General features: G+C 34.5%; 1 long non-coding RNA gene and 2 pseudogenes across 1 annotated transcript; all 3 read left to right on the forward strand.

Moving 5' to 3' along the window:
* Positions 1–11,879: 11,879 nt before the first annotated feature.
* LOC143647686 (signal recognition particle receptor subunit beta pseudogene) lies at positions 11,880–13,685 on the forward strand (annotated as a pseudogene).
* A 12,329-nt stretch (positions 13,686–26,014) lies between these two features.
* On the forward strand, positions 26,015–72,848 carry LOC143647963 (uncharacterized). The gene is made up of 6 exons (XR_013158282.1): positions 26,015–26,174; positions 60,188–60,239; positions 65,871–65,895; positions 68,069–68,103; positions 69,497–69,585; positions 72,747–72,848. It is a non-coding gene; the product is annotated as an uncharacterized LOC143647963 (long non-coding RNA).
* A 21,959-nt stretch (positions 72,849–94,807) lies between these two features.
* Positions 94,808–97,264, forward strand: LOC143647687 (prolyl-tRNA synthetase associated domain-containing protein 1 pseudogene; annotated as a pseudogene).
* Positions 97,265–144,179: the final 46,915 nt, after the last annotated feature.

Below are 144,179 nucleotides of genomic sequence, written 5' to 3' on the forward strand. Positions count from 1 at the left end.
CGAGAAGGTCAGTGACGTTCAGGGTTTCTCGGTCACCTGGAAAGGCACAGGGCGAGCCTGGCGGCCTCTGCTAGCTTTCTCTCCCAGCTTCTTCCTTGATGAAAGTCCCCAGGGGCATTTTCCTTCTTCATTTCCAAAGGTCTCTGGCTGAACAGGCTCTGTCATGGTGCTAAAAAGGGACTTTTTCCAAAATGTTTCCTCTTTTAAAGGATTCCAGTCAAGGCCTACCTGGAAAGGGTGGTGTCACATCTCTCTCTACTCAAAAGTTAACACTCACAATCGGGTGAGTCACACCTCCATGGGAACAATTAAAAAACTCCCACCCAGCAATACTGAATGAGGATTAAAGGACATGGTTTTCTGGGGTCCACAAATTCAAATCAGCACAATATGCTTTTAGTTATGCATTATATATGGTATGTATTCATATTAGTGAATTTCAGAAATGTACAGAAATAAATATTGTTTATTAATAGTAATTCAGAATTGAATCTAAACTCTTTATTATCTTTAATTCTTACAAAATTTCTGAAATTTAAGCATTATAATCACCATTATAATGGCTAACTAAAATCTGGAGAGATTATTCTAGCATGCGAAGTTAATAACTTGTTAAGAACTTTATGCTGTAAGATACAGATAAATGAATAAGTATAATTGACCTCTGCAATGAGGAAAAATTGGAGATGCTACCATTATTAGTAGTAGTAGTAGGAGGAGGAGGAAGAGTAGCAGTATATTTCAATGTGTGAGTGGCAATGACTCTATCTGTTAAACAAAAATTCCAAAATCAAAGTGGCTTTATGAAAGACAAAGTCATTTCCTACTCAATTAAAATCCACCTAAAGTTTCTTCTATTCCCTTGTTGACACACAAAGAACAAGGAATTGAATGGTAGAATTTATCGGCCATGAGTGGGCATTGGATATTTCACTTCTTCCAATATTACATCCACTAGAATGCATTATATGACCACACTCAAGTGCAAGGGGCATTGGAAAGAGTGTTGCTAGGGAAATAAAAACATACATGAAGTTGTGGAATTAATATTGTTGAATGAAAATCAGGTTACAATACAGTTATATATTCAGCTATATGGACACATCAAATTTTAAATGTATTTAAATGTGTGTGATGTAAGGAGTAAACTCTCCATATTTTTACTAATGCTAAGTTTTAGTTCTTAACTGAATTTACCAATATTTACTGAGAAAGCGAAATAGAAATGCAAAACTATGGAAAGAGACCATCGCATTTAATATACCTTTAACTATTAACTATTATGCTAACTATTAGCATAAATATTTAAACAAACAAATCCCTTAATATTCATTTGGGCTCTAATGGTAATTTCTAACCCATTCTCACTAAAATCTTCCTTAAACTTTAAGGTATATATTAAAAAGAAAAAAACTTAGAAGCATATACTGACATTATTACTGAAATCCCCTATACTGAGATTCATTTTTATTTCAAAATATTGATGAAAAATATAAAAAACTGGAATCCTGTTCAAATCACTTCTGAGGGATAATTGGCTCATCAGGATGATATAAAGGAGGATGGACTATTTTAAGACCTTCTGTATTACTTGGGACAACTAGCCTTATACATTAAGTCATTTGTTTGTTTTTCTCACTAAAACTAGTCCCGAGAGGGTATTATATTCAGACCTTTAATGACTTCTCACTTCTTTATCTCTTACACCAGGACCAGAAACAGTTGACACTGTAGCTCTGAGCTGTCTTTTTCTGGAAATACTTGCTTCTCTCAACTTCTCTGGTCTCTGAATATCATTCAGCATTGTTAACCACAAAGGGGACATAAGGATCTCGATACATAGATGGTTTTCAGCTGGATTGTAAGAGTTCCCTATGGTAACAGTTAGTAAAATTCTTCCCTAGATTACTTCAACCACAGCAGAATTTGAGGGATCACTAGACTTTTTGGTGATTTTATTTTGTTATTCTCTCACCCAAATCAAAGAGGGTCCAGTACCACAGTAGATGTATTTTCATAGATATTCACTTTTACTATTCCTGAAGCAAGTAATTTTTCACTTTGCCAAAGATAAGTACTCTCGTTTTTTAAAATACAAATTTGGTTCCTTAATTCTGAGTAAGTAACTCTATCACTCTTTATAAAACTAATATTCTTAGCTATTAGAGAATGTGAAAAATATAAAATTAAATATGTTGAACTATTACACATATTTGCATACCAAGGGAGGCCATCTGTTGTTCTACTTCATGCATTTTGCTTTAGTTCACATTTCTTTTTTTCATAATTTTCACATTTCATAGAGTCAATTTTAATACAAATCTGGCTGTTACAATTAAGAAAAATTAAATAAAGAATATAAATTGTATATATGAATAGCATTGTTGAGATACGTCACACCACAAATTCACCCATTTAAAGCGTACAAGGCATTAGCTCTTAGCACATTCAAAATGTTGCTTTTGTTCTACTTGAAGTTGTTGAGTTCCTTACATGTAGGTTAAAACTTTTCATCAAATATGGAAGTTTTCAGCTATTATTAATTTAAATATTTTCCTACTCCTTTCTATCTCTCCTCTGATATTTCCATTTTTCTTATGCTCATGTGCTTAACGTTAATTCACATTCCCTGAGGCTGTATTATTTTTTTTTCTTTCTGTTTTTCTTGCTATTCCTCATGTTCTATAATCTAAATCAATATGCATTCAAGTTTGATGACTTTTTTTCCTACAACTCAGAAACACTGTGGACTGCTGCAGTGAATTTCTCAAGTAGTGCACTTTTAACTATAAAATTTCCATTTGCTTCTGTTATAACTTTAATCTATTTATACTATTGATTTCATGAAATATTGTTATTATACTTCTACTACTTCTTTAGTCATGAATTTCTTTAGTTCTTTGAACATTTTTATAATAGCGGTTTGAAGTCTTTGTGTACAAGATCTAATATCCAGGTTCTTACAAATTAACTTTCTTTTATCTTCTATTTCCCTGTGTATGTGTAATATTTTCCTGTTTCTTTGCATGTCTCATAATATCAAAACTGGACATTTTGGATAATATATTATGGCAAATATGGATACTGAGGTCCCTTCCAGGGTTTGTTGTTGTCATTTTCTTGGCTTAAGAAAAATTTGTTTCAGAAAAAACAATTTTCCCCCAGTTTGTAACTTCTGGTAACACTACTCAGACAGCAGGCATACAGTCACCCCAGGATGACAGTGGTTTTATAAGCTTTCTTTGGCTTCCTCTTTCCCTAATTTCTCATCTAAGACCCAGATACTTTATCAATATTAGTATCCTATCCAGTGTTTAGCTTCCACTGTTGCCTACTGAATACACTATTGTTTTTGGCAATGCTTTGGGCATACATTTATCGACCATCTGAGTCAATTAAATCTAGTCCCTTTACAGGGGGATTCTTTGAGTCCAATCTGTGAGGCTTTTTATGTCCCTGGGAGTACTCTTCCTAGCTGTTTTTACCTTGGTTGTCCTTGCTAACATCTAGTCAATTGTTTAGCCTGCTGCTGTCATTGAGCTACCAGTTTCCTCATAATCGCTTACCACAAAATCACCATTGTTTTTTTACTGCACCCTTAGACTTGACTTCCCCATAAATAATGTCTATAATTGAGAACAATGAGCTGTATTCTTTTACAACCTCCCTTTCCACCTGAGAAAAACTTCCACACCACTGTACTGGAACTGCTGATAGGAACACTGACCCATTTCTCTCAGAATGGCCTTTCTTTTCACATGGGTTGTGTTTTAGTTTGTAAGCTGCCAGAATGCAATATACCAAAACTGTAATGACTTCTATAAAGGGAATGTAATAAGTTAAAAGTTTGTAGTTATAAACCTATAAAAATGTCCAAACTAATGCATCCAGAGAATGATACCTTAATTCAAGGAAGGCTGATGGGTCTTTCAGCTGGGTAGTCATGTGGCTGACATCTGCTGGTCTCTTGCTTCTGGACTCCATTGCTTTCAGCCTCTGTTCTTACGTAGGTTCCTTACTTTACCTCTCCAGAGCTAGCTTTCATTTCTTGGCTTCCCTTGGCTGTCTCCAGGTTCTGGCTTCTTGGTATCTACTGGGCTCCAAGCATCTCAAAATACCCGTGTCTTTGTTCTTCAAGTGTCAGTAGTCAGTATCTGTGTTAGTTCTACTGTCACAGGAGCTCTGTCAGTGCTCTTCTCCAAAATGTTTCCTCTTTTAAGGGACTCCAGTAAACTAACCAAGACCCACATGGAATCTCCATCTAATCAAAGGATTACACCCACATTTGGGCATGCTACATCTCTGTGGATTTAAGCTAACCAAAAGTTTCTGCCCTATAGTATTGAAATAGGATTAAAAGAAACAGCTACCTTCACAAGACTGAATCGGGATTAAAACATGGTTCTTCCGGGTACATAATACTTTCAAACAGGCAAAGGTTGTCACTGGGGAGGGGCAGTATTCCATGACCTTTCAATTTGCCTCTCCCAGTGTGGAGCCTCTTCCATATTAATGAACTATAGTGGGGATGATTGAGTTTAAGGGTTCTAACTTCTCATGCCTGGGGTAGACTTCCCACACTATGATGATGGGGTCCCAAATCTCTCAGCTGCACTTACTGGATAGAGCTTCTCTAATACGGATCCTGGGAGGGTAGAGGTGGGATTATTAAAGCTGGTTTTATGACAGTGTTATCATATAGTCATGCATTCATTATCACAATCAATTTTTGACATTTTCAATACTCAAAATCTAAAAATAAAAAGAATACCCTAAACATCTCATGGCCCATATCCCCCTTTATCATTTGTTTATTTTTGTCTATATTTTCTTACTCATCTGTCCATAAAATGGACAAAAGGATGCCCGTCACAAGGTTTCCACAGTCATGAGGTCACACTGTAAAATCTATCTAGTTATACAATTATCTTCAAAAATCGAGGCTACTGGATTACAGTTTAACAGTTTCAAGTATTTCCTCCTAACTTTTATAATACACTAAAACCTAAAAAAGGATATCTATATAATGCATATAATGCATAACCTCCAGAATGAACTCTCAGCTACATTTGAATCTCTCAGCTACTGAAACTTTATTTTGGTTCCTTTCTCTTCCCTCTTTTGGTCCAGAAGGCTTTCTCAGTCCCATGATTCCAGGGCCTAGACTTATCTTTGGGAGTTATCATTGCCAGGGAGATTTATACCTTTGGGATCATGTGCCACGTAGGGAGGAGGGCAGTGTGTTTACTACAGAGTTGGCTTTGAGAAAGAAGCCCCACTAGAGGTTCTCTATGGGTGATTTTTAGGCATAATTATAAGTAGGCTTGCCCTTTCCTTTGTAGGAATAAGTTCCATAAGAGAAAGCCCCCAGATAGGATTTCGCCTATTCAATTGGTAGTCCTTAATGCTTGCAAGAATATCAGGCATTCCCTACAGGGGGAAGTTTAATATTTCCACTTTTTCTCAGCCTCTCAATGGGACTTTGTAGTTCTTCTTTTTATTTTCTTCTCAGATATTTCTGGGATATACTGCAGCATCACACTAAACTTTACAAACCAACAAGATTTCACTCCCTATTCAAGGTTACATTTAATTATGGTCTTTGAAAAAACTGACAACCATGCAAGTTAAATTAGATAGTGTGATACAGAAAATATAAAGTTTGCACCAAATGAGCATCCATTCCTTTGGTCTCACAAAGAAGTTGAAGTTTTAAAACACAGTCAATATTATCCTCTTTCCGGTATTCTGAATTACCTTAGTTGTAATTAGATCATATGGCTAATTAAAGTCTGACATCTTTTTCAGTTTTTTTTTAACAGTTGCTGTGTGGAGTAGTGCTGACTTTAATAGCTGTAGAACCCTAGCTCTGAGTCTCATACAGATGTGTCCAAAAATCCAGAGGACAACAAAGTTATATAAGCAAAGAGCTCAGCATCTCAGAATTTAGAAACAATCACTACAACTCAGGAATAGACATGACAGCTATAAGATCTTGAATCTTTACACTAAGTATTCCCCTGATAACTATGCTTTTGAATACATTCCCAGAGTTTTCACATTATATTTAGCCCATATTAGTGAACATTATAATATTTGTCTTTTCATTTCTGGCTTATTTCTGTCAACATACTGCCCTGTATGTTCATTTACCCAGTTGCATGCTCACGATTTCATTTCTTCTTGCATCTGCTCAATATTCCATTGTATGTATACACCATTTTTCCCTTCTGTTCATCAGTCAAGGTATACTTATTCCACCTCCATCTATAGCACATTGTAAATACTACCATCATAAACACCAGTGTACAAATGTTCATTCATGTCCCTGCTGTCAGTTCTTTGAAGTATATACCTAACACCAGAGTTGTAGAATCATATGGCAACCTATGCTTAGCCTTCTGTGAAACTACTACACTGTTCTCTAGAGGGGCTGCACCACTCTACTTTCCTACCAACAGTGAATAGGCATATCTCTCTTTCTCTTTCTCCACATATTCTCCATCACTTGTTTTTTTCATTTTATTTTTGAACAGTTTAATTCACACACCATACCATCCATTCTAAATAAACAATCAATAGTTCCCAGTATAGTCACATAATTATTCATTCACTACCAAAATCTATATGAGGATATTTCATTTCTTCCAAAAAGAAAGAAGAATAGGAAAACAAATGATGAATAAAAATAAAATAAAAAAGGAGAAACAATAACAGCACAAAGAATCCCATAACCCTTCTTTATAACCCCCTCTTCTTGACATTTAGCTTTGTTATATGGTCTTTGTTACATATAATGGAAGCATATTACAATGTTACTGTTAACTATAGATCCTAGTTTGCATAGTTTGTAATTTTTCATATACCATCCTATTTTCAGCACTTTGTAATGTTGACATTCATTTACTTTCCCACATGTAAAAACATTCTTGTATTTGTACTTTTAATCATCAGCATTTACCACTCCAGGATTTGCTAGCAACCTATTGTCTGTATCATCTATCTTTCCTTCTGGTGTCATAAATGTCTGTAATTTTCCTCTTTCAACCATATTCACACTCAGCTTTGCTAAGTGTATTACAATAGTGTGCTACCATCAGATAGTATTGTATTATCTATCTCTGGAGCTTCACTATCAATCCTGTTGAATATTCTGAATTCCTTCAGTATCAAATACCCAATATCTACCCTTTTTCTATATCCTGATAACCTGTGTTCTGAAATTTAAGTCTCAAATTTTGTACATTAATGTTAGCTCATATTAGTGTGACCATACATATTTCTCCTTTTGTTTCTCCCTAATTTCACTCAACATAATGTCCTCAAGTTTCATCCATGTTGTTCATATGTCACAATTTTCTTCTGTACCCTTATTGATAGTCTTCATTTCTACATTCTTCCCCAACTTTTTGCTCCTGTCTTTTCCTCATTTTCCTGCAATGTTTTTTCCCTATAGTGTTTCTTATACAGTAGGTCTTTTGCTCATAAAATCAGAGCGTTTGTTGTCTGAAAATATTTTAAACTCCCCATCATTTTTGAAGGACAGTGTTCTAGTTTGCTAGCTGCCAGAATGCAATATACCAAAAATGGAATGGCTTTTTGAAAGAGGAATTTAATAAGTTGCTAGTTTACAATTCTAAGGCCGAGAAAATGTCCCAGTTAAAATAAATCCATAGAAATGTCCAATCAAAGGCATCCAGGGAAAGATACCTTGGTTCAAGAAGACCAATGAAGTTCAGAGTCTCTCTCTCAAGTGAAAAGGCACATGGCAAACACAGTCAAGGCTTCTCTCTCAGTTGGAAGGGCACATGGCAAACACGGTGTCATCTACTAGCATCTTCTCCTGGCTTCCTGTTTCATGAAGCTCCCCAGGAGGCGTTTTCCTTCTTCATCTCCAAAGGTCGCTGGCTGGTGGACTCTCTGCTTCGTGGTGCTGCAGCATTCTCTGCTCTCTCTGAATCTCTCATTCTCCAAAATGTTTCCTCTTTTATAGGACTTCAGAAACTAATCAAGACCCTCTCAAATGGGTGGAGACATGTCATCCCCTAATCCAGTTTAGCAACCATTCTTAACTAAATCACATCACCCAGGGAGATGATCTCATTACAGTTTCAAACATACAGTATTGAAGAGAGATTATTCTACCTTTATGAAATGGAATTTATATTCAAACATGGCTTTTCTTAGGGGACATCCTTCCTTTCAAACCAGCACAGACAGTTTTGCCAGATACAGAATTCTTAGTTGGCAGTTTTTCTTGTTCATATCTTAAACATATTATACCACTGCCTTCTTGCCTCCATGGTTTCTGCTGAGAAATCCACAAATACTCTTATCAAACTTCCTTTTTACATGATGGATTGCTATTCTCTTGTGATCCATCTTGAATGCTTTCAGAATTCTTTCTTTGTCTTTGACATTTGACAATCTGATTAGTAAGTGTCTTGGCATAGCTCTATTCAGATCTATTTTGTTTGTTTGTGGAGCGCTGTGTTTCTTAGGTCTGCAACTTTATATCTTTAGTAATAGTGAACCAGAGGACAGGAATCTGAAATCTTATACACAAAAGAACAGAAAGGTAAAAGAATGGAAAAATATGAGCACAGTCTCAGGGAAATGAATGACAACATATAACATGTAAATATATATGTTCTGGGGGCCCCAGAGGGGAAAGAGAAGAGAAAAGTGGCAAACGGAATAGTAGAGGAAATGAACAATGAACATTTCCCATTTCTTATTAAAGGTATAAAGTTGCATATTATTCTGTTTGCCACTTTTCCCTTCTCTTTCCCCTCTGGGACCCCCAGAACATGTATATTTATATGTTACATGTTGCCATTCATTTCCCTGAGACTGTGTTCATATTTTTCCATTCTTTTACCTATCTGTTCTTTTGTGTGTAAGATTTCAGATGTCCTATCCTCCTGTTCACTAATCCTTTTTATCGCCTCTTCAAATCTGCTGCTGTAAATCTCCATTGTGTTTTTCATCTCTCCTATTGTGCTTTTCATTCCAATAAATTTTGCCATTTGTTTTTTCAAGTTTTTGAATTCTTCTTTATGATTGCCCAATATCTTCTTTATGTGCTTCATCTCTTTGACATATCTTCCCTCAGCTCATACATTTGAATTTTGATTTTTTTTCTGGCGTGTTTGTTTGAACATCTTTAATTAGTTTTAACTCCTGTGTCTCATTCAAAGTATTATTTTGTTCCTCTGACTGGACCATATTTTCATTTTTCCTGCTATGACATAATTTTTTTGCTGATGTCAAGGCATCTGATTTCCTTGGTTAGTTTATTCTGGAGGTCTTTATCACTTTTTTACTTTTTTGACTCTTTGGTATCTATCTCTGTGTATCCTTTTCTTGGAAACAGCCCTTTTCCAGATTTCTCAGCTGACCCGACTCCAAAGGTCTCTTTTTTTCCTTCTTTTTTCCATCACCCATTTCCTCCTCTCTGCTCTAAGAAACTTTAGGGTTCCTTTTCTGTTTAATCTGTGCTCAGGCTTATAGTCATCAGTCAAAATTTGTTAATTAAAACCACAATTGGAGCTTGGTTGAGCTACCTTCCCTTGTTCCTAGTAGAGAATGCTTCTTTTTCCCATGGAGAATTGTCTCCAACAGAGTCTGTTGTTTCAGTGGAGCAGGAGTACCAGCTTCTGCAGTTTGTGGGCTTTGTTTGGAGTTCTACATCGTGATCTCATCTTTTCCCACCCATTCCAGGTGTATGTGTGGTACAGTCACAGATTTCCCTTAAGCAGTTGTTCCAGACAGTTCTGACTATTTACTTGACACTATAGAGGGTTAACTAAATTCTGCTTCTTCTTACACCACCAACCTGCCCCACCTTCTCTCTGAGTTAAGAATTATTTTTATTATATGATATGAAGTAGAATCCAAATCATTATTCTTTGTCATATGGATATCCGACTGTGTTGGTATGATTTATATAATTTTCTCGCAATTGAATTGTCTTTGTACTCTTCTAGAAAACCAGTTCACCATGAATGTACAGTCTTATTTTTGGATTTTCAACTATATTATGTTAATCTTTATGTCTAAGTTCATGCCAGTAGCATATTTTATTAATAAGTGCAGCACTTATTAGGTTTTCAAATTAAAAAGTCTGAGTCCTCCAACTTTGTTTTTGCACATCCTCTGACTTTCCATATGAATTTTAGGAACAGATTGGCATGTTCTTCAAAGAAACCAGTTGACATTTTGATAGAGGTTGTTTGCATCTGTAGATCAGTTTAGGGGGTATTCATATCTTAATAATATTAAATCTTCCAGTCTATGAACACTGGACATCTTTTCACTTATGGAGGTGTCTTTACTTTCTTTCAATATTGATTTATAGATTTTCCTATTTTAAATTTTAAATAAATTCTATTTATTAATATTTTATTATTTTGATATCATTGTAAATGGAATTGTTTCTTAATTTTGGTTTAGATTTTTCATTATTAGCATGCAGAAATGCAATTGCTTTTACTGTATGATATTGTAATCTACAACATTGCTGATCTCTTTTTAAGTTCTATTATTTTTAAATAAATTTTTTAGTAGTTGCATATGCAAGATCGTCCTCTGAAAACAGAGATAGTTATACTTCTTTTACAATCTGGATCCTTTAATTTCTTGTTCTTCCCTTATTTTCCTGACTGTGACTGCTAATACAAGGTTGACTAGAAGTAGCAACACATTTCATATATTGTTTGATTCACATTTCTAGTATTTACCAAGGACTTTTGTTTCTAAATTCATGAGGAATATTAGCCTGTAATTTTATTTTCTTTTGATGTCTTGGTCTGGTTTTTGGTTTCAGGGTAATACCGGCACTATAGGATAAGTTGAGATGTGTTCTATTCTCCTTAATTATTTAGAAAAGTATCTGAAGGATTGGTGCTAATTATTTTCAAATATTTGATAGAATGCACCAATGAAGTCATGCCTTCCTGCACTTTTCTCTGGAAGGTTTTCATTATTAATTCAATATTTTCCTTGCTATTGTTGTTTCCTGAAATTTTATTTCTTTTCAATTCATTTTCAGTATTTTCTTTTTCTCAAAGAATCTATCCATTCCATTTAGGTTACCTAATTTTTTGATATTGAGTTGTTTATAATATTCCCTTATGACAACTTTTACTTCCATAAGCTCAATAATAATGTCCCCACTTTTATTTCTGATTTTAGTGATTTGAGTGTTTTTTTTTTTTGGTCATTCTAGCAACAGATTGCCAATTTTATTAATCCTTTCAAATAACCCATTTTTTTTTCTCTTGCATGGGCAGGGACCGGGAAATGAACCCAGGTCTCTGGCATGACAGGCAAGAACTCTGCCTGCTGAGCCACATGGCCCGCCCTCAAATAATCTACTTTTGCTTGTATATTTTACTATTGTTTTACCATGTGCTATTCCATTGATTTTTCTAAAATCCTTGTTAATTACTTCCTTTCACCTATTTTGGGTTTCATTAGAGTTTTCTTCATATTGAAATATAGGATATTAATTTGATGTCTTTCTTTTTTTAATATATGAATTTAAGATATAAATTTTCATCTTTCATACTGCAGTAGCTGCATCTCATAAGTTCTGGTCTGTCAGTAATTTCATCCTGTTTCATCTTAAATTATGTTTAAATTTCCAAAATGACTACCTAGGAGTGTGTGATTTAATTTCCACATATTTGTAAATCTCTCTCTCTTACTGATTTTTAATTTCATTCCATGTAATCTGAGAACATACTTTGAATGATTTCAATCTTTTTGTAGTTATTGATATACATTGTCTATCTTGAAGAAGGTTCCATGTGAACCTGACAGGAATATGCATCCTCTTATTGTTAGGTAGAATGTTCTATAGATGTCTGGTCTAGATGGTTTATACTGTTTTCAAATCTTCTATTTCCTTGTAAGTCTTCTCTTTAGTTCCATCAATTGTCAGAAATGGGGAAGACTTGAAATCTATAGCTCTGATTGTTAAATTATCTATGTATCTCTTAATGCTGACAGTTTGGGACTGCAGGTGTATCCATGATATATTATTTTATCTTCTTGCTGGACTGATTTTTTTTTTGACATGGGCAGGCTCCAGGAATTGAATCCAGGTCTCTGGCATGGCAGGCAAGAATTCTGCCACTGAGTCACATTTGCACTGTCTTGGACTGATCATTTTATCATTGCACACCATGTCCTACTTTGTCTCCAGTAACAACTTTTGTCTTAAAGCCTATTTTATATAACAATAATGTAGCCAGTTCAATGCTTTTTTGGGTTGCTGTTCTCATACTTTATGCATTCTTTTGCTTTCAACCTATTTGTGGTAATTGATTCTAAAGTGTATCTCTTGAGACAGTATGTAATTGAAACCTGTTTTTTTTTCTTTTTCCTTTATTTTTCCAAACTTCATATTTTAATTGGAGTACTTAATCCATTTATATTTCATGTAATTACTGCTTTATGCAGTTGTATTTCAATCACATAGTTTAAAAAGTTTCCAAGCAAAAATACATCTACTCTAAATTATGTATTTATTGTACTATTTATTGTTTCTTCATGTGGATATAAACTGATTTCTAGTTTTCTTTTATTTTATTTCAAAAGAGTCCTATTAGAATTTTTTGTGGGGAAGCACTGCTAGCAAAAAATTTCTCTTAATTTTTATTTATCTTGAGATCTTGATTTGTTTTTGAAGGCTAATTTTGATAGGTATCACACTATTGGTTGACCATTCTTTTTATTTAGTTTTTTACACATGCAATTCACCGCCATAAGGCCTCCATGGTTCTCATGCTAAAATTACTGTTAATCTAACTGAGGATTTCTTGATCAAGATGAAAAATAGCTTCTCTTTTTGCTTTAAAAATTAACATATGAGGCTTTTCTGCTGCACTCCTGCAGGAAGCACACATGAGATCGGGGCATATTGAGGATATCTAAAGAGAGGAACTAGCCCCTTCCACCACTCTCCATCCACACCTGAAGCAACAGGAGCCATACTGCATTGAAGGCTGATTCCCAGAAACTTCTGGAGAGATGTTTTGCCCTGTTCTGAAAGTTCATCCGGAACAGAAGGAGGAGTTTGAGAGTGGTCCTTTTTGTTGGTCTTGGTGACTCAGGGTTAAAGATGCTTTTTGTTCAGTTGTTATTAGGTCTTTACAGAGACACTCAGAGTTCCATGGCTGAATGCTCTGCTATATACAGAGTCAACAATAACAGAGCTAATAACCTGAACTTGATTTACCTTCCTGGCCATGAGAGTTTGAGACTTCAGTTCTTAGAGCAATTTAAGGCTTCATCCAGGGCTATTGTATTTGCTGTGGATGGTGTAGCATTCCAGCAAGAAGTGAAAGATGTGGGCGAGTTTCTGTATCCAATTCTTACTAACAATATGAATCTGAAGAATGCACCATCTTTGTTAATAGTCTGCAATAAGCAAGATATTGCAATGGCAAAATCAGTAAAGTAAATTCAGCAGCAGCTTGGAAAAAAATCAATACCATATGAGTCACCCATTCTGCTGCTCCCAGAACACTGGGTCCCAGAATAAAGGCGAACAATTTGAATTCTCACAGTTGCCCCTCAAAGGGGAGTTCCTGGAAGGTAGTGCCAAGTTTGGAAGAGGAGACAGAGGCCTTGCTGACATCTAGGACCTAGAGAAATGACTGGCTGAAATTACCTAAGAGATTTATCTAAAGCAAAAGTCATGAATGTGTGTGTGACAGGCAGCTTTGGAAAAGGGGGTATGGTAGCTTGTTGTAGATAAAGAAGGGGTACACATTGTGATTAGATACATTTCCTTGCTCTGGAAACAAATTACTGTTGAAACTAGCTGGGTTTATTTTTTTCTTTCTTTTTTTTTTTATTAGTTCAGTTGTCTCTTTTTGCTCCCTTTCACAGTATAGTCATTTTTTAAATTGCCATTTTAAAACATCCTTATTTAGATATAATTCACATATCATTAAATTCACCCTTTTAAAGTGTATTACTCTGATTTTTTTAGTATGTTCTAGAATTGTGCAACCATACCATAAGCTGATTTTAGAACATTCTCATTCCCCCAAAAGTAGCCCCATACCCCTTAGTAGTCACTTCCCATTTCCCCTCACCCTCAGCTGTCTATGTCTATTTTCTGTCTCTATGGATTTGCTTATTCTAGAGATCTCATAAAAATGAAGTCATGCCATATGTGGTCTTTTGTGACTGGCTTCTTTTACTTTAGACAATGACTTCAAATTTCATCTGTGTTGTTTCATACATCAGTACTTCATGTATTCTTATTGCTGATTAGTATTTCCATTATATGGATGAACCACACTTTGCTTATCCATTCATCAGTTGATAGGCATCTAGATTGTTTCCAGTTTTTGCTTGTCATGAATAATACTGCTGTGAACATTGTTGTACAAGTTTTAGTGTGTTAGGTGTAGAGATAGTAGGAGTGGGCTACTGGGTCACGTGGTAACTCTGTTTAACACTTTGTGGAACTCCCAAACTGTTTCCACAGTGGTTGCACATTTTGCATTCCTACCAAAACTGTGCAAGTGTTCTAATTTCTCGCCAACACTTGTTAAGCCATCTTTCTGATTCTAGCCATCCTACTAAGTTTCCCTATTATTTTAACTTAAGAAAACAAACAAAACACTTAAAAAACATCAAAAATGGATATCTTAGCTTATCCATAGCCATATTTAAATAAAATATCTAAATAATCATTGTAAAGCCTTTTTTTGGTTTTATAAACTGATTTAAAATTAAAGCAAGGAAGGAAAAAAATCTACAGATATAGATATCAGAGTTTCTTAAATTCTAAATATTATACACTATCTTAAATATAATTTGATAAACTATCAAAACTGTGTACATTCTTAAAATATCAAGTAGAAAGTTATTACAAATATCAACTTTGCTATAGTAGTGATCTATGTTACTAAACATTTTCAAATTTTTGATTTCAAGAATTTATTCTATCTAATTGTACTATAGCTGCTTATAGTTTCTTTTGTTTATTTTTTTCCTTTTTACTATAAAATATAGCAAATACATACAAAGCCAAAAGAGAAAAAAACAATATTTTTCAATGCACACTTCAATAAGCACCTACAGAACAGGTCCCAGAGTTTGTCATGGGCTACCATTCCCTCATCTCAGATTTTTCCTCCTAGCTGCTCCAAAACACTGGAGGCTGTACCAGAGTCATAATAACAAAATCATACAGTATTTTTTTGTGTCTAAATTATTTCACTCAACATTATGCCCTCAAGGTTCATCCATGTCATCATATGTTTTGGAATATCATTTCTTCTAACTGTGGCATAATATTTCATTATATTATAAGGCACAGTTTGTTTATCCAATCATCTGTTGATGGGCACCTGGATTGTTTCCATCTCTTGGCAATTGCTAATAGTGCTGCTATGAATATTGGTGTGCAAATGTCTCTTCATGTTACTGCCCTCAACTCTTTTGGGTATATACTGAGTATTGGTATTTCCAGGTCATAGGGAAACTCAATATTTAGTTTTCTGAGAAATTTCTAAACTGACTTCCACAGTGGCTGAACCATTATATGCTCCCACCAGCAATGAATAAGTATTCCAGTTTCTCCAAATCCTCTCCAACATTTATAGTTTTTTGCTTGCTTAATAGCAGCCATTCTAATAAGATGAAGTGATATCACATTGTCATATCAAACAATACCATAAAATGATACTGACATTTATGACTGCTCAAATAATTTATTTTACCAGCTTTTTTTTCTTTATGCAACTTTGAACCAATGACTAGTGTCTTATCCTTTCAGTAGGGGTATTCGCTTTAAAATTGCTTGTATGGCAGGTCTAGTGATGTTGAACTCCCTCAGATTTTGTTTATATGAGAATGTGTCATTCTCTCCCAATTATTGACAGAAAGTCTCACCAGATATAAAATTATTTTAGTACAAGAAGTATTTCAACCCACTGCTTCTTTCCTCCATGGTTTCTGAAGAGAAATCAGGACCCAATCCCATTGGGACTCCTTGTATGTAACAGATTGCTTTTCTCTTGCAGCTTTCAGAACTTCCTCCCTGACCATGGAACTTGATATTGTAATCAATATATGATGGGGTATCTTTCCTTCATGTTTATCCTGTTTGCTATTCTCTGGCCTTGCTGGATGTGCCTATTCACATATTTTGCAGTTTGGGAAATTCTATGTCATTCTTTCTTCTGCCCTTTCTCTCTTTTGTCTCCCTCTTGGACACTCAAATCGTATATATTGACGCACTTGATGGTGTACCATACCTGTCTTAGATTCGCTTTGTATTCAGTATTCCTTTTCTCTTTCTGATCCTCACCTTGACTAGTTTTCAAGTAGACTAATTCTTCATCCTGCCAGCTTTAATCTCCTCTTGGAACCTCCTGGGCTTCTTCCATTTCATGTATTATGACCTTCAACTCCAGTAGTTCTGTTTGGTTCTTTTAAAAAAAAAGTCTATCACTTTATTAAAATTCTCATATTGCTAATTGTTAAGCTATTTTCTTATTCTTCTTCATCTGCTTGTGAATTGTTAAGATTACTCTTTAAAGGCTTTGTTTGGTGTGCCGACATTCTAGGCTTCTTCATTGGTATTTCCTGGATTTTCATCATTTTCTTTTGGATGGGCCATTATTTCCTGCTTCTTTGTTTGTCTTGTACTCTTTTGTTGCATAAAGATGACTCTGGGATATATTCTCTCAGATGCCTGTTTCTGGATTTTAAACCAGCCGGTGATAAGTCAAAGACTTTTTTGAGCTTCTGCCCAAGATCAAGAAGGTCTGATCAGGAAGGTCTGCCCAAGATAAACAGTGTGTGGAGATTTCCTTGCATTTCTGAGCCTGTGTCTAATCCTGTGTTTTTGTTTGGAACATTGTTTATAGGAATTTGGGTGTCCTCTCTCTCTCCCAAGAAACAGAACCCCATCTTTTCACCCTGGTGTTTGAAGCCAGGAAGACATTGCCCTAGATTGTCTCCATCTATAGATTCTTACACTCCTTTTGTTTTATCAAGTTGTTTTTACCTGGAGTGCAAATTCTAGGAGAAGGGGTATACTATAGAGGAATTTCCCATGTCAGTCTCTCCCCAGCTGTGAAAGGGTCATAGACCCATGAAATGGTTGCAGACTTGTGACCAAGAAATTGGGATTTATGGGATGATTTTGATTTCTGAATCATTATATAGATGTTCCTTTTTGTTTTCTGGTATATTGGAGTACACAAAGGGAAATGCCTGAAATCTCTGATTATAATCCAGATCTGTTATTGATTGTATAGCCTTTATCTCCTGTCCTTGTGATTGTAAAAAGATTGTGACCAACCTTCATTTGTATGCAGTTACTGAGTTTTCCAACTTTAGAGTCTTGTCATCACTAAAGACAGCCCCTAATGTTTACTAATTAAGGGTCTTGGGTCAATGCAGAGCTAACCCACCCCAAGTTCAAAGTTATTTTGATAACTGAGACTGGATCTAACCAAAATGGGTCCACCTGACATGCACAATAGCTTAGATTTTAACCTACAAGTTACCCATATTCCATTATAATACTAAAAATCACATCCATTATCATATTAAGGCTGCCATTTTCTTACATACATTCTGTGACTAAACATGCAACCAATCAGTGAATGTTCAATAATTAGATCACCTCTAATCACATCATCTGAAGCTACTGTGCTCAAAATCTGAAACTCGGCCCATCTTTTAATTCTATAAAACTATCAGAATTACTACAGTTGTGGGAGACAGATTTTTGGCGAACAGGCCATCTGCTCTCCAGCTATACAACTAGTAATGATTTCTTTTTTCTTTCTTTGAAACCCCACTGTCTCATGAATGCTTCATTTGAGCACATGGGGCTAAAGAATCTACTACCCTTGTCTTGTAACAAATTGACTCCAAAGTGCCTTGGAGAAAGGATGAAGCAGGGTGTACTACTTCCCAAAGTCAAACTCACACTGACATCCCAGAAAATGCAGCCCCTCAACCAGCTGTTCTCCTTTGTAAACACTACATCCCCAATTCTCCTCTGCTGCAGCCCCTCTCCTGGGTAGGCTGGAATAGTCACTACTCTCAGAGTTGGGCCCTCAGTGATCCAAAGTTGCTGATCAAAATCAATGATCTGTGATCACTGTGATCATCTGTGCTCACCCATGGTCTTAGGGAAGATTTGTATGCCTCTTTCTGGCATTAGTGACCTAGCCAGGGACAGGTCCCCAAGGTGGCTTGCCACCAGAGTGGGGAACGAATGCCAGTAGCTTTGCTAGGAGAGAGCAATCTATTTTTCTTAACCATAATTTATCAGTCCTTTCTTCCCACTCTTATCTGAATGCTGTACAGTGTTCTTCTAGAATGTGAAGTTCCAAAATAGTTGTTCAGAGGGTTCCTGCTTGTTTAATACTTGTTTGGTGGAAGGGCTTGGTCCCTGCACTCCCTAGTCTGTCATCTTCACACAATACCGCTTGTAATTTAAGCTAATTCTTATATTCACTCTCTATATTTCCTACGATCATACAATTTTGATATTGGATATTTTCTAAAACTTAATTTAAACTCAAGAAAAGAATTTGGTATCTATAAATGGTGGTGATAATTAAGGATTAGTTTATGCTGATTAATAGAATATACAAAATCATCCCATCAGGATGGATATTTATGCTAAAAGCAGTAAAAAATGTCATTGCTTACATTGAAATGGTGAGTATATTAATCCCATAAAGACATTTAATTAATTTGATTTATGAAATGCTACAGTTATTTTGAAGTATATATTAATTGTGCAACATTTCCACTGTTAACCTGAGTATGTTATACTTTCTATATGTATTAAAACAGGTACTCAATAATTTTATGTTAATAATGCAAAATCCAAGAGGGTGATTGCTCATTTAAATGCAAATCAATCCTATTTAGATAAAGAGCATACAACAGATTAAATATTACTTTTGCAAAAACTTTATTTCTGATATAATTCATTCACCAGAAATTAGGGTTTTTATGTGGCTACAGTAGCCTGAGCTAATAAAATTGCTTAAAACACATTGACTTTATGTTTTTTGAGTGGCATATTATTTCTACATAATTTGAATCTGAAAAGATAATTAATTTTACCTTTTCTGAAAAAATTTAAATTCTCAACCAGTTTTAAATAATAATCCTACATAATAATATATTCATTTTTAAATTAATTTTACACTTAAGGTTGAAGAGTATTTCCTAATAGAACGTATGATTTTGTGAATAAAGAAATTTTGTGTTGCTGCCTCTGCATGTTCTGGGCCAAATTAAGAGGCAGACCTAGGTTTTCTGCCTGGCCAGCACTTTCCTCTTGTGTATTTAAAATGTGTCCATCCTCAAACCACAATCCTGCTCTACTTGTTTTTAGTGTACTTTATCTAGGACATGCATTATTGTCACAGGTCTCTGGTTTCTCTGCTAAAACTAGACCACTTTATCCCCAATGCATCAATAGGTGCTTAAATAAAGCTGTAACTCATAAGAAGAGTGCCATAGAAGTTGTCATATAGGTGTTTTAACATAGTACTTATCATATGCACTAACTTACAAGAATCTAAGTTCCTTGCGTCCTAGATGTTTAAAATTGCTCAAGGTCTCCAAATATCTCTTAAATCACATAATATTGAGGTTTATTTCTTTACCAGTAATGTCAGTCATAATAATCTTATAAATGTGATTTGTTAAATTAAAATTGATGAAGTGAAAGAAGTCTTAAGGTTGATTTTATTTGTTTTCCCTCTATGATATAGAGTTTAAAAAATGCTTATCTAGATAGATTAATTAAATATTACAAATGCCTATATTTAAGACTGATTGAAGAGATTTGCAACGATGTATAAAATTTTGAAACCCTCACTATAACATATAGCTATTTCTTTTTATGCATTTATGGGCAAAGGAAAGAGAAAAAGTCAATGAATGAAATTGCCCATTGTTCTTTCAACAAAGTGCATCTTTTTCTATTATGGTAAATTTCCTTTTCCCTTTCTGAGTGAATATATATATATATATATATATATATATATATATATATATACATACATTATTATATATTTATATATATATAAACAATTAAAGGCTATAACAACTAGCAGGAAATTTAAGTATGAGTTTCAATCCCTATGGTTAAGATATACTTTCAAGTGTTCTAATTTCTAGGAAAATGTTGCATAATACCAAAATCTACATATTATATTATGTCCTTCATTATATTTATATACCCTGGATTTGCAAAAGCAGCCTTACAGTCAAGTTTTATTTCCACTTGATGCCACGTTTGCCACCATGTTATTAGGTGTTATTTCTACACTTTTGTCTATATTCCTTATATATTCTATCACCTGTCAATTCAGTGTACCTAATTGTTTCCCTCATCACTTTGTTTGGATCAGTTCCCTCAAAAAGAACTAGAATCAAGATCAGAGACAAGTTACAGTGGTACTGATTTGTGTTTTTATATATTTTAAGAATCTAACAGAGGTTTAAAGTAGTGGGATAAGTTTTAGTCATTTCTCTGTAGCATAAATATGCAGCGTCTACTGTATGGAAATTAAAACTATGAGGATTCAATGCCCAAAGGAATGCGTTATAAATGAAAAGCATATGATGTGGTGTTCATGTACTAGGAACTGAGTCATCAAACCAAACATAAAACTCTCCAAGGCAGTAAGGTTAAAAAAAAAACACAAATGAAGAGAAATGCAAAAATCTGCACATGTAGCAGTCATGAAATGCCTACTGTTTTCTTCTAACATTGTGAATTTCATTTATAAGATTGTTGGAATATGATATAGCTTAATGTCTCACAGGATTTGAATATTTTATAACTGTACTTTATTCAATAATGAATCAGGCTAGAGAGTCTTCTTATCCACTTGATTATTAAAACCTTCCTCTGATGAAGTCACCATCTGGTAAGCATTCACATGTGACACAAATATCTTCATGTTTTTTGCTCACTTAAAAAAAACTATCCACATACTCTTTCCAGAGCTCTTTGTCACCAGCTTTCCAATTGTGCCCCTTCTGAGTTCCTGGCCATCCATCCAAACCTTGAGCAACAGTCCGTGAGGCAACATCCAACACACCGCTGGCCAGTTCTCCATCCAAGCAAAGTGTAAAACCAGGTGAAGTGCTTGAATTTCTGCCTACTGGGAGGATTTTCCCTCACCACTGTCCTTCACAACATACCAGAAAGGGGATGTAGTGCTGCAGTTTTCCACTTTCATGGGGTGCCTGCATATCCTGAAAAACCTTCTGTAAAACAGGCCTGAGTTTTCTCTTCCTCAGTCAACTTATTGTAAGGAACTACCCATGAAGCCATTGCTCTGGGCTCAGAAAAAGAAAGTGTAGTGGCAGAGGTATGTGCCATGGGTATTTGGGCCACTTCTTTATGTAATTTTCTTGTGCCATCCAGACCTACTTGAGCCCTATCTTTTATATACCATTTCCATTTTATGATACAACCAACGTTATGGCTTTGTGGGTAAGACAATACCCATCTCATGATAGACAAGTCAGGTCTCATGGTAACTTGGTGGCACATTATTAAGCATTCAGTATCTAAGGCCCAGTTGCAGGCCAAAAGCTGTTTCTCAAAAGAATAGTAATTTGCAGAGGATGATAAGGCTTTACTCCAATATCCTAAAGGCCTGTATTGTTATTATCCTATACAGCCTTGCCAGATGCTCCAGACAGAAAATGTATTTGCCTGACACCCCCAGCACCATTGATTCTGCTGTATCACATTGTCCAAGTGGCAGAGCAGCTTGCACAGCAGCCTAGACCTGTCACAAAGTTTTCTCTTGCTCTGGTCCCTACTCAAAACTAGCAACTTTTGTGGTCATTTGGAAAATGGGCCATAGCAGCACACCCAAATGAGGAAAATGTTGTCTCCAAAACCCAGAGAAGTCAACTAGGCATTGTACCTCTTTCCTGGTCACTTATCCTTCACATTAGAAGGGATATCTTGACATGTCTTGCACCACTGGACACCTAAAAATTTCACTGAGGTAGAAGGCCCCTGTATTTTATTGGATTTATCTCCCATCCCCTGACATGCAAATGCTGTAACATTAAGCCTAGACAAGTCACTACTTCTTGCTCCCTAAGTCCAACCAGCATGTTATTATCAATATAATGGATTGATGTCTTGTGAGAGAGAGAAACAATCAAGTTCCCTATGGACAAGAATATGACATATGGCTGAAGAGTTAATATACCCCTGATGTATGACAGTGAAGGTATATTGTTGGCCTTTCCAGCTGAATTTAAAGTGTTTCTGTAGATCCGTACTAGCAGTTATTGAGAATAATAGCCAAATGAATAGCTGCATATCGGGCACCAGGGGATGTGTTGATTTTCTCAATCAATGGTACCACATCTGGAACAGCAGCTGCGATTGGAGTCACCACCTGGTTGAGTTTATGATAACCCACTGTTGTCCACAAAGACCCATCTGTTTTCTGCACAGACTAAATAGGAGAGTTGAATGGTGATGTGGTGGGAATCACTCCCCCACCCCTGCATCAAGTCCTTAAGAGTGGCACTAATCTGGGCAATCCTTCCAAGAACCCAGTATTACTTCTGATTTACTATTTTGCTAGGTAGGGGCAATTCTAGTGACTTCCACTTGGACTTTCCTACCATTATAACCCTCACTCTGTGAGTCAGGGAACTAGTGTGAGGATTCTTCCAGTTGCTGAGTATGCTGGATCAGGAGCAAGGGCCTCACACACCGCCATGTGCCTTCCCAGCTGACAGAAAAATCTTGGGCACCATTCAGAGTTTCTTTGGTGTTAAGGCATATTTCTTTGTATGCCTTATATTAGACATTTTTTTTTAAGTTCTTAGATATATAAACTCGTAACTTAATAAATCCCCCTTATAAAAACCATTTCATTTCTGATATTTTGCCTTCTGGTAGCATTAGCAAACCAAAACAACTCCTCAGATAGCTCATTACTAGTGCATAGAAACACTATTGATTTTTGTATATTTATCTTGTATACTGCCACTTTGCTAAACTTGTTTATTAGCTCTAGTAGCTTTGTTACTATTTTTTTCAGGATTTTCTCAATATTGGATCATGTATTCTACAAATTAGTTACAGTTTTACTTCTTCCTTTCCATTTTGGATGGCTTGTAGTTCTTTGTCTTGCCTAATTGCTCTGGCTAGAACTTCTAGCACAATATTGCATGTCAGAGGTGACAATGGGCATCCTTGCCTTGCTCCCAATCTTAAAGTGAAAGCTTTCAGTCTCTCACCATTGAGTAGGTTGTTAGTTGTGGATTTTTCATATATGCCTTTTATCATACTCAGGAAATTTTCTTTACTTTTTATTTTTTGAAGTCTTTTTTTATCACAAAAGGATGCTGAATTATGTCAAATGCCTTTTATGCATCAATCAAGATGATCACGTGGTTTTTCATTTTTGATTTGTTAATGTGACATACGGCATTCATTGATTTTCTTCTATTGAACCACACTTGCACACCTGGGATAAAACCAACTGATTCCTGGTGTATTGTTCTTTTAATAGGCTGGGTTAGATTTGCAAGTATTTTGTTGAGAATTTTTGTATCTATACTCATTGGAGAGGTTGGTCTGAGGTATTAGGGTAATGCTGGCTTCATAAAATGACTTAAGTAATGTTTCCTCTCCTTCAATTTTTTAGAAGAGCTTAAACAGGAATGGTAGTTTTTCTTTTTGGAGTGCTAGGTAAATTCATCTGTGAAGCCACAGGTTATTGGTAGGCTTTGATGATTGGCTCAATCACTTTATTTGCGATTGTTTGTTGAGTTCTTCTATTTCTTTTTGAGCTAGTACAGGTTGCTCATGTGCTTCTAAGAAATTGTTCATCCCATCTAAGTTGTCTCATTAATTTCTGCTGTAATCTTTGTTAATTCTTTTCTTCTGCTTGCTTTAAGTTTAGTTTGTTATTTTTCTCCAGTTTCTCTATTTGTTCATTTAGGCCACTGGTTTTAAATTTTTTTTCCTTTGTAATGTATGTGTCTATACCTATAAGTTTTCCTCTCAACACTAACTTCATTGCATCCCATAATTTTGATATGCTGTCTTTCATTTTCACTCATCTTGAGATATTTAGATTTCTCTTGCAATTTCTTCTCTGAACCACTGATTATTGAAGATCATATTGTTTAACTTCCATACTTTGTGTATTTTCCAGTTCTCTATTTGTTATTTATTTCCGGCTTCATTTCATTAATGTCGGAGAAAGTGTTTTGTGTACTTTTAATCTTTTGAAATTTATTAAGACCTGTTTTGTGCCCCAGCACATGGTTTATCCTGGAGAATATTCCATGAGCATTTGAGAAGAATGCATATCCTTCTGTTTGGAAGTGCAATGCTCTATACGTGTCTCTTAGGTCTAGTTCATTTATCATATTTATGTCATTTACAAGAGCTGGAAGATTTTCAGCTATTATTTACTCAAGCATTCATCCTGGCCCCTTTCCCTTTTCTCTTCCTTCTGGGACCACCATGATGAGTATGTTTATCTGTTTTTGTTGTCAGTCAATTCCCTGAGTTCCTGCTTAATTTTTTCCATTTTTTTACTCCATTGTTTTTTGTCTGTTCCAATTTGTTTGGTCTGCCTTCTACCACAGTGATTCTTTCTTACGCCTCTTCTAATCTGTTGTGGTGGGTCTCCATTACACTTTGACTTTCATCTACAGTGTCTTTTATTTCCATAATGTCTGTTATTTTTCTATGTATTCTTTCAAATTTTTCTTTATGCTCTTCTAGTTTCTTCTTAATATCCTTTATTTCTTTGTACACATTTTCCTTCATTTCTTTGACTTGATTCAGGAAATTTGTTAGCACATTTTTGATTAGTTGTTCCACATTCTTTGTCTCCTCTGACTTTTTGATTTGTTCCTTTGACTGGGCCATTTCTTCTTGAGTTTTAGTATGACATGCGACTTTTTGCTGATATCTGGTCGTCTGATTATCTTGGTGGGTATATTCTGAAGATTTCTCACTCTTGTCTAGGATTTAGTTGTTGCCTGGGTTTACATTAGGGTACTGTGTTGCCAGTAGAGTAACCAGTATTTCTCATCCAAAACAGGGCTGGGGACCTGTGCAGAGTGTGTAGACCAGCTCCGTTGGACTTAGGATATCATCTTGAGAGGCTCTGAAAAGCGCTGCAGTTTTCACCTGCACTTTCCAAGATGACCAGCAGATGGCACTGCTCAGTGACTTAAACATCTTCAGAAGTTATTTACCTTCCCCGAACTGCAGCATCTCAATGGGTGGGGTTCCTGTGTCCTCATTTTGCTAGCTAAAGTCTGACTCAGTGTGGAGGTGTGTCCCCCAGTTTACTTGTGACTGATGATTCCCCCAGCCACCCCAATGTGCAGCTATCCCCAAGGCGAGGATATGGACGCCCACTGCTATTGCCCTTAAAAGTGGGGGATGGGCACCAGGACAAAGCGCTGGAATACAGTGTCCGTCCATTTTTTATCACACTCTTCATGTCTCACTGACTTGGTCCTTGGAATGTCCTTCTTGTCTCCCAGGACCCCAAACCGTTGATTCGGACAGCGTCTGTCTGGTTACTTGTTGCTTTGGGAAGAATTTCTGCCATTCCCTCCATCTTCCTCCATTTTGGAAACTCCTTCTTGTTGCCCTTTTATATTCCATCCTCCCCAGTGGTTTAAGTCCTTTTGTGACTACCTGGATGCTTGGTTCTTGTGTACAGAAATGGGTGTGGATTTGTCTCACTGCTGTGAGAGATTTTATAGTCTGTGTCTCCCGCAGGAGATGGGAGCCCAGCTGGAACCGAGCTGTATGGGGCTGAGTGAGGGATGGGAGAGAGGACTGACCTGTCTGGGGTAGAAGTTTCCTACCTGATGTAATTTTCTCTTTCTTTGACTCAGCCTCTGTGGGATCCTTCTCCAGGAAATACTTTCCTCCAGAGCTCTGAAGAAGTTAAAGTTGCTTTTTATTTTTCTGCATCTCTAGGAAGTGATTTTCAATAGCTGTTTATGTTGCCATGGTGATGCCATGTTCTCTCTTGTAGCTCTCTAATGTTTCACCATAAGGACTCTCTAATAATCGTACTGGGAAAGAGGGACAGAGAGGTGTACAGAAAGAAGAGAGAAGCAGAGAAACAGAAGTACTTTAGATAAATTGTATCCCAGCTGAATTAAGATTGTTCTTATTCCTATCACTGAAAGCCTTACAGAGAAAGCCACAGAGAGAGAAGACACAGGAGTAGCCAGAAACTAAAAATCAATGGAACATGGGAAAGAAAGAAGAAGGTGACATCATGTGCATTGTCATATGATTAAATAGCCAAGAAGCACCCTAAACAAGTACCCTAAATGTTTCTTCATTTTAGGATTAGAAGGGTTCCAATGCTTATATAGATGTCCAATATTTACATATATTTCCTCGTACTTTTGTTTCTTATATCTTTTCTCACAACTTACAAAATTAAATTAATATTTAATTAAAATATATTTTGTGCTTTATAGACATAAATTGAGTCATAATATAAATAAACAAATGCAAATGCAACCCATAGAAAAAATACATATTATATTTACAGATTATGTACTTCACAAAGTAAAGTGAGATGTTCAGTAATAAAAGAAATTATGTCCTTAATGTCCTTTTTAATTAAATCAAGATGAAGTATCTGCTTTTTGGTGGCAGTAAGCATGAACCCTGTGCTTTAACTCATTATCTAATTTTCCATTTACTACTTAATCTGATGGAAAAGATAATATTGTTCCAGGAAGGAATAAAACTTGTTCAAGTCGTACATGTGATATGTGGTAAAGCCAAAATTTAAAAATAAGTCTGCTAGATTTCATGGTCTCTGCTCTTCCCACAATGATAGGCTACCTCCCTTCATAAAATATATTCAATGAGCAAACTCCACCAATACCCACATTTAACTTAATTACAAGAATAATTATCTGTATTTCAAAAAAATGCAGTATTTCCCATTATAGAAAAGAAATTAAGTTTGTGATTCTGTGGAAAATAACACCAGATATACATACCAGAAAGAAAAAAATGAATTGTTAAAATATCCATAATAGAAAGTTTTGTAACTAATTATATTTTAGTATGAAACATTACAAATGTTACTTTAGTATTTTAAACCTTTAGCCAGAGTCATCCTATATAATCACATAATGAGAAAAATATGATCTGATTTGGGGGAAACAGAATGAAAATTTATAAAAACATGCTATTTTCACTTAAACTGTAATCCTTTTTAAAATATCTTCAATATAATAGTGTCATTAAATCACAAAAATGGAAACTGTGCTAACAGTAGGATGCTATTTTTTATTGGGGGCAAACAGCAGGGTTGCTGCTAATGAGAACATAATCAACTGATCAGCAAAAGGTCAGCCAAAAGAGCTCTTTATCCCACCCATGGTGGCATATTGCACTGAAAAACTGGACTCATATGGCTATATTATTAGGAATAGTCTCTATTATGAGGAACATGTAATTGCAAAATCCACATTTAGTTTGGTGCAAATTAGTTAGAAGTTAATTTCTCTCTCTAAAAGGGATATTAGCCTAATTTTGGTTGACTTTTTTCACTGTTTATTTTCAACACCGATTTTATATGTAAGTGAATTCTTCATTCATAAAGAGAAAGGAGTAATCAAAATAGCAATATCATTTATCGTGCACTAATTTTCTTAAATGAACTGGTCTAAGCACTTTATAAGCATCTTTTATGTTACAGTCACAAGACGAACAATTCCAGTGGCTAAATTTTATTGTTTTTCAGCAGATTTTTGACAATTGTCTTGGAGTTTATATAAACTCACTGAATGTTTGATTAGACTTGCCTTACTGTGATATCATGATTATTAGGTTCAAGTATTTGGAATATAAATTCACAGGAAACCATCGATTATAACAACTGAAATTCTGTACTTATAAGGGCAAAATTTACCAAAATTTATTCGAACTAATTTTAAAAACAAAGGTAAAAAATGAGTGGTGGTGGGTGGGAAAAACATATCAGGGCATCTAATTTTTTCCAAACTGAATCTCTATATTACCTGTGTTTTTAATTCAATGAACTTAAGCAATTGGCCAAGGGGCTGAGACATACTTATGAAGACAGAGCAAAATTAATGCAAACCTCTTCTTTGCTAGTGTGCAACACAAACCTGGGCTGACTAAAGAATGTTACGATGACCCTCCAGAGAGATGGCCACAACATAGTCATATCCTTATGCCTTACGATAATCTTCTGACCAGTACATGCAAATAAGAGAGAATGCTTGCAGAAGTCTCAGGCATACAAACAGTCCAAATTCTGGGACTATTCTGATAACTCTGTGTGGATGATTTTTCTACTAAGTGTGAATTTATGTTTAGATTCATTGCTTTTAAAAGATCATGATGATGAATATGCAACTATGTGATGATATTGTGAATTACTGACTATATATGTAGAGCGGAATGATCAAAAGTTAGAATGTTTGCAGTTGGTGTTTTTTTGTTTTTGTTTTTTTTAAATTAAAAAATTAATAAAAAAAAAGATTCATTGCTTTTAACCTGGTAACAGTGTTTTTACTTGTCTATATCTCTGTCCATAGGTTTAAAATAGTGAAGACCAGGTAAAACCTAAAATATGAGAGAAAATATATTTAGTTCACCACTTTTCTATATCTACTTATAGAAGTTTCTTATTGAGAGGTTTAACTAAAACATTAGCAGGAATAATATTGACAGGTCATCAAGGTAAATGTAATCTGAGAAAGTATGATGTTAATTTTTGTCCATCCTCTCCTCTTCTAAAAACCTCAAATCAGAAATATGGGCATATCAGAAAACAGCACAACACCTTGGAAGGATTTTGAAATTAAAGTTCGGGTGATCAAGGCTCAGGAAAATCACACTGCAAATATTGAAAAGCTGAAGCTTCTCTTCTTTGATTTAATATCTTGAAAGGTTTGATCACTCCAGCTCAGTGTTTCTTACCCTTGGCTGTACATTATATTCACCTGAGAAGCTTTTAAATATCTCAATGACTGTACTGCAAACAGAATTAGCTAGATCAGAATATCTGGGTAGCCAATATCAAATTTTTCTAAAACTCCCTGCATTATTCTAATTGATGTGGCCAAGTTTGAGAAATAATACTGTCTCTGGGGTGCCTTGGGCCATGACATGAATTTTCATTCTGTATTTTAGATCGTTACAGACTAGTTGGAAAAAATGTAACTGGAGAAATGACCAGCAATTGGACATTCAAAGAATTATACAAAAAAAAGATTATTGTGGCATCTTTTCTAGTTTATCAGGTCTTGCTCTTTTCATAGGTAGCAAAGATTGACTATATGCTACATACTCTGTATAGAAGCACCATAGATAGACCAGGTCCTTTCCTCTGCTAGGAATATAGGAAGAGATCTAGAAATATTACCCAGGTTAAATCAGATTACAAAATTAAAGCATACTTAACATAATGCTGACAAATAGCAGGAGTACAATAAGCACTGCTGAATCTTACTGCAAATGTTTAGAATGATAGAAATTCTGAAATATACATTGGAGACTCCAAAGATCAAGGCTAATGGCAGCTTTCATAGAAAGCACTGATACTGAAATTGTAAAATGTAGATAGTTAGCAAATATGCCAAACATAAGGTATGTATTCATCCTTTATCATTTTGGTTTCTTTCTTCCTAATTTCTTGATTATTATTAGTTATTTCATTGTAATTCTCCACAAATGATTTTTGCTTCTTTTTGACAGAACTGAAAGGACAGTTTTCAAACATATTAGTAGAGAATAGTTCAACATTCATATAGCTTGTGTGCAACTATCCATGTAATATTATCCAGTATTTTTAAAATTTATCTTTTTTTTTATTTCTCCCTTTTTCTATAGCTATCAAAAGAGTAAAGAAGATAGATAACAGGGCCATTTTGCATTCAGTCAAATTTGGGAGTGGTTAGTTTTTCATTGTTAAATAAAAGTTCTACAATAGGTTGGCTTAAACAATGGAAATTAGCTTAGGATTTTGAGGCAGGAGAAGTACAACATTGAAATATCAGCAAGGCAAAGCTTTCTCCAAGAAGACTGTGGTATTCTGGGGCTGGCTGCTAGCAGTCCTGCATACTTGGCTTTTCTGTCACATGGCAATGCACATACCAGCCTCTCTGGTTTCTCCTTTCACATCTGTGTGCTGTTGATTTCCACCTTCTGACTGCTCCCTGTGGCCTCTCTCTGTCTGTGACCTTCCCTATATGGCCTTCAGCAATGAGATTAAGACCCATCCTAATTTAAGTGGGCCACAGTTTAACTGAAGTTACGAGGTTTTACTTAGAATGAGCTCATATGAACAGGAACAGATTAAGTTTAAGAACATGTTTTATGGGGTTCATAGGTCCTTCCAACCACAAGGATTATTCAGATAAGTAAATCCACAGTTCTGACCATGATACATGTTATGTTAGGGCAAATAGGTGATGCTACAACATCATATTCAGGGCACAAAACCCATACTTAGAAGGGCTAGAAGATAGTAGAAGATGGAAATGATATTAGGCAGCTAAGTGGAGGATAAGTAGTGATATTAATAATATTAGATATTGCCATTTATGTGTTCCAATCACTATTTTTAGGGTTTTACTTATGTTAACTCACTCAATCCTGACAAAAATTAAATGGGATACACTATAATTCTTTATAAAAATAAAGATTTAGGTGCTCAGGTTTTTCAGTGGTAGAATGCTTGCCTTTCATGCAGGATACCAGGGTTCAATTTCCAGACTATGCACTTCCCCCAAAAACTGTTAAAGATTTAAAAATTGATTAGAGATCAAAGGGTTTAACAGGGATGAGGGCAGGGACAAAATTCATGGCTGATGGTTGGATCATCAGTAATGAAAGTCTAGAAGTTAGAGAGAGCATGGCAGAATGAAGCAACTGCAGTAAATTTAATGTGAACTGGTTGTAGTTTGCTCTGTGTTTGTGTGAGTGTGTTATGCTTGTGTTTGTGTGTGTGCTGAAGGTGTGGGACACTGGAGAATGGCAAATGATAAGCAATGAGCTTGGAATAGCGGGCAGGACCATACTGCTTAGGTTTTGGAACTTTACAATAAGTTTATTTGTTCATCCTACACCATGTTTCATTTTTTCTTCCTTCCGTTTTATTTGTTAATGAAATTGCATCCTGTTTTTTTAACATAATCTTTAACATGATCATCATATTATGACATTAAGTTTTTTCTTCTGTAAATAGATAGAAGAACATATCTTGGGCAGTGCAGTGGTGGCTCAGAGGCAGAATTCTCACTTGCTGCCTGAGATCAGGGTTAGATTAAGGGAACTGCTCATGCAAAAAAAAATATATATAAATATATATATATTTATATATATATATAGAATCTCATGGTATGGCTTTGAGGAGTAAATAGAATATTATAGGAGATTTAAATTGCTTAGTTAATAATTTACCAAAAAGTTATTGTTATATTTCCTCCTTTTCTTCATTATCACAAAAACATATGAACTTATACGAAGTAACACTTCTAAATTCTTTTTATTCCAATCATTCATTTAATGACTTTGTTAAAATATTTTCAAACTTATGCCATACATGACCTGCCTTTTATATAAGTTAAAAGAGGTCTCTATTCATACTTAAATAATGTATCTGGTACTTAAGCTTATTCATTCATCTTAACTACCTGCCTAATTTTCTGCACTGGCCAAAAGAAAAATTTCCCTTCATTAATCTGAAACAATTTAGAAAATATATGGGATGATTTTAGACTTCAGTTATTCTACAAAAGAACACTGTAATATATAACTTCATGGAGTATTGGCTATATAAATTCATAAAACACTGAGGAAGAAAAACATGCAATATTAGTAACGCTCATTCTATATTTGTTTGCTGACAATTGTTTGGTTATATCACTCTCTGTATGAGTTCAGAAGCAATATGTGCAGAATTTATAAAAATAATTAAACCTTCTAACTTTACCTAACATCATTATTTAGAATTTCAATTCAAGGATATACTTATTTTTGGAAAAAAATATTTTTTCTATCAACAAACACTTATACTAGTTATAACTAGATGAGCCATTAATTATGTATGCTGGATTTAAACTAAATCAGTATTGATAAATTCAATGGGTGGAACTTAGCATGTACCACCTCCTTGAATCATAGACATTAGTCTGAGTATATTTTAAAGAAGGGCTTTGGTTTAGTAAGAGATATTTAACCATTAGAAATTAATATGTAATCATACTGATTTGCAAAAACAAGCATATCTCAGAATTTCAAGTCACACATTTTGTAGAAATAAATAAGATGCCAAAATTAAATTCAATTTTTAAACCTCAGCAAGGTGAAAATACTTATTATGGTTTTTCATAAAGAAATTTGTTAAATCAACCACTTGATAGTTTAATCTTTAAATTGAACCTTCTTTTCATGATTAAAATTTTAATTTTAATATGCATTTCTGTCAACCATTTGAGAGCCCACAATAACTCAATCATGTGACTCTGAAAAAGGATTTAAAACCAGCAGATTATTGAGCAAATATTAACGGAAAAATCATCTTTAACACAGTCTATTATACTCATAATACAGGTATAATATTGTGATGGCTTGGATTTATGTACCCCAGGTAAACAAATTTTTACTATTAATCCATTCTTGTGGGTCTGAGCTCACTGTAAATAAAATTTTTGACTAAGTTACTCCAGTTAGTGTGGCCCAACTGTATCCAGATGTATCTTAAACCCTTTACTGGAGGCACTATGGAGAAACCCACAGAGAGAGAGAGAAGCCATAGGGAGTAGCCAGTACCTGTAAGTTAGTAGAATCTGGAAGGAAAAGGAAAAGATGCTGCCACATGCATTGCTATGTGATGAAAAACCAGGAACCAAGGATTGCTCCAGCCATCCCCAAAATGCCACAGCATTCAGGGAGAAAGGATTGCCTTGCTGAGTCTTCGATTTTGGACTTCTCCTAACCTCAAAACATGAGCGAATATGTTCCCAGTGTTTAGTCCAAACCATTGTAAGCCACGTGTTTTAGAAGGCAGGAAACTAAAAGAAACTCTAATATAGGTATCAAGACCTAGCATGCATCTTACCATAAAATAATCGACTGTCTCTGAAGTATTCTCTCTGAATTAACCCAGTTACCACCCATTACAAATAGTATTGCTGGAGGATGTTTCTAAAGTGAGTATTTTAGAACTCACTTTAAATGGCAGTTTCCTACCACAGTGGGCAGGGTGACTTGTTTAATGCTTTTGTTACTCAGTGTTCTCCACAGAAACAGAACCAATCTCCAAGTCCAAATTCTATAGGGCAGGCTGCTGCAAGCTGGAAACTCCAAAGAAGGCAATGTCAAATTCTCCAGGAGATGAAGACTGACTGAAGAAAAGGCAGAAATCCTTCTTGATCTCTGAAATCCTTAGTTATCTCTTTAAGACTACCAAAAGATTGGATAAAGACTCCTCTCTTTGCTGAGAGCAAACTCCTTTATTGATTGTAGATACAATCAGTCATAGAAGCAATCAGTTTACTAAATACATAAATCCATCTATGCAATGTCCTACAGTGATAAACAGGTCAACGTATGCTTGACCAAACAACTAGATAGCATAACCTAGCCAGCTGACACATGAAGTGAACCATCACACCCTATGACCCTGAATTTGCATATATATGTACTTTGGTCACAAGATTGAAACAGAAGTGAAACTATACCAGTTCAAACCTAAGTTTCATGAGATAGTTTTTGTGAGTGCTGCCATTTACAATTTTTATCCCATGCCATCACCTTGAGGACATGTTTAGGCTATTCTGCTATCTCCTAGGAGGAGTATGTGAGATGCATGATGAAGACCTGAGTTTTCTCAGCTTCTCAACTTAAGTCAGCTGAGAACAGCTTATTTTTTTCCATAAAGTTAACTTGCAATTAATAAAAATGTCCCCTGTAATAATGCTTGTGCCTGTGGTAGCTGGGACTAAGTTGCTGTTTTAATCAAAACACAAAAATCTGACACATGTGGACACAGCTAACTAAGAAGCTGGTGTTTATATATGTAAACCAACATAGAAATTTTTTGAGATATTTGATCTACTTCTCTGCCTGTAAGAAGGAATATGATCATCTTTCTTTGTTCTAAAGTAACTGCTCAAAATACACACACATACAAAAGATAAATCAGTAGTATTTGGTAAAGCTCTATTACCAGCAGAGATTTGATAGTACAACTCCCTATATTGCCAGATCACACTTAATTCAAATGTGCTTTGCAGAGGGTATTTTGATCTCTAGCTAGGATTTCAAGCAGTTTTTCAAAGAAATATCGTTCTTTACAATCCTTGTGAAAACATCATTATCTTTTTGACTTATGGGAAACCTTTACCCCTTTATGATGCATAAAAGGAAACCAAGCACTAAATTTCTTACCTAAGGCAGTAATTGCTATCCACAAAGTGTCAAATCAACTGCGAGTTTTTTGATGTTGTTGACACCAGTAGTGAGTTGTTTTACAATGCTGGGGAAAATTCTAGAGATGATATTTCATGATATTGTTCAATTGTCCATTAAAGCAGACTTATTATGTTGATACAAAATTTAAATGATTTATATATTTTTTTCTTGTTTAAAGAAAAATTTTCACAGTGTTTTAGTTCAGCCCTTATATTATATCATGCTGTGGTAAAATGCATGTGTGTGTGTGTCTGCGTGTATATAAATGTGATCCAACAAGGGACACTTATTTTGATGAAGAGCAGTGATACTATTAGAAAAAGTATTTGTAGTCTAAATTTATATTTTCTTTAGAAATTTCAACTGTGTGTTATATGAATAAAAGACTTCAGTTAACCTAAAATGGCTTCTGAGCAAACAGAAGGCGATACAATTCCACATATATGTATTGAATGCCTACCATTTGTTAAGTACTGTTTTAGGCCCTGGGAATGTGGCAAAAAATAGAACAAGGTCTCACTTTTCTTGAAATTGAATTCTGGCAGAAATATTCTACACTTGATATGAAATCATTTTATGATTAATTAACTTATGTTTTCAATAAAGACTTATTTAATGCGGACTCTGTGGGAGGCTCTTTAGACACCAGGGTAAGCATAAGGAGAGGTTATAATATATGTTCACATGGAATACAGTAGTTTGGGGATTGGGGTGAAGAAACAGTAAACCTATATCAAATATTTAAGCAAGACAGTATAGATTGTGATCAGTGCCATGAAGGACATTTTTGGGAGATGATTAAGAGAGTTATTACAAGAGGTCACATACAGTACGGACTGTGATGCCCTCCTCAAAGCAACGCCATTCAAGCTAACTGAAAGATTAGACTTAGCAGATCACCTAATGACTTGGGAAGAATAGCTCAGCTAATTCAGATTAAAAAAGACAAATGGTCTTTCAATGTGAAAATACATTCAAATAATAGAAATCAAGGTTGTGCATATTAAGCAACAATGATATATGATTTTACACATGTGATTGATAATTATTATAAAAGCTGATAACTAGGGAAATGAGAATTCTCATATTAGTGCTTGAGGAAATTTTCAAAAATTAGAGATCAATTAGGAAATATTTACTAAAGATAAAAGCAACATATTCTGTGATACAGTAAAGTAGAAGACAGATACAATAAAAGTTATTTATCTCATAATAGAGAGAGGGAAACACCAAGAAGAAATTGCTAATAAGAGTATTCTCCACCTTCCTATTTTGGAAAATATTGTACATGCTCTTCTTTGGTACATTTGAAGGAAGCAGTATTCCAAGAAGTTAACAGCCAAGTTTCTAAAGACAAATGGAAGAAAGCTTAAAAATAAGATTTACAGCTTGGTAACATGAGGCTTTTAGAAAAAAAAAATTAATTTCTGAATTTAAAATTCTTAATTGAGAAAACGATATTTACCATTCATAGTAGGAAGAGAGTTGTGCCATTTGAATGTATTATATACCTCAGAAAAACCATGTTTTAATCCTGATCTAGTCTTGTAGTAACAGCCATTTCTTTTAATCCTGATTCAATAGTGTAGATTGGAATATTTTGATTAAATTTTCTTCAGGGAGATATGACACACCCAATTGTGGCCACTAACTTTGATGAGATGGAGATGTGACTCCATCCATTCCAGGTGGGTCTTGATTAGCTTACTGGAATCCTTTAAAAAAGAAACATTTTGGAGAGAAAGCCAGAAATGACAGAAGCAACAGAAATGGCAGAGCCAATGGAAACTTCAGAGTAGAGTTCACACAGATGCAAACGTGGAGAACAGTGACATGGATGTTTGGAGATGCTTGGAGCCCAGCAGACATCACCATGAGATGTTAAGCAAACCAGAACCTGGAGAGAGCCACCACAACCGACAGAGCCAACAGAACGGACAGAACCCCGGGAAGCCGTTGAAGAAGCCTGGAGAGAAAGTTAGCAGATGTCTGCATGTCCCTTTCCAACTGAGAGAGAAACCCGGAACATCACTGGCCTTCTTGAACCAAGGTATCTTTCTCTGCATGCCTTAATATGGACATTTTCACAGCCTTAGAACCATAAACTTGCAACTTTTCCAATTCTTCCTTTTTAAATGTCAATCCAGTTCTTGTATATCACATTCCAGCAGCTAGCAAACTAATACAAGAGTTAAATGATCATGTAAAGTGTTTAAGAGAATGCCAAAAATATAGCAATAAGTTAATAAATATTAAACATTTTCAGTAATTGTTAATAATAAGAAGGTTCATGGGTATTTTCTCATTGGTTAAGAAGTACTAGTTTTACATTTTAGAGAACATTTTGAAATCATGAATTTGAAACTCCATAATACATAGATTACTACAGAATCTCAGACAGACTTTTTATCTCTCTGGAAATAAAAGAGAAAGTACAAACAAACCAGAAGTCATGAGTGTGATTGACTGACCAAGAGTGCAGGGAGACTGGTTGCCAAATAAAAGGGGAGCATAAGTACAGCAAATGCCAAGGAACATTGAGAATTCTCAATGCACACTGAGAATGGTAGGCTTTGAAGATGGAGTGTTTCTTCTTTCTGATCAGATTTACTGATCTGAAATTATATTTTAAGGATCACATTGCCATAAGGCCCTGTCTGTAACATAATAATGAACATTTTTTTCCCACATTCAGAACCACAGATTTAGAAAATTCGTTTCCTTGAGGTAACACAAATGCGAGCTTTTGGTTTAAAACACATGGTGTTCTAGTTTGCTAGCTGCCGGAATGCAATATACCAGAAACAGAATGGCTTTTAAAAGAGGAATTTAGTAAGTTGCTAGTTTACAGTTCTAAGGCCAAGAAAATGTCCCAATTAAAACAAATCTATAGAAATATTCAATCAAAGGCATCCAGGGAAAAATATCTTGGTTCAACAAGGCCAATAAAGTTCAGGGTCTCTCTTTCAAGTGAGAAGGCACATGGCGAACATGGCATCATCTGCTAGCTTCTTCTCCTGGCTTCCAGTTTCATGAAGCTCCCCAGGAGGCGTTTTCCTTCTTCATCTCCAAAGGTCACTGGCTGTTGGACTCTCTGCTTCATGGTGCTGCAGCATTCTCCGCTCTCTCTGAATCACCCTGAATCTCTCATTCTCCAAAATGTTTCCTCTTTTGTAGGACTTCAGAAACTAATCAAGACCCACCCAAATGGGTAGAGACATGTCATCACCTAATCCAGTTTAACAACCACACTTGATTAAATCACATCTCCAGGGAGACTATCCAACTACAGCCCCAAAGATACAATACAGAATAGGGACTAGAAGAAATGGCTGCCCTCACAAAATGGGATTAGGACCAAAACATGGCTCCTCTAGGGTCCATACATCACCTCAAACCAGCACAAGTTTGAGTGCCTAAGACTATGTGATCACAATCCTTTCCCTTCACAAATCTGGCCATGCCACTACACTTTATTATATACTTTAAACCAAAATTTGGAAATGTGATGATAACTGAAATTTTCTCTTTTGAATAACTAGATAACTTTTCTCTTTTTATGAAGTACAAACAGTATCACAGCATATCTACACACACAAATTTAACCATATGTTTCTTTTCATTAGAGATGATTGGTAGTCTCTAGACCATTTTGTTTTGAAAGAATAGATATATTTTTTATCTATGAATCTTTCAACTCATCTTCTGTCATTTTGTTTCTCTAATTATTAATGTATTTCCACTATCCTTCTTCTCTCTTTTCTCACATAGTTAATAGCTGCCTTCTTTTCTCAAATAATGTACCTCTCTCTGAATTTTTCCTTAGATTTTAGTAGTACTTTTTGGCTGTTTTTTCTTGTAAGATAAGTAATTAAGTTTTATTCAACATTTGACCATTAAAATCTAGCTTTAGTTTTGCTGTTAGTGCTTTTGTAGTTGTATACTTCATAACTCACATTTTAAATCTCTATGCTTATGTTTCCTTGCTGCTAAAACAAATATTATAGAATGGGCTAGCTTAATCGATAAGGATTTATTGGTTCCTGGTTTTGTGGCTAGGAGAAGACCAAAATCAAGTTATAAGAAAGGTGATGCTTTCTCCACTAAGACTTTGACATTCTGGGGCTGGCAGCTGATGATACTTAGTCCTTGGTTTTCCATCACATGGCAATGTGCATGGGGTGTCTTCTCCTTTATCTTCTTGTACCATTGACTTACTGCTTCTGGAAGCAATCTGTGGCCCTCTTTCTGTGAATGAACTACTGTGAACCTTTGCTTATAAAGACTTTAGCTATATTAGATTAAGGCCTACCTACATTCATTTTGGCTCACTTTAACTAATAACAGATTTAATTAATAAAGATCCTATCTACACACTTGGGTTCACACCGAACCTCTATGTATTCAAACTTATAGAAGGAGGTGCTTTTTTTGGAGTGTAGCAGAAGCCAAGTAAGAATCTTCTATAATTGCAGAAATCTTCCATGTTTTATTTAATATCAAAGAAAAAGCACAATAAGGAAAATACCTCATTCATTGGAATTTCCAATATTCTAGAGAGTCAATTATTTGGGTAGAGAAGAAATCAAGCTGCAAGCAGATGATGGGTCAAATAATTGCACTTTTATTCAGTCACAAATTTATTTTGGCTGCCTTAACAATTTGAACCCAGTTAGCATACAGACTCTCTTTGAATGGAAAGAGAAAGACAGAGGCACTGTGGGGCTAGGCCTATGTGTGTGAGGAGGGGAAAGCCATAAAAATAGTTCCTTTCCTCCCCCTGTTTTGTCAATTATGGTTATTTTTAGCTACTGGTCAGCATGGTCATCCTGTGTTCTCAACCAAAATATTTTTTAATCAAACTTTTTTCAAGTTTCACACATATAGTTAAGAAACACTCTCTAGATTCTAGTGATGTGACCTGAAAATTCCCCTTTTATTTTGAATGACTCATTTATATAGGAAGGATAAGAAGTTAAATTTAAGAATGTAATAATTCCCATGTAACATATACCCAAATAATCTCATTTCTTCAGAAGAGGGTGATTTTAATTTATCAAGAAAGTTAATCAAGACCATGAAATTATCCAATGTGTATAAAAAATTTAGTATAGTACTTGATAAAGAATGAACACATAGTTATCAACTTTATGGTGAAATGACAGGGGCTGCTGACTCCTGTTAGCAGGAGCATTTGCTACCTAATACGATTCCTTTGTTGTTGCTGTTTATTTTTCTTAAAATATTTATTAGGTAAAACACAAAGCAGTTAACTTAATTTTCTATATGACCCCTATCCAGAGCCTCCTGTTCTCTTTCAATTGTTTACTTTGAATATTTGTACTTCAGAAAGTCTTTAACGGTTATCTCCTCATATATTCCTTCATTCAATGCATTTGACAAATGTTTATTTTGTGCCTATTACGTGCCAGAACTTTCCTAGGCACTGTTAATACAACTGAGAAAGAAATCATTGCTCTTGTTGGGTTTACGTTTAACAAGGACCAAACAGAACATAAATAGGTAAATTTATAATATGTTTATAGTAAAAAAATGTGCTATAAAGACAACTAAAGCTACTTAATGGTAGAGGAAAGAGTGGTTGTGAAATTAGGTACTGTTTTAGATAAGGAAGCATTTTGGCAGAGACCTGAATGAAATGATAAGGGAAGTTAGGCATATTTAGAAGACAGTCAATGTAAAAGCTGTTTGAAGACTGATTGACATATTCAAGAATTGACCTGAGACTAGTGATTGAGGCACAGTAAGAAGAAGGAAAGAAAGAATATTAAGTCAGAAAAGGGTCCTGAGAACAATCATGTGGTTCTTTGCAGGCCAGTGTAGGGGCCTGGAATTTTATTCTGATTGAGTTGAGCAGTTGTGGGAGGGTTTATAGCAAAAGAATGATATGAGTGAGTGTGTCTTCATTTCAAAATTATCAAAACTATGATAAAACAGCACTACCATAAAACCTTGATATTTGAGAGTAGCCTAATTCTAAAAGCACATGATAACCAGCCATTTGCCCAAATTATAATCTTTATTCTATATTGATCTGTTCAGCAGAGAGGTGGAGGATATTAATCTTCTTACATTTCCATTGTCTAAAAATCAATTATTAATATTTGATTTTATAACTTATTAAAAGACAAAACAAAAAACTATAAGTAGAATATCATTTTTATTTTTTGTAAAGCTAAATATTTGGACCTTTACTAATTTTTTTTAATATAATAGAAAATCTACATGATTAATATATCTCATAACACTAGAAAATATTTACTTTCTATTCATTGGCCTATTTTCTGTTTTAGACAAAGTGAAGGACTATCATTAATGCTTTTTTTTCTGTTGTGTGTCCCCTTCAACTTACCTTCAAAAAGTAACCTTCCATATTAGACCTGTATTTGTGGCTTTATTTTTAAGTTTCCCAATTGATTTTGATTATAAAAATAAGTAAGCATATAACTTAGGTACAATATTGTGTTTTATCAAACACACAAAGTTTAATAAAACACATCCTTATCATTAATATACTGACAGTTTAATAGAAGAGAAAATGCATAAAGCAGAGTTACCATAACATTGTGTATACAATGGAAAATGTCCAAGCAATAATCTTGATGTGGACTTACTGAGATGATCCTTATTTTAAAATGAAAACATAAGCTTAAAACTATTTAATAATTACCATTTTTATGTTTTACTAAATAAATTTTGTCCAAAGATATATATGTAGATAGATATAATATATTCAAGAGTCAACAATGCTTGATTTCTATAGATTCATTTCTTTTTATTTAGTGCTATCCTTATAAAGGAGCATAGAATCAAAATTTTTAAAATGAAATAAATCTAAGAATATAGAAACCTCTTAAATAAGGAAGGATAGGATAACATATTACACTTTGTTTTGTGTTTACTGTTTTTGAAAAGTTGTGTTCTATCTGCTTGGTTTTATTTGCATAATAGTGTAAGTCCTGTTTGATATCATAATTGAATTTCATTAACACGGATTTTTAAGATCGAATGGACAAGACATACTACAATTTCCTACTTAAGATCATTATCCTCATATGCAGACATATAGGCAAGTGCATTATATTGCTTTTCTTGACATTTGCGTTCTTCCCCAATTGAAGTAATGATAATGAGTGAGCATTTGTTGCAGTTTATTATGCTGTATGAATTGAGCTAAGAATTTACATGCTTGATATTAATGATCTTTCCCTGTATCTTAAAGAAATGAGTACCATAATTTTCATTTTATTGATTTGGAAATTAATGCTCAAAGAGAATGTGAAATTTTCCAAAGTTTACACATCTAGTAAGGGGTGCAAGTTTCAAACTCTACCAGTATAAAATTTTGCATTTTCAAAGAAACATAGTAGGTCTCATTTTGAATGAAAACCATATTCTAACCTGAGTACTAGTGATTTTCTGTTTTTGTTTTTGTTTTTTAACCAAATGTTTACACTTTCCAAAGAAAATGTAAGTGGGTAACTTGCCCTACCAAGCCATCCCAGAGGGAGCTGTCTTTTCTCAGATCCAGCCTCTTTAACTTATGTTGAACTTTAATAGTGATTTCTTTAATATGTTGAGATTGGGATAACAGGTTTGTTCCATCCTGTATATGAGATATAGATCAAAGAAATTCAAAAGGAAAGAACCAGTTCCATCTACAATCTAAATTTAAAACTAAATAAAGTTCTCTTGTTATAGTCTTTTAGAGAGATTCCTTTTGGATAGAATACACTTGGGTTAGATTACTATTTTTAAAGCTCTATTATTTCACAGCAACAGCAGGATGAGCTAAACAGTGAAAGAAAAATAGAAACGTTAGGTTTAGGGAATTTGGTTGCAAACTCAACCATTATTTTGTGATCGTGATCACTAAAAATTTTCCAAGAAATAGTGCTTAAACCAGGTGTTCTATAAAAGGAAAGGATAGATAGGTACAATCAATATATTTAAATACCCAGTTCAAAATCCAAAGTGTTCTTATAAACCATATTATGTAGATGATCAGAAGATAATGTATCTAGGAAAAAAGAGTCATGACCATTTTTGAATGATCATGAAAGATCGAGTATAATAAAATATGAATGTATTCATAGGATTAGCAAAAGTTATAGATGATCTTAGTGGAAACTGTGGAATGACCAGAGAAAAAACTTGTGGTGAAGTAATTGGGAGGTGAGGATATAGAGAGAGCACCATCTGAATAGAAAAACTGATAAATGAGAGGAAAGAGACAGGCATAGCTAGACAGGAATGTGGGATCACAAAATTTTTCTATATGAAATTAAATAATCATTTAATAAGAGAAATTGAGCATTTTAAAGAACATGGAATTTACCCACAATATCAAATTAAAAAATACAGAAGTCTGGATTCAATGTCATAAAATTGACATAAAATCTTAAAAAGTCCAAAATGTCATCTATTTTATGGGTATTTATAAGTCTATTTTCAAAACGGGAATGTGAACATCAGATTCAAGAATGAGATTCCTCTGAAAATAAAGAGAAGGGAATGAAGTTGGGTAGGAAAACAAAAGGGCTTCAATTCTATTTTTAATATTTTTTCTTCAAATTGTATATGCACAATAATTATCTTATTATCTATACTTTAATTAGATTGCTGATGATCCCTACAATGGAATCACTAGGAAACAGTATCCTTAATATTTTTGAGACATTGTTATCTACAGTGTGGTGGAAATCTTTCTCAGAAACAAAGCATAGCAATCATTTTTAGAAGTGGTACAGAATAATGTGTCCTACAGCTAGACACAATGGACTCAGATCTTAGCTCTGCTAATTCTTAGTTCTGAGGCCATGAGAAGCATACTTTTACTGCCGGTTTTTCACTTCCTTATTTGTGAAGTGGGAGCAATAATACCAACTTCACAGAGCCATTGTGAGGATTCAATAGTTAATATATAAAAGGCACTTTAAATAGTTCATGACATATAGCAAAAACTGAAAACATTAAATTTTTGGCAGGCAATTTACTTTCATTTTGTCATTTTTATGATATCATCACAGTAACTTCGTGAAGTTGGTAAGGTATTGTGTCAATTTAATTCCAACATTCCTGCCTCTTGTCCTGCCTCCTCCTTTCATTCCTCCTTTCCATTCTTTCCACCCGCATGTATAGAGCCTTTCTTTCCTATGCTCAGCCCTAGGTCTACAAAGGTAAGACGTAACTGCTTTTGAGGGCATCAGACACGTAGTGGGAAGAATGAAAGTTTGAGAATATTGAGTGAAGAATGAACTGATACTTCATCTAAAGGTCAAATAGCTTGGCTCTGAGAAAGGAGATTCTAGTGGTCAAAAGTCATGGCTTTCAGTATGTGTCTTGTAAAGAGTCAAATCAGATGAATGAGACTTTTTGGTTATTTTATTTTGTTCTTTGTTGCCCCCACAATTAGCAGGGATGATTGTGTACTATCTATGTGAGCAATAGTTGATGAGGGGATTATAGTACATTAAAAATTCTTGTTAATTTTGAGCATATTTGGGAAATATTTTTTAGCAGGTTGAAATTTGGTTCTATACTGTCTTCTGAAGTTTGTACTAAAGTATGATCTGTATTCCATTTGCTTGAAAAGATAACTTATTTTGCTTTTTAAGATTCATATTTCCAGACATGTTTTATTCAGTTCAACTGAAGGACAGAATTGAGTGAAACAGATAATGAGCAAGCTGTACATAAGACTAAGTTTTTTTTTTTTTTTTAAGACTAACCTTTTTGAATAAAAGTAGAGTATGTTTGCTCCCTTAGGTTATGTTTCAACAGTAAAGACAAGTATCTACCTCCTTAGAAAAGGAATTTAGGAGATCTCTAACATCAAAATGAAGGATCAAGAGAGTATCATTATCGGGGAAAAGAAAATGCCTGGTTAATTGTATTTGCAAAACTGAGTTGTATTACAAAATTGACCAGAAAATTGGGCATTGAAGTGTATTGATGAACATAAAGATTAGCCTGAGGGAAAAAAAATGTAGCAATAGATTGACGAGATCTAAGAACTTTAACAGTACACCCTAATAAAGTCTGTTTAAATGATTGAGATGGAAAAGAACAGTAAATGGGCCAAAGATGAAAATAATGAATTCTTTATACAACACCACCCCCAACAGGGGCTCTTTCAAATTTCAACCAAATGCATACGTTATTTGGTATGCAAATAATCAAATTTGCATTTGGTTATTGGCCTTTAAGGCAAAATCTGCAATGATCTACACAGGAATCTTTAGGAATTCAGAATTTATTATATTTTAAGCATGGTAGACAGTTTTCCGAAAACTGCCACATCCCTAGATATTTATGCTGCAGGTCATTAAGCTGAGTTAATATTGTGAAACTGTTTCAGAAACTATCTGAATCCTGAACTTTTAAATGTCTTAACAAAGTAGATTATTCTTAATATAACAAAGTACTGACATTATGAATAGTCTTAATGATTGTGTTTTTAAAAATATAGTAAAAAGTAGCTTAGACATATGTCTCTTTAAAATGCTCTGCGTCATAATTATTAAAGCTTATGGAAGGATTCCATGAAAGGGAAATTCACTTCATTGAAGGTCAAATAATCACTAGAGATAGTAAAATAAAGGCCAGACCTCCCAGTTGTCATTTTGTTACCCATGATAACACTCTTTGTGTTCATGTTTCCTTCTGTGACTGTAAATGTGAATAATTTATAAATTTATAATTAGGAAAAATATTCACAAAGAACAATAGTGTCTCCTGAACTTAAATTAGAAAATAGTTAAGTTGATTGTTACCCTCCTGAAACAATTAATGCAATGTTCTATGAAACTGCTTTGCATTTAGGAATGTCTACAATGGAAGGAAAATTGAAACAGATATGAAATCTTAAGTAACTCAATTTTATGTAAATTTATGTATGAAACAAAGCAGTGTTATGATGAAATCTTCTGGGCTTTAATTTGATTTGAGGTCTGATACATATTTTGACCATCTTTCCATCATGCAGAAATAAAAATACTCTAGATAGAACAAGCCATTGATTGCCTAATGTATATCAGTCAAATTTGTTAACTTATGATGTTTCTCAAGGGTATTGGCTCTTTGGTAATCATCAGGAATATAAATGGGAAATGTAGTGTGTATATGCTGTGCAATGGAGCAGAGAACTATAGTTTCTAATGTGCCATATCCCTTCACTTCAAACAGCTAATTAATGGTCAGCTGTGTATCCTGTTTCTCAAGCATCAGAGATATTGTTAGGAATCCTTAATGTTGCCTGTTTAAATTAAAAGAGAAGACATATATATTCATCTTGGGTATTAAACATAATGGAAGGATAAATCCTTTGCCTCTTTTGAAATTTCATGCTAAACAATATGAGCAAAGGAAACCAAAGGACTTAGTTTCATTTGATAAATTCATTTGTTAAGCTTTTAACTCCTTAAAAAAGAAAAATGGAAAAAAAAAGTACACACTTGAGCAAACAATTAACTTGATATATTTTGTCTAAGAAGTAGCTTCCCAGAATCAATTTCTTCATTAAACTACTTCCAGTTTAGTCAGAAGTATATTTTAAAAAGAAATCACATTTCTGGGAAGAATGGTGTCATCAACTAAAGAATTTCCATTTCTCTGTCAATAAAAAGAGCTGAAGTTTAAAGCATTTAAAATTCAGGACACCAAGGCTGCTGTAGGAAAGAAACTGATCACTTGCAAAAGTGAAATCAGGCTGGGGAGATTGAAGGCTGTCTTAAAACCAGAAAGAAGGAAATTGGCTAGGTTCTGCTGATTGGAGTAAGTAACTATTGGTGCTAAATGGGTAGGTTAAGTATAAGTAGGGCTTTATTTTTATTTGTGTAAAATGTGCTTAATAACTTTTACAATTAAGTGTCTCAGTAGGGACTTTCCAGAGGATGTTTATTATTTTATTCTTTGCTTGTTTGGAGAATTTAACTTTGTGGTGGTTCTGAGAAAATCCATGAGCTATTTTTTATTACTTTCATCACTACTTGTGGCTTTATAAACAATATATTTTAAAAAGAAATCACACTTCTGAGAAGAATGCAATTATTTCAGTGAGATTTAGGTGTGTTTGAATACAGAAGTTTGGAGTCTAGTGCATAAATGTATTAAGGTAATAAAAGAAAATCAACAAATTTGGTCATATAGTATGCATTAAATTCAGCAAAACTCACAGTAAACCACCATTTTATTAGAAACATATATGCAGTATTAATATTCACAGAGAAAGTAACTCTAAGTTGAACATATTATTATCCCTTTGGGGGAATTGCTTTTTTGGTACTAAACACTAAGGGATCCATTCCTTTCTTTTGCCTCATATACCATGCCAAGTTATCTGGTAGAAAGCTAGAGGTGAGTGAAATTCAACAACAAAAAAGTTAATGCAACAAATATTTATCTCTTATGTGTCAGGCATATTTTTTAATTGGAGAAATTGTGAGTTTACAAAGCAATTTTGCATAAAATGTAGGATTCCATCTAACACCCAACAACCAACACCTTGTATTAGTGTGGAAAATTTGTTACATTGATAACACCATTTTTTTGTACTTGAACCATTTTTTTAACAGTAATTGCCTTTGTTACCATTGATAGAATATTATTAAACTATTTCTGTCATCCATTATTTACATTTGGTGTATTTTTCTCACTTTATTATTATCTTATAATAGCAACGTTCATTTGTTAAACACCTTGAATGAACGTTCTTAAATTTGTACTATTAATTATAGTCTAGCATATGTTTCACTGGGTTGTACAATACTATGTTTTATCTTCTATTTTTTATTCTTATAATATATAATATATACATATTGGAGTTTCCTTTTTTAACCACCTTCACCTATACTGTTCAGTTTTGTTAATTGCTCTCACAATAATGTGCTACCATCACCACCACCTATTTCCAGACTTTATCATCAACTCAAACAGAAACTCGTCACAAGCCAAGCAGCAACTCTACATTCTCTAATCCCAATGTAAATCTTGATTACATATATTCTTGACTGTGACTCTACAAATTTGCTTATTATATTGCCATAATAGTGGAATCATGCGTATTTTTCCTTTTGTGTTTAGTTAAATTCACTAAACAAAATGTCTTCAAAGTTCATTCATACCATTGCTTGTATCAGATCTTCATTACTTTTGACAGCTGAATAATATTCCATGATATATATGGAATACACCATCAAAATATATCACATTTTGTTTATCCATTCATTGTTTATAGGGCACTTGGGTTGCTTCCATTTTTTGGCAATTGGGAATAATGCATTTATGAACATTGGTGTGTAAATTTCAGTTAGAGTCTATAATTTCAGTCCTTCTGGGTATATATTTAGTAGTGGGAATGCTGGATCATATGACAATTCTATATTTAGCTTCTTGAGGAACTGCCAAACTGTCTTCCACAGTGGTTGTGCAATTTTACATTGCCACCATCAGGTAATAAATGCTCCTATTTCTCTACACATCTCCAACATTTGTGATTTTCTTCCCTTTTTTTAATAGTGCCCATGCTAGTGGGTTTGAAATGATATGTCATTGTGGTTTTGATTTTCAGTTCCCTAATAGGTAGTGATGTTGAACATCTTTTCATGCACTTTTTAGCAATTTCTATTTCCTCTTTGAAAAAAAAAAATGTCTGTTCAAGTCTTTTGCCCATTTTTTAATTGGAGTTTCCTTTTTTTCACCAACTTCACCTATATTGTTCACACATATTGACACATATAGTATATTGTTTTTATTTTCTTAAAAAATTCATTTGCAACAAAGAATATTCAATTTTGAGGGGGTGCCATTATCTTTTTTTTATTATTATTTCATTGTTTGTGGTTTTGGCATGAAGTTTAGGAAATGATTGCCCACCACAAGATCTTGAAAATGCTTCCCTACATTTTCTTCTAGGAGCTTTATAATACTAGTTCTTATAGTTAGGTCTTTGATCCATTCCTACTTGACTTTTATATATGGTATGAGAAAGGCTCTCTCTTTCATTCTTTTACATATGGTTCTCCCAGCACCATTTGTCGAAGAGAGTATTCTTTCCTAGTTGAGTGGATGCGGAGTTGCATAGATGTGAGAGTTTATTTCTGAAATCTCAATTTGATTGCAAATTGATTCATCTTTATACCAAAAACATGCTGTTCTAACCATTGTAACTTTGTAATATGATTTCAAATTAGCAATGTGAGTCCTTTCACTTCATTTTTCTTTTTCAAGATGTTTAGGATAACTGGGGCACCTTACCTTTCCCAATAAATTTGAAAATTGGCTTTTTCATTTCTGTAAAGTAGGCTGCTGCAATTTTGATTAGGTTTACATTGCACCTGTAAATGAATTTGGGTGCTATTGAGATCTTAATGGTTTTACATTTTCCAATCCGTGAATATGATATTCCCTTCCATTAATTTAGGTCTTCTTTGATGACTTTTGACACTGTTTGGTAATTTTCTGCGTGCAGGTCTTTTACATACTTGTTTATATTTATTACTAGATATTTGATCTTTTTAGTTAACTTGTAAATGGAACATTATTTTTCTTGATTTCCTCCAAATATTCATCTCTACCAGTGTATAGAAACTACTGATTTTTGAGTGTTGAACTTGTATCCTGCAACTTTGTTGACTCTTTCATTAGCTCTAGTAGCTTTGTTGTAGAACTCGTCTATGCATAGGATCATGTCATCTGAAAATAGTGAAAATTTTACTCCTGTTTTCCTTCTCTGGGAATCTGGATCTGTTCAGTTTGTTTCTATGCAGTATTTTCTCCTCAGCTCCTATGTGCTTAAATTCTCTTCCTCACTCAGTGCCCAGTGCTCAGAACAAGGAACATAAGAACAATGGTGAAAAGTAAAATGGAGCTAAATCTTCAAGGTAATGATAGGCCATGGAAAACAGTTCCAATTTTTCTTTCCTAAAAACAATGGTAACTTTTAGAATATTTAAGAAGAGATGTGAACACCCCAGATTTCATTTCTAAATGTTCACTCTGGCTGCTTTGTGTAAACATATCGTAGGTTTGTTTGAGGGCGTGCAGGCTGGGATAAAGTATGTGGAAGTGGGAATGAAGGCAAGAATGGAAGCAGGAGACAATTTAAGAAGTTTAGCATTAACTGTAACCAAAAAATATTAAATATTTGAAGATTTGTAGAGAAACTGCCTTTCTAATCTCATTTTTTGGCATTTTCAATCACATTACCTACTTGGAATTTCTTCAAAATGCCTGTATTTTTGTGTTCTTCTCCATTTTTTTGGCTTCATATTTATTTATTCTATGTGTTTGTTATTGTATGTATTTTGTTCTACTAAATATGATATTCTAAACAGGTATGATCATATATCTTTTATCATTTAATCCCCACAATGACCCAGCAAAATGTGGTTTATCATCTCTTCAGCAAAAGGCTCAGAAAAGTTAAGTAACTTAAACTAGACCACAACACAAAACTGTAGATGCAGAGGAGATGAGTGAAAAAGATGCCCAATTCATATTGGCAAACTTTGTCCTCTGTTCTTCACTATTCAAGTTATCATGTCAGAATATATGAAATAAATAAATTATATTTATCTTAAAATCAAATTATCAGTTTACATTTTCAAATGGTGTGTGTGTACAAAGGGAAAAAGTCATAGAACAGTAAAACATTCATCTTACTTAACCGCAGGGGAAGTTAAATCCTTTCTGTAATTGACCAAATGTTCCAATATTTTTATATAGAAATTAATGGCTAAAGAGATTATTCACGAGGCTCAAGATTTTATTTCCATATAGATAAAAACTGGAAATTCACCTTAAATTTATTTTTCTTCTGTTGCTGTTATTAGTATAGGTTGATATTGCAATCATTACATTTAAATTAAGATGTAGAGGAATTGATTTTTTTGGGTGTTTAGTTCCATGAATTTTAACACATCTAGAGATTCATGTGTAAAAATCAGCACAAAATAATGGTAACTTTTAGAATATTTAAGAAGAGATGTGAACACCCCAGATTTCATTTCTAAATGTTCACTCTGGCTGCTTTGTGTAAACATATCGTAGGTTTGTTTGAGGATATGATAAACAAACCTACGATAAAGATAAAGAACAGGATATCTTTATCTGGATAAAGAACAGATAAAGAACAGCTTCATCACCCTATAAAACCCTCTCTTGGTTATCCCTTTTTATGTTGTCTTCCCCATATCTCTTTTATCTAACAACCACTAATCTGTTCTTGCTCACTATAGCATTGTCTCTTGGGGAATATCTTATAAAAATAGAACCATATAGTATGTGACTTACTTCTTTCACTTGGCAAAATATCTCTGAGTTTCACTCTAGAAGTATGATTTCATGTGAACATACATTTTTCGTATTTCTTGAATAAATGCTAAGGAATAAGTTTGCTGGGTAAATGTGTAATTCTGTAAGAGAGTGCCAAAGATTTTTTGCATTTCCATTAGAATTCGGTGAGAGATTTGTTTGCTCTGCAGCCTTTCAACACTAGTTTTCTCTTTTCTTTTTTTTTTTTCATTTCAATCATTCTAGTAGGTATGCATCATATTTCATATGATTTAAATTTACATTCTTTATGGTCTAATGATGTGTTTATTTGTTTTCCTTATATCATCCTGGGTGAAGTGCCATTTGAAGACTTGCCCATTTTACTATGTTGTATGTTTTTTTATTGAGTTTTGAGCGTTTTATGTATTTTGGATAAAGGCCTTTGTCAGATATTATTTGCATATATTTTCTCCCAGTGTGAAGTTCGTCTTTTTATTTACTTAGCAACTGTTTAAGAGAAATAGTTTCTTCATTTTATAAAGTGCAATTTGCCACTTATTTTTATGGATTATACTTTTGCTGTCACATCTAAATAATATTTGATTAATCTCGCTCACAAATATATTCTCTTATTTTTTAAATACTATTTAGAGCTTTAGGTTTTATATTTAAGTGCATGATTCATTTTGAGTTAAATTTACATAAAGTATGAATTTCAGGTCATTCTTTTATATATATATATGGATGTCCAATTACTTCAGTAACATTTGTGTTGAAATTGTCTTTGCACCTTTGCCAAAAATGAATTGGTCATATTTTTGTGGGTGTATTTCTGAATTGTGGACACTGTTCCACTGATCTATGTATCCATTTGTGAATAGCATACTGTCCTGATTTTGAGCAAGTTTTAAAAAGAAGTACAACTCCTCCAATATCATTCTTTTTAAAAATTCTTTTGGCTGTTCTAGTTTCTTTGACTTTTCCTATAAATTGTAGAATCAGATTGTGCAAGTCTCCAAAAAATTATTGCTGAAATTTTAAAGTTAAATTAAATACAGATAGATTTGAAGAAATGGAACATATTTAATATGCTGAATATTCCAATCCATGAGCTCAGTTTTGAAACCATCACCAACTAACCCACTTTTTGACTGAAATAGCTCCTCCCTTACTGGTTTGCAGAAGTTTGCATTTCCTTTGTTTAATTTTTCACCTTCTCATGTTTATTCAGAAAAAACTTGCTTCATTGCAAGAAAAGTTACTGTTTTCTCTCCCTTTGCAGCACTTGCTAAAGCCAGCTGCTGCCAATTCTAGCCACAATGGCATGTGCAGTAGGGAGAAGTCCTAACCTAAAGTTACCTTCCTTAATTATGATACTAAAAAATCACACCTGATCATGTGACACTAAATAGCACAATTGGGAACTGCACATGCTCCACTTTAGATTCCACCTTAACCCATGCATCTCACCCTATACTGAACCCTTATCCCATCTTTCTCAAATGGTGTGAAACCCATTGACCCCTTCTGCTTGGGTAGACAGACCTGAGGTTTACCTCCTGTCTCTTTGCCAAGCTGCTAGCAATAAACTTTCTTTTCTGAAAATCTTGGTGTCACAGCATTGACTTATGTGCGCACCAAGCAATGAGCCTGCTGTGGCAGGTAACAATTTGGTTACCCAGATGGGACATGATCGTAGAGACCCTGCCTGAGGATCCCATGGGATGGAGATTTCCAGCAGCCAACCCTGTGACCACCAAGACCGGTCTAGTCTAGAGGTTCAATGATCAGGACTTCCATTTCCACTGGCATCGTTGCCCTTATGGTGCAGTTTCATTTTAAAAGGACAAACAGTTCCAAGCACAGATGTCTTCTAGGTAACTAACTATGTGGTAGCACCTACTCTTTGTAAAACCTGTTCATTTTTTTTTTTTCTGGCTTTCTGGTTGTTTGGTTTTTATTAAGGTTGTGGATTCAAGTCCCACTTAACGGAAGTGAGAATGCCCAAATTGTCCCCATAAAGGAGACCTGGACACCTCACAAATCACTCACCAAATGATTCTGCTTTCAGGGGATGAGGGTGACCAAGAATGCCAGGGCTCAAGGGTACATTCCAACTTTAGCAGCCACATCACAATTTCTCACCAGGGCCCTGGCTGTCTATATTAGGTGAGAAAGAAACTTATATACTTTTAAATTGATACCGGAGATGCCTATTCTGTTTTGAATCAAGAGCAGGGAAGTCTTTCACCAAGAACTGTAGTGATTATTTAAGTATTTGGAGCCTCAAACAATAAGCTTTTTCTGTAATCACTTGAATGCCAAGTAGGAAATCCAATATGAAAGTTTTCTCTATAAGTCTTTATACAGAATGTTCTTTAAAGAATGTTCTTTGCCCTAATAATCTTTTCAGCAGAAAAAAAAAAAAACGACACTGAAGTTTCCCTCAAACAGACTTTTCCCCTTCATTCTGCTCTGCAATACCTAGGGGAAGTACAATCTAAGATTCCTGAAGACATCCTTTGAAGATAAGGCCAGAGGTGTGGGCTGTTGGGCTGTTAGGTAAAAGCCAGAACTGCTGAACCAATTCAGGCAAAAATAAGGGCTGACATAAAAATTCCTAACCTTAAACAATGCATCTTAAATATAGAAGCTCCAGAAGGCATAGAACCACTAGTAGACTCTTTTCTACAAAGTCAGTTAATTCAACTTTGTCAAACTCCATAGAACATCCATATCTTACCTGTACTAAAAGTAGGTGCTAAAGAGAAGCATGGGTTTGTGCAAGATCTGAAATTAATCAATCAAATAGTAGATATCATGGATCAACCCATAGAGGATCCAGACCTGGAGATGTTCATCGACAGAAGCAGTTTCATTGAACAAGGACACTGGAGAGTTGTATATGCTGCAGCAATCCTACAGGACATACTAGAGGCTGAGCCCCTTCCTCTAGTTACATCTATGCAATAAGCATAATTCATAATTCTCACCAGGACCTTAGATTTAAGAAACAAGAAGAGGGTGAATATATACACAGACTGTGAGTAGGCCTTTTCAGTCATCCATGGAAATATTTTTAAGGAGAGAGAGCTACTAACTTCTGGGAGAAAGGAAATAAAACATGCTGGCATGGTCACAGCCCTACTAGATGCCACAGGAGGTCACAATTATCCTTTGCCTGGAGATCAAAGGAGTGAGGCCCTGATATCAAGAGCAAACAAGTTAGCAGTTTGTGCAGCTAAACAGGCAGCTAAATTTCAACAACCAACAACCGTGGGAGCTTTCATACCAAGCATTAACTTAATTTCTGTCATACCAAAATATTCCTCAAGATGACATCGAGAACTGAGCAATGGGGATTTCATTCCAAACTGTGGCACCCCTACCATCTGCAGTGTGACCCAGAGCCAACAGGGAAGCTAATAAAAGAGATTCTTGAAGGCTGGATTTCTAATATGGAAAAGTAATATTAACTCCCCAAAATGTAATGAAAAGAATTATCACTCATCTTCTTCAAGGTACATATAGGAGAGATGCCATGTACCAGTGGTTGTGAAAATATGTTGTTGGCTCTAATTGAGAAAAACCATATAAAAGGTGACTCAAACATGTCTTCTCTGTGCTAAAAATAACCAAAGACAGGTCCTCCTCAACCCAAGAAGGGGGTCCAAACAGAGGGATGGGATCAGGGTAAGACTGACAAATAAACTTTACTGCTTTGCCAAAAGCCCAAGGAAATTACAAATGCCTCCTTGATTTTAAGAACACTTTCTCAGGATGGGTTAAGGCATTCTCCTGCAGAACCAAGAGGGTATCTGAAGTGACAAAGGCTTTACTAAAAGAAATTATTCCCAATTTGGAGGGCCATGCTTGATTCAAAGCAATAACGGGAGAACCTTTATTGCCAGAATAACCCAAGAAGTGCCAAATGCCTTAGGCATTCATTGTAAGCTACATACATCTTGGAGACCATAATCCTCAAGAAAAACTAAAAGGATGGACCATACTCTAAATAAAACTATAGACATAATTTTTCAGAAACCAACCTGACCTGGGGCAAGTTTCCACCATTTACACTGCTTAAGAGCAGCCCCCAGAAGCAGGCTCAGTTTGAGCCCCTGTAAATAGTGTTTGGGAGCCCCTTCCTTAAAATCAATAGTACCAATTGCCTAAATAATGAACATGTAATTGGTGAATTAGAAATGATAAAATATGTCAAATCCTTAGAAACCACTCTTCCTGCTACTCACTAATATACTTTTGACCAGCCCCTATTTCCCACTGATATCTCCCTACATTGCATAGATCTGGGGGATTATGTGCTTTTTAAAAATTGGAAAATATAGACCCTAGAGAGTCAATTGAAAGCCCAGCAGGATGACTGCCTGTAACCCATTCTTCTGTTAAGTTGTAGATAATCTGGCCTTGGAGTCATCATTCAGGAGTGAAAGTTATCTCCAACCAAGAAGTGACTTTCCATTCTCTCTTCAGAAAGCTGAAACCTCAGTGGAGCTGTTGACACTGAAGTGAGACTGATGTACTAGCAGAAATCCCTCATAGCCTCCTGGTTATACCTGTGAACCTATCACAGACCAGAAGTTACTTTTTAGAAGAGCCAAATATAAGTAATGATTGATAAAGACTGTACAGCTTGGCCATGAATTCTTTTTCTTATTGGTTGAATTCTCTTTATTATCTTCTATGAATTAACGTCTGCTTGCCTCTTGCCTAGTGTTGGAATCATTTTCTTTGGAGCCAGTAAAAACTACATAATAAAGGACAAATATACCATATTTCCTTCTAGTTGTGCTATTTAGAATTGAAATGATAAGATTTCAAATAAATGGTTTTCTTTATTTTAACTCTCATGATTCTGTTCACCTATAACCTTTTTTGCTTCATGGAACAGGACAATTGTAAGGAAAACTTTGATATATCATCACAAGCCTTAGGCTGGGGAGTACAGTTGCACAGTTAATGGATATGCCATCCAAACCCTTATAAAACTCCAACTCCTACACTTCTACACCCATAACCAATTTCCTCTAAGCTCCTAAGTTCATCTTGCTAATGAGTTTATCTTGCTAATGAGGTTGAACTTCCCATAGAAGTAGAAGTGCTCATCTTTAGCTCCTTCACTTGCTTTGATCTTAGCCCCTGGCATAACTGTTCCCTGGAAAATGGAGGGGTGTATGGAAATATAATACTAAGCTCTTCTCAGCCACCCTATGTTATATATAAACATAGAGCTAGAATTTCCCTAATGGCTAATGATGTTGATCATTTTTTCATGTATTTGCCATTCATATATTTTCTTTATAGAAATGTCTACTCGAGTTTGTCCTGTTTTTCAATTGCCATTAATTTCTCCAACTACCTATGTCTATATCCCAACAACTATTATGATTCTTTTTATTCACCCTGAAATGATATACTCCCGTCTGCCTCACACAAGTTCTTCTCTCACCTTGCAGCCAATACCACATACTCACCTATCGTTTCCCAAAAGTTACTTAAAATCAGTAGCCACTTAAATAATGTCATGTATCCATATCCTTCCCCTCCATCCTGAAGTATCCTTATGTCCCTTATTACTGATCAAATATATCTTTTAACTATATTTTAAATTAATTTTTATTTGCGAACACTCCATACCCACCAAGCCAAAACTCCTTCAAATATATTTTTGGCCCATTCACACACACGTAAAACTTTCCTCCTGTTCCACTCCCTCAGGAGGCCCTAGGTCCTTAGATACTTCCTCTAATTTTTTCATTTGATTTCCTTTCCTCATTCCTGCCACCAAGGTACAACCCCCAGCAATCTTTGAGTTATAGGTGATAGTTGACTATAAGCTGCACTTGAGCGAGACCCCACAAAACTTTTTCCAGTCAGCTTATTTAGGAACATATTTCCTGAGTTTCTAGAACACATCATTGGTGGCCACATCTCCATTGAAATAGTGTCCCCCTTACTGGGTTGCAGAAGCTTCCATTTCCTTTGTTTAAGCTCTTCTAATGTTTATTCATAAGAATCATGTTTCATTGCAAAAAATTTGCTATTTCCTTTCCCTTTACAGAGAAGATGTCATCTGGGTATCCAAAAGGGTGGCAGAATCATTTTTCCATAGTATCCTATGTATTTACATGTCTGCATGAGAAGCTAGAAAGGCAAGATCATAACCTGAATAGGTGTTTACTGTGACTAATCAAGGCATAGGACATAACAAGATGGTGGGGGAGGGCTGATTTAGTCCACTTGTCATGAGCAATGCATTGTGGCCACTCTGGGAATAGCCCCTAAATGTGCTTCTTAGGCTGTATCTTGTAGTTGACATCTCTCACATTTACAAGTTGTAGATTGGGTTTACATTAATGAGACAAGTACTCCATGTTCCTGGGCTCATAAGTACATGGTGTAGATCTCACATAGCAGAAGCAGCAGCAATGGGAAATTCACCTATTTTGTAGATGTCATCAAGGGCAAGTTCATTGTTCTCATCTTTCAGTCAGGGTTCATCCTCTGCCTATCTCCTGAAGGATTCCAGCCTCACTGAAGATGAAAAGCAATATTCATTATTGGCTTGGATAGTCTAGCAGTAGTCCTTGTGATTAGATCCTTGTGCATTAATATGGGTAACATGAGTAGTATCTTCTATATTGCCAATTGTTTTCAAAGGTCTCTTCCCTACACTGCGGAATCTTTGATTTTATCATTTTATTTCCTTCATCAACTGACCAGACTGCTAAGCTATTGGTAATGGTCCTTGATTTAGTAAATAAGGACATGGTGCTACTTGGGTCTTAGTGAATCAGGGCCTAGAGGATAGCTCACAGTTTGACCTACTGGGGACTTTTTACATTGCCAGAGATAGTACATGATCTACTCAAAGCAAGGGAAACAGTGGCAGCAGCCCAACAGACAATGGACAGCTTCAGCTTGGCCAATCCATCAGTAAACCAGCACTGAGCATCCTTGAGTTTGTGTCCCTAAGATATTAATGTAGAGAGGGAAGGGTCAGGGTCCTCATTTTGTGTTCAATAGGACCATTATTGAGTGAGTACTACAGCATTTGTTTATGCAAACATGTCACTCATTGGGGCCTCGGTAAATATAATCTTGAATGTGCCAATTACATTTGAAGACATTCTGTTTTTGAGAACTATTTTGCTGAGGGCTCTGATTACCCAAGACCTAGAACATGATGGAATATATGGCCTCAGCAGGGCTTGGGGGCTCTCAGTAATCTTTCTGTTTAAAAAATGCTGAATAGCATACCAGACATTGTCTCTTGAAAGGGAAGTGACACTGGGCTCTACCCGGGAAATTCTTGGTGCCACAATTCCAATAGTCTGTGAATTGCTGTTCCTCTCTCCTCTACTTGAGGGAAAAATCAGTGACCCAGGTGGCATAAACCCATAGTTCTAATGGAGATCCATGCTCTAAAGGTGCTAGAGACAGAGTGGCCGAAATAGCTACTTGGCTGAAATAGAAGGAAGGCATGCTTTCCTTCTGTTCTCTAAAGCGAAGTATCTGTTTTCCATGTCACCTGATTTGGGGCTGCCAAGAGGTTATCAAGATGAGGCTATCAAGATGAGGTGCCATTATGTAAATAGTCTAATGTCTAAGACTGCAGGTGCCAAAGGGGTCACTTCTGGATTCAGTATCCATAGTTTGTAATCAACTGCCCAGCTCCACTCACCTTTTTGAATGGCCACACTGGACTTTTAATGACTGAAATGGTGAAGTGGAGGACACCCGCAGATAAAAGATCCCCTATGAATCCTACAATGTCCTTAACCCCATCAAAGAGGCTGTATTTGCAACGTTGGGCAATTTTGTGAGGAAAGAGAAGCACTGGGAGTGCATGGCTTATCACTTGCCCACCTGTGAGAGCCAGAAGTTGAGAATGGGGGAGTATATTTCCATAACCGTCACTGGGATATTGTCAAGATTAAAAAACAAAACAAGAGATTACAAACTTTTTTTTAGCAAATGACCACTTTATTACCTACACAGCACAAAGGATCCAAAAGAGCAAGGGAAGAGATCTCATCCTGGCCAGTCCCCCAGATAGACCAATTACTCAGATTAGGCTTTGTGGATGTCAATTCCACACTCCTCACTTGGTATCAGAGTGGAGGAATGGATGTCTGCTGCCCAAAGATGGGATATTTCTATGCCTCAGAGGTAGGTGCTCTTTACTAGGGAAAAAGTATGCATCAATCAAAGTGTATGCAGAGTTCCTGCCCTGGCGTTTTGGTTTGCTAAAACTGCCAGAATGCAGTATACTCAGATATGGATTGGCCTTTCAATAGGAATTTATTATTTTGTAAATTTACCATTCTAAAGCCATGAAAATGTAAGAGGAGGATATGTTCCCTGAGGAAAGGCATCTGGCATCTGGAGTTCCTCTGTCACATGGGATGGCACATGTTGGCATCTGTTGGTCCTTCTCTTCTGGGTTCTGGTTTCAAAATGTCTCTCTCTCTCCAAATGTCTCTACACATTTCTCTCTTACTTCTCTCAGCTTTCTGCATTTCATCTGTCTCATAGAGGACCCAGCAAGGGGATTCAAACTTACTTGAATGGGCTGGTTCTCATCTCATGGAAAAAACCTAACCAAGAGATCCCACCCAATAATAGGTTTGCCCCCACAGGGATAGATTAAGAGAACATGGCCTTTTATTGGACACATAATAGCTTCAAACCAACACACCTGGCAAGTAACTATGGCTTTTGTTCCTGGTTTGGGGTTCAAGGTATGGTCAGGCCATTCAATTAGACTTAAAGTCTCCCTGAAGCTGTGTGGAATGGAAGTATAAAGAAAAGAATTGGAGCAGATGAAAACTGGGAAATGGTCACTGAATATGTCTGTGACTTCTTTAGCATCATTTCAAATATTATTTCTTCTTTGAATTTTTGTATTCAATTGCTTATTGCTAACTTATAAAAATTCAATAGATTTTTGTTTTTGTTTATGTGACCTTGTATACTGCTAATTTCTAATAACACATATTTGCATTTTGGAGTTTTTTGTATATTCCTTGGGATTTCCTCTGTAGATAATCATGTCATCTCACAATAGGAAGTATTTCCAATTATTTTATTTTATTGTGTTGCATTGTATTTATTTATATTTAATTTAATTTATTTTTTATTTGAATTTAATTTAATGTTATTTATTTTGTTGCCTCCTTGTAATATGTAGAATGTCCTTATAATGTTGAGTAAGGATGTTGAATATGGATCTGTGTGACTTGTTCCCAATCATAGAAGGAATGCATACAGTCTTTGACCATTCAGTAAGATGTTAGAGTATGTTAGCTGATGTTTTCTTGTTGTTGTTTGTGCCTTCATTTTTAGATACTCATTGTCAGACCCAGAATGTTGCTGTCTATGCCTATTGTGCAGAAAGGTACAATGAATTTTATACATTTATTCATTAATTCATTTCTTTATGCATTCATTCATTGATTGTATGAATTGTTTTATTCTATATCAATTGAAAATATATGTTTTTTTTCATTTGTAGACAATCCATCAACTCATTCCATCATTGGGTACAGAAATTCAATATTTTCATTTTATTATGCATGGTAGAGTTATGAAAAATTTTTGTATTTTAGTAAGTTAAGTGGAGATAAACTTAAAATATTAAAACATTAATGTTGATGCTTAATGCCAGTAAACACTATTGGACATAATAAACAAACATTTACATACACACATGAATATCTATAATTTATAAAGCAGTAGAGATCACATTTCTTAAAAAAAGATAGCAAATGATCAAAATGGCCTGTAATTTCTGTTACAAAAGTAAATGAAGCCTGAACGGTGGGTCAGCTTCTTCGCCAGATCTCTTTTAAAAATATATTAGTGGGACAGCATCACAGCAAAACAAAATGTGCATCAAAAGACCTCATCATGAAATTAAAAAACGCAACCACTGGCTATTATTAAAAAATGGAAAATAACAATATTGGAAATTACGTGAAGAAATAGGAATATTCATTCTTTGTTGGTGGGAATGCAAAGTGGTGCAGCTATTGTGGAAACAGCTTGACAGTTTCTCAAAGAAGTAAGTATGGGATTATCATATGTCTTGGCAATCCTATTTCTAGGTAAGTGTATTCCCAAAAACAGATTGAAAAACAGGAACTCAAATAGATACTTGCAAACTGGTGTCATAGGATCATTATTTGCAACTACCAAACTCTAAAAGTGACTCAAGTATCCACTAACAGATGAGCATATATATATATATATTCATATATAAATAATAATCATTTATATATATAAATGGAATATTATTCCATAAAAGGAATGATGTTTTGATATATGCAACAAAATGGATGAACCCTGAAGACATCATGCTGAGTGGAATAAGCCAGGCACAAAAGGATCTCATTGATATGAAACAATTAAAATAAGATAATTCATGGAATCAGAAACTAGAATGTAGGTTACCAGGTGTGTGAGAGGGGGCTTGATATAAGGAGTTATCACATAATTACTACAGTGTTTCTCTTTGGGGTGTTGGAAAAGTTTGGGTAATTTATAGCAGTGATGGTAGCAGGACCTTGTGAATATAATCACATCACTGAATCATATATTTGAATACTTTTGGCTGTATATATGCTATTAGAATAAAAATTTAACAATAACAGCATAAGACAATACAACACAATCAGTGAACAGCAGTAGAAATATGGACTTTAGTTAAATAGTATAATTATAATAGTACTGCTGCATCAATTTACCAAATGTGCTACTTTAATGAAAATGTCAATAATAAGTAAAAATGTGTGTGAGAGGGTATATGTGAGGTCTTTGTATTCTCAGCCTATTTCTATAAACCTACAACTTCTCTAATAAAAAATGTTTTCAAGAAATTAAAAATAATTCTGTACTAAAATCCCTCTTTTTAAATTGGAAAGGATGTTTGTATATATATATGTATGTATATCTATATACACGCATGTGTGTATAAAAAGAGAAAATTCAGTAGGGCTGTAAAATAATACTAGTACCATTGAACTTTTCCTGTTTAATATTTTTTCTCATTTAAGTTAATTTAGATATCATCCACAAACTAAAAGCTCTTGGAAACCATTCAGAAAAATGAACGAATAAAATATGAATAAACAAACAAATATATTTATGTTTGATTTGGTCTGACCAAAGCTTTATGTAATTTTTTTACAGTACATTACTGTACTGTAATAGAGGAATAATTTTAGTTATTTCACAAATATTATGAATACCCACTGCCAATACCTATTTTAACAGGAATTTGTAAATCACAATTCTAATTAAAATGAAAGGAGTCATCCATGACTTTATTGCTGAGACTATGTGGTTCACTATTTTCAGGTCATATCTATTTTTCTATCATGTCAAGCTTAAAAAATAAAACAAGAAATTACAAACTTTTCAATAAACACAAGGAAGAAGCACCCTGTGCTCTCTATTTTTAATATTTCATTTTATGAAGCCCTTCTCACTGCAAAGATAGAGTGAGTCATATTAAATTTGCTGTGAGTTCAGCCCTCTCAGTCTGACAATCTTCATTTCACCAACAAAGACAAATGAAGGAGCAGAAATTGTACAATCACATTGCTCATTTTATCACTGTCAACTGTAAACAAAATCATTTACTCTAAAAAGATTTTTCAAAAATATTATTTATTATACTCTTTCTCCTACCTGTTATTACCTGGCTCAAAAAAGTTTTCTGAAATTGGAGCTATTTCTTGGGAATAAAAAAGACATGCTTTTTAGTGTTAGTTATTCTTTTTTTTTTTTTAATTTTTTTATTAATCAAAAAAAAGAAAAGTGGGCGGGCCGCGGTGGCTCAGCGGGCAAGAGTGCTTGCCTGCCGTGCCGGAGGACCCCGGTTCGATTCCCGGCCCCAGCCCATGTAACAAACAAACAAACAAACAAAATATAATAAAAAACAAGAAAATGTTTAAAAATGTTTCCCTTTCTTCCTCCCTTCCTTCCTTCTCTGTCTTTCCTTCCTTTAAAAAAAAAAAAAAAAAAAAAAAAAAAAAAAAAAAAGAAAAGAAATTAACACAACATTTAGAAATCATTCCATTCTACACATGCACTCAGTAATTCTTAGTATCATCACATAGATGTATGATCATCATTTCTTAGTACATTTGCATTGATTTAGGAAAAGAACTAGCAAAACAGCAGAAAAAGATATAGAATGTTAATATAGAGAAGAGAATTAATATAATAATACTAATAAAAATATATATATATAAAAAGGAAAAAGAAAAAAACAAAAACAAAAGATACAAACACACAAACAAACAAACAAAAAACCATATTTCAGGTGCAGCTTCATTCAGTGTTCCAACCTAGTTACATTACACTTAGGTATTATGGTGCTGTCCATTTTTGAGTTTTTGTATCTAGTCCTGTTGCACAGTCTGTATCCCTTCAACTCCAATTACCCATTATCTTACCCTGTTTCTAACTCCTGCTGGTCTCTGTTACCAATGATATATTTCGAGCTGATTCTCGAATGTCGGTTCACATCAGTGGGACCATACAGTATTTGTCCTTTAGTTTTTGGCTAGACTCACTCAGCATAATGTTCTCTAGGTCTGTCCATGTTATTACATGCTTCATAAGTTTAGTCTGTCTTAAAGCTGCATAATATTCCATCGTAGGTATACGCCACAGTTTGTTTAGCCACTCGTCTGTTGATGGACATTTTGGCTGTTTCCATCTCTTTGCAATTGTAGATAATGCTGCTATAAACACTGGTGTGCAAATGTCCGTCTGTGTCTTTGCCCTTAAGTCCTTTGAGTAGATACCTAGCAGTGGTATTGCTGGGTCATAATCCATTCTGCCATTCTATGTCTTTTGATTGGGAAATTCAGTCCATTAACTTTTAGTGTTATTACTGTTTGGATAATATTTTCCTCTACCATTTTGGCTTTTGTATTATATATATCATATCTGATTTTCCTTCTTTCTACACTTTACTCCATACCTCTCTCTTCTGTCTTTTTGTATCTGACTCTAGTGCTCCCTTTAGTATTTCTTGCAGAGCTGGTCTCTTGGTCACAAATTCTCCCAGTGACTTTTTGTCTATAAATGTTTTAATTTCTCCTTCATTTTTGAAGGACAATTTTGCTGGATATAGGAGTCTTGGTTGGCAGTTTTTCTCTTTTAGTAATTTAAATATATCATCCCACTGTCTTCTAGCTTCCATGGTTTCTGCTGAGAAATCTACACATAGTCTTATTGGGTTTCCCTTGTATGCGACAGATTGTTTTTCTCTTGCTGCTTTCAAGATCCTCTCTTTCTCTTTGACCTCTGACATTCTAACTAGTAAATGTCTTGGAGAACGCCTATTTGGGTCTATTCTCTTTGGGGTGCGCTGCACTTCTTGAATCTGTAAATTTAGGTCTTTCATAAGAGTTGGGAAATTTTCAGTGATAATTTCTTCCATTAGTTTTTCTCCTCCTTTTCCCTTCTCTTCTCCTTCTGGGACACCCACAACACGTATATTTGTGCGCTTCATATTGTCATTCAGTTCCCTGATCCCCTGCTCAAGTTTTTCCATTCTTTTCCCTATAGTTTCTGTTTCTTTTTGGAATTCAGATGTTCCATCCTCCAGTTCACTAATTGTAGCTTCTGTCTCTTTAGATCTACCATTGTAGGTATCCATTGTTTTTTCCATTTTTTCTTCTTTGTCCTTCACTCCCATAAGTTCTGTGATTTGTTTTTTCAGATTTTCTATTTCTTCTTTTTGTTCAGCCCATGTCTTCTCCATGTCCTCCCTCAATTTATTGATTTGGTTTTTGAAGAGTTTTTCCATTTCTGTTCGTATATTCAGCATTAGTTGTCTCAGCTCCTGTATCTCATTTGAACTATTGGTTTGTTCCTTTGACTGGGCCATATCTTCAATTTTCCGAGCATCATCCATTATTTTCTGCTGGTGTCTGGACATTTGATCAGATTTCCCTGGGTGTGGGACCCGACTGGTTGAAAGGTTTTTCTGTGAAATCTATGGGCTGTTTTTCTTTTCCTGCCCAGTAGGTGGCGCTCGTCTGTCTGCGGGGCAGTCGGCCCGGGAAACCGCGCGTGGAGGCGGGGGTCACTGGCCACCGCGGCTTGGGGGAGTGCCGGTCCAAATTGCCCAGCTGGACCGAGACGCCAAGCGTGACGGGAGGGCCCCGCTATCCAACGTTCCCAGTCAGACCGGGGAGCCACGTGCGTGGAAGGGACCCCAGTCGCCAGCCGCCCCTGCCAGGAAAACGCGCGCCCCTCGGGTATCTCACCGCAGCGGATTCTCCCTGCCCATTCAGCCGGTCCAGAATGGGGTACGCTGTCTTTTTGGTCTCTGTGGTGACTCCGGGAGCTGTTTCGTATTGTTTCTGTTTCTTTAGTTGCTTTTCTGGAGGAGGAACTAAGACCTGCGCGTCTTACTAAGCCGCCATCTTCTCCGGAAGTCCTAGTGTTAGTTATTCTTAAAATCCTTAAAATGGAATAAAATTTAATTAATCCTATGAATACTATTAGTATCCAGTTTTTGTTTAAGTGATTACTTATAATTCTTACTTTATCCAATGATTCAAATGACCTTGCTATTTTATAGCTGATCAAGAAATTATAAAATAGTTATTACTGGGAGACAGTAAGAGTTAAAATTTCCATATAAAATGTCTGTGGCCAAACTTTCACTTAATTTTCAGTTTTTATTTAAATTATAAAGAGAAGAAATTCCAAACATCAAAATTTTAATTATAATAATTTGAATAAAAGTGAAAAAGAAAAGTAGTTATATGAACTTACTTAAGAATTTATGCAAGAAGTATTCAGTATTATGCTAGGAAAACAATAAAAATTCTTTTCCTGTTTAATATTTTTTCTGATTTAAGTGAATTTAGATATCATCCACAAACTAAAAGCTCTTGGAAACCATTCAAAAAAATGAATGAATAAAATATGAATAAACAAACAAATATATTTATGTTTGATTTGGTCTGACCAAAGCTTTATGTATTTTTTTTTTCCTCAGGCCATAAGATACTAGTTAAAATTTGGTAAGTGTGGACTCTTCATATTTAATCTATCTCTGTGCTCTTTCACTACATTTCTGTATAAAGGGAAATTTTATAATGTATCTATGATATATATTTTAAATATAAGCACATTTTCTGTGGCAAGTATATGTCTATTTCCCCTGCCATCTAAAATTATATCTTATGATATTTACATATAAATATATGTGAATATCGGGTGCACGGGTGTTTCAGTGGTGGAATGCTCGCCTTCCATGTGGGAGACCAGAGTTCGATTCCCAGACTATGCACCTAAATATATATATATAAATAAATAAATAGATATATGTGAATATGAATCCATGGAATACATATTAACTATATGAATTACATGTATACATATATATATATACATAAATTCACGTATTTACATTTAATTTTAATCTCAAAAGGCAACTATGGTTTACGTATTAGAGATCTTTTTTGTTCTTTTCTGTATGTTGTATATTAAACAATGTACATGCACAATATGAATGCTTCACATTTTACCTATGTCCATAGGGAGAACAAAAGGGGAAAAATCTTTTAGGTTTCAACCATGAAACCTCCGTGACTTTTGAGATTCAGATATATTGTCTCATTTCCTGTCACGAGCCCACTGTATTCCCATGATTTTTACAAATTTTTGAGTGTATATATTTTGGAGTTGATATCTGTATTGACTTTCCTCTTCTGTTGAACTTTCATCTTCACTTGAAGTTCAAGTTATTTTTCTATTCTAACTTATTTGCCACTGATCCAAGTACGCTCAGCACTTATTCTTGCTTCTTGCTTTCCTAAACACAAAAGATCCTTACAATTCTAGTGGATAGTGAACTTAGAGGTTTTGGCATCTGGAATGAGGTCCACAAACATGTCTAATTAGAAAGTTAGGCATCTTGGAATTTAAAATCCTGGGACCCCACAGTCATTGGTCACCTTACTCTGCATGTTACAGCTTTCTGTCAAGTTGTTGAACTTCCACTATCTCCCCTTTCTCTACTCTTTCCTTCTCCTCTCCTTCCTCTTTTTGCCCCAAATTACTATTAGATCATGGGAGGCTAAAAACTTTGAATAAGAATTTAAATTATGTTATTAAAATACACATGCGTATTTTATTTTAAAATATTCCAAAATTTCACTCATCCTATATTCAACATCAAAATATTGGATATAAGTTTTACATGTAATTTGTGGGAAGTCACATGTTTCCAAAACAAATGTAATTGAGGTAGCACACTTATTTTAATATTTTTAAAATTATTATTGAACTTATTTCAATACATTTTGAAGAAGTTATACATCCATGCACACACCATATTGTTTAATATATAAAATATTTACATCACCCCCTTTGCCTCTTCTAGCAAATACTGCACTTAGGCAACTGTTGATGAGCCTTCGATCATTGTAAATCATATTTACATTTTCTGTTATGCTGTATACATGGATTTATACACTGTGTTGGTTTCACATGGTATACCTCACAAAAATATGTTCTTAAACTCAATCCGTTCCTGTGGGTGTGAACCCATTGTAAGAAGGATCTTTTGACGATACTACTCTAGTTAAGGTGGCTCAATTCAATCAGGATGTATATTAATCCTATTACTGGGGTCCCTTGTAAGCAAAATAAAATTCAGAAAGAGAGAGAGAAAGCCATAGGAAGCAAGAAGCTGAAATTCTGTGGAACCCAGAAGAAAAGGTAGGGACAAGGAGAGGCTGTCATGTGGATTTCCATGTGACAGAGAAGCCTAAGATCAAGGGTCACCAGCCCCAGAGCACCACAGTCTTCTTGGAGAAAGCATCATCTGATTGACACCTTGATTTTGACTTTTTCTTAGCATCAAAACCATGAGGTAATAAATTCCCATGGTGTAAGCCGCCTTAATGCATGGTTATTTGCTTGAGCAGCCAAGCTGTTTTAGTATGTGTGAAATTAAAGCATACAGTCTGTTCCTTCACTTATCTGACTTATTTCTGTCAACATGATGTTTTTGAGAGTCAACTATATTGTTACAGTTCATGAGTCTTTATTTTTTAATTATAGTGCACAGTTGGTTTATCCATTCACTAATTGAAAATTTTTGTTGTTTTCAGTCTTTGGCTATTACCAATTAAGCTGCTATGAAAATGTGCATATGAGTGTTTATGTAGCTATGCTTTCTCTTCCTAGGGAAAGCACCAAAGAAACAAAGGTTTGGACATGTAGTAAGTGCATATTTAACTTTAAAAGAAATCTCAAAAATGGTTTCTAAAATGTTACTTTTTCAACAAAACATATGAGTGCTTTAGTTGCTCTATGTCCTCAATAAGATTTGCTATTGTCACTTCACTTTATTAGTCAATCTTTTATGTGCATATATTTTATTTACACATATTTCTGTTATCCAGTGATGCTGAACCTATTTTCATGGGATTATTGGCTATGCACACACCTTGTCTTTCATATTTAAAAAAAAATCTTTTGCACATTTTTTCTTATTGAGCAGTGAGAGTCATTTATGCTATTATATATTACATGTTACATATTGTTAATTTCTACAACATATAAACAAATGTTGAGATTTTATTGAATACACAGAGCAAGTTGAGATGAATTGACATTTTATTAGTTTGGTAATCAATGAACATAGGATTTGTCTTCATTTATTTAGGTCTTTCTTAAATTCTCATAACAGTGTTTTGCACTATTCAATGTTTAGAACTTGCATGTACTTTTCTAAATTTATCATCAAATATTTCATGCTTTTATTATTTATTTTAAATTTAATTTTTAAACATTTAAGTGTTTTTTAAACACCCTGTGCCTTCCCACGTAAGAAAGAGCCTCAGTTGCAAGTTAGCTGCCTTTCCTCTGAAGATCTAACAAAATTTAATTTTACTAAAAGCCATTCTGCCTCTGGCGTGTTGCATTCCAGCAGCTAGCAAACTAAAACACTTTGTAAGTCAATTTTTGTAATCTGTATCTTTTAAGAAATTTTCCCTTTCATTTATGTTGTTGATTCTATTGGCATAAAATTGTTTATAATAGATCCATACCTATTTTTAGTATTTCTAGGCTATCCAAGGATGTCATCCCTTTAAATCTTGATATTGGCAATTTGTATTTGTGTTTTCTCTTTTTTAATTTGTCCGTCTATCTAGATAGACATCATTTTTTGTGGGTAATTTAGAAGATCCAGCTTTTTGTGTCACTAATTGTATCTGTCCTTTTACTTTGACTATATTTTATGTTTATTATTTTATCTTCCAACTTATATTGAGCTTAACTTGTTCTCAATATGGTAGAAACAGATTGTTGATTTTAAATTTTTCTTGTACTCTAATATATGAAGTTGAAGCTCTAGTTTTCTTACTATTGCTTTAAATGAGTTTTCCAAATTTATATATATTTTGTTTTCATTTTCATTAATACAAAATATTTTCTAAATTATTTTGTGATTTCATCTTTGAAACAAACATTATTTAGCAATATGATGTTTAATTCCCCAATATATAGGGATTTCTGGGTATCTTTTTATAATTATTTTCTAATTTAGTTGCATTTTGTTAAGGGATGACATCTTGACAATTTGTATCCATTTAAATATATTGAAGGCAGGTCACAGTGGCTCAGCAGGTAGAATTCTAGCCTGCCATCCTGGAGACCCGGGTTCGATTCCCAGTACCTGCCAGAGCCAAGTCAGAAAGGTAAATATATTGAGATTTGTCTTTTATTGACCCATGTTTATCTTCATGACTATTTCATGAGTACTTAAATGGGTGTTCTATCATTTCTCAGTGGGGTATTCCATAAATATCAATTACTTCGAATTGACAAGTAGTGTTTTTTCAAATTTTCTATATCTTTACTAGTTTTCTCTCTACTTGTTCTACCAATAACTAAGAAAATGTGGTCATTCTTTCAAATATATTTTGTACATAGCTGTTCCTCCTTTCAGGTCATTTAGTTTTTGCTCTGTGAAGAAACATTTAGGATTGTGATACACCCTTTTATATATGGTATATTTTCTTTCTCTGAAATCTTCTTTATCAAGTATTGATATTGATACTTTATCTCAGTTGTTTCCCTTCTCACATGGATTGTCATCCAAACCATGAATACAATTCTTTCTTTTTTTTTAAATTTTTTTTATTAATCAAAAAAAAGAAAAGAAATTAACACAACATTTAGAAATCATTCCATTCTACACATGCACTCAGTAATTCTTAGTTTCATCACATAGATGTATGATCATCATTTCTTAGTACATTTGCATTGATTTAGGAAAAGAACTAGCAAAACAGCAGAAAAAGATATAGAATGTTAATATAGAGAAGAGAATTAAAATAATAATACTAATAATATATATATATATAAAGGAAAAAGAAAAAAAACAAAAACAAAAGATACAAACACACAAACAAACAAACAAAAAACCATATTTCAGGTGCAGCTTCATTCAGTGTTCCAACCTAGTTACATTACACTTAGGTATTATTGTGCTGCCCATTTTTGAGTTTTTGTATCTAGTCCTGTTGCACAGTCTGTATCCCATCAGCTCCAATTACCCATTATCTTACCCTGTTTCTAACTCCTGCTGGTCTCTGTTACCAATGATATATTCCAAGCTGATTCTCGAATGTCGGTTCACATCAGTGGGACCATACAGTATTTGTCCTTTAGTTTTTGGCTAGACTCACTCAGCATAATGTTCTCTAGGTCCATCCATGTTATTACATGCTTCATAAGTTTAGTCTGTCTTAAAGCTGCATAATATTCCATCGTAGGTATACACCACAGTTTGTTTAGCCACTCGTCTGTTGATGGACATTTTGGCTGTTTCCATCTCTTTGCAATTGTAGATAATGCTGCTATAAACACTGGTGTGCAAATGTCCGTCTGTGTCTTTGCCCTTAAGTCCTTTGAGTAGATACCTAACAGTGGTATTGCTGGGTCGTAATCCATTCTGCCATTCTATGTCTTTGATTGGGAAATTCAGTCCATTAACTTTTAGTGTTATTACTGTTTGGATAATATTTTCCTCTACCATTTTGGCTTTTGTATTATATATATCATATCTGAATTTCCTTCTTTCTACACTTTATTCCATACCTCTCTCTTCTGTCTTTTCGTATCTGACTCTAGTGCTCCCTTTAGTATTTCTTGCAGAGCTGGTCTCTTGGTCACAAATTCTCTCAGTGACTTTTTGTCTATAAATGTTTTAATTTCTCCTTCATTTTTGAAGGACAATTTTGCTGGATATAGGAGTCTTGGTTGGAAGTTTTTCTCTTTTAATATTTTAAATATATCATCCCACTGTCTTCTAGCTTCCATGGTTTCTGCTGAGAAATCTACACATAGTCTTATGGGTTTCTCTTGTATGTGACAGATTGTTTTTCTCTTGCTGCTTTCAAGATCCTCTCTTTCTCTTTGACCTCTGACATTCTAACTAGTAAGTGTCTTGGAGAATGCCTATTTGGGTCTATTCTCTTTGGGGTGCGCTGCACTTCTTGGATCTGTAAGTTTAGGTCTCTCATAAGAGTTGGGAAATTTTCAGTGATAATTTCTTCCATTAGTTTTTCTCCTCCTTTTCCCTTCTCTTCTCCTTCTGGGACACCCACAACACGTATATTTGTGCGCTTCATATTGTCATTCAGTTCCTTGATTCCCTGCTCAAGTTTTTCCATTCTTTTCCCTATAGTTTCTGTTTCTTTTTGGAATTCAGATGTTCCATCCTCCAGTTCACTAATTGTAGCTTCTGTCTCTTTAGATCTACCATTGTAGGTATCCATTGTTTTTTCCATTTTTTCTTCTTTGTCCTTCACTCCCATAAGTTCTGTGATTTGTTTTTTCAGATTTTCTATTTCTTCTTTTTGTTCAGCCCATGTCTTCTTCATGTCCTCCCTCAATTTATTGATTTGGTTTTTGAAGAGTTTTTCCATTTCTGTTCGTATATTCAGCATTAGTTGTCTCAGCTCCTGTATCTCATTTGAACTATTGGTTTGTTCCTTTGACTGGGCCATATCTTCAATTTTCCGAGCGTCATCCATTATTTTCTGCTGGTGTCTGGGCATTTGATCAGATTTCCCTGGGTGTGGGACCCAGCTGGTTGAAAGGTTTTTCTGTGAAATCTCTGGGCTCTGTTTTTCTTTTCCTGCCCAGTAGGTGGCGCTCGTGGCACTCGTCTGTCTGCGGGGCCCACCAGTAAAAGATGCTGTGGCTCCTTTAACTCGCCAATCCGAATCTCGCAGTCGGCCTGGGAAACCGCGCATGGAGGGGGGGTCGCCGGCCACCGCGGCTTGGGGGAGTGCCAGTCCAAATTGCCCAGCTAGCCCGAGATGCCAAGCGTGACGGGAGGGCCCCGCTATCCAACGTTCCCAGTCAGACCGGGGAGCCACGTGCATGGAGGGGACCCCAGTCGCCAGCCGTCCCGGCCGGGAAAACGCGTGCCCCACGGGTATCTCACCGCAGCGGATTCTCCCTGCCCGTTCAGCCGTTCCAGAATGGGGTACGCTGTCTTTTTGGTCTCTGTCGTGACTCCAGGAGCTGTTTCGTATTGTTTCTGTTTCTTTAGTCGCTTTTCTGGAGGAGGAACTAAGACCCGCGTCTTACTAAGCCGCCATCTTCTCCCTACAATTCTTTCTTAATCTTCATTTAGTTTTTAACTTCTTACTGCAGAAAAGTAAGTTCTATAAGCATTATGGCTAAAGTCATGGAGTGAATAAGTTTAATTGGTAAATTTGAGAATAATTAATGAAAAGTGTATATCTTATTCCTAATATTTCAATAGTTGAAAACTTGTATAAAGAAGAAATTTTGGAAATCAGAGGGATGGTTATGTTTGACATAAACCCATGTTCTGTTACAGATTTCAAAAAACTCAAGAAAAGAGGCATTGTAAACTTCTGCAAGAGGAATAATCATGGGGGCAAACTAAATAAAGATGATTGTGAAATTTGTTTAATTAAAAGCTTTAATTAAAGGCTTCAGATCTTTATCCCATTCTGTACCAAATAGTAAAAATCCCTCCCCTATTCTAGCAAAAGATTAAATGTTTCGTGTTTGGAGTATTTAAAAAGAGGCTCCCTGGTCTGGAAAGCATCAAGGAGAGTTGATGACATAGGTGCCATATGCAAACATGAATGTTGGGTCCAGGTATCAGTACTCTGAATCTAGAAACACACTATCATTTTCACACACTCAATGCAGAAATCCTGAGCACTAGGTTTTACCTTTCAGATTAGATAATGGAAACTTCTGATCCACCCTCAGGAGAAAGACTGAAAGATCATCCTGCCGTGGAAATCACTGTTAACAAATTTCCGATGACCTTTTAATACCTCAATTTAAGAAGAACATACAAAAAGTATTACCTGTCTGAACAAAGTGTTGGCATGAATGAAACAGGTAAATTGAAAATAGAACCTCATAAATAAGCAAAACAAAACTACAAAGACAAACAGGAAATTCACCATTATCTCCTCAAAGAGATAATATGCTATATCCTGAAAACAATAGCAAAGTAACCTTAAAAAAGATTCAAAGTGAAAGAAAAAAGATCTTGTAAATTTAAAATGTGGAGGTAAAATTGAAAAGCTCAACATAATATTTGAAATGGAATTTTGGAAAATCTTCTGGAAAATCTGATTGTGCCAGTTTGAAAGGATTTATGCTTCCCAGAAAAAACATGCCTTAATCTTAATCCCATCATGTGGAGGCAGTCTTTCTTTTAAAGCCTGTTCAGTATTGTAGACTGGGAACTTGATTAAGTTATCTCCACGGTGCCCATTGTGGGTATTATCCTTGGATTAGAGGGAGATGTGACTCCACCCATTTTACTTAGGTCTTGATTAGTTTACTGGAATCCTTTAAAAGAGGAGACATTTTGGAGAGAGCCAGGAAGCAGAGCACCCACACAGCCAGAGACCTTTGGAGGTGAAGAAGGACAACGCTCCCAGGGGAGTTTCATGAAACAAGAGGCCTGGAGAGGAAGCTAGCAGATATTACCATGTTCACCATTTGCCTTTACAGTTGAGAGAGAAACCCTGAACTTCATTGGCCATGTTTGAGTGAAGGCAACCTCTTGTTGCTGCCTTAATTTGACATTTCTATAGACCTGTTTTAATTTGGATATTTTCATGGCCTTAGAACTGTAAACTAGCAAGTTAATAAATTTCCCCTTTTAAAAACCATTCCATTTCTGGTATATCACATTCCAGCAGCTAGCAAACTAGAACAGTGACAAAGAGACAAAAAATATAAAAAAATATGAAAATAGGTGAGAAAATACTAAGCAATTAATATTTTTGGATGCACATTATGTGAATAAGAAGACCCAGTCAACAAGAAATATATTTTTCCATGCATATTCCCAACTGTACAGTAAAGATAATAGTGACAATTTAACAGGAGTCTGTTAAATTGAAATTGTCAATGGTGCTTCTTTTTGGATTGTGATTTGGACTCCTAATTATTTTTTCCAGATTTACAAACAGTAAACAAGCTATAACTTGGTGGAATAGTTTTAATTTCTTGAACTAAATTAAATAATTAATTTAATATATAGTTGCATATATATTTCAAAGTGTATTTAATTATATGCTTTAATTATATAAATGTTTTATTAAATATATGTAATTTTCATGTCATATTCTTTTCCTTTTAACATATACATGAAACCAAAAAAATTTTATTCTGATATTTATACTCTATTTTGTACTATTTGAATTTTTCACTAATTCTGTAACATCAAAAATATCATTTTAAAGGCTACATAATAACAGCAGTTACTGAGTTATGATTTTGTTGTTAGTGATTCTTAGGTTTGCTTTCAATTATTTGCTATTTTAAATCATCATCATGCGTGTCATAGTCATCAGCATCATCTGAATTACAAAGAGAGATTTAGCACTTTAAATATGACAAGCAGTATATTAGAAATTAGGGTGTTTTCGTTATTACAGGAACCCTACAAGGTATGTATTCATATTTTCCTTTGCCATTGATATGGGGACTGAGATACAGAGAGTTTATATCACTTGCTATGATCACAGAGCAAAAAATGGTGAATCCAGATTTGACATCAGGTTAAAGTTCATAATCTTTATCACAAAGATATACTGAGAATAACAGATGTACTCATGTAGATAATTTCATATTTTGGAATATTTCTTGTAGGATCAAGTTACAATGGCCATAACTTCATTATACTCTAGAGATGTTATTTTCTTTAATGGGGATGACAATAATATATTAAATTCTTCTGATAATTAAACAAATTTATCATGCAAAGTCATTAGCAAGCATCAAGCCTGGACCTAAATTAGCACTCACTGCTAGCTACTAAAGTTGTTTATTCCCAGGTTAAATGATATCACCAAATTTTAATATTCTTCTTTATATTGGGAGTTGCTTTCAATTGTTGGGTCTTAGGCTGTTTTTGTTGATTTTTGTATATATTTGATGTTTTTGTTTGTTTACTATATAACAAACACCATTGGCATCAGAGTTTAATATGTTTGACTGTGAACGTATTTACTTTTTCCTATTTAAAATCCTTGCTTTAGGACTTTGAAAAAACATTTGTAGTTTCATGTTTATATTATACCCATTTACAGAATTTGACAAATATTTAGTTCAATTTTATAAAGTTTGAAATCTTTTGATATAATTCGAGTAACTGATAAATGCAAAATTTATGTTGTATGTTGTATGTAATTAAAATGGGGTTTTAATTTGCTCTTCAATTCTCAGTATATTATATATGTAATTATATATATTTATAATATATATGTATCTCAATTAAAGCATAATTGATTTATTCCATTGTTTGCATTATTCTTAGGACATTACTGAATTTGTTTTTTAATACCCAGTCTTCTGTTTCTTCTTAAAAATTTTTTGATGTTTTTGTTTTTTTTAACAGTTCTGTTCACATACCACACAATCCATCCAAAGTGTACAATTAATGCCTCTTGCCGTAATCAGAAAGCTTTGCCTTTATCACCACAATTATTTTGAGAACAATTTCATTGATATAAAAATAAAAATCTGGTACTCCTTATACCCTCTATTATTGATATTAGGATTGGTATGATATCTTTGTTACAATTAATGAAAGATTACAATATTACTGTTAACTTGGGTCCATAGTTTGTATTATTCATATAATAGTGGCATAAATTTGTTCTAGTTCATGGAAGAACATTCTTATATTTGTTCTATTAACAACAGGCATCATTTACAAAAAAAATCACTATTTTATACAGTTCTATGTTTTAGCCTTTAGCTTTCCTTCTAGTGACATAAACAAAGCTAAACTTCCCCTTTCAACCACAGTCACACCCATAATTCAGTGCTGTTAATTGCACTCACAATAATGTGCTGCCATCACCTCGATTTCCAGATGTTTACAAGTCAATAATACAGTTTACAGGACTATTCTTTTTAAGTTCCAAAAAAAATTCTACTGGTTTTTTATTTCAAATTTACATTAACTGTAAATTAACTCAAATAACAAGCTTCCATATATCTTTCATATGAAAAGGATGTTATGTTTATCCATTTATTAACATATTTTAAACAGCACATGCATTGCCTCATTAAATGTCCAAAACAAACCAACATAGTGGCTATAATTATGCCTATTTTGTAGAGGAAGAAAGAATGCCTTAAATATTATCAATAACTGTGCAATGTCACAACACTATTAAGAAGTAGGTTTTGGCTTTGAATGCATTACTTTTTGATACCAAATATTATATATGTAGTCACTGAAGTTCCTTTATTACTTCTATAATGGTTGCATATATATTGTTTTTATTCCATCTTTACATAATGTTGTGGCTACTGTGGACACAGAATCTATATTTTTTTCATTAAAACATACAGATTTACAGGGCATCAATAGGTGGAAATATCAATGATAATATATGCATTGAATTTAAAGAGCAGCTATTAATATTTATATTTTCTGAAATACTATTAAGTGTTGGAATTCTGAAACTTAGCAGCATAGAAGAGTCTCGATTGGGTCACTCTTGAAATGAGATCATTTAAATTAGTTCAGACAGATTTCTAAGACACCTGCCTTTTTTTAACCTTGCAAAAGTAAGACTGAATTGCCCATCAAATTGCTCTTGTCTTATATGAAATTACTAATATCCAATCTAAGTAGAATGATTTATGTAAGTAAGGCAGCTTAAAAGAGAATAAAATATGAACAGTGAGACACATTGGAAGTTTAAAATGGTGCACACGTTTTACAAAAGATATAAAAGTCAAAGCAGTATTCCTAGAAAGGACACTAAAGTTGCCACAGTAATGTGCTGAAATCCATAAAATATACTTCACAATAATGTCATAATAAAATATAATATGACTTGTCAGTCAGAATAGAATTTTTGGCATTAAAACACTCATAAATTCAAAAGGTTTTTAAAAGTGAGATTCCATATGAACTATTATTTCTGTTTCATTATTTTCTGTACCTTTGAAGAAGGGATGCATAACGAATCTATTAAAATAAGATTTAAAATGCAAAAAATAACATGCCAAAAGTGTATAACAAATATAGCTAAAGAAATATAGACCAGGCCTCTTTTGCATCACGTTGTCAGAGAGCTGACACATGAGCAAGAATCAGTTTTGTTCCTTTTTTCACATTTCATCTCAAATTATATTGTTGTATATTCGTTTGGGTTAAATCAAGACTTGATATCCAATAATTATTGATCTAACCACATACCACATTAGAATTTTCATTGGTACTTTCTTCCTATGTGTTTTATTCAAAATGTACCTGTCAAGAGCAGAAAATGACTGTGTTTAAGGTCTATGAAGCTCGTAAAGTGAGAAAGCAGAAAGCAATACATCTAATATTGTAAGCAGTATTGAGCATCTACTGTCAAGTGATATTTTACAACTAATTTCAGTTCATAAAATGTTGACAATGAGACAAAATCAGAGGGAAAATAACAAGATTTTACTGCCAGAGATTTGCGTTCTGACATTAACGTCCTATGTAACTTTCTTGAGTTACCAAATATTTCTAAGCACCTATTTCTTCATCTTTAAGATGGTAATAAGAACAACAGCAGTAACAACATCTGTTTCACAGGCTGGTTAAATCAAATAAATGGTACTGTGATGGTTGGGTTCAGGTACTAACCTGACCAGGAGATGGTGCCCAGTTGTCTGATCAGACAAGCACTGGTCTAACCTTTACGGCAAGGACACTTCATGGTTGGTTGATAAACCAGAAGGCTAGTTTCTTAAATCATCAGTCAGTTGGTTGCATCTGTGACTAATTACATCTATGATAAACTAAGGGTTTGTTTTCCACAAGTGAGAGAATCCAATCCATTGGATTTGATCTAATCAGTTGAAGACTTTAAAGGGAGAAGAGAGAATTTTCATTTCTCCTTAAGCCAGTGAGCCTCTCCTGTGGCATTCAGCTAGATGCTTCATCAGAGTTGCCAGCTTCACAGCTTCATAGATTTTGGACCTTGCATCCCCACATTTGTGTGAGACACATAAATCTCCTGTTGGAAATATCGCCTGTTGGTTCTGTTTTCCTAGAGAACACGGACTAATACAGGCATAATTACATGTAAATTTTAGCAGATTATAAAGTTTATTAACTACGAGCCTTTAATTTAATAAAACATGGTTTGGGAATATTAACTAAATAACCCTCAATTACAGGTACTACAAATCCGTAAATAAGATCCATATGAATAATGTGCAAAGTGAAAAGAATCTTAATAAACTCTCATTTGTTTTAGTCCAGATTGAGTATACTGGCTGTGATTTTATTGAAGATCTTTATTCAAAATTATCCCTGGGGTCCAAAGCTTTGAAACTAGATTCAAACCAAAAAATGTATGACCTTGCAAATTTTTTGTCACTTAGGATTCTTTGAAGAATTTGATTGCTATCTTTAGGTTATTTCTCTTTTTTTTTTTTATTAAACCTATTGTGGGTTCACAGTAAAAGCATACAAAAAGTACACATTTCCATAAACACAACCCCACAATTTCCTTTTTATTAACATTTTGCTTTATTTTAGTGTCTTTGTTACAATTGATAGCAATATTATTATAATTATATTATTAGTTGTACTTCATAGTTTATATTAGTGTTTAATCTCTGTGTTGTACAGTTCTAATGGCTTTTATCAATTTTTAATCTGGTGACATATAAAAAACCTAAAATTTCCCCCTTTTAATTGCTGTCAAATATACAATTCAATGGTGTTAATTCTATTCACACTGTTGTGCTGCCATCACCACCATCCATTATGGAAACTTTTGCATCACCCTAAACTGAAACTGTATATCAATTAAGGATTCATTTCCTCTTCCATACTCCAATACTGACTGCTGGTAATCTGTATTCTAGATTCTGACCATGAATTTGTATATTCTAAATTTTCCTTATAAGTGAAATAGTACAATATCTGTCCTTTAATATCTGGCATATTTCATTCCACATGATGTCTTCAAGGCTTTTCCATGTTGTAGCATGCATCTGAACATCATTCATTTCTTGGCCAAATGATACTTCATTACATATATATATATATATATATATATATATATATATATATATATGTAATATATATATATATATATGTAATATATATATATATATATATATCACATTTGGTTTATCTAATCATTGGTTGATGGAAACTTGGATTATTATATCTTTTGGTAATTGTCAATAATGTGGCTATGAACATAAGTGTTCAGATACATATTTGAATCTTTGCTTCTAATTTTTTTGCTCCTAGAAGTGGAATTGTGAGAATATCATAATTCTATACTTAATTTTCTGAGGAAACACCAAATCCTTTTTTCATAACAGCTGTACCATTTTACTTTTCCACATCTAAATAATTCTGCCAAATTCTATAATTGTGGAATTATACCACCATTTTTCAATTCTTTTCTTCATTTTCCCTCTCTATATCACAAAGTCAATATTATAGAATATAAAGAATTTTTAATCTTCCATATAGTTGGGTGTGGCAAACAATTAGTTAAGTATATATTATTATGCTAAAAACAGGTATTCCTTAAAAAACATATTATGTAGTGAAATTTAGTTGGAGAAAATTACCATAAATTTAACATCTGGACTAGGGTGGGGCTTTATGCTGTTTGAAATTTTACTCAGGAAATTGGATAAAGAAATTCTAAAAGGCAAATTCATATATGACTTAAAGAGAGGAGTAGAGTTTTGATATTTTAGTCTATTTAAACTGGGATTCTAAAATATCTCTAGGTGCTTAAAGTAAGAGAATCAGTCAAACACTGGTAATAATTTGAGATTACATGTTTATAATAATTTATGATTAAAAAGCACAAATATGTTACTGCATTGAATATTACAATCATTACAGCATACATAACTGATCATGTTTAATATGCATAGATAATTAAAATTCAACTTGTAACACTGCAAAAAGTGTACAAAGCAATTTTGGCCATAATATCTGGTACACTTCTCTCAACAACTCAAAAAATGAGTTCAATTATGATTTAAAACATATACTGATAAAATAAAACACATCCGAGGTAATGTTATTACCTGTATTAGGTAGTGTCATGGTAAGGTTTATGTGTCAACTTGGCCAGATGGTGATAACCTTTGGACAAGTGCTGGCCTGTCTATCACTTAATTAATTAAAGTGAAATTAATCACTTTAATTTCATAGAATTAAATCATGATCACATTGGCTGCATCCACAGCTGATTGCATTTTTAGTTAGCCAAGGGGAGTGTCTTCTGCAATGAGTGATGCTTCATCTAATCACTGAGAAACTTTTAAAGAGGATTCAGAAGAGACAGTTTTTCTCTTCCTGCTTCAGCTGGTGAGCCCCTCCTGTGGAGTTCATCCAGACCCTCCATCAGAGTCATCAGCTTCACAGCTTGCCCTATGGATTTTGGACTCTATGTCCCTATGGTTTTGTGAGACACTTTCATACATTTTATATCTACGGATATTTCCTGCTGATTGTTTCTCTAAAGAATCCTAGCTAATACAGTCAGTTTTCTCCTGGGAAATAGAGCCAAAATATAAATATTATGAGATTTATTATAGGAATTGGCTCACATGAGAGTTGGATTTATCAAGTTTGAATTCATAAAATAGGCTGCAAGTTGGGAACTCCATGTAGATTTCAATGAAATCACAAGGAGAAGCATCCTGGCTAAAATAATGATAGAAATTCTTCTTTCTGACTGCTGAAATCAGTTGTTCCTTTGAGGTCTTTAACTTATTGAATGAGAGTTCTCTAACTATAGAAGGTAATCTCCTTTGTTTATTGTAGATGTAATTAACATAGATGCAATCAACCGACTAATGACATAAAACACACTCACAGTAACAAAGAGATCTATGATTGCTTGACCAAAGAAGTGACACTATAAACTAGCCATGTTTACACATGGCATAGAAACTGTGACTTATAATTTGTGGGAATGTGGGTTTTAATCAGAACAAGAGATGAATTAGAGATAACATACTTGTTTTCAGATATGTGAGTGGGTTAACTATGGAAGAACAATGCCTGAGTCTCTGGAATGTATAATCACTTTAAAAGAACTAAGGTCAAAAGGATAGAAATTATGAGGGGCTTGAGTTTCGGATCAATATAAAAATGTGCATTCTCCTGGGGTTGACCAACTATGAATAGCTTCATCACCTATCACTCATTTATATGTTTGTGTGACTAGTGCACAGGTATATAGAATAACAGTTTGTCCTAAATGGATGAAAGTATCTACTAAACGACCTCTTGGAAATTATAATACACTCCTGTAAAGTATCCCCTTGTACTTTCTTGTAGTCACTTGTCCTTATTTTATGGATTTTAAGAAGATAAGGAAAAGCTTAGGTAATATATCCATATACTTACAATAAACAACACAACCGCCTCCACATCAGCACTAATGAAATCTTTAAAGTAACCTGCCTTCACAATGACAAAATGCATTTCAAGGTTGATGCTATCCATATTGTCATACTATACTAATTTAATTCACCTAGTAACATATTGATTACATTCTTACCAGTGTAGTCATTTTCTACAATACAGAATGTAAAAGAAAAATTTGGTTACCTAGTATATGAATTTTCCTTTTTATTTATTATACCATAGCTTATTTCAAATTGAAAGAGGAACAGTAGCACTCTATTGAAATAATTTAGTTTTCCAACTAATGACCCAATAAATTAGTGCTAGTTCGATGGGTGTATACGTCATTTCTCAATACTCAATAGGAAGTTGCTAGTTTTATAGAAAGGCAATATTTTCTCTTGTTCAGAATACCTCAAAGAACCTGCAGTTAATATAGTATTTTTGTAACAGTTAAATTAAAGTGCTAGAGATTTGTTTTTCCATATTTTCAACTTTTTTTGATTAACTAATGCCTTAAAGGACAAGTTTAATAAGATAAGTGCACTACCTGCATGAGCCAGACTTCATTTATTAAATGAAGAGTGGCTTCCTGCCATTAGATTTTCATAAAAATGATGCTTACATTGACCTGATGTCATAATACAAATATGTTCTTCTTAGTAGGCCAGTCCTCAAGGTCTAACAACAAAAGAATGTTTGCATTGTTACACAGGGAAAAAATAAAATGCAGATAATAAATAGATGTGTTAACAATAGAAAATAAAATGGCATCATTTATTAAACTAAAGCTTAAAAGAACACACAATACTTCTGAAATAAATGTTTACTTAACTAGCTCCCATAATGTATATACAGTAGGCCACAAGATTTATAACTCAATACATAAAATGAACATGAAACACATTATCTCCAAATACAAAATATGCCATATGACCTCTGAACACAAATAGTTGTAAGCTAAGAAGGAAGGCATGTTATGTTCATTAACAGCTACAGAGACAGCAGTATCAGATGAAATGGCATGAAATCTAGGCACCTTAGGGGAGAAGAGAAAACACTAACAAGAGCACTTCAAATAGTAGATGATGGTACCAGAAAGCTATTGATATATGAGTGGACCTTAAGGGAACATGAAAATTTCAGTGGTCAAGATAAAAAAAATTCAAGGAGGAAGAAAAATATGAACACACGAAAGATAGGAAGGCATGATATTTGTTGCAGAATAACAAGGACTCTGGGAGAAAGGTAGCATGTATGTTGGGGAATGCTGTGAATGTGTCTGCAAAGTAGATTAGAGAGAGCATTTTTAGGCATTTGAGTATTAAATCCAGGGGCTGAGACTTTATTTGTAAGGATGTTTATTCCTTGTTTGTTTGGTGGTGGTGATGGTGTTTTTGCTTAAGTAGCGAAGAGAAATGATCAACAGGTTTTTGTTGTTGTTTATTTTATTTATTTTTATTTACTTTAGCGTCATCTGTTAACACTGTGCAGGATGAACTGACTGTGACTGGGAGTATGATTAAAAACTGAAGGTACGATGGATGTTGAGAAGGCTACTAAAGTGATTTAGGCAAAGGGTGGGGAGACGGTGGGTCAGGGGCAGAATTACCGCCTGCCATGCTGGAGATCTGGGTTCAATTCCCGGTGCCTGTCCATGTAAAAAATTAAAGTTAAAATTAGTTAACCAGTGATTGAGAAGTAATATGAAAACAGTGCACTTGCAACTTCTTTTTTTGTTAGATAAGCAATTTTGAGGACGTAGGAAATTGTGAGAAAGAAATAAGTAAATCAAAATTGAAGTGAAATTTGGAATGGAGTGAAGCAATGAGGTATCTATAAATGATTAATTGAGGGTCTTAAAAAAAACTTTTCCAGTAAGATTTCATTATATTTGGAATCACAGCTTTAGATTTAATCATATTAAAATACATAAATGACTATCATATTATGAATGTCTTGAAAAATCTCCTGTTTCCATAGAAGGTCTAGATAATTTAGAATGACTTAAGTTAAACATTATCAAAAGTGAAGTGTATAAAAACTGTATTTTTTTATCCAAAACAAAGCACGAAAATATTTAAAGTATTAAAAAGCTAACCTCTATAGGAATTGAAGTTTAAGTGTGTTAAAATATCTATCCAACTATCTATCTGCCAATTTTTCTAATTATCTTTGTATCCTTTGTATCATACATGTGCACAATACTGGATACCTATTAGTATTTGTTGTAAGCCCTGTGTCTAATTAAAGTTAAAAAGGGAGATTGAAAAGATACAGAAAAAAAAATAACTGAGGAGACATGACTTCCAAATTTAAGATTCTAAATATATTTTTCAAAATGACTATGTTTCAAGGTAATAATTATGAATATTTCAAAATGGTTATCGAGGTTATATAGTTTGGGGGGCTTCTTTTGACTCTAACTTACATAGAAAAATATAATTTACTTTAACAATCCTTATTCTTAAAATCCACAAAATAATGTTAGGTAAAAAGCCAATGTACAAAATCCTATGTATAACAGTTTTACAATTAAAATGTCTTCCTCTCTATCATTTTATATAACAGGCTATAAAAAATATGTAATAATTATCACCATTACCATCTCTGTGTAGTAGAATTAAATGTTAATTAGTTAAGTAATTAGTTTATAATTTCCTTAACCATGGATTTCTAAAAATTAATCATAATGTTCTATTTTAAAATTCACTTAACAATTGATTAGACTTTACAGTCAAACATAGGAAATAATCAATTTTTTATTGCATCAACTTTAAAAAGATATAAAAGAATAGAATGGATAATGGTAGGGATAGCACCTACATACCTAAAAACCCTGACAAATTAATTTTGGTTTGAATTATCCTAGAAACAATTATGTTAATAAATTTTTCAGTGAAATATAAAATTCTGTATTTATACTATTTGGTCCTAAAATTGTCTTATTTATAATGTCAGAAATGTAAATCAAACAAAATAAACATATTAGATAAATATTGAGATAACCCCAGAATCTTAGCAGTGTATGAAAATAAAGCCCCTGGAAATACAGAATCCACTTATCACCACTTTTTTTATATGTTGGCTTTAAATTCTCAGCAAATTTTCTCTACAATGAAATAAAGTACCTGGAAGTAAGAGAATGATATTCTTACAACTTTGTGACAATGTAAATTGTGCAGAAGACTGTTCTCTGTATTCTCTGATTTGAAAAACTTTAGGGAATTATTCTAGCTGGACTGATTAGGATAGAGTGTTTATGATGAATAAATCAATCACTTTGACTAGAAGACTGAAGATGATGGTGGCAAGGATCATATAAGAAGACTGTTGCTTCCTTTCGGAAAACGTAGCTAGATCACAGGAAGCACCCATTTTCCAAACCATGAGGTGTTATTTCAGAAAGAGTGAGTTGTGCTAAGTTGAGAAATGAATTAATGCTCATTAAAAAAGTGTGAAATGAATTTCCTTTATAAATTAACAACGGCTTTGAACTGCATTACTATTCCTTTTTAATGCTTGAAAAATGTAAGCGAATTCTTAAAACAACACACATGAATTTCGCAAAAAGATAGAATAAAGCAAATATACACAACTGATGTGAATTGAAATAAAATAGGGGCTTTGTGCACTGCCATGCTGCCTCAGTATCATACATCAGTCCTTAGGTCCCTCAGTGACCAACTCTAACACCTGCTAATACGAGATGAATAGCTTCTCCCTCTCCTCCCCATTCCTCCCCAGCTTCATCCCATTACAAATTCAAATGCAAACTCCCCAAACCATACTCCTGCTTGACCTACTACTACAGATCCACCCCTATAACACCGTAAAGACATAGTCCCCAGGATGAGTATAACCTTTGCTTCTTACCTGCTTCCTTGAGCATATGCCCCTGATGTATTTCCCCATGTGGCACGGCAAGACATAATGCCCCTCTCTTTTTTAGGACACGTGAGTATTAATGAATTTTTCTTTTATGCATCTTTAGTGTCACATGTCCTTGCTACATCTGACTAGCCAAAAAAAGATCCTCATAAAATGACAATTTCCAATGAACTGAAATTTAACTCCAGAATAGTTAAAGGACTGTTAATTCAGTTTAATAAAATGATTGAATTCTGTCACCCCAAAACAATCAATATCAGCATTCTGGGATACTACCTTACAAAATTTGCCTGCATGATTACTAGTTTCAAATAAATATCATATATATATATATATATACATATATATATGTATATATATATATATATGTCATTCTATTATTTGTTTACTGTACTGAATATAACAGGGAAATCACACAATATCAATAATAGATAAACTTATTTTTTATTTTTTGCATGGGCAGGCACCAGGAATCGAACCTGGGTCTCTGGCATAGCAGGTGAGAACTCTGCCTGCTGAGCCACCGTGGCCTGCCCAGATAACCTTATTTTAATACTTACAGAACATTCCAAATATGGCAGCAATACAATTGTTTATATAATTGTTCCAGCTCAGCACAGCCCCAAGACCAAAGAACATGCCAGGCAGAAAATTAGATAAGGATTTTAGTTAGGGACTTACGGACAGGAGAATAATTTTTCACATACATAATAATTAGGGACTTCATATATTGGTATATTAATTAAGGACTTACAGACAAGAGAATAATTTTCCCCAATCACAGTCGATTGGAGTTAGAAGTCTGCACTCCACCCAAAACCAAGAGAAAGAGAGATGAGTGGGGAACATAGTTCACAAAGTTTAACAGAGTCCTGTGAGATTTGGTTACAGTGGGGTTTCAGCAGACTCTTGTAAGATTTGTTTCAGCAGTCTTGCAAGAGTTGGTTACCAACTGTGTTTAGAGGAGGGGAGTTTTACTTTCTTTAACCTTTAATATCTGCCCCATCGTGTAGATGGCTGTGTGCAGTGATGTGCTCTTAAAATGGAGGAAGAGGTGGAGCCTGGGCCCTGGGTCCTTACAATAATGCATAAATATCAAATGTGTCTTATTTCCCAAATAAAATATTAAACCATATTCTAATGAAAATGTGTGTATATGTATCTTTGTTTATATCAGTAATAGTGTCATCATTGCATATTTCTAAGACTAAAATTGTGTATTCACTCAGTATTGTAGCTTCTTGAGACATTTGAAAACCATTTCCAAATTTCCCTACAGAAAACACTGACTCCATTTACATTCATACCTTCTGTGTGAGCAACCAAGCATTGTTAAACAACAGAAAAGTTAGGCCCACTATAATTTCAAAACTCTCAGCCTCAAATTAGCCTTCAATACTTCACAGCAATGTTATCACATGTTTGACTCATTCATTCTCTGCATCAGAACAAAGACAATTTCATATCTATTCCAAACTCTCACCTTCCTTCTTTTTCAGCAATAGATAAACTCATGTATTACCCATTGGAAAACAAACAAAATTCCTCAAATTCCTACTTGCCCTAATCTAAATCTACAAAGATTGGGAAATATTGCATACCGTTTTCATTTGGTTACAGCAAATGATATTCCTGCCTACTATCTACGGTAATCTCATCACGTTGCACTTTGGATCCTTGCTTACCCAGTGTTCTCTGGAATTTGAATTATTATCAGTCCTCTTTCTTGCTTATTTATTTAACTATTTCTTCTCAACCAGATTTTTTCCTTGTGTCTTAAACACCTTCAATCACTTCTTATTAACAGCTGACTTAAAATGCAGTTGACCAGTGCAACCCCTTCTAGGTGCTACCCCAACTTTCATCTTGCCTTCACATAGGACCATCTTATATTATGCACAGTGACATTTTTTCCAACTACTAGTGGTCAGTCACTCCAGGATGATTTCAGATCACTTCATTCAAAAGGCATGGCACTAAAAAGAGGTCATTATTGATGTCCTTACTAATAAATCCAGACGTCATGGCTCACATTTCATCTTATGCTCACATTTCCGTATCGTTGACTATGTCTTTCTCATTTGCAAGCTCTTTGTCCTTAGCTTCTATGATATCATATACTCCTACTGCTCCTCCTATTTATCTGTTCATCCCACAATCTTCTTGCTGAGTCTCTATTATCAGGATATTAAATGTTGGGATTATTAATGACTCTGAAGGCAGGGAACATTTCTTTCCTGGTCACTGATATTTCCCTAGTATTTAACATAATCCTCAATAAAAATATATTGAATAAATGCATAAATAGGAAATGAATATAAATGTTCAGTGTCCTTTCTCCTCATGACTCATATTTATACCTTCCTATCCATTTATATACCACAAAATTATCCATAAAATATCCATTTATATTTGTAAAATAATCTCAATTTCAACGCAATCAGAACTATTTTCATTAATATTCTCATTCTCTTTAGACCTGGTTATTTTTCAGTATCTGTGTCTCATGAAAGTAAGCCAAAATTTAGCAGTCTAATTTGATTCCTCTCCCTTTCTATACCTTGTAATTAAACCTAGCACCAAAATCCGATTTTCCTCCTATGTAGCTCCTTTCTAGTTTCACTAACAATATCTAGTCCAAACCACCACTATCTCTTTCCAGGACTTTTAAAATAGAATCCTATTAGTCTTCTTTCTTCTCTTTGAATCAGTGTCCATGCTTCAGTCAAGGTGATATTTAAAAAAAAAAATTAAATTTAATCATCCACTGCTTTAAAACATTTCAATAGCTTTCCACTGCACTTAGGGTAAAGATGACTCCCAATATGGAATCTAGTCCTTCTATAGTATGTATTTTTGAATTTTTCTACTTCATTTGGTAGATTTCTCTTTTCAACCCCTTGCTTCATCTTTCTGCCAACATTCTAGGAAAACCGGTATTCTTTAAATTTCTTGGCTGGGGTATGCATACTCCTGTCAGAGAGACCCTGGCACAATTTGATCTCTCTGCCTGGAAAAATCGTACCTCAATTCTCTGATTTTAATCACCATTGTAGCTCATGTCTAAGTGAGGGTATGACCCTTAATGAGTGGTCAACAAATTTTGTTGAATGGAAGAAAGAATTTATAAATCAAAGAAGAAATAAGAAAATTCTAGGATAGTAAACATGAGTGAGGTGAGTTGGTTTGAAGCTGTTTGGTAACCTAGAAAAAGCCTGCCCTTTTCCCTGATCCAAGCTTGTGGTGGTAGCCATATTTCCTTTAATCCAGGTTCAATATTGTGGGATGGAAACCTTGATTAGATTGTTTCCATGGAAACGTGACGTGCCCAATTGTGGGTATGACCTTTTGATTAGAAGAGATGTGATTCTGTCCATTTAAAATGTGTCCTGATTCTGACACTGGAAAGCCTTTTGGAAAGAAGTCAGAGCCAACAGGAGACCCAGACATTTGGAAAATGCAGAAGACACCCTCAGGGAAGCTGTTTGAAACCTAGGAAACAGCAGGTGCCAGCGACATTCCTTCCCAGTTTACAGAGGTATTATGGACCCATTGGCCATTCTTGAGTCCAGGTATCTTTCCCTAGACGCCTTTGTGTGAACATTCTTATGGCATTAGAACTGTCCACTTGTAATGTTACATTCCCTTTTTAAAAGCCGTTTCATTTCTGATATATTGCTTTCCAGCAGCATTAACAAACCAAAACACATGGCTTCAGCTATCATCAAACTTGGAATGAATTTATCTTATAAGGGTGGTGCTAGATACAACTAGAACAGAGAAACGATGCTAAAAAAATATTAAAAGAAAGGCAAAAAAAAAAAAAAAACAAGTTAAATTTAAAATTAGATTAAATTTAAGATTCCTAGGCCAGATTATACTTTTGTGTGCTGAAAAAAGAGCTTAAATGGTGAACGGGAAACTAGGACAATGGTAGGGGCTTTGCTGCTGATTAATTTCATATAACTCTCTTAGACCTTACACTGTTCTCCTCTGTATCATGGCACAACTTAGAAGGAACTTAGGCTATGAATAAAACTGTGAAAACTGTCAGGGCTGTTAAAAAAGTTCTTTGTTCCACTCCTATTTTTCAATATTGGATTTTCAAAAACAAGAAATAGTCACTTCTTTGAGTAACTTCTGTATGATCACTAATGACTGTGGCAAGAGTCCCACCATCCAATTTTCCCAATGTTATTAGTTTTTTGTGCTTGAATGCAGGGTAGAGCTTTGTCCAGAAACAAAAAGATTTCTTGACTGATCTATATGCCTCACTAAATCACTGGACCTAAATCTACTTCAGACTCCTTGTTCTAGTTTGCTAGCTGTCGGAATGCAATATACCAGAAACAGAATGGCTTTTAAAAGGGGGAATTTAATGAGTTGCTAGTTTACAGTTCTAAGGCCAAGAAAACATCCCAATTAAAACAAGTCTCTAGAAATGTCCAACATAAGGCATCCAGGGAAAGATACCTTGGTTTAAGAAGGCCAATGAAGTTCAGGGTTTCTCTCTCAAGTGAGAAGGCACATGGTGAACACAGTCAGGGCTTCTCTCTCATCTGGAAAGGCACATGGTGTGCATGGTCAGTGTTCCTCTCTCATTGAGAAGGGCACATGGCAAACATGGCTTCATCTGCTAGCTTCTCCTGGCTTCTTGTTTCATGAAGCTCCCTGGGAGGCATTTTCCTTCTTCATCTCCAAAGGTTGCTGGTTGGTAGACTCTGCTTCTCGTGACTATGTCATTCTGCTTTGCTCTCTCTGAATCTCTCATTCTCCAAAATGTTTCCTCTTTTATAGGACTTCAAAAACTAATCAAGACTCACCCAAATGGGTGGAGACATGTTGTCACCTAATCCAGTTTAACAACCACATCTCCAGGGAGATGATCTAATTACAGATTCAAACATACAGTATTGAATAGGGATTCTTTTGCCTTTACAAAATGGGATTTAGATTAAAACATGGCTTTTTTAGGGGACATACATCCTTTCAAACCAGCACACTCCTCTTTTCTTTTAGCTTCTTAGTTTCTGACCTTTCCTTCAATTCCTGAGAAAATCTGGGTGGGAAATGAATATTCTACCAATACCTCCATCGTTTGTCATTTCACAACCCTTTTCAGTTTCTGATTAAAATGAAAGTCCTTGATAGTAATAGCATCAAATACTATAATATATTTCATGTCAATATTTACAGCAATGAATTTCATCAAATAAAGGTAAAAGTGATGACAGTTGGGGAGTTGGGTGAATAAGACAATGTCAGAACCTCATCTTGAGCTTCCGAAATTCCCCTTTACAATGAGATAATGATACTATCCACCTTCCACTTTCCACTGATTATTGTATCAAGTAATCTCTGTGATCTTATCCTCTACCTTCCACTGAAAACTATCATCTAGTTTTCTCCAATTTCTCTCTTGCATCACTAATTTTTTTGCATTTTACTAGGTATTGCTTAAATGTATACAAGCATGCCTTGATTTCTCCATTAATGAAAAAATGGTCTTGTTTCTCTTGTCCTCCAATACTTACTTCTCAAAACAATAGCTAAAATTAAACCTTTGAAACTTAAGTTCTATCGTTTCTTCCACTCAAAACGAATTAGTGGTTTGGCATCTCATTTAGAATAAAGAAAGGGCACCTACCTTGCTCAGGCATTACTTCAGTCTCACCTCTTACTGTATTCCTCCTCCAGGAGCACTACCCTCCCTGCAATGTTGCTGCTTGAACAGGCCAAAACATTCTTTCTTATAGTCATGGTATATTAAATTCCCACTGCTTAGAAATCCCTTTCCCCAGACAACTGTGTGGCTTGCTTCTTCATCTGTTTTTAATTTAAATCTAATATCACTGTTTCAGAAAGGTCTTCCTTGATCTAGAGAAGTAACTAGCCTTAGAGATAAGACCTATTGCTCCTTATTTGGTTCATTTTTCTCCTCTTAATTTGCTATTACTTGAAACTTTATTATTGATTTTTGTTAATTTTGCTGACTTTTATTCTTCCAATTAAAATGTAAACTCTAAGTGTCAAGAACTTCTCTTTCTCTCTCTCTCTTTTTTTTTTTAAACTGTGATAAATCTAGGACCCAGAACATTGCCTGGTACATAGTATAGTCTCAATAAATATCCTTTGAATTAGTTTAAAATCAAGAAGATATGCAAAATTGCTACTAAAAAATTTATTGACTTCTTAAGTGATATTATTTTGTATCAATTAATGGGGCAAGAAATTACTATTCCTATTATCCATCTCTAAAGTGTAGGGGTTTGACTAGATGCTGTTTAAACCTGTCTCTTTATTTAGTATTCTATAAATTTCGGACATTTCTATTAATTTTTAGTATATTCAGTAATTTCCAGTAGATATAACTTTTTGACGGCTTTCTCTTCCCATTGATGCTTTGAACTTACTTCATTGCCAAAATACAGAAGAATTTCATTTTTTAGGATTATACCTCTGATTTGATATTAAAATAATGGTAAGAACATAAAAGCCCGTGTACAAAAATTCACTTTAAAGCAATTTTGCTAAAATATATCTAAGTGATCACGCAAAGAATTCTCGAGTTTCATTAACATCATACTGTTTTTTGCAATATTTCAGAAATACTTTAAAGTAAATTTACCAAAACAAAGATAACATATAGTCTTCATGTAATTTTGTGTAACCTTTAAATTGCTGATCTTGTTACTTTTGACTCATAAGAATGAGCTTCAAAATGCAAATAATGCTCAATACTTAAGCATATAAATATACAATAGATGCAAAATAAATATATCTTTATAAGCAATGTCTCTGACATGTGTGTTTAAGAAAGGAAAATTGTGAATAGGAGCATAAATCTATTGGATTCTTGTTAGTGTGAACTAATTAATGCCCTACTGAAAAACAGATTGTAGCAAAATTATATTTATTCCATAAAAATAATATGCTGAATGCTTCAGACTCAGTAAGTAGCCATATAACTTTATCATGTTGACATGCTTATTTTGTTTAAATACTAAATAATTTAACACATGTGAACAATACAAAGAATGTCAAATAGCTATGCTCTTCCTCACCTCATTCTAATTTATCAATTCTGGTATTACCCAAGGAAAGCTTAATTAAGAGTAATAAAGTGTTACATATTGCCCATCATTTCTGCAATAGTCTTCTCATAAAAGCTCGGATGCTCTAAATAAAAATATGGAAAGAATAAGCAAGTCTATATCTTCAATCTGGCCTTAATTTTCTTTACAACTTCCCAAATAATTCAATACATTGTGATTTCCCTGCTTGAATAAATCTGAAGAAAATATATCCAATTTGTTGTATGGATAATTGTAATTAATTCTTTTGAAGAATAATACACATTCCAAATTTTGCAAATTATCTCCAGTCATTTTTAAGGATATTCATTCTTTTCATTAGCAAGGCAAAAACATTTTAATTAAATTCTATTTTTCCTTTGTTCTTGATGCTTATGGTCAGCCATTAAATGGGTTAAGTTTTCTCCATCATGCTTTATCTTTCTTTTTTCAGGTCCTGTAACTCTACCCATAAACAAATATAATACTCTCTAAACTGTTTTCCTTACTTCAGTCTCTACACTTTCTTATCTTGTTATTTTTTTTCCAGATAAACTCTCTTGTAATACTCCTTCATTCACTTAGTATATTAAAATTAGTAAAGTCATTTCAAATTATGACAAGTGTCAATTTTTTGTAATTCTTTTTGGTCCCTCTAATAAGAAGAATGTATTTAGCTAATAATAATAATAATAGTAACAAGAGGAAGGAGATTAACATCTGGTTTCTGTTTGGTTTATGACACATCTTTCATCATATCCTCCCCACAAAACTATATTTCATGTCTATATTTCAACCTTTGCAGGTACCATTGAAAATAATATGTTTAAGAAGGACTTCTCACAATATAATGGACTATAAGTTAAATGAGTTAATGTGTGGTGCATCTGAGTGCACTAAATGGGATTACAATTAAGAACATGTTTTCTGAGATACATAATCAATCACACACTTTTATAAATTCATACAAAAGAAACAAAGTTGGCCTAAAATATTCAGGAAGAAGGATGTCCTTCAAAACACTTATTAAAAAGGAAAAGTTTTGTAAAGAAATTCAAGTTCAGCAGTAAGTCATTGGACAAATAAATTATGATCTAACCATATAATGGAATTATTTTCTTAAAAATGACATTAGATATTGTGGACAACTTGTTTCAAAACATCTATCTATCTCTCCATCTCTCTCTTTATCTATTTGTCTGTCTGCATCTGTCTGTCCAGTTTTCCATATATCCATCCATTTTCTATTAAAAATATAAACCAAATGTAAACAGTGAATTTTCCTTGTACCTTTTATATTTTCTAAAAGTTCAATCACATTGACAGGGTGACCCGACCCGCGGGACAGACGAACCTGGACCTGAGGGAGGGAGTGAGAATGGGGGACAAAAGACACAGAGAATGGAGACAAGACAGGATTCTGATCAAGTCTTGTTTATTGAGGGCGAATTCAGGGTATTTATGCAGTAAGGAAGGGAAGGAGACTCGTACTGGACGTCAGCAGAGGTTGAGCATTATCCTGCAGTTAAGCAACCAATCAGCAGAGACTAAGCTGGGAAAGGCAGATCAGCCAAGGCTGGTCAGCTGATTTCGGGGAAGGGCAGAGCAGAAGTGAGGAAATAGAAACTTAACTTGAGTTAGTACCTAAGATGGCATCAGGCCACAAGATGTCTGGCACACTGCTGGTGCCATAAGCAGTTTCCCACAACAGGGAAATTACAATATAAACATTTTTTAAATAACAAGCTATAAACACTTTACTAACTGTACTTTTCAAGGGTTCTTCAAAAAATATCCTTTATATTTAAAGTAGACAACAAGCTCAGTCACACTGGGAATGTTCTATTTTGCTCCTCTGAAATCATAATAAATATCATGCATTTGAACTACAGAAATACTGTTTATATAAGCACATATCAGCAAATTTGAGGATTTGTGTTGATGGAAAGCAGGATTTCCCAATGGTGTTAATATTTCTAAAGGGAGAGAGTTACATTTCATTGCATTTGTTACTAAAACACTGCTCTCCATTAACACAAAATGGACACAGGTAAAATTTCACAATGCTCAATCTTTATTATAATTAATTAATCGACAGTAATGAAAATTCAGAAATGATGTGGAAGGGCTACCTTAGCCGTTCAGTACTGAATCAACCCATGAAAAGAATGCTGTGTACCTTTCAATAGAGATGGGGGGCTTACAGCACATTCTTCCCTAAAATGGGCCTAATCTAATTTTCTTTTGTTACCTTGTATTTTTTTTTTTTTTTTGGTACCTTGTATTTTGAGTCAATATTGAAGTGAGCTAATGCTTTCATGGATGGGGGAGAAATTTAAATATAAAATGAAGGTGATATATAATAGTATGCTACAAATTGTTGGTAGTCATGCAAGAGATATGTTTGAAGCTTTATTATCACAACTCTATTCTTTACACACCTGCCACAGCACCACTTTTTAATTATTTTTCTATAATATTTATAAGTTCATATTTTGCAGGTCTTTGGTTAAAATGCAAATTTGTTACCTGGAAGAAGTACATATTTTAATTTATTAGCATTTCAACTCGAATTGGTCTATCAGATAAATCAATATACCTTAAATTCTTTCACGTAGAGTAACATGAAAAAATTTTAAAAGGAATGACAAAGTTGACTTAAAAATAAATATAAAGATGATTCTTTCCTTGAAATTTTTCAATAAAGCATTTATAAGTGCTCTGTTTTTTTTTCCTCTTTCCTATCAGTAGCTGTGTTAAGATATGAAAAGAAAATGAACAGCTGTCACATATATCATATTTGGGAATATCATAAATTGTCCTGGATGTTTTTCTAAAATTGAACTCACTAATTTACAAAGCAGCCCGCTGAAAAGTATTGTAGCTTTCATTATACATAGAAGTTATAAGCAAAAGTATTGAATGTAAATTAGCAAAGGAAAAAAAAAAAGAATAAGTTAAACCAGTTATCTCTAACTTGAAAACATTTTTCTGTTTTACATTTAATGTTTCTATACTAATATTTCTATATTAAACATTCTGAAAAAAATTATAATTTTAAAAAGAAATTAACTTTTTTCTCATCTCTTCTGATTTTTGATAATATAAATTTACAGGTGAAAAAGAAATAGGAATATACACCTTTGTGGTGCAGTGCATGCATTTTTCTTTCTTTGCAATTTAAAAACTGTTATTTGAGGCATCCTCAATTTTAAGGAAAAATATCTAACTTCATGATGAGTATCTAAAATATATTCACTGAATGGACTCAAGATGATAAGCCCTTAAAAAGATCATAATATGATTATTTTGCAAAAATAAAGTGAGGTAAATATGACTATCTATAACAAGTTTAACCAGCAATGAGTGCATGCTGATACAGACTGTCTTCACATAACTAACATAAAATAAAAAATAAGTGAATATAAAGGACTTACTATGATGATAGATACAAACAAATATATATATATATATATACACACACACAAATATATATATAAATATATATATATATATATACACACACACACACATACTTATTTTGTAGAATATGCTTCAATTTTGCACAGGTAAAATAAATATTGGTTTGGTTTTTGTCTCAGTTTTTTTTTCTTAATAGAAAGTTCTTATACATTTTATCCTTTGTTTTAAGGTATCAGTTTATCAAACTGAAAAATTTTATACACCTAATATCTCAGGTAATTTAGCTCGTATATTTAATACATTTTGATATACATTTCGGCAGTAAGGGAACTCTCAAGCTTGATACTTGTAAATATACACAGGTAAATATATATATATATCTTGTTCACTGCAAACATACAAGTAACAAAAAACTAGAAAGTTACTATCATGAGATATACAATATTCATAGCAAAATAATACTAGGAATATTTCAAGGGATCTTTTTATTATATAAGTATTGCGATATATATAGTCTTACAGGCAGGTTCCAGATACGCTTCTGGAGGCGTGGCAGCGGGAAGGCGCTCACAGCTTCCCCTGGCCGCCACTATGACAGTGTGGCTCACGCCGACTTGCAGGTGGCGCTGGAGGAGCGACGTGGAGCACTGAGGTCCTCAACGCTATAGTCGAGCTTTCTGTGGTGTTTACAGTTGAAGAAACGATGCCTCATATCCAACATAGTAAGAACTTATTTCTTAAAGACAAAGAAAAAAAGCAATTGGCTGGTGACAGTTCTTCGTGATAGACACATAAATTCAAATGATCTTACAAAGCAGTTGGGTGTTAAGAATGAAAATCTGAGGTTTGCTGATGAAAAAGCCATGCTAGAAAATCTAAAAGTTGACCAGGGCTGTGCTGCACCCCTGGCACTCTTCTGTGATGAAGGAGACATGAAATTTGTTCTGGATTCTGATTTTTCTGGAAGTTCTACATGAAAAGGTGTACTTTCATACAATGACCAATGCTGCAGTGGTGAAAATGAGCCCTGAAGACTTTCCCACATTTATGAAGAAGACAGGACATGACCCCTGATGCTACAATTTGGCAAAAACAACCAGCTGGGCTAATGTTTAGGATAGGTTTATTACTGAAAGTTGTTTTTCTTACTTGCAATTTACAAAAAGCATCAAAAGTGATCAGATAATTTAATATCCTTGTTTTGACCAGCTAGATCTTTTTAGAAGTACTATTTTTTTTTTTTGCCAAATGATTAAAAAATATATATTTTTTTTATTAGAGAAGTTGTGGGTTTACAGAATAATCATGCATAAAATAAAGGATTCCCATATACCACCCCACCACCAAGACCCTGCATTGGTGTGGAACACTTGTTATAATTGATATAGCACATTTTATAATTGCACTATTAAAGTTGGTTTAACTTAGGGCTCAATGATTGGTAGTACAGTCTATAATTTTTTTTTCATTTATTGTTACCATACATACAATCTAACATTTGTCCTTTTACTCATATTCATATGCATATTTCCATACAATTTGCTTTCACACTGTGCTACCATCATGAACTATTTCACCTTAAAGGAACTGTTTTAAAATGATGTATTAAAACAGTTTAGTTCTACCATCCATTACAATTTCTCTCTATAAGAATTCCTTCAACAATTAAGTATACATCTAAGATTAACCACTTTATCTTTTAGGGTGTTTGTTGTATTTGAAAAAAACAAGTTGCAAAACAGTTTATAAAATTACGCATAAAGTAGTGGTATATGTATAGGGAAAAATCAAAGGGAATATAGGATTATAATAGCAACAGTGGTTATTTTTGGCGAATGGAGAATAAGGAAAGTTTTTACTTTCTGTATCTGTATAAAGTAAAAAATAAAATTTAAAGAAATATTTTTATGATTCATATGAGATCTGAAATAAGAAGTCTCCAGCAAGCTAATTAAGACAAATGTGGACAAAGCCAAAGGAGCGCCACTGTTGGATGTTTTTAAAGCCATATAGATTTTTTTTCCTGTGAAAAATAGCAGATTAAATTCCTATTAGAAAACATATCTTCAGAAATTTTTTAAAAACACACAAATAAGGATGGATGGAAAATGTCAAGTGGTAATTATTATACTATTAGGTTACATTTTAAAACTCAGTCGAATGTACATTTTACCATTAAGAAGGATTTGTTTAGTCTCAATTCAGAGGCTATAAATGTGAATTTGCACAAGTTTTTTTCTGTCCTCTAGGCTACGTTAAATTTTACTTACACTTTTTCAATTATGACATCTGAAATAGTCTAAAAACCCAAAAAAATGTTTGGTGAGTTGTCAAAAAGAAGCTAGTTATAAAATAGAGTGAGGAAATTTGACGTATTTTTTTTTCTTCTGACAGATTCAAATGGAATCCTTTATTAGATGAGGATCTGACCTAGGCAGATGACAAAAATTTCTCCCTCGTAGTCATGAAAATTCTCATGTCTTCCTCCAGTACAACCAAACAGGATATTCTTAAAAGAGAAAAGAACCACATTTACATATGTTTGATTACTAAAAAGACACTTTCCATGTCATAGAGATACTGTACTTAATTTGTACTACCGCAAGCAAGATAAAAGTAAAAGTGAGTTATTTCTTAATACGTATGATCAGAAACTACAGATTTATTCTTGTAAAATTTTATAAAACATGGACTGAGTTCAAGAAATATTTGGAATTAGTAAGAAACATTTTTAAAATTGATATACTTAGTCTAAGGTTCCATGTTTTTAGCTACTTTGCACTGTCTCTCTGAAACAATGAAAGTGGAAATTTTAGTTTGCTTATGCATGTAAGAAAAAGTTATTAATGAAAGGAATTACAGATATTGAGCATCTTAGATATGTGGTCTAACTGCTCTTCCCTCTTTCATGGTGAAAAGGGCCCAAAAGACTGACTTGCCCAAAGACACAAGGCCAATTGGCTGTCTATAATACTCTGCCTCCCATGTTCTGCAAGTGAAAATGGAATGAATGAATTTGTGCCATCTATTAAATGGTATTTAAACCTCAAAAAAAAAAAGAAAGAATCATATGGCAATTTTCAGGAAGACATTCAAATATTTATTTTTAATATGACCTTCCAGTAAAACATTTTAAAAAACATTATTTACTTTTTTAAGAATGGGTGGTGTCTTCAGATTCTGGCCAAGATAATATAACAGTGACCAAATTTATCCTCTTGTTTGAAACACCCACAAACAGGCAAAATATATATGAACCAACAATTTGTAAAATATTAGACAAAAGACAATAAAGGAAAATGATTCCTGAGAGACAGGATACAAATAAGATGAGCACTACTACTTTGAGGAAATTTCTATGTTGTAGTTCAGTTCAACTACCTGAACCTAGATAGTTGAGAAATCATCTACAATGGGCAGTTGTTTTCCATTCTGGTAAGACAAATGTGAATAAATTTTGCAGAGCAGAATACTCTACAAGAAATAGGGGCAAAAGAACAATATCTCAGAGATCTGCAGAGTATTCCCCATCTCCAACACACAACTCAAGTGTTGGCTACTGATCATCATACGAATGTGAGTGCCATGGTCAGGCTCATGTGTCAACTTGGCCAAGTGGTGGTACCTGTTCCTCTGGTTGGGAAGGTGCTGGCTTGTCTTGCTATCAGGACATTTCATAGAATTCAGTCATGATCACATCAGCTGCATCCACAGCTGATTCCATTTGTAATCAGCCAAAGGGGAGTGTTTTCTGCAATGAGGGATGCTTAATCTAATCAATGAAAGCCTTTAAGGAGGATTCAGAAGAGACAGGCTCTCTTCCTGCTTCAGTTGGTAAGACTCTCCTGTGGGGTTCGTCCAGACTCTCCATCGGAATCATCATCTTCACAGCCTGCCCTGTGGATTTTGGACTCTGCATTCCTGCGGTCACGTGAGACACTTTTATAAATTTTGTATTTGCGAGTGTTCCCTGTTGATTCTGTTTCTCTAGAGAACCCTAATACAGCGAATAATTTAACCAAGGCTGGGGAAAGAACCACCTGGAAAGGACCAGACTACTCATATATGGCTGGGAAGAGTTCTGTTTCCTGAACTTCAGGTAGGAAACTTCAGATTCACGGGCTTTGGGTAGAGGATGCAGAATGGTCTTACCTCAATAATTGGGAGTAATTGTTAGTGCTGATATCAACCATACATGAGTTAGAAATGCAAGATCTCAGGCTCCACTTCAGATTTACTGAATCAGAATACGCATTTTAATAAAATCTACAGGTAATTGGTGTAAGTATGGAAAGCATAGGATACATAATATTTTCTTTGATTCAGTAAGCTATGAAGTCCAATATTGTACCATACATAATTTTATTATATTTATATAGTAATAATATATGTATATAGTAATTAATTAAATCACACAACAAATTACCTGAAGTTATTATTACCTTCAACATGTGTTCCAAAAGGAGGTGGGGCAGAGTTTGAAAGGAAAAAAAGATGAGTAGGAGCTTGTTTAACATTAATTAATGAACCAAGCAATGAGGGGATGAATTTTTTATGAAAACAAGTAATACTAGAGACTTGGTTTAGAGATTAGAGTAGGAAAGCAATCCCACCTAATGACCACAAATTTTTCCCTCAGTTATACGGTGGTGTGGTAGTTAAATTCAGCTGTCAACTTGGCCATGTGAAGGTGCCTAGTTATATTACTGTGGATATAAGCCAATGGTATGTGAACCTCATCTGTTGCTCATTACATCTGCAGTCGGCTAGGAGGCATGCCTGCTGCCAATGAATGACATTTGATTTCATTGGCTGTGGCTTAAATGAGAGAGAAAGGAATCACCCCAGGGAAAGTTGTTGGAACCCAGAGGTCTGGAGAGAAGGCCAACAGGGACCATCCTGTGCCTTCCCACGTAAGAAAGAACCTCAGTTGAAAGTTGGCTGCCTTTCCTCCAAAGAACTAATGAAATAAATCCCCTTTCATTAAAAGCCAATCCATCTCCGGTGTGTTGCATTCTGGCAGCTAGCAAGCTAGAACAAATTTTGCTGCCAGAAAGTGGGGTGCTGCTGCGGTCTGCAAATACCAGATATGTTGGAACGGTTTTTTGTATGGCTAAGGGGAAGATTTGGGGGGAACTGTGAAGAGAATGATGGAGAAGTCCTGGAGCACTTGAAGAGACTGTTGGTTTAAATGGAACCTGCCAATCTGGACAAAGAGGGACACAAAGGGATAAATTGGAGCTTGCAGAGTGAGAACTGTGGAAGCTTGGGTCTGAAGCCAAGAAACCTCGGCCAGGAGCGTGAACCCACCCATCTACATAGAAAGGGTTAGTTTGCCCTGAGGGCAGAGGATGAGTCTCTCATCTCATTGCAGAGGAAGAGTAGTGCTGCTTCAGGCCTTTGAGAAGGTACAGCACGCTCCTTGGGGATGGGGAGAACCTGGCTGCCACCACATGGAGGGGTTGAGTGTGTGCCCTGGAAATGGCAGAGAACACAAGTGTGGCCCTGATGCCTGGAGACAGTGGAGCCAAGAAAAGGATGGTCTCCTCAAAGTTCCATGAGGTTGATTTGGAAAGAGGCAGGTCACTGCATAGGTCCTTGGAAAGGGTTAGACTGCCACTTTCTAAAGCTGAATGATGAATGACTTTCAGACTTTGAAATCCGATGGTGTTTGCCTTGCAGGGTTTACATTTGTGTTCCTTCAAATTTCTCCCTATGGAAATGAAAATGTATATCCTGTGAATATCCTACTTTGCATATTGGCACCAGACAACTTGTTTTGAGATTCACAGTTTCACAGCCAGAAGAGAATTTTTTGCACCTTAATATTGTTTAAGGTGATGCATGTAGTTACCAAGTTGACAAGGGGTGGACATGTGGTAGTTAGATTCATTTGACAACTTGACCATGTGAAGGTGCCTAGTTATATTGCTGTGGACATGAGCCAATGGTACATAAACCTCATCTGTTGTCCATTACATCTGCAGTCATCTAGGAGGCATGCCTGCTGCGATGAATGATGTTTGATTTAATTGGCTGGTGCTTAAATGAGTGAGCTCAACATGGCACAGCCAAAGAGCAGCTCAGCGTACCTCACCTCAGCACTCACAGCTCAACCCAGGCCTTTGGAGATGCAGAAAGGAATCACCCCAGGGAAAGATGTTGGAACCCAGAGATCTGGAGAGAAGGCCAGCAGAGATAATCCCATGTCTTCCTGCATAAGAAAGAACCTCAGAAAATTAGCTGCCTTTCCTCTGAAGAACAAAATAAATCCCCTTTTATTAAAAGCCAATCTGTCTCTGATGTGTTGCCTTCCGGCAGCTGGTAAACTAGAACAGGTGGATTGCACCATCTTGGATAGTTGTCTCCAGTTTTATTTTCAGCTTCTAACTCTCCAGCAAACATTGTGCATTGCAGGAGGCACTACGTAAATATTTGGTATCTGAGTAAATAACATGTTTTTATACCTTTAGTTATAATGCTAAGATAAGAAGTAAAATATCACTTTAAAATCTTTTTTGTAATTAGCATCTATTAAAAACAGACAAATTTTTCATTCATAATACATTTATCTTATCATATCCCAAAATCACATTCCTGATATTTGAGTAAGCCTACTAGTTTTTTTAAACGTCAAATAATAAAATAATAATAAAAATAATAAACAAATAATAAAATCTCAATACACTTCTATTCATCCTATTTTAACTTTGATTCTTTAGGAATTAGATTGTGTGGAACAATAAAGATCATATATCTCACCTTGAAATTTTGCATTTCCCAGTTTAGTCATTATAAAACCAGAGTAACTATTTCTTCACATGAAACAGTCTTACCCATGGGAAAGTCATGGACATACTCAATGTCCATCTCCCAGCCCTCATCTACACCTCTCGCTTTCCTTTTTTGCTCCTTTGCATCCAGAGGTTTGTTAGGTTTTCACTCTTGTTTGTTTGCATGTAGGTGTTTGTATATTTCTATTTCACAAGAGACTGCAGGTAGTCAGGGGAACTTAAATCGGGGGACTAGTCCTAGCTGTTTGCCAGGGCACAGAATTTGTTCAGTGAAACGGCCCCCTTCCCCTGGAGCATATAAAAACCCAGCAGTATCCCTCATTATTGATGTGAAGTGAGGAATGGGGGCCTGCCAAGCAGTTTGTCTTCCTGATGGACCAACCATATGTGGTCTCTCATCTTTGACATAAAGTGGACATATGGAGCTGCCATTCACCGACCCTGACCAGATCAATTGGCTTCACCATGGAAATGATCACAGTGAGATCTTTTCCGCTGCTTCTGGACCCCTGATGTTGTTTCAGTAATAAAGCAATCATTTGCTGGAAGTCTCTAATGTGCCTGAGCCTGTGTTCCCACAATGCACCATATAGCAACTTGTTCCACAATAAGTCCTGTGAAGCAAATAGTATACCATATACAAAACAAACAATTCCAAGACAATAGTAAGTTGTTCAATAAGTATTTATTGAATAATAAAATAAATTTACACTAATAACTGTTCTATTCATGTAGAATAGTTAATGTTTTGGGGAAAAAAACCCAAATAAGTGTCTCCTTATGGCTTGGTAAGATTTTCACATGGATAGATTTATCTTTATATAGATAAATTTATATGATGGCATATTTCAGAACAATCATTTCTATTTGCCACTCATATGATATAGATGTCCATCTATATCAGATATGATAAAAAATATGTTATGCCAAGCTATATAACTAATTTTTAAATAATTTCAAGTGAATTTTATGACAAATTATCAGACGGTAATTATTTTTCAAAAATGTTTCCCTTTTTTTAAATAAATTATGTTCCAATTTTCCCAATTATCACTGAGATAATTTTATGGTTTAAATAATCAACAAATCAGCGAAGACTCTCCTGATACTATTCTGAATATGTGGTAGGTAATGCATAATCCATAAATAGAATGTGGAAAAAAATTACAGTATATGTTTCTCAAAAATTGCTTTAATAATATATCCTAACATCAAGTTTTCATGACTGATATGTTAAATGCAGTAAGACATTAATGATGGTATAATTTAATGTACATAGATTCACACATATGAATGTCTAAAAACCATGGAAAATTTAACTTAGTATTTACAGAGACAAAAGAATGGCGTACTCTAATGGGTGATGAATAATACACTTTAATGTCTTTTACTCATAGAGGCTTCCATTTTGATCATTAGAGCATCCTTCAAATGGATTTTTTGTTTCAAGTAAACTTGCAAAATTTTATTTGCTTATTTGTTTTTTGTTTTCTAGAACTATAATAACTCAGTTACCTAAGTAAAATATTCTACTTAGCAAACAAGCAGATTTTTGTTTTGTAAATTTCAACCTGTATAGGTTTTCTTTGTGTATTTGTCAATTGCTTTGTGTTTGCCATTCCCAATCTAGTACAGCCATGATGGCAAATGATCAAATTTACTGAGTGTTGGCTAGTGGATAGCTAATCTCTAAAGGATTTAAGACCTAAAATTGAGTATGTTTTCCACAAGTAAGAGAAGCAACAGTTCTTCACGTTATTGCCTAATAGTTTATTGGATAAGTCACCATTACTTAAATATCATAAACTTAAATATTGTAGACTTGTTCTGCAGTAGGACTACCTGAAGTACATCTAAATAGGCATAACAGGTGGAATAACAAGCTAAGAATTATTGAGCATTACTACATGCTGAACACACCGAGAGGTGTTTACCATATTCTATCAATCTTGTCCTTGAAACAACTATATAAAAGATATATTTTATGCATGAAAACCTCCAGTCAGTAACTCCAGCAAGACAATAGCAGTCTGAAAAGAGGGGCAGAAAAAGCCAACAATCGGTTATCCCAGGTTAAACTGCAAAAGAACATAGAATTATGAATCATAAGATAAGTTCTACATGAGAAAGTACATCCACAGAGGGATCATGGTAAGAAATGATCATGGTAAGCTGAATATAAATATTATTAGTTAAACTAAACTTAAAAAATGTTTGCAGACACTTCAAAATTTAAGCACTTGTACAGTGCAAGCACTGTTTAGGTACTTACAAATCTTAATTTGTTTAATCATCTTATCAACCTTAAGAGGTAAGGCACTTTTATTAACATGGTTGTGTTACAGGGGAGAAAATGTAGGTGCACACAGGATAATCAAACAAATATCCAAGTATCACAGCTAGTAAATAGAGCATGTATTGTTCAAATTGTTTTAGGTTACAGATGGAATTTTTAATATAACTGTAGATTTAGGATATGTGCAGCATGGAGGCAGGATTGTTAGATGGGTTGGTAAAAAAGAAACAGGAGCTTAACCTCTAAGGAACCAAAATATAGCTCATAAGGTAAATAAAGCATGAACCTTATTATGAAAATCTGAAATACCCAGATAAGAGAAGGGTTAGTTCTATCTCTGATTCAGAGCTGAGCTATTGATCTACTGGCAAAGCATATGCTGTTAGAGACACATTTTGTCCAGAATGTAGTGAAGCCTTTTGCTGTGGTAGGTAAGAGTCCAAGCACAGCATAACAAAAATATAACCACCTAACATTACATAGTAAATCAGGCCAGGTGCATCTTACAGTATTTTTTAACACAATCATGACAGCCTTATATATATATATATATATATATATATATATATATATATATATGTGAGGTGGACTGAATTATATATCCCAACACACACATGTTCTTAATATTAATCTAAGTCCCGATGTGTGTAAAATCATTATAAATAAATTCTTTTGAAGTTGTCATTTTAGTTAAGTTATGGTCAACTGAATCAGGGTGTGTCTTAATTTATATTACTGGAGGCCTTAAAAAAGAACTGGAAGCAGAGTCAGAGAAAGCCACAGGGAGGAGGCTGAAGTCAGCAGAAAAAGAGCAGAAAAGAGAGGCTATCACCATGGGATGAGAAGTAGAAATATAACACAAAAGAACCCTGAGAATTGTCAGCAGCTAGCAGCAGAATGCTACAGTAAGCCTTGCTAACATCTTGCTTTTGAACTTCTTCTATCTGCAAAATCATGAACCAATAAACTCCTGTTATTTAAGCCAACTCAATGTGTTATACTTGTTATAACAGTCTGGCAAACACAGACAATAACTGAACTGTTTTTAAAATTAGAATATTTTTGAATTTTATTTTTACTTTGCAAATTTCTCTGCATAAGGAAGGTAGATATCAAATCACATCTTAAGTCCAAATGTGTGCAGAATACGTGAGAGCTGTGTTACAAGAAAGGTTAAATCTCAAGAAATTTTTCGCAGGATTTTGATGAACATGTTCTTGTACAATGTAAAACTACTCAGATGATTTTGATCCCAGATAAGATTAAGAGTTAGAGGCTACTGCACAAACTAGATACCACTTGAGATTCAGAATGGGCTGATTATTTTCCGTGTGTGTGTGACTTCTTACACACATAGGGAAGAATAATTCAAAAGAATATGAATTAAAATCTCATTATAATGCAAGTGAGTCCAAAAAAACAAGTTGAAGATTCAGTTCATACTTCATTGATCAATAAATGTTATCAATTTTCAGATAGCTCAGGATCCTAATAACTTTCCTATTCAGTGAGTAGCATAAATTTGACACGACCTAGGACTCAACATAAGGAGAATTGCTAAAACAGTACTCTCAATGTTCTAAAAACATTTTGAGTCACTGCTCTACAGAAGGGAAGGAAATTGTAATGCAATTCTGAAGAGTTAACTAATATAAATAAAACAAGCTTCTATACCTTTAAATCTTCTACCGTCCAAATAAAGGTAACTATAATATGGGTAACAAGAATTAATATTTTTCAAAATCAATTACCTATACAACTTGGAATTCTATTAAATACTGATTGAATTAAAATTAAAATAGCTAAAACCTCTAATTAGTCCAAATAATTATTTTGTGTTTTTATTTTGAGTTTATGGATGGGGGTAACCCATAAAAATGATGTTGACCTGTCCTATTCCATGTTTTAGAACATTTGGAACAGCAGTCTAATGGCAACTACATATAAATATGCTGTTCTAAGGTAAGTGATTGACATGATGTTATTACAAACCAGTCTTCATTTGCCCTTCCCACCTCCAGCCCTACTCCTCTGCATGAAGGATCATGAGATGCTTGTTTGCTTTTTACTACAAGTCATTGCTTCATTGTCTGTAGCTTCCTACCCGTAAGGAAGGAAAAGGACCATCCATACTCACTCTGCATCTCTGGGGAACCCTTTACCAGCAGGTAGAGGAGTCTGCATCCTTGCAGAGTCAGAGGGTCTCTTAATTTCCCACGACTGCCATAACAAGGAACCACTAATGGGATGGCTTAAAACAACATATGGTTATTTTCTAACAATTCTGAAGGCTAGGAGTCTGAAATAAGGGAGTTCAAAGGGTCATGTTTATTCTTCAGTCTTCAGAGAAGAAACTGTTCCATGCCTCTTTCCTGGATTCTGGTGCTTTACCAGGAATCCACGAAGTTCTTTGACTTGTGGAATAATTCAATTACTGCCTGTCATTGGTTGTCTGCTATTTCTGACTGTGTGCGTCCAAATTTTCTCTCCTTATAAAGATAATGATCATATTGGATTAGGGCTCACCCTAATACAGTTTGTACTCATCTTAACTAATAGCATCTTCAAAATTCCATTTCCTATTCCATTTCTAAATAGGATTACATTCATAGACTGGAGGTTAGCACCAGTCTATATCATTTAAGGGGATAAAATTCAGTCATAACACCGGTCACATTGAAATAAGAGTCCATCTTCAAAAGTCCTATTTTCAAATAGGACTTCATTTTAACTTGCCTAATTTCCTACCTAACAGCCATATTTCCAAATAAGTTCACATTCTGAGGGACTAAGGATTAGAATATTATCATACCTTTTTTTTGGGGGGGGGGGCACAGTTCAATCCATAATGGCAAGGATAATATTTTCTATTCCTCTCAACCCTACTTTTCCAGAATCTGTTAAAAGTAGAGACTTCTTTCTTGGATCTTCTAAAACTACAAGCCTCGTTTCTTTCTTTTCGTGCATTTATCCTTTGTCCTTACTCTCCTCTCATTAAAACATTTTCTTTCCTTTATGTCCTAAATCCATATATTGAGCACTCCTATTCCAACCTCCCTTTATTGCAATGGGCTCTACATGCAGAGAGTCTTCTTTGAAGTATTCTACATTCAAAGGCTTTCTATATACTCCCTAGAGATGAGTTCCTTTATTCTTTCATCCCATGCATAGCAGGTTTAGCAAAAATGACTGTTAACTAATTTTATTTCTGAATAGCACTTTTGGAGCATTTTACCTCTACCACATTTTAAAAACTACTATTGTTGTAATACTCGTGAAGCTCAAATACAAGATTTGCTCCCTTCTTAGGCCTATCAACTGATCTCCTTATACCTCATTTCTTCAAAATATCAGTACTTGATTCATAGTCTTAACTTCCATGATCCCTCCTTCCAAAATTCAATATGATTTCATCATCCTCAAAGATCTCATATGTCTTCATCCCGCAGACAGTTTTTTCTATTCCTTGATAAGCTTGTCTGTTCTTTTGATTATTTTCCTTGCTTTCCAGGTAAAGAAAGAAAATCCTATATTTGCATATCAGACTTTAATAACAGCTGAAGTGACTTCATCTCTGAAATTTATAATATAAACGAACTTCATTAGGATATGATAATCTTCTCCTTCCATCTATCCCCAATGCAATTTTACTCTGATTTTATCAAGAATTATAGTTTTATCTATTTATTATTAATTTATTTTCCCCACCCCTATGGCCTTATTATTTTCTCTCTCTCTTTTTTTTTTACATTTTTTTTTAAAATTTGTCCCTCTTAACCCAGTAGTTATTTCATAATCCATTGTTTCTATTCTTCTCTTCCTGATAACCTATTCTCTGGTAATTTCTGTGTCAGTAGAACACACCACCACCTTCCCTGTCATTTATAAGTGCTTATGAGTGATCTTGAACATTGCCTTCTCATTACCCCTTAAATCCTGTGAATCACCAATTGCTTTTCATTCTTATAGTATAAATATACTATGGACAGGTAAATTTTTTCCCCATTTACACTTCTATCCCAATGTTCTGAGCCATCATCACCTATCAGGTAAACAATACAAACCACTTCTTAAAGGTGCAATATATAAAATGAGCAAAATATAGTTCAATGTCCATGATTATAATGAGTAGGTTTTTCTTCTCTCCTGTTTGTAAATTTATCCTGTTTATTTATATTTTATTCTCTTACTGCTGTAGGAATCAAGGGAGCATATTTGTTTCATTAGTGATACATATATATATACTACTACTATATATAGTAGTAGTAATGGCCCTATATTTTTGTCTTGATTTGGAATTGGGAAATAATTGCAGGGTAAATTTCGTTTCTTCACTGCTTCATTTTAAAATTTAATTTACTTATTACCCTGCAGCAAAAATGACTTTTTAAAATAAATTTCAGATCATGTCACTACTCTGCTGATAATATTTTGATATCTTTCTCTGTTTTAAGAGGTTCTAAAATTCCTAATGAAGTCTGAAACCCTGTTTCACAAAGTGCAACCCATAGTTAAAAAGGAGCATCTTTGCCAATGAGATTATTGGAAATATAAATCCTTACAACCTATCCTAGCAGTATTGAATCAGCATCTACTTTCTGGCAAAATCTCTAGGTCACTTGGATGCATACTGAAGTTAGGAAGCGCTGGTCTTAAAAGCCCTAGATGATCTACACTGTACACTCTCTTTAGCCTTCCCATCTGATGCTGAATGAATAACATTGAATTCCAGTGTGCTAAAAGTAAAGACCTTTATTTTTGTCCAGATAAATAAAAGGTTTTAATCATGTATTTAATAATAATGATGAAGTTAATAAATAATAGTAATAATAAATATGTTTATTTTTATAGTTACATGACTTTTCTTATTGGCATATTTTATTTCACATTTTATTTTTCAAAGCACTTTTTAAGTATTTTAAGTAGTTTGTATATTAACAATCCATCTGAAATGCATGAGCTTTTAAAGAGAAATTTCAGCTTCATTCAATTTTTCCTTTAAAAATCTAAATTCAATTTATAGAAACATTTAATCCTAAATTATTTATTTTTCCTTGTGCTTTTTCTGTATTTCCTTGATCCATAACAAATCTATTCCAACTAGAATAATGGAAAGCCATATATTCTTCAATAAGAAAAGAAAGGCATAATTTAGTCATATCAAAATTCACCCAGCTGTGATCATATGATTGTGACAACCTTGTAACTGACGACTGGTGCGCCCCTTTATCCAGTATTTGAGCCAATGAGTAAAAAAAAAAAAAAAAAGACAGAAAAATTAACAAATAATAGGAAGGAAGAGGGGTATGTAGGTATGGGATGTACTGGGTATTCTCTTTTTTTTTTTTTTTCCTTGGGCAGGCACTGGGAATCGAACCTCAGTCTCCGGCATGACAAACGAGAGCTCTGCTTGCTGAGCCACGGGCTCGGCTCTGGGTATTCTTTTTAATTTTACTTTTGTTATTTTTTGTAGTAATGAAAATTGCCCCAAAATCAATTGTGGTAATGAATGCACAGCTATATGATGATACTGTGAAACACCAATTGAAGAATTTGGATGATCATATGATATGGGAATATATAATATACCTCAATAAAACTGCATTTAATTAAAAAAACTCACCTAGCGAACTTTCATCCAAACATCTTATAAAAGCTTAAACATAATTTCCTCAGGGTATCAACAGCAAAAGTAAGATCTTTCTATTATATCCTTCGTTGCACCATAGTATCCTTTGTGATGTAATATCTTTTATTTTTTGTCTCTATCTTTTCTAGATTATAAATCCCATAAGTTTCTTAGAACAGAGGTTACATCTGTCTTATTTTCTGCAATAATTTCAGGATCAATGCAGCAGCCCCACCCTTTCCAAGGACTTGCACAGAAGTCATTCTCTCTTCACTCCCTCACTGAGAATTGGAATGATGACCAAGCCCTCTGTGAATGCTGAGGCACCGGACTCACCATCTCTGAGGATTAGGGTGACAGCACTCACCTGAGCACTGCAGGGCAGGGAACACCGCTCCAAGTGCTGAGGCAGACCTGTCCTTTCCATGCATATGGGTGGGCCTGTTTACTTGATCCAAGGAGACGTTTTCATCCCAGAACTTGGCCTCATGATTCTGCCTTTGAAGTCACTCTTCATTCAATTTATTCCTTCTTGCCCATTTCAGTTATTGCTTCTGTTCATGCAAATTTTGCATAAAAACATCAAATAACTGAACTTTCTATAGGTCCTTCCTGGTTACTGCATTTCTAATCCTGACTTCCACTGAGATAACTGATGGATCCATGTTCAGCCACATCCTCCTTAGCCAAGTGTTGTTTAATTAAACCTTCATTTGGTTTATTGTTCTCTGGGAACTCACTTCTCAATAGCTTAGTTAGGTCCCTAATAGTACCTTTTTTGGCCCTCTTCTGAGAACCCATATCTGCATAGGCTTAGAATTTTCAAAATCATCAATTGCTGATTCCTTTGTGCTTAAGACTTTAATTCTCATATATCTCTTTCCTCTCATATTTTACTTTAAGCCTTCTAGAAGGCTATCCCTTCCATACTTAGCTTGGAAATTTTCTCAGCTAAATATTCAAGTACTTTGTATTCAAGTTCTGCTTTTAATTCAACATCAAAGAATAATTTTGCCTTGTATGGTATATGGGAAAAATACAATTAATGCAAACTAAGGTCTATGGTTAACAGAAGCATTGCAATATTCTTTCATTCTTTGTAACAAAGGCATTACAACAAAGCTAAATGTCAATAATAGGGCCACATAAGGGAGGAGTATGGGATTTTTTTTTCTTTCTTTTTGGAAGAAATGGGAATGTTCTCATATTGATAACAGTATGAATAGATAGTCATGTGACTGCATAGCTATGTAATTATACCAGAAGCCACTGATTTTACTCCTAGGATGGATTGTATCATATATGAACAAAAGTGTTTTAAAAAAGACACAATTTTACCAGTTTTATTGAGGTATATTATATATTCCCATATCATATGTGTAATACCTTTCTTCCAAATACCTGGAAGAAAGGTATTACACATATGTGGTAAGAAAGGTATTCATTACCCTAAGAAAAGTGTTCATAGGGTAATGGAGTTTACCCTAGTAGGTTTCTGACTTGTTTTGGAGTATTTCTCCTTTTTGGAATGGGTAAGTTTATCCTACATTTATCCTATATATATTGGAAATAGACAACTTGTTTCCTAGGCTTTATAGGTTCATAGACAAAGAGGAATTTTGCCTTAGGAAAGACTATGCCCATAATTGATTTTGATGAGACTTTGTACTTAGCTTTGTTACTGAATGATTTATGGTCTTTGAGTTGTTGTGACAGAATGAAAATTGGTATGTGAGGAAAACATATCATTTGGGGATTCAGATGGTGAACTGTTTGGGATAGAATCACGCCCTCCACAGAGTAATGAACAGGTCCCACTCCTGGTTCTGTGGGGTGTACTCATTTGCAAATTCGATTTTTGAAGATGTTATTATTAAGGTGTAGTCAAACTGAGAAAGGGTGGAACTTAATCCAATAGGGCTGAAGTCTTTATCAGAAAAGGAAACTGGATACTGAAGAGAAGCTACAGGGAATGGCCAGAAACTGGAAGTCAGGAGAACTAGGAAGAGAGAAGAAAACATGGGATGGAAAGGCCAAGGAACCCCAAAGATTGCCAGCCAACCAGAAAATATTGCCCCTGGGAGGAAGCAAGCCTTCTAGCCTCTGAAATTGTAGCAAGAAATTCCCATTGTCAAGCCAACCCAGTTTATGGCATTTGTTTTAGGAACAAGGAAACTAAACAAATCAGTGAACTTTCTTACTCAAATCCTTAACACATAAAACCACTGTCTTGTGCAAAGGAAATTGATATCCATAGTTACATATCTTCAATTACTGTCAAGGAAAGAGCCACGGATATATAGGGAGGATTTTATCCCTTTTTATGCAAAATAAAATGTAAATACCCTTCCTTTACCAAAATTCAATATAATCCACAAATTATTTTTAGTTTCATTAACAAAGCAGGTATAGTCTTAGTAGGGATATTTATCACTTTTTTGTCCTTGACTAGATATAATATCTTTGGGAAAAGGAACCAAATTATGGTTTGCTTTGCTTGTTTGCAAGGACACAAGTTCATTTTCCCTAAATATCTCAAAAGTTCATTTCATTTTCCCTAAATATCTCAAAGTTTCTTTTATAATTCATTTTATAAGTTTTATAACAGCTCCTGTTTCTAAAGAAATGTCTGTCTTTCCTTTTTTTGTTTATCATTCTTTGTTTAATATATAATTCAGTGCTGTTAATTATGTTCACAATGCTGCAAAACCAATAAAACCATCTCTTACTAAATTTTTTCAATCATCCCAAATAGAAATTCTTAACCTTTTATGCCTTATTTCTTTTTTCTTGTATAGAAGCCAGTAGGAATGAACTGGAAGTTACAATATCATACAGTAAAATGAAGATGAGATAAAATTTAGGGCTCTGTAATCCAAGCTCTCTATTGCTATCCCATCACCGAATTTCTTCATGGGATAATAATGTGAAATTGTATTCTAAGTTGCAAGCCAACAATAACCAAGATCATTATGGGGTGCACAGTTCCAAAGCAAAATATCTGGCGCATCAGCAATAAACACAGGATAGATCCCTGAAATACTGCTTTCCTTGGGACTCAGAATTTATATTCAAAACATAGCAGTTGCTGTGAGAGACCACAATAACAATTCTACAGCAATGTTTCAAAGGTCTAATAAATTAGATTCTTCCTTGGCTCGGTCAAAAATTCTGTGTTCAGCATTTTCAACAATGGAAGTCTCATCTAATTAAATTAAGTGCTTTAGAGGCTCATGCCAGCAACACTACCTCCAGTCGATAGACTCAGGTTGCAATATTGCTGATCTGGCATGCTGCCATCAGAATGATCATAGACACTGAGCAAACAATTTGATCTCAGGTAACTGAAAGACAAGAAATGGGCAATTTTCCTTTTAATAGTGCAGCAATCCAAACATTCAAAGTTTTATCTCTCCTATCATATAGGTATTGGAAGGCCCACTTGTTATTAAATTATACATTTAATGCTAAAAGAAGCTAGAAACTAATTAGTATTTTAATGTAACAGCTATATTTCTTCCAAAGTTTTCTCCACTGAAGTGGTAAATTTTATTTGAAGATACAGTTTGTCATACAGATAGTCAGCATTGTATATGGAAGATTTAGAACTTTTTTCTTGTGAGTAGATTTTTACAATTACAGATAAATTATTTTTTCAATTAACATATATTTATACAATTTTATTTTTTAGCACTCATGATATAAAAATGCCATAATCAAATTATTTTCTGATTATTGCTTTGATTAGTAATTTAAGACATCATAGAATAATTTTGAAATCATAAGTAACTATATTATTATATTCATACATTTCAGTCAGGATCTCACAAACCACCAAAGTATATAGATGGAAGTAAATGGAAGGCATAGTGCAGACTGTATTGGCTAAAAAAAAAATGCTAAATTAGAACATTTACACTCTTAACCTATCAAAACAGAAAATAGAAGACTTAGTTATCACTTCAGAAGACTTAGTTTCCTCTCACAAAGAGAATGTAAGATTTGAGGTGAAGTCATAGAGAATCCATGGAGAAGCATAGTTGTAGAAAATATGTCATTAAAAGGATGTCAAATAACAGCTAAAGACAATATAAGGTTATCTCAAATTTTGAGATTCAGGGGAGTTGGTGAAAATAAGATTTTGATTTTGGTATATACTAACAACTCCAATGTAAAAAAATAGATGATTAGTATAGCATTTTAATGAGTAACCAACAGGCTGAAAATGTTAGATATCAATCAATTTCAGAGACAAAAGCAGTTAGCATGCAGCAGTCTTAAAAATATTTGATACAACTTTCCCATTCAGCAATCATAAATTGATAAGTGATTAGCATATGTGTACACATGTATACACATACTTACATACATTTACATTATATAAACATATACTCATATGTATACACATATATGTGATATTTACCAATAGATTTTGTACCTCAGGCAGCCAGAAGACATTCTTTCTGGTGAAATTATTTGCCTAGAAAATATTTAAAGGAAAATCACAGAAAGTTCTGAGTGGGTGCCAGTGGCCGGCAGAATTCTGAAGCAGGAAAGATTACATTTCTAATAACGTGTGGCAGATAGAATTATGCACCCCAGAAAAACAGATTCTTAATCTCAATCTATTCCTGTGGATATGAACCCATTCTAAATAGCACTTTTTGAAGATGTTATTTTTATTTAAAGGTTGGTGGAATTGAATGAGATTGGGCCTTAATCCTATTACTGGAGGTTTTATGAGGACACCACCACATGCCAGAGCAGAAACTGAAGTCAATAGGACCCAGTAGAGACAGGAGAAGACACTGCCACGTGCATTCCAATGCCACAGAATAGCCAAAGACCAAGTACCAATAGCAGCCCTTCCCAGAATGCTAGAGTCTTTGGAGAGAAAGTCCAAGATGCCTTGATTTTGGACTTCTAGCCTCAAAACCATGAGCCAACCCATTGTATGGTATTTGTTTTAGCAGCTTGGAGACTAAGAGATAAAGTTAGAGCCATTCTATTAATTTTGTTTCTTTTTAAAGTTTACCTTTATTTTTAATTAAGCCTCCATGACTTCTTCCTAAGGTGTCCTCTACCTCATTAGCTCCCTAGGTGACAGTATTCCACTTCCTTTCTCTATAATCACACTTTAACACATCATTACACCATTTACAGTACCCCTTTCAAATAGCATTTTTTAAATGGGTCTACAGAGGCTTCCTTTGAATTATAATGGTTATTTTCAATTCTGTGAACTCTTATGATTATATCAAGAATTGAAGTGACAGTGACAAGATTGTTACAGTATTCAAAATACATCTGAATGAGAGAGATGTTAGTAATTAGGGATGAATACCAACACAACCATTATGGCACTAGGGATAGTGGGATGCATTTGAGACTCCTTCCTTGCTGATTATTCTCATTCTTTCAGGCTTCTGACCAAAGGAGCTTCAAGCGATCAATAATAGAATAGGAAAATCTTCTTTTAGAAATAGCTGGGCAAGCAGGTGACTACCTCTTCATATTCTTTATTCCTAATCCAAAGTACAATGCACGTGTTTTATATATATATATAAAACACGTGTTTTTTTTTTTTTAACATGGGCAGGCACCGGAAATCGAACCCGGGTCCTCTGGCATGGCAGGCAAGCATTCCTGCCTGCTGAGCCACCGTGACCCACCCCAAAGTACAATGCACTTTAAGTGCCACATTGGAAAGTGCAGTTTAGGGTTGGAGATACAATGGAAGCTAAGGTGGTTAACAGTCGTCAGAACCTCCTGCAATCTCAGAAGCAATAGAACCAAGAGATAATCAGCGTGTACGCCCTTCCTAACAATGGCTTTCCTTAAACATAGCCCAATCCATATCTCAGATTGCAAGCGCACACCTTACTTCGCCTCCCTGGTGGGTGGACTAGAAAAGGCAAGTGATAATGTCAGAGATTTCTGGAGGAGTGCAGTGGTTCTATTCCCATAAATATTTTAAGAGGTTATTTCTTCCTATCCATTTTCCAACCTATTCAAAGCATATACCTCAGAATATGATTTTTATTTGATGCTGCATACATACTGATTTCCTTCATTCTAGCAATTCAGGGAATGAAAGGACTGTTAAACTATGTGAGAAACTAAACCATTTCCTGAAGTCCTTCCATCAACTATTAAAAGTTTTGTTGTTGTTGTTGTTTCTTTTTCCCTGCTTGGGCAGGCACCAGGAATCGAACCCAGGTCTCCAGCATGGCAGGTGAGAACTCTGCTATTGAGCCACTATTGCCCACCCTAAGTGTTGTATTTATTTGATATAATGTAATTCTAGACATCTCTCTCTCTCTTTCTCTGTCTCTCTCTCTCCTTCTAAAGGTGTGGAATCATTTGACCATTTCAGAATTCTAGGGACATCAACATGCTCATTCCATATATCAGAAAGGTATAATTCTAGATAGAATATGTCTTATATCATTACATATATAACAGTAATTTTTTATCACTTGTATCATTCAAACACTCTTCAAAGTGCTTGACATGTACTAATTAGATGTTGTAATTACATTGCCAAATAATACTTTGTACTAAGGACTATTATTATCCATTTTTAATTTACTGATGAAGTAACTACTACAAATAGAGGTTAATCAATAATTGCAAAGTCAGACAACTGTTATGTATCATAGCTGACTTTAGAAATCTGGTTCCAGAATCTGAATTCTATTTATTATACTACCCTGCTGTTCCCCATTCATGCTTATCATAAGGTCAGTACTTACTTGTGACAATTTGACAAGCCTTGCTCTTTAACTACATCTAACTTGAATATATCTTTCCTTGTAATCTTCAGAAATATTATGTTATCACTCATTCTTTTACTCTCTCAGCAACTGAGGTTTACTCAAATAAGTGAATGTGTTTCAACATATTTATTTATTGCCACTCATTACTTTATGAATCCTCTTATGTATATTTTTATATTTCCCCTAATAAATATTTTTAATTATTTCCAATCATTTCTCATTATATTAATTTTGAATTCCTAGTACTCTGGGAGTACAGTGAGTACTTGGTGTAAAAATTCAAAAATTCATATGAGGCCATAAGTATGCAAGTGATTAAATAAAAATGTGTGCATTAATTGAGAAAATGTTAGCAATTACTGTTGGCTGGTAAGAATGATACTTCATTTAAAGTATATATGGGTCCATCCATTTATTTCTGAAAAAAAACTAAATATTTTGAGAAGTCTAAAAATTACTGAACTGGAAGAATCTAAGAAATTGCAGAACAAGTTCTAATGAAATAGAAGAAAAATAAATAAAGAAAAAAGATCAAAAGTCTAAAAGCAAAATCTAGACAGACTAACAAAAAAGTTGAAATTGGGGAATACATAAGAAAAACAGTGAAAAGTAATAATAAGAACAGAGGATCAAGTTAGAAAAGTATATAATAGAGACAAAAACAAAACTGACCATTGCAATGAGATACATACTGTTTTCATATTATGTATATCTTTGATTTGATGCTATAAAATGCTCTTTACATTCAAAGAAGATGATTTTCCTAAAGTTTTAGACTGTTCTAAACCCTGCAACATGTCTTTGTGTGGGAAAAGACCTTTCACAACCCTCCAAAACCTGTTTTTTGACTTAAGAAAAAAACCCACATTTTGTCACTGGTTTCTCTGAATTCAATACCTGTTGTTCTAGTTTGCTAGCTGCAGGAATGCAATATACCAGAAATGAATGGCTTTTAAAAAGGGGGATTTAATAAATTGGTAGTTTACAGTTCTAAGGCCGAGAAAATATCCCAGTTAAAGCAAGTCTATAGAAATGTCCCATCAAAGGCATCCAGGGAAAGATACCTTGGTTCAAGAAGGCTGAGGAAGTTCAGGGTGACTCTCAAGTGAGAAGGCACAGGGGGAACACAGTTGGGGTTTCTTTCTCATCTGGAAAAGCACATGGTGAACACAGTCAGGGTTCCTCTCTCATCTGGAAGGGCACATGGCAAACAAGGCATCATCTGCTAGTTTCTTCTCCTGGCTTCCTGTTTCATGAAGCTCCCTGGGAGGCATTTTCTTTCTTCATCTCCAAAGGTCACTGGCTGATGGACTCTGCTTCTTGTGGCTATGTCATTCTGCTTTGCTCTCTCTGAATCTCTTTCATTCTCCAAAATGTTTCCTCTTTTATAGGATTCCAGAAACTTATCAAGATCTGCCTAAATGGGTGGAGACATGTCATCACCTAATCCAGTTTAACAACCACTCTTGATTAAATCCTGTCTCCAGGTAGATGAACTGATTACAGTTTCAAACATATAGTATTGAATACGGATTATTCTGCCTTTATGAAATGGGATTTTGATTAAAACATGGTTTTTCTAGGGTCCATACATCCTTTCAAACCAGCACACCTGTGAAAAATGATATTGTTTGTTTTGTTTACAGTGCTCACAAACTGCACACTGAAATCATACCAACATTTTGTTACTGCTAAAAGTTGTTAGAGTGGGAGCTATTATATTGTCAAGATATTTGTAAATATTCATCAGCTTTCATAAGTTGAAAATGAGGTCCAAGACCAGTATAAACATTTAGATACCCCAGACTTCAAGAAAGTATCTACCAACTAATATTTTTCTAAATATAAAATATCATATTTTATCTTTAATTGATAATAGTGATATTTAATAAGGATGCAGGTATAAAAATACTTTAATTTTTTTTGAGGTTAGCTAAGGATTACTCAAGTTAGAAGAGGAAACTTTGGATAATCAAGATAAAACATCAATAACCATTAAAACCTATGTTTAATTTTATAGAAATAAAAACTGTGTCCAAAACTTATATTTATCACTTAGCAAAAGTTTTTGATCTAGCTCATGATCCAACCACTGTTGCATCAAACCAGTGCCAAGAAAGCTTTGAATAGCTTAACAGAGGCAACAGAATAGCTCCTGTCCAATGCAGAATAAAACATGGTTCCTTCCCCAATTCTCGTATGACTGCTGTGTGGGAAACTGAGGGAACCAGCTTAGAATTCTTGCCTATAGAATCCCAAATGCAAGGGAATTAAGTTCAAGGGCCACTTTAATTCAATAAAGGGATTGAAGCCAAGAGATAAATGCTTTTCAAGGCCAGTTATCCTGAAATGCACTTTACAAGTCTCCTTTAATCATCTGGTCACGTGAAGAACAAATTATCTGTAGCAACCACAAAAACAATAGCATATCCTCTTGTCTTGACTTCCTGCCTTCTCTTCTTTCTTCTCCATGCTCATCACTCATGTTCCCCTAGATCAGTTCCCAAATAAACCATTCATGCATAACCCTTTGCCTGGTCTCTGCTTGTAGGGAATAAGAAACACACACACACACATATTTATGCATATATATATATTTATGTGCATACACATACACAAATATATATATATAAGTATATACATACATATAATGTTTATGTGAAACTATTCCCATCTTATAATTTTTTGCTCTCTCAAATACTTGCTTTTATATGGAAAAAATGAAAATATCATTGCACTCAAAAAATCCTTAAGTTTCCCTTTAAGTATTACACAATTCCTAGAGCTATACCTGGAGTGTACTGCCTGTGCCATTTTCTTTCACAGGTTCTGGGTTTTCCTAGATGTGACCCACTTTTGACAGCCCATCTGATAAACCCTCAAAGAAATCTTGTGGCTGTCATGAAAGATCTTTCTCTTTCACGACCAAATTCAAACCTTCTCACTTTCAGACCTATTTATTTATAGTAGATAGCCAGGACTGAAGTCAATGAACCCTTCAATCAAGCTCTGGAATAACGCTATATCATCAGACAGATGTAATGGATTTGAGAAGGGTCAGAAAAGGGCAGCCAGAATGATGAAAGGATGAAGTGGCTTTTATATGCGTTTAAACTAAATCATCTGATCATAATGTGACTTAGGTTTAACTTTTTGTAAAGTCAAAAGTCTACATAAAGACAAAAAGGGTTTTGAAGAGGATGATATTATCTCCAGCATTCAAATATTAATCACTGGTGCACATTTCAATACACAAAGTATCATTTTGAAGATACATTGTTAAAAGTACCACTTAAACCTAAGAATGGTGCAGTTATTATTATCCTGAGAGAAGCTTTCTACAGGAAATGTAAATAGGATCATTTGAAATTATGGCTGATATATTCCTAATGGGATGATACATGAATTTGGCATACTGAAGAGCAACGTGCCGTATCTGTCAAGGTTGCCTTTGATCTGTTATAAACTGTCTTCACCATGCTCGAAATATCTGGATATAAAGTATACTTTCATGTCTATTGGCAGGGAAAGGATTTGCAAATACTGCATTGAGCTGGATGTGCCATGCTCTGACAGCATAAAGTATATATTAAATGTCTATTTTTATATTCTCATTGAGAATAAACCAATGATGTTATTTATAAAACTATCTGTTTAAATTTCATTTATCCTTTTTTTTCACTTCAGAAAAGCTGTTACATCCTGAGAAAAGTAGAGTAGTCAAAAAGTAATCTTACCCTTGCATTTTAAATTCCATAAACATTTTGGAACTTTAAATTTATGAAACATAATGAACAACAAAAAGAGAAAGAAAATAAGTTCAGCTGTTCTGTAATAATTTAACTACTGATTTTGAGTATTTGGTAGACCTAATTATCATTGTTGGAAACCAGCTATATTTCCCTTAAAAATAATCAAATACCATTTATCTCTATGTCTATAACTCACTGACATGTCCAAGGTCATTTTAGAAAGGAAAACTAGACGTTTAAGAGGCACTCCTAGAGCAACTGCAGAAATTTATAAAATAGAAAGTGCAGCTCTGAACAGAATACTTTACTTTTATTGAAATTTTTATACTTTTTTTTAAATTTAATTTTATTTATGGTTTGTAGATTAAAACATTCACATATTTCTTTCTCTGGGGACAGGTAAATGCTAACATTCTCCTGTTTCCAGATAGAGTCTATGCATATATAACAATTTATCTTTGTTTGGTAGGTGTATGTTGTAGTAATATTTTAAATCTAGTTGTGTACTTTTTTCTGTTTTAATGTAGTTTCACTCTATAAAATAGTCTATATTTTATATAATTTGGTGTATATTTTCTTCCTCTCACTTTTTGCCACCGATTTTATTGATCTGTTTATTGCTTATAAAGCTGGTATTTGGTACTAGAATAATTAGTTCTAGTCTCCTCAAAAACATCTCAGCTGGTTAATGCAGCACAGGTTCATTTCTTGCACACATAGAGATCGATGGGACATGGGAAGCGTCCTTCCATCTGCCAATGACACCATCTGGAACATGTGGTCTCCAAGGATGCCATGCCAGAGGAAGTGAGAGATGAAAGAAGACACTAGCTCTTAAAAGTTTCATCCCAGTAGTGACACATGCCACTTCTGCTCACTCTACTTTTTTGCACATAGATCTCAAGACTAACTGCAGGCTGGGAAAAGTAGAGGAGAGCTGAAAATATTTAGTGGGCACATACTGTCTCTGCAACATGCTTATACTATTAAATATATCTGAAACTATATTATTTAATGGATCAATGTAAACTATCATTTGATCCCAAGTTAACATGCACAAAATGTAAATGCTCTGATACATGATTCATCACTTATCAAACACAAATATAACCATCACAAAAAGAACATTGTTACATTGTTATCCCCCCAAAACTTCCTCCATGTCTGTTTTCACTCTACTCCTTCTTTCCTCCCAAAAAGCACAAATAAGTGTCAAATGTATAATTTATGTTTGCTCATTTTGAACCCTATATAAACAGAGTCATCCAGTGTGTTTATTATTTTATGAGTGACTTCTTTTACTCAACATATGCATAAGAAATGTATCCAAGTTGTTCTAGCAAGCAAGTAGAACATAGAAACAAAACTCCAGTCCTGTACAGTACAGATTTTACATATGGTTTATGGAGGGGCGGGCATTTATAAGGAGAGATATCATGGAGCACATGCAGTTTCATGAATCCTCATTTTTCTGTAGCAAAGAAGGGCATATGTGTATGTGTGTGCACTAGGGCCAAAATTCAAGTTGAGAGGGCCTGTGTTTGGCCAGCAGGTTGGACATGCAACCAAAGCACTCCAAGAGAACAAGAAAAAACAGGTTTTGCATTTTATAGGCTAGTCTAAATTGAAGTAGGAGACAACTAGGGTTTCTAAGCAACAAGGAATATTTGAGGGGTCCCCAGGCCCAGGGACATTCTGAGGAGAAGAATCCACTCAAAGGCCCTTGGAGATGACAGCAACCTCCAATGTCAGGAATGCCAACCTCAGTCCTGCTGTCTCCCTAAAGACATCCAGCCAGCCAAGCCAGCCATGCAACAAAGTGGAAAGGAATTGAGACTGCAGGGCCATCCACATTTGTCTCATGATATTTCACATAGATGAGTTCATTTATTTTAACTATTGTATTCTATTATGTGAATATTCTACACTTTATCTATTCTACTCTTAGTGGGAGTTTGGGGAGCTTCCAGATCTTAGCTATCATGCATACACCTACTCTGAGAATTCGTGTGCAAGTCTTGTGGGAGAAATATGCATATTACTCTTGGGTCTAAATCTATGAAGGGAATTGCTCTGTCATAAGAGGTGTGTATGCTCACCTTCAGTAGGTAATGCCAAGCTCTTTTATATTGTAAATAGTAGTTGTTTAGGTACAAAATTCTGGAAAAGAGTCTGTTGTATTTTTCCATATTGAGGCTTGCCATTTAACTGTTTTAATAGGAGACTATGTTATTAGTTGTATGCAAATTAAGAATTTTTTATGGCTTCTTGGTGAGTTAAATCTTTTATTATTGTGGAAGGTTTTTCTGTTTTTTATTTTTTCGTGTCTCTAGTAGTCTTTTCCCTCAAAATCAAACATTTAAATTCAGAATCTCTGTTAGTGGGAACATATCAATAAATTCAGCTTTATCCAACTTTATATTTCTTCTACCATTATCCTACACCCTTAATATCCATTCACAAACACAGTATTCTGATTTCTCTTTATATAAATTGGAAAACTCATGCAGTTCTTCTGGAGTACAGTGCACCTTCTATATGGGTCACAATTTTTACTTCACGTTTTGGGATCTGTTGAGACATCATTTTGGTTATAAATCTGGAAGAAAAGAAGGGTGGTGGCAGTGAGTCACAGGAAAAATTAGGCATATTTCACAAGCCAGTTACTTCAAGGAATTCCACTGCAGTTTCATTTTGTGGTAAAGGATTATTCTCTTCAGACAGAGAACTGAGGGCTGCTTGCTCAGGGAGGTGGTTACAAGTCTCTCCAGGGTTAATCTCTTTCTCATGTGGAGGCTGGATGACAAATTCTTCAGGAAAGACTAGAGATCCAGTCCACTGGCTCTTTCCTTAGGACAGATTGTTACAGGTTGCAGAATCTAGTGTTCTGTAGGTGTAACATCACTAGATGTTACAGAATCTAGTGTTTCAATGTCCCTACTCTCATCATTATCAAAATATATGTTCCCCTTCTAATTGCCAGGATCCCATTCCATTTAAGTCAATGACCTCGCTTTAGCAGTAGACACCCTGTAAGTTGGGAATTTAGCTAACATTGTAATATAGCCACTTGCACAATGAAACTAAGACTCTGGGTATGGTTTTCAGTAATCTCAAGTCTGTAGCTACACAAAATAAAATTTTCTTTCAGGGCATGCAAAGAAACTTTATGGTCCTTCATGGGGTGAATAGCTTGCAGAGTTGAAGCCCGCAATGCATACCTTTTATAAGTGTATAAACTGTTCTTTTATAACTGTATCCAGTACATTTAGGAACATCCAGCCAATAACATCATTATAACCTTTTAACTACAAGAACTCTCAGAAACTCTTATAACACTCTCACCCAGAGTCTTGCCTCTTATAAGCATTTGAGTAGCCATGCCTAGTGGTGATATTTTGCATATCTCTATTGCCACCTCATGCCATGGACTATCAGTGCCATGATGATTATTGGAAATAGAATCATTAGTGCTTTTGAATATAATCAGATTAGAGAACCAGTTCCCAAAACTCCAGAACCCATTTCGGAATCTCATCCTTAAGATTTTGTTTCTCAAGAACCAGTCCTGGTACCAAAGCTGTATTAGTTAGGGTTCTCTAGGGAAATAGAATCAGCGGGAGATATCTGTAAATATTATGAGATTTTATAAAAAAAATGTCTCATGTGATTGCGAGAATGCAATAGTCCAAATTCCACAGGGCAGGCTTTAAGTTGGGAATCCCAATGAAGGCCCTTGATGAATTCTCCAGGAGAAGTTTGCCAGCTAAGTAAGGATGAAATTTCTCTTTCTTACTGCTGAATCATCACTTCTCCTTTTAAAGCCTTCAACTGATTGGACGAGATGTCTCTCATTCTTAAAGCAGTCTGCTTTGTTGATTGTAACTGTAATCAGCCACAGATGCAATCAAATTACTGATGATTTAAGTTCAGAAAATGCGCTCCTAGTAACAAGCAGGCCAGTACTTTCTTAACTGAACAACTGGGCACCATAACCTGGGCCAAGTTGACACACGAACTTAACCAACACACTCAGGTTTAAATCTACCAATTTACTGTTTCTTTTCTATATTTGCATTGCATTTTCTATGTTCTTTTTTATTCTCTCCTTTTCACATTCCTTTAGTTATGATTAAGTAATTTTTATAATGGAATGTTTCCCTTTTATTAGCTCATTGTTTGCACATTCTCTTATACTTTTAGTGCTTACCCTAGAATATTTTCATATTTATAATTAGTTACATTTTCTTTTTTGCTAATAATGCTATAATTTTAGAACACTACATCTCCATTTATGTTTCTCCTGATTCATACGTTTTAATAAACTATAAACTAGTGACCAAGACTTTAAGATTATTTATATCAGTCTTAATTTAATTTCCCCATATATTTGAAATTTTCATGGTTCTTTATTCATAGCTATAATGCTCAACTTCCCTCCAGGATTGGTTTTGCTCTGTCTAAAGAATGTTTTCCAGTATTTGCTTTATAGCATCACCACTGATAATAAATTCTGGGTTTGTATGTTTTTGAAAATGTCATGTCACATTCATTCTTGAAGAATATTTTCACAGATGTAGAAGTTTAAGAAACCATATATTAATTTCACACTCATGAAAGACATCCTTCTGTTGTTCTCTGACTTATTTCTTTTCGTTGTTGAAAAATTTGCTAACCATCTAATTCTTGCTTCTTTGGCTATTGTCTGTTCTTTCCATCAGAATCTTAAATTTTTTTTTTTTATTCATCTCTGGTTTTCAGTTCTTTATTTGTCTTCCTACATCCAGGTGTTTCTTTTTCCCTATTTAATTAGAGCTGGAATATTCTTGATTATGCAGCTTAAAGCCCTTCAGCAGTTTTGAAATTTTCTCAGCCACGACATTTTCATTACAGCTACTGTCATATGTTGTCTTCCTCCCTCCTCTGGTACTTCATTCTGTACCCTTGATCTCCAATAACATTTTCTGGACTTCCATCTTTATTCTTTTGTACATTATTCTGGATATTTTGTTCTGCCATCCATCCTAAGTCATGAGTTTCCTTTTCAAGAGTGTCTTATTGTTAAAAGAATTCATTTTAGTTTTTTTAGGTATTGAATTTCAAAGCTATAATTTTCATTTGTTTTTCTACCTCTATCTATCTACGCATCATCATCTATCATCTACCACCCATCAATCTCTATCTGTCATCATCCATCCATTGTCTGTCTAGCTGGTCACCTACCTAGGGAGTCCGTCATCTATCTAACTTGTCAAAGATTTAAATCTTTTATTTTGATTCTATTTGAATTTTTATTGTAATACTTGCAAGATGTCTCTTTTATCTGTTTCATCTGCCCTTCTTTATCTGTTTTTTTGGTTTTTTTTTCTTTAGTTTATTGTAAGAACTTAACTTTTCATGAAACTTTTATTTTTAGTTACTTATTATATGCTGTAAATGAAAAAAAATGTGAAAATTATAGCCAAGGATGACTTTGGCTTACTTCAGGAAGAGTTTGTTTGCTTCTAATTCTTGTTCTATTATTTTTCTATTTCGAGTTCACCCTTTGGTATATGACATCCTGTGATGCCAGGGGTTGGGGTAGAGAAGAGTCATCAAGGCATTAGGGATAGTTATCATGAGCTTTCAACAAATTTGTGTGCATTTACTGATGCCTCTGACTGTGTTTCACTTATACCCCTTACATATATATATGATTTACAATTACATATATATATATATGATTTTCAATTCTATATACATTTACTTTCAATCCTACAAGGAATATTTTGTCTAAATATTCCAATGTGAGTACCTGTTTGGTATTCATTAGTCAGGTATTTAATGTTTGCAAGAGCCAAGTATCCAGGTAAGAGAAACTTTTGAAATAAAACTCATTTTTTAATAGAAATGAGCTTTGCCTGACTACAAAATCCTAGGTGTCTAAACGGGATTCTCCTTTTGGGTATTTTACAGAACCTACATAGAACATCTCTGTTTGCAAAATGCATATCTGAGAATGTTGCTCCAGTAATGAACCACTTCTATAAGTACTGGTTAAAATGGCATCACCACTTGAAGGAGTTTTAGTAATCTATAGATTTTCAGAACATGCGAATTTTGCACTAGAGGAGTCAAAATAAATGGGTTTATAGTAGTATGGACCACCCGTGCAGTTTTCAAATATTCATAGTGGCATTAAGCTCTAAAATTGTTCCTGGGGATGTAGAATTTATCATCTTGGGTGGGCCATATTTTTATGTGTGTTCATTTGTCCCTTTCTACCATTTCTGGTGTCAAGGAATTGATGTGGGCATGCCGCTGCTTACTAATCACACTGATATCATATACATTCTGTAACTAAAACATAATCATCAGATAAATCTATTTTCCCAGGTATGTGGGGTGGGATGGAAGTATTCAGATATAGGTCTATAAACTCCTTTTAAAACCTGACTTCAATAAATTACCCTTTGGTGAACTATAGTGAATTTTCAGACCACCATGAGTTAGTGTCATTCAAAATCGGAATTAAAAACCCTTAAACATTTTAAGTATTTCCTTTCTCTATACAAAATTACTCTTCTAACTGACGCCAAGTTCCTTCGGAAAAATCTTGAGATATGATTCATGGTATGTCACTGTGGCTGTGATATAAGATACTTTCTCAAAAGATCTGTGAGCAGTCTGTGAAACTCTCATGTCTGGAAACTGAGCAAAAAACCATGAATAGTTATTGTGTCTCTTTTTTGTTTCTTTGCCCAGCGATCCTAGAAACATTTTGCCTAAATATGACAAGTTACACTTTAGTATATTGCAATTATGTTTCATTTTCAAAGATCCTTCGATGAATGAGACATCATCAAATATCCCTGTGCATTTAATAAAACCTTTTATGTTGATGTAACTGTAGAGTCGCATGCAGTTATAAGCAATAATTCAAAGAGATATTCTGTGAGTGCCCATTACCTATATTGCCACATTGGTAGCACGCGTCTTTCAAAGCTATAATGCAATATCACAATAAGGGTACTGACATGGATGCAATAAAGGTACAGAACATCTTCAGAAAATACTGTATTTGTTTGCTAAAGATGCTGGGATGAAATACCGGAGGAATGGATTGGCTTTTACAATGGGAATGTACTGGCTTATAATTTACAGTTCTTAGTGTGTGAAAATGTCCAACTCAAGGCATAAACAGTATGACACCTGGACTTTGAAGACAGACTGCTGACACCTGGGACTCCTTTGCCCCATGGTAAGACACGTGGTCAGTGTCTCCTGGTCCGTCTCTCCTAGGTTTTGTTCCTTTTAGCTTCTGGCTGCTCCATCTTTCAGCTTCTCTGGATGCTTCTCTGAATTTCACCTCTGTGCTTCTGTATGTGTTTTATCCTATTATAAAGGACTCCAGTAAGAGGAGTCCCAAATGAGGTGGGTGACGTCTGTACTGAAATAACCTAATCAAATATTCCTACCCACAATAGGGCCACACCCACAGGAATGGATTAAAAGAACATGGCATTTTGTGGTATAGGTAACAGTTTCAAACCACCACATAATACAAAGGTCCATTATATAGTCATTTTCTAGTCTCATCCACTTCCTTCCTGCTTCCACCTTTTCATTACACCCTGGCACCACTCATTTGTTCTCCATTTATAATTTTATTTCAAAACTGTTATATAAATGAAAGTGTACAGTTTGTAACTTTCAGGGATTGATTTTTAGCATAATTCTATGGAGATGCATCCAAATTGATGTGTACATCAGTACTGTGTTCTTTTTAATTGCTGAATACCATTCCGTGATATAGATGTACTTACAGATTGTATAATCATTGACAGATTGAAAGATATTTGCTCTTTTTACCCCAGTTTTTTATTATAATGAATGATGCTGATATAAGCATTCATATACAAGTTTTAGCGTGAACATAAATTACCTAGGTGATACATGACTAGGAATGCAATTTTTCAGTCAAGTGGTAGTGGTAAGATTAGTTTTTTCAGGATTTTTCCCAGAAAATCTGTGCTATTTTACATTTCCATCAGCATTGGATTAGTGATCCAGTTTCTCTGTTAACATTTTATTATTTAGCGTTGCTACCGTTAAAAAATTATTACTTTGAAAGTTGTGTCATGATATCTCATTGTGATTTTATTTGCATTTTCCTAATGGCTAATTATTTTGAAAATGTATTTACATGCTCTTTTGCCTTCTGAATATCTACTTTAGAGAAATGCCTTTGCACAATTTCAAGTTGGATTGTTTGTTGTTTTACTGTTGAGATTTTTAAATTAATTTATTATTATTTTTCTTTATTAGACAAGTTGTGGATTGCAGAACAGTCATGCATAAAATACAGGATTCCCATATAACTACCCTTAATTGGTATGGAACCTTTATTACAATTGATGATAGCACATTTTCACAATTATATTATTAGCTATAGACCATGGATTAGCTTAACATTCACTACTTGTATAGCATAGCTCTATGGATTTTGTTTTCAAATTTTTATTCTGTTACCATGTATACAATCAAACATTTCCCCTTTTAATCATATTCAGGTATATATTTCAGTGCTGTTAATTACTTTCACAATGTTGTGCTACCATCACCAGACATCCATTCCCAGAACTCTTCCATCATTCCAAATATGAAGCCTGTACACTTTAAGACTTAACTTCCTACTCCTTACTCCCCCCTTATCCTCTGCAAACTCTATTCTAGATTCTGACTCTACGAGTTTGCGTATTATAATTATTTCAAATCAGTGATATCATACAATGTTAGTCCTTTTGTGTCTGGCTTATTTCTGGCCATATGATATCTTCAAGTTTCATCCGTGTTGTCACATGCATCAGGACCTCAGTCTTTCTTAAGACTACATAATATTTCATGATGTGTAAACCACATTTTAATTACCCATTAATTTATTGATAGGCACTTGGGTTTCTTCCACCTTTTGTAAATAAGGCCACTATAAACATTAGTGTTAAAATTCCTATTTAATACCCTGCTTTCAATAACTTTGCATATATACGTAGAAACGGGATTGCTGGGTCATATGGTGGTTTTATATTTAGTGTTCTGAGGAATCACCAAACTCTCTTTCACAGCAATTGTACCATTTTTCATTGACATCAGCAATGAATGAGTGTTCTTATTTCTCTACATTCCTTACAACTCTTCTAATTTTCCTTTCTTTTCAAAATAACAGTTATCGTAATGGCTTAAAATGGTTTCTTATTGTAGTTTTGATTTGTATTTCCCTGGTGGTTAATGATGTTGAACATCTTTTTGTGTGCTTTCTGGCATTTATATATCTTCTTTGGAGAGATTTCTATTATAGTCCTATGTCCATTTATTGACTGGGTTGTTTGTCTTCATACCTAAGTTGGAGTGTTTTGTTTTATATGTTAATATTATACCTTTATTGGACATGTGGCTTTTGAATATCTTCTCCCATTGCATAAGTTGTCATGTTATTTTGTCTGATAAAGTTCTTTGAGGCGCAAAAGTTTTCTTAAAATTTTGATGAAGTTCCATTTATCTATTTTTTTCTTTGTAAAACAAATATTTAATGTTTTAGAGAATTCAGTTTTACAGGAAAGACATTTAAATAACATATATTTCGCAATTAAATTCATCATTTTACAAAGCTAAAAAAAATATAAAAAGCAACTCTAAGAAACTAAATGGAAAACATAACACTGGAAATTTTCTTCAGTTTTCCACTTTTGTGGCCAAAATATCACACAGGCTTGGACAATGTCATTATATTCATATGTTCTATCTTTTTTTTATTGAGATATATTTTATATTCAAATACCATTTAATCATCCAAAGCCTGCAGTTAGTGGTTCTCATAAAGCTGTGCATTCATCATCACAATCTATTTTTGAACATATTTATTAATGAAAAAAATTAAAAATAAAAATAAAAATAAAAAAGTAAATCCAACATATCCAAAATTGCCTATGTCCCCTAGTTGATTTACTTTTTGTCTTTTTTTCCTTACTTAACTGTCCACACACACTGGACAAAGTGAGTGTTAGTTACGAGGTTTTCATAATCACACAGATACACGTTAAAAGATCTATAGTTACTCAATCATCTTCAAGAATCAAGGCTACTAGAACACAGTTTCACAGTTTCAGGTACTACCCTCTAGCCATTCCAATGCATCATAACCTAAAAAGGATTACGTCTCAACTCCAGTTGAAATCTCTCAGCCACTGACACTTTATTTTGTTTCATTTCTCCTCCTCCTTTTGGGGAAGAAAGCTTTCTCACTCTCATATTGTCAGGGCCAGGCTCATTTCTGGGAATCATGTCCCACATTTTCAGGGAGATATACACCCTGGGGAGTCATCTCTCACATACTGGGGAAAGTTGTGAGTTCTCCTGTGGAGTTAGCTTAGAGAAAAAGGCCACATTTGAGCAATGAAAGAGGTTATCTGGGGGTGATTCTTAGGTATACCATAAGTAGGCTTAGCTTCTCCTTTGAGGAATAAATTTCATAAACAATTGAGGGCGTAGCACATCAAATTGGCAGTCTTCAATGCTTGCGAGAATATCAGGTCTTTCCCAGGTAGGGAAGTTTAATATATCCACCTTTTCCCCAGTCCCTCAAGGGGAGTTTAAAATTACTTTTTAATTTTCTGTCCTGATTACTCTGGAATGTATTGGGACACCACACCAATCTATATAAACCAACAAGATCTCACTCTTTATTCAAGGTTCCATGTAATTATGGTGTTTGAGTAAGCTAACCATTGCATGTTAAATTAGATTATGTAGGGGTACGAGGGTGGTTCAGTGGTAGAATTCCCTCCTGCCATGTAGGAGACCCGGGTTCGATTCTCCGCCCATGCACTCCCCCCCAAACAAACAAAACAAGCAAACAACAAACAAAAACAAAAATTCAACAAATGATGCTGCAATAGGGGATGCTCACATGGAGAAAGAATGAAATGTGACCACTGTCATACAGCATACAAAGAAAAAAAAATTAGATCATGTAGTATCAAAACCATAAAGTTTGCACCAAATAAACGTCTCTTCCTTTTGTCTCACATGGAAGTCTAAATTTTAAAATACAGTCAATGTTATCTTTTATTTATTTTTTTACTTTTGTATGCTGTATGATGGGGGTCACATTTATTCTTTTTACATTTCAGTATCCCCTTCTTACAGCACTATTTATTGAATTTTTGTTGGGTTTTTTTTTCATTTGTTTGTTTGTTTGTTTGTTTTTTGGGAAGTGCATGGGCTGGGAATCACTGGCAGTTCTCCCACATGGTAGGCGAGAATTCTACCACTATACTACCCTCGCACTACCTATCTTTTATTTTTTAGTCTGATTTAAGTTATTTCTACCCAGATCACTTCATTCATAATTGAAGATTGATCACTTTTTTAGTGTTTTACATAGTTGCTGTATGGGGTAATGCTGACTTTTGTAGCTGCAGAGCTCTAGCTCTGAATCTCAGGTGTCATACAAATACCCAATGTTAGGAATGACCAGGTTATATACAAAGATGTCAGGATCTCAGAATTTAGAAGTGACAGTTACAATTCTGGAATAGATGTAATTGCTATAAGAGCTTCCTATTAGGAACCTTTACAATAGGCCTTTCCCTGATAACCTATCCTCTCAAATTCAATTCTCAGATTTTTCACATAATGTCCACATTTGCCTTTCCATTTATGGTTTATTTCTCTCAACATAGTTTCTTCAAGATTCATTCACCTCACTGCATGCTTCGCAACTTCATTTCTTCTTGCAAGTGCTACGTAGTCCATTGAATTTATACACCTCAGTTCTCCCTTCCACTCCTCAGCTCATATGTCCCTAGGCCACCTCCATCCATTGCAAATTTTGAACACTGCCACCATAAACACCAGTGTGCAAATGCTCATTCCTGTCCCTGCTCTCAGTTCCTCCAAGTATACACCTAACCACGGGGTCTCAGGAGCCACAACACTTAACTTCTGAGCGGCTGCACAACTGTTCTCTACCAACAATTACTAGATACATCTTTCTCTCCACATTTTTTCAGCACTTGAATCTCTATATTCGTTTTTAAAAGTTCAATTTACACATCGTTCAATTCAACCTAAGTAAAACATCAGTGGTTCATGGTATAATCACATGGCCATGCCTTTACCACCATAACGTATATGAGGACATTTTCATTTCTTTCTCAAGAACTCTATATCCCTCTGCAATATCCCCCAGTTGTTGGCATATAACATTCGAATATTGCCCTTGTTAAATTTAATGGAAACCTATTACAATAGAACTGTTAACTATAGACCCTAGTTTGCATTGATTATATTTTTCCCTGTATACCATCCCATTCTCAACATTTTGCAATGTTGACATTCATTTGTTCTCCCTCATGCAAAAACGTACTTATATTTCTACATTTAATCAACATCATTGTTCAATCTAGGCGTCACTAACTATACCATACCAGTCTTTATCCTCTATCTTTTCTTCTGATGACATACATGCCTCCATCCTGCCTCCCTCAACCATGCTCACATTCAGCTTCCTTCAGTTTATTTACAATATTGTGATACCATCACGTAGTGTGGGGTAATCACTTTCTGGATCTTTTCATTCAATCCTGTTTAACATTCTGTACTGCTTCAGGATCAGATACCCAGTCTCTACCTTCTTTCAATCTCCTGATAACCTGTGCTCTCAACTTTAACTCTCAAAGTTCACTCATTAATATTAGTTCATATTAGTGAGATCATGCAGTACTTGTCCTTTTGTTTCTGGATAATTTCACTCAGCATAATGTCCTCAAGGTTTAACCAATTTTTACAGGCTTCATGACTTTGTTCTGTCTTGCAGCTGCGTAATATCCCATCATACATATATATATCAGACTGTTTAGCCACTCGTCCATAGATGGACATTTGGGCTGTCTCCATCTCTTGTAATTGTGAATAATGGTGCTATAAACATCAGTGTGCAAATGTCCATTGTGTCCTTGTCTTCAGTTACTCCAAACACATGCCAACTAATGTAATTGCTGGATCATATGGTATTTCTGTACTTAATTCCTGAGAAACTGCAAAACTGCCTTCCAAAGTATTCTCTCCATTCTACATTCCCACCAATAGTGCATAGGTGTGCCTCTTTCTACATATTTACTCCAGCACTTGTAGCTTTCTCTTTATTTTTTTTTTGATAAATGCCACTCTCTTAGGTATGAGACATATCTTATTATGGTTTTGATGTGCATATTCATAATAGCCAGTGGAGATCTTATCATATGTTTTTGAGCCAATTGTATTTTCTTTTCTGAAAAGTGTCTGTCCATGACGTTTGCCCATTTTTTAATATTGATATTTCTTTTTTTTAATAGAACTACCAAAAATGGGTATCTTATTTAGCTTAACCCTAGACATACTTAAATAAAATATCCAAATAATCATTGTGAAGCCTCTGTTTGCACAGTAAGTTTCATAAACCAATTTAAAATTAAGGCAACAAGGAAAATGTTTACAAAGTCAGATAGCAAAGTTCTTAAATTCAAATAATTAGGTTGTTTGTCTTTCTGTTGTTGGGTTGTAATATCACTTTATATATTCTGGATATTAAATCCTTACCTGATATGTAGTTTCCCAGTGTTTTCTCCCATTTCGTAAGCTGCCTTCTTTGGGGGGTGCATGGGCAGTCTCTAGGAATCTAATCCAGGTCTCTGGCACAGCAGGTGAGAATTCTGCCACCGAGCCACTGGTGCACCACCCAATAGGCTACCTTTTAACTTTCTTGACAAAGTCCTATGATGCACAAAGGTGTTCAATTTATGGGGTTCCCATTTATCTATTTCTGTTTTAATTGCTCATGCTTTGAGTATAAGGTCTAGATAGAACCACGTTCTATCACATAACCTATATTTCTCTATATTTTCTTCTAAAACTTTTATTTCTTAGTTCTAATGCTTAGGTCTTTGATTCATTTTGAGTTAATTTTTGTGTAAGGTGTGAGATATTAGTCCTCTGCTTTCTTTTGGATATGTATATCCAGTTTTCCAAAAGCCATTTATTGAAGAAGCTGCTCTGTGCCAGTTGAGTAGATTTGACTGCCTTATCAAGGATCAATTATACATAGATGAGAAGGTCTATTTCTGGACATTCCATTCTATTTCATTGATCTGTATCATTATGCCAGTACCATATTGCTTTGACCACTGTAGCTTCATAATATGCTTTAAAGGCAGGTAGTGTGAGACCTCCCACTTCATTCCTCTTTGTCAAGATATTTTCCACTATCCAGAGCAAACTGCTTTTCCAAATAAATTTGGTTATCGGTTTTTCTATTTCTGCACAGTCAGATTTGTTGTGATTTTATACGATATTGCATTGAATCTATTAAAAAATTTGGGTAGAATTGACATCTTAGCTATGTTTAGCTTTCAGTCCATGAACACAGTATGTCCTTTCATTTATTTAGGTTTTCTTTAATTTCTGGTAGATTTGTGTGTATAGGCCTTCTGTGGCCTTGGTTAAATTTATTCCTAAATATTTTAGTCTTTTGTTTGCTATTGTAAATGAATTTTGGAGGGGTTTCTTCCTCAGATTCCTCATTAATAGTGTATAAAAACCCTACTGATTTTTCTGCATTGATCATGTACACTGCCACTTTGATGTACTAGTTTTTTAGCTCTAGTAGCTTTGCTGTAAATTTTTTTGGATTTTCTACATGTAGTGTCATGTCATCTGCAAACTGAAAATTTTACTTTTTCCTTTCTAGTCTGGATACCTAATATTTCTTTTTCTTGTGTGATTGCTCTAATTAGAACTTACAGAACAATGTTGAATAGCAATGGTGATATCCTCGTCTTTTTCCTGAACTTTTAGGGAACATTTTCAATCTTTCCTCATTGAGTACGATGTTGGCTGTGGGTTTTTCCTTTTATCATTTTGAGGAAGTTCTCTTCTATTCCTATTCTTTGAAGCATTTTCATCAAGAAAGTGTGTTGTATTTTGTCAGATGCCTTTTCATCAATCTAGATGATTGTGTGGTTTCTCTGATTTGATTTATTGATGTGGTTTATTGCATTAATTAATTTTCTTGTGTTGAACTGGCCTTGCATACCTGGAATAAATTCCACATGGTATAATTCCTTTAATCTGCTACTGGATTCTATTTGTCAGCATTTTATTGAGTATTTTTGCATCTATATTCATTAGGAAAATTTATTTGTAATTTTCTTTTCTTTTTGCAGTGTGTTTGTCTGGCTTTGGATTTAGGGTGATTTTAGCTTTATAGAATGAGTGAGATAACTTTCCCTCCTCTTCAACTTTTTTAAAAATAGTTTGAGCAGCATTGGTACTAATTCTATCTTAAATGCTTGGTAGAATTCAGATGTGAAACCATCTGGTCCTGGAATTTACTTTCTGGGGAGCTTCTTGATGACTGATTCAACCTCTTTATTTTGAGTGGTTTGTTGAGGTGTCCATTTCTACTTGAGTCAATGTTGGTTGTTCATGCCTTTCTAGAAAGTTTTCCAATTCATCTATGTTGTCTAGTTTATTAACGTGTAGTTGCTTATAGTATCCTCTCATTTTCTCCTTTATTTCTGAGGGATCAGAATTTGTGTCTTCTCTCCCATTCCTGATTTTATTAATTTGAATTCTCTCTCTCTATCTATCTCTCTCTCTCTATTTCTCTCTCTCTCTCTCTCTCTTTGTTACCCTAGAAATGGGTCCATCAATTTTACTAATTTTCTCAAAGAACAACTTCTGATTTTATTGATTATCTTTATTGTTTTTGTGTTCACAATTACATTTATTACTGCTCTAATCTTTTTTGTTTCTTTCCTTTTGTTGGCTTTAGGGTTAGTTTGCTGTTCTTTCTTTAATTCCTCCAGGTGTACAGTTAATTCCTTGATTTTTGCTCTGTCTTCTTTTTTTATATAGGCATTTAGGGCAATGAATTTTCCTATCAGCACTGCCCTTGATGCATCCCCTCAGATTTGATATGTTGTGCTTTTATTTTCATTTGCTTCAAGACATTTACTGATTTCCCTTGTAATTTCTCCCTTGGCCTACTGATTGGTTAAGGATTTGTTGTTTACGCTCCATATATTTGTGAACTTTCCAGCCTTCTTCCTGTTATTGATTTCCACCTTCATTCCACTATGATCCAAGAATGTGTTTTTACAAAGTTTCAATCCTTTTAAATGTATCAAGACTTGCTTTGTGACACAATATGTGGTATAACCTGGAGAATGATCCATGAGAACTGGAGAAAATGTGTATCCTGTTGTTGTGGGGTATAATGGCCTGTAAATGTCTATAAAGCCTAGTTCACTTATCATATTATTCAAAATCTCTGTTTCCTTACTGATCCTCTGTCTAGGTGTTCTATGCATTAATGGGAGTGGCGTTTTGAATTCTCCAACTATTATTGCAGAGGTGTCTACTTTTCTCTTGTGTTTTAGTGTGTGCCTGATGTATTTTAGGGAACTCTGGCTTGGTGCATAAAAATGTATGATTTTATGTCTTTACTGTGGATTACTCCTTTTGTTAATACATAGTGTCCTTCTTTGTCTCTCAATTGTTTTTCATTTGAAGGCTAGTTTGTCAGATATTAGTATAGCAACCCCCACTTTTTTCTGGTTGTCGTTTGTATGAAACATCTTTTTCCAACCTTTCATTTTCAATGTATTTTTGTCCTTTGGTCTAAAGTGACTCTTTTGTAGACAACATATAAATGTGACCTGTTTTTTTTTTAATCTGTTCTGTCAGTTGATATATCTTGATTGTGGAATTTAATTCATTAACATTTTATGTTATTACTGTAAAGACAGTACTTTCTTCTATCATTTTTGTCTTTTGGATTTTATATGTCATTTCTTATTTATTTTTCTCCTTTCACCCTTCATTTCTTACACTCTTCATTTCTACACTCTTGTCCAAACCTTTCTCTTTGCCAATTCCTATCCACCTGTAGTGCTCCCTTTAATATCTTGATAGAGCTGGTCTCTTGGTCACAAACTCTCTCAGTGACTATTTGTCTGAAAATGTTTTAGACTCTCCCTCATGTTTGAAGAAAAGTTTTTCTGGTTACAGAATTATTGGCTGGCAGTTTTTTTTCTCTTTCAGTATCAAATATATCATGCCACTGCCTTCTCACCTCCATGGTTTCTGCTGAAAAATTCATAACATATATATATACATTCCTTCTTCTCCTTTTGAGAAACCCATAACCCATATATATTCTTGTGCTTCTTGTTGTCATTCAATTTCCTGAAACCTTGCTTATATTTTTCTGTTTTTCCTATCTGTTCTTCTGTGTATAGGATTTAAGATGCCCTCTCCTCTATTTCACTATTTTTTTCTTCTATCTTTTCAAATCTGCTGTTGTGTGTCTCCATTATTTTTTCATCTCTTCTATGCCTTTCATTCCCATAAGTTCTGCAATTTGTTTTTTTTTCCCAAGCTTTTGAGTTTTTCTTTATGGTTTCCCAATGTCTTCTTTATATATTTCATCTCTTTGGCCATATCATCCCTCAACTCATTGGCTTGATTTTTTACTTGATTTAGTATGTTTGAACATTAATTATTTGTTTCAACTCCTGTATCTCATATGACATGTTAGTTTGTTCCTTTGTCTTGGTCATTTCTTTGTTTTTTCTAGAATGACTCAAAGTTTTTGTTGGTTTCAGCATCTGATTTCCTTGATTGGTGTATTATGAAAGTCATTTTCACTCTTTACCTATTTTTTCTTAGTGGTAGGTTTTGTTCTCTATCTGTTTTTTGGTGTTCAGTTCAACTTATTCTAGATCTCTATCATAGCTTCTATTTAATTGTTCAGCATTTTTCTGCTCTTGTCTTCTGGCTCTTAGCCTGCCAATATGGAACCTTTTCTTGAGGAATGTCTCCCTGGATATGATCGACCCCAGTTAGATTTTTTTCAGACAAAGAATGCTCACATCTCAGGAGGAGGGCATAATCACCATCAAGCTGCCCTCAGGATGAGACCAAACAGGTTGTTTAACTTTCTTGTGGAGACTCCAGACTCTGTGCTTTCCCAATACTACCCTGAAGGTGTGTTTATCAGCAAACAGCCCCCAACAGGTATAAATCAATCTGGATCCATTAATTCTCAGTTTACTAGGAGCATAGTTGAGATAGATTCTGAAGTGGGAGGCAAGATTAAGCTGTTCTCCATTTGTCTATTTTTTCTACTGTAGGTTGTGCTTGGGTGCCAAGTCTAAGAAACCGTTGCCTAAAACAAGGTCCTGAAAATGCTTCCCTGTATTTTCTTCTAGGAGTTTTCTTAACATTTTGTGCATAGTCAACCATTTCATCAGCATGCAGAGATTCTTTTATTTCTTTCCTTCTTACCTATAGGCCTTTTGATTTCCTTTCTTATTGTATTTCACTTGCTAGAAATTCCAGTGCTATGTTGAATAAGTATGGGGAGAACAGACATCTTTGTCTTTTCCTCAATTGACATAATCATTTTATCAACTTGTGTGGTGAATAGAAACATTACTTTTTAAATATCCATTTACCTTCCACATTCTTAATACCGTATCTGAGATATTTCCCTTCTATACATTTAGAGTCACACTTAAGTCAGTGTTATATGTATGTATTGCTTCCATCATCTAATATCATTTAGACAACTCAAGAAGTGAAAAAAATCTTTTTTATTTATCCATATTTTTGCTTCCCATGTTCTTTCATTCTTCCTGATGTTCAAAGTTCCTTATTTCATCACTCACTTTCCTTTAGCCATTCTTTTGGGGTAGGTCTTCAGATGAAAGGTTGCTCTAGATTTCCTTCATCTGAGAATGTCTTGATTTCCTCCATTCCCAAAGTATGTTTCACTACATATAGAACTGTGGCCTGAGAGTTCTTTTCTTTCAGAACTTAAACAATGCTCTACCACTTCATCATTTTCCCTTCTCTGTTTCTGATGATCACTCACTATCATTTGAATTGGTTTTTCTCTATAGGTAAGTTGCCGCTCCCACTCCTGATAGATTTTATCATGATTTTTTCATTAACTTTAATTTTCATCCTGTTACTCAGCATTTTTTTTTACTTTTGTGGTAATTTTCCCCATTTTGTGTTTTACTACTCATATGCCACTACCTAGCCTCTAGTAATTCAGAATTATCTTTTTCTCTTTACCATCCAAGAACCTAGTCCACTTTGCCATCTCACATATACATCTCTATGGACAGCTATTAGGGAATTTATTTAGATTCTGTGGCCTCCTTCATTGAGGCTGTTCTCGGAATCTTATTGGTGGGTGTATTTTCTGAGCTTCCCTGAGAATTATATCGAGGGTGTCTGAGAAGTGCAAAGGGTTAAAAGGCAGAATTATGTCTTGTGTTAATATATTCATAATGTTGTGCACCCATCACCTCTACTTAGGGCCAAAATACCTTCCTCACCCCAAAGGGAAACCTGTGCACATTAAGCATCAATCTTCATTCCCCCAAACCAAAGCCCAGGGCTAATACTAATTTGCTTTCTGTCTTTATAGATTTACCTATTCTGGATCGTTCATGTAAACGGAACCATACAATATTTCAATTTATGTGCCTGGCTTCTTTCATGTAGTGTAATGTTTTTAAGATACATCCATGTTGTAGAACATATCAGTTTCAATCATTTTTAGGGCTGAATACTATTCTGTTCTGTGGAAATACCACATTTTGTTTATCCATTCATCATTGGATGGTCATTTGGATTGCTTCCACCTTTTGGCTGTTATGAATAAAAGTTTCACATCATTTTATTTTAGCAATGATTTGTAGTTTTTTCTGTGCAAAACTTGAATGCCCTTGGTTATTTTATTCCTGAATATTTTATCCTTTTTGATGCTATTGTCGATGGAATTATTCACTTCATTTCATTTTGAGATTATCTCTTACTATAGTACAGAAATACAACTGATTTTATGAGTTTATCTTTTATCCAGCCACTCTACTAAATAATTCAGCAGCTCTATTCACTTTATGTGGATTCTTTATTTTCTACAAATAAGATAATATTATCTCAAATAGATATATGTTTATTTTTCTTTATATTTAGGAAGATTTTTATTTCTTTTTCTTACCTATTTGTTCTGGCAAGAACTTCATGTATCATATTGAAGTGGTATGAATGGATATTCCTAGCCTGTTCCTGATATCAGAAAGAGATTGTTCAGACTTTCACCATTGAGTATAATGTTATTTGGCTTTTTATCATATTTAGGAAATTCAATTCTATGCCTAGTTTTCTGAGTGTTTTTATCATGTAAGGTGTTGCATTTTGTCACATTTTTTGCATCCATTGAGATAATTATTTCTCCCTTTATTCTTTAAAGATAGTGGAGTCCATTGCTTGAACTTTAAATGTTGAACCACCTTTGAATTCCTGAAATAAACTCCACTTTTTTGGTTATGTTCTAAGATTCCTTTAAGAGACTGATGCACTCTGATTGATAGAAATTGTTTGAGGATTTTCACATTATATCCATGTAGTCTATAGTTGTGTGTGTGTGTGTTTTTCCCCTTGTGATTATATTTTCCGGCATTGTTTCCAGAGTAATGCTGACCTCATAGAATGAGATGAGAGGAACATTCACTCCTCTATTTTTTTGAAAAGTTTGAGAATATTAATGTTAATCTTTTAATTATTTGGTATGATTTAATGGTGAACCCTTTGTTCTTGGGCTACTCTTTGTTGGGAGATTGTTATTAATTGTTTAAGGCTTATGGTAGTGGGAAGATGTATACCCCAGAAAAACATATTCTTAAGTTTAATCCATTAAACCTTAAATGATGGGTGTGAACCCACTGAAAGTAGGAACTTTTGATGAGGTTAATTCAGTTAAGGTGCAGCCAACTCAATCTGGATGAGTCTTAATTCCATTACTGGAATTCTATATAAACAAAATGAAATTCAGATGAAGAGAAAAAGCAATGGTAAGCAAGAAGCTGAAGGTTAACATAACCAAGAAGGGAAGAGATATGCCAGGTATGCTGCCGGGTGCATTGCCACATATCAAGAGAAAAGTAGGACCAAGGAAAACCAGCTGCCAACCCCAGAATACCACAGTCTTCAGGGAGAAAGCCATTTCCTTTATGATGCCTTAATTTAGATTTTTCCCTAATATAAAAATCATAAGCTAGTAAATTCATATTGATTAAGCCATTCCATTGCATGGTAACTAAAACAAATTTTGGTACCAGGAGAGTTGGGTGCTGCTATTATTGCACATACAAAAAACGTGGAAATAGCTTCAGAATTGGTAATAGGTATAGGTTAGATGAATTGTGAGATAGAAAAGTACTAGATTTCTTTATAGTGGCTGTTGGTCACTTTAAAGCAATATGGAAGCTAAGTGTATTTCCAATGAAAACTTAGAAGGAAATGATGAATGCATTTTGAAAAGTTGATCCATGTTTTAAAGAGGCAGAGAAGTTGGTGAAATTGATTTCTGTTGTCAAACGAAGCGCAGAACTTGAAAGCAATAAATTTGGATATTTAGCTGAGAAGATTTCCAAGCTAAGTGTGGAAAATTCAGCCTGTTTTTTCTTTCAGCTTATAGTAAAATGTGAAAACAAAAGGATAGGCTGAAAACTGAACTCTGGTTCATAAAGAAACTAGAAATTAGTTTCTTTTAATTTTAGTAAATTGTGAACCTTTGCAAATAGTGTACTTTGAGGGCTAGTATAGCTCTATCACAGACCTCTCTGTGCTTCCAGAAAGTGAGGCTCCAGAGAATGTGATCCATGTGAGGGTTTAACTGAACATTGAACCATGTTCAGTTAAATCTGGAATTCAGGATTAGAAATACAGTCATGAAGGAAGGTTCTATGGAAACTTCTTTTGTCAGTTTGGTTCACAGTGAACTACATGCAAAGCTGACAAGTTTTATGTGAAATTGTTATACATGGACCCACCTGCCTTGTCTGAAATGGACAGAGAAGGATGAATTGAGGAAGAATGACTTCAAGGTCAGAATCATGGAAGCTGAGATCTGGATTGGAGATATTTCCTTGGGTAAAGAAAACAAGCTCACTTATGGGTGAAGAAATAGTGGGCTCTCCCAGATGCTTGGATGGAGAGGACTTTGTGACCCATTGTTCGGTTAAAGGGTTGCCACTCTAATGCTCAGAGATGATGGGGTCTAAACCCTGGGCTTTGTGGACAGATTGGCTAGCATGCTGATGTTCACAGAAGGTGGAGCCTTGCTTAGTGTTCCAAGCACTTGGAAGGAGTGGAGCTGCTGCTCCAACAGGCCCAGAGGAGAAAAAATCATTGATCTGTAAATACACAATCAGATCTTGAAATCTAATGCAATTTACCTTGCTGGGATTTGAAATATTTGGGGTCCATGAACCCTGATTTTGTTTTTGTTTTTTGTTTTCTTCAATTTCTCCCAACTGGAATTGAACTGTCGGTGCTATGCCTGCTCCTCCATTGTATATTGGATGTTGATAACTTATTCTCCAGGTTTCATAAGTGTACACACAGAATTGTGCACCATCACAGAAAATGTCCATAATCAATCTTGATGAGAGTTTGTACTTAGCATTGTTATTGAACTGACTTAAGGTTTTGGAATATTGTAATGGGTTAAATGTATTTTTCATGTTGAAAGAACATGCATTTTCAGACTACAGAGGATGGAATACAGAGATTTAGAGCTATGTATCCCAGTAAAACCTATTCTTATACTTAACCCATTCTTGTGGGTGTGAGCCCATTGT

Source organism: Tamandua tetradactyla, chromosome 10, assembly GCF_023851605.1.
Source record: "Tamandua tetradactyla isolate mTamTet1 chromosome 10, mTamTet1.pri, whole genome shotgun sequence".
NCBI classification, from domain to species: domain Eukaryota; kingdom Metazoa; phylum Chordata; class Mammalia; order Pilosa; family Myrmecophagidae; genus Tamandua; species Tamandua tetradactyla.